The sequence below is a fragment of the Thamnophis elegans genome, chromosome 8 (assembly GCF_009769535.1).
Source record: "Thamnophis elegans isolate rThaEle1 chromosome 8, rThaEle1.pri, whole genome shotgun sequence".
In the NCBI taxonomy this organism is placed as follows: Eukaryota; Metazoa; Chordata; class Lepidosauria; order Squamata; family Colubridae; genus Thamnophis; species Thamnophis elegans.
The window spans coordinates 28757526-28896270 of NC_045548.1; the positions used below are offsets into that span (position 1 = coordinate 28757526).

The 138745-nt window shown below is 40.6% G+C and overlaps 1 protein-coding gene across 2 annotated transcripts; it reads right to left on the reverse strand.

The window, feature by feature from the left end:
• Nucleotides 1-467: 467 nt before the first annotated feature.
• ROCK1 (Rho associated coiled-coil containing protein kinase 1) lies at nt 468-109870 on the reverse strand. Of its 2 annotated transcripts, XM_032223483.1 has the most exons (34): nt 108731-109870; nt 75937-76018; nt 60072-60172; nt 57521-57658; nt 56084-56259; nt 53342-53426; nt 53006-53150; nt 52195-52333; nt 50760-50851; nt 49281-49440; nt 46111-46177; nt 43902-43990; nt 43423-43471; nt 42245-42380; nt 39140-39231; nt 36886-37132; nt 34834-34940; nt 33348-33498; nt 31551-31711; nt 30014-30198; nt 29668-29737; nt 27198-27292; nt 26284-26449; nt 23760-23853; nt 21926-22014; nt 19941-20129; nt 19351-19516; nt 18368-18438; nt 17759-17847; nt 16625-16703; nt 16248-16509; nt 14832-15036; nt 5381-5437; nt 468-3235 (listed from the first exon to the last, which is right to left on the reverse strand). In XM_032223483.1, exons 1-34 carry the CDS (start codon nt 108821-108823, stop codon nt 3232-3234), a joined length of 4131 nt encoding a protein of 1376 aa, XP_032079374.1. In that variant the 5' UTR covers nt 108824-109870; the 3' UTR covers nt 468-3231. The 2 variants fall into 2 exon arrangements, with proteins under 2 accessions (XP_032079374.1, XP_032079375.1); XM_032223484.1 differs by lacking the exon at nt 5381-5437 and having other exon boundaries at nt 108731-108823.
• Nucleotides 109871-138745: the final 28875 nt, after the last annotated feature.

The following is a 138745-nucleotide window of genomic DNA, read 5'->3' on the forward strand; positions in this document are numbered from 1 at the left end:
ATACTTCTGAAAAAGCCATGGAGCACTAAAACAACTTTTTTGGCAATTCAAAGATTCATTGGTTTATTTTATTGCAGCATAATGTTTTACAGGCAACAGCTACTCCAAATGATTCATGAAATGGATTTATAAAGTGGCAAATATATACATATGGGTTGAGGAATACCAAAGAACAAACCATCAAAATAAAAATTTAACAGTAATAAAAACACAATCTAATACATTATATAGTTGAAATTGTTGCATTAAAACACATATTTTACTGACACTGCAGGGAGGGGCCTGACACCAAATTCACAACCAGGCATGATTAGATGTTTACAATTACACGTCACAGGAATGAATTCTTCAACATTATAAAATAGCCCCTGGAGATTAAACAAATCGAGTAACCTAAATTTTGGGCTTAGGCATAATTCTCCAGAATGCATGGCAACATTTCATAGATGGGCTAGTATTATTCTGCATCAATATACCTCTCCCTATAATATATAATTCTATGTCAGTTCTGGTGTTATTAAGCTACTATTTGGGCATGGTTTAGATTATTTCTGTCTTCCTGTTAGGCATCACTCATCCCATTTACTGAAATTGTTAATAGTGGTAAGAACATTGAAAATTGCACATTTACAGGTAATATTTATACCTTTTTATTTTAAAAAAATCAAACTTATTCTATTTTTTCTTCATGGAAAGAGTTGTCATTTTTCTTTTTAAAAATCCTTAATTTTAAAGAATAATTAATTTTAATTAGAAGAATATAAAACAATTCAAGATTGAAATGGGTTGTTCTGAACCTTATAAGCATTCAGCCATTATTCTAGCAAAAAGTTTCCAACTCAAAATGGAAACATTTAGAGATTAGAACTCTTCTACAACCGTTTTCTGCAGCTGTTTTCAATTTTGAGTATTGTAGAACATTTCAAGCTCAAAATATTTCAAATTCCATATCTTTGCACTCCACTGGTTTTAACCAAGAAACAATAAAAATCAGTAACCATATCCTTGGTTATCTTCTCAGTTTCCTCTCAAAGTAACTTTCTTTTTCACTATAGACTTATTAGTCTGTCTAACCACTCTATGGACCCTTTTCTAAGCTCTGAATCGGTTAACAAAACTTTGAATTTCTTGCCTGTTATTCCCATCTCTTTGGCTTTATACTATCTCAAGCACATGAATCCTCCTCTGTTCCTTCTTTCCACTTGCTTTCTCATACTACATGTCAGTCATCCCAGTCTTTTGCCTTCCTATCTCAAACACTCTGTCCTCTTTTCTCAGACCACTTTGACAAAATCAAACTCCTCTGGCCTTCTTTAACTACACTTTAACTTCCTAACCTCTTTTAACTTTTCAGCATTGTCAATCTTCTCTCAATTCTATTACCCACCTAAGCTTTGCTAGAGTCCATATTATTTGTATATAGTAACAAAGCAAAATCACTGATTTCCAGAGTGCAGAAATAAATGTAACATATTTCTATTAACAATTATGGTTTATGCATAAATTAAAATTCATGGAAATATAATATTGTAAGAGCTGTGTACCTGGTATAAGGCTTCTGAGGGAAATCATGTGCTAGTAAATGGATTTAACAATTTAATTATCAAAACAAGTTCTTTAATATCCTATGCGATTTCTACTAATTTACCCTGTATTAAAATGTAGTATGACATTATAAAAATTTATTTTTTAAAAAATTATCAAGTTGCATCAGATTTAAATATGCTAACAGTTGGCCTGTAAAGTACAATAAAACTTCCTAGAAACTGTATTCTGGAGAAAAATACCACAGTCATTTTCAAAATAATTATTTCATAAATTAGTTTTATTTTGTATTAAATGAGCACAAGTCATTACTGCTGTATTAACAGATATGCTTATTACATATCTATTGCTAAGGTTTTCAACATCACTTGAAACATGCAAATCGCCATTGAGACGAATCATTTTTCCAGTGCTTCTTATTTAATACATAACTGCAAAGCCATTATAAATTACTAAAGAGGTATTTGGTTAAAAAATAAAATAAATCATACGGTTAATACCATAATAATATTCCTGCTACAAGACAAGAATTTAAAAAGTATTCAATTCCTGTATTACCTGGAATTTTAACATGTTGCAGAGATTTAAATTGTTTTCACGGTAAAAAAATTATTACTATTTTTATTATGATTAAATTATCTTGTGGTAACCAACAGTTTTTTTCAAGATTGTACAACTGAAAATGGAACTAGATCCTACAATACTTCAATCAATAAAACTACTGACACACAGCAATAGGTATTTGAAATTTCTAAACTCATTTGACATGGCAGTAAAAGAATTCTCAGAATAAGGCACTAAAAGGGCAACAACCAATAAAAATATTCTAACAATAATTTACATGTTAAACGGAGCATACATAGACATATGTGTATGCTTACTGTGATTCACACTTCAAATTGTTAAATGAAACATGTTATACAAATTATGGAACAATTATGAACCAAAGTACACTTCCAAACTTGGTTGTTTTAACAGTTACGGTACTTCTAACGCCACTTGAAAAACAATTCTGTATGGCTTGGCAATAATGCATAGATTACCTTATTTACTCATTTTCTCCTCCTTTACCAATATGTGAAGTTAATATTTTGTAAAGCAAACTGTTTAATACTTTGAGCTATGATGAATGATTAGCATTAATAACAATACAGAAAAGGCACTGAAGTTCAAGTGATTATATAAGGCTTTGTTTTCAAGCAAATTTTGCTGCTTTAGCACGACTTCGAGTCTTCCATGAAAATTTCAGCTTCTCTCAGTTTGAGATACCTTCTTTCTATATTCAAGTCTGTGTGCTTATCCCAATATAAATACCCCTCTCATAGGGTAAATAGTTCTTTCATTCTCACTGATATGAGAAAAACTTACCACATTCCATTAAGATTGACAAGCATTTATTTATTTTTCACAAATTTCTAAAGGCAGCACTAATCCTAAGCTTTATTTGCTTTTACTTGCATTACATAGTAATAATTAATCTAATCTACCTTAAGGCAAACCCGCAATAAGATACCCTCAGCGAGCTTTTTATGCCAAAGCAAGGGGTGAGTAACAGCAGTCTTAGCCCTGAAGCTTGTGAAAGTTGTATCGGAAAGAACAACCGGTCTGAACACTTCTATATGGTGAAAAAAAAATCCACCATTTTCAGACTGCACCATGTCAGATCCATGAAGCTTCCATATGTTGTTAACTGGAATAAACAAGACGACAAACCAGAATTACAAATGTTTATATCATTTCATATTATATTATAGATTTAAGAAAAAAATATTTGTACCTTTTAAACTAAAGCAATATTTGCAAAATATTCATGTTGGGAAAACCAAAACCTCTTCATAGTTAATACATTCCCTTAATAGTTATGAGAGTTAGAGAGCTTGCATGATTTTGTGAACCCCTCAGTTCTTGTTGTTTTTAAATTTATTAATTAATAATAGATTCCCATCTGATAAAATTATTGATAAAGAAGTGATATAGCATAGTAACTAAATTAAATTACCAAATATTTAAGATCAAGCCAGTTTCGCCAACTTATTAAGGCATCAGACTATAAATCAGGAGACCTATGAGTTCTAGGTCTGCCTTAGGCATGAAAGCTAGTTGGGTGACTTTGCACCAAAGTCAATATCTCAATGGATGGAAACTAATCAAACTAAACAACTAATCCTTGGAACCAATTCTAAGGAGAAATTTTCTGATAGAACAATTAATCAGTGGAACAACTTGCTTCAAGATGTTTGTGGGTGCTTCAACACTGGATATTTTTAAGAAGAGATTGGACAATCATTTTTCTGAAATGGTATAGGGTTTTCTGTTGGAGCAGGGGGTTGAACTAGAAGGCCTCCAAGGTCCCTTCCAACTGTTATTCTCACCCCAACCGATTTTTTGGGGGGAGGGGGGAGTTATTCATAAAAAATAATAAATATGGGATATAAATAATATTAAACTTTGAAACTTCTGTTCCCAGGAACTATTCAAAGGAGGAACAAACAGTTGTGCCAGATTTTTATTATTTTTGCTTATTTGTATAAATAATAAAGCACCCTTTTAAATTCAGTTTCTAAAACATTTCATTGTGGTTATATTCTTCCAACTGGGTGGCACTTTTCAGTACAGAAATTTAAATATTAGGAATTGTCCCACTGAATTATTTCTGCCAAAGCAAGATCTGTCTATTTCTCAAAGATGTTAAAGTATTTTCATTATTGTGGGCAGGTGTCCCTTCTTTCAATTTTCCATATTAAAATTACCAGAACCTACCAAAATTATCTTGTATAATCTTGACTCCTGGTATACCATGGAAAGCTATTTACTTTTTTATGTTTAAATAAGATTATTTTATACCTGAGTTTGTACTTCTCTTATAATATCAGGATTGATAAACAATTTAGAATAACAAAGGAAGGTTAACATTATTCTTGGCAAAATTGGGAAGAGAAAGGGGCAAGAAAGATTAAAATTATTTTCTTAAGAAAAATGAATAGATCCATCTTTAATGTAATATTTAAAATATTTATTGCTGGATGTATAGTTCAGTTTTCAGAAACAGATTTATTAGATTTTAAGTGCAAGAACATTGTACAAACTTTGAATAAAACTGGAAGGCCTGCCTCAATGAGTTTGTATCCTAGTCTGTATTAACTGAAATATTTAAACAGTTTTTAAAAAGCAATATCTGAGTGGAAAAATATCTGAAAGTTCAGGGTAAAATGCTTTAACTTTCTTGAGGAAAAAGAAACAAGTCCAACATTCAAATTAAAAATGATATAATAGTATTGACTTTTTCTTTTTTATCTACAAAAAATTGGCATAATCAAAACTACTTTGATCGACTTGGAATATTTTTTCAAACTCTATCTTACCCATGAAACGTATTTGATTTTAAGCAAAGCCCTTAGTATGTTGATCAGAATTACATTGAACTTTTTGTAATGTTAATTAAGGTTGTGGATAACAAAGATACCCATAAGATAGAGAAGCAGTAAAAAGTACTAAGAGAAATGTACTTTTCGTAAGATAGGATTCCATCACCATGCAATGTTGTACATAGTAGAATTAAGATTGTTTTGAAGATACACATACTGTTCTGTTACAAACAGTATAAAAAAGAACAATATAACATAACAAAGATTTTGAGCAAATGATATAAAAGGACCAAGGAAAGCAAAGGTAATAGATTTCTTTCAAAACAACGCCAAGAGTCTAGGAAATACTGGGGTGAGATGGGGTTTTTTACTTTGAGGAAGTTCCTTTTTTGTTATTTGATGAAAGTAATTTTGCTTTCTTACTTTTGTTACATGACACAAGTGCCAGTGGGTTTAAAAGAGCTACTCACCAGTAACTTGAATTCTCTGAATGGGTAATGTCCCCCACAGATCCATATTCCTTTGACCTATTGAAATTTAGAAATTAACATTTCATGATAATTGCCATGTGCCCTGAATGCTAGCTTTGTGAAAAAAGGAGAAGTGATCAGAATGTTGAAAAAGAGTAAAATGGGAGATCAATCCAAAATATGAATGCATGAGGTGTAGGAAGCAAAAGCAGGAAGAGAAACAGCAACAAATGAATAGTTTTGGCAAAGTGAAGAAAAAAATCTATTTTTAAACTGGGGTTTTAGGTTTGTAAATAATGCAAAAACAAGATATTTTAAAAGATCCAGATTTTAAAATGCCTAGGAATAATGAAATTCACAGATGAAAGAGCTAAGAATATACATGAACTGTTCCCAAAGAATCTTGTTAAATTTGGTTAGTATTTTTTTTTTAGAAAAGAATAGATGATTTTATAGATGTAGAGAGAAGTTACCTGCGGATGGGCTCCAGCATGAATTCGAAAGCTCAGAAAATGAAGCCTCTATAGTTGGTGACCAACCCAGATTGGATCCTACGATTATCCTCATCTTTTCTACTACCTTCTTTTATTGGTATCATTATTAGGATTATTATTGCTCTGTTGTTTTGCATATACCGAGACAAATTCCTTGTTTGTCTAATCATACTTGGCCAAATAAAGTTCAGTTCTGCTCGGCTCTTTTGTATCCCTATGCCTAGTAACAGGTGGTAAATGCTAAATTTTGCAAATTCTACTTTAAAAAATTAGAATTAAAAGTAGCAATAATGCTTTTAGTAAGGTAGAAAATATTTGGCTTATTTCAGTTGTTTTATATATAAAGAGAACACTTTTTAAAAAATCAGTGTAAGCATCTATGAATAGTCCTGCTCCCTGACAAATAATAATAAACAGCAAAATCTACAGTATTAAATCTCAAGGATGTTACAGAAATTACAGTTAAAGAATGTTTAATTGAATACTGTATGCACTAATGTCTTACAATTAAAGAAAATAAAAGCATTTGTGCTATAAGAAGGAAGTTGAGAAACTTGATCCTTAACACAACCTTCACAATGAAATTAACTGCATGACTTCTGTGATTTCAGTATCAATATTATAAAAGTCATGATTGAATAAAAACTGCAGTGTGCAAATGAAGCAAAAGGAATGATGAAAGATGGAATCAAAGAGCGGAGTCAAAATGACTTTTAAAAGATGGTATCTTTTGTTATTATAAAAGTGGAGATCATACTTCAAAGAAACTGTAAAGATTATGGCAAGAATAATTAGTAGCAGAGCAAACTTTGATATTTAAGCTGGTAAATTGGCAGAACAGGTCCCTAGACTTATGGTACCGGAGGAACTCTCTTTGTGTGAATGAGTTAGTTTGGGAATTCATGGTAACCATAGACTTTAAGCAGGTCCAACACAGAAATGAAGCGAACTGAAGGTGGAGAATGCTAACATCAGTCTCTTGGCAGTCAGAGTGCTCTGATGCCTTAGAACTTTCCACAACTGCTCCGCACCAGAAGAGAAATAACCTATGAGATTGTATTGTCCCAGGCATCTGCATTTTAGAGGGATGCACAGTTTGACTGAGGCTTTAGTCACTGCCTGGAATTAGAGGATGACAATGGAATAAGGTTACTCTCCCTTTTGGGGGATTTGGAGAGCCCTTTGGATTTCACAGGAAGTCTGAAATGACAAAAAAGATGCCTAGAGTCCCACTTGAGGAAGATGAACAAATGTAATCAAAAGTAGGTAAAAACCTTTATTAAGGATTACCTCATGCTATTAAGAACAGTAACAAAAAATGATTCTTACACTCTTATCCTGACTGCAGTTAGCGGACTATTGGCTATGTTCAAGGTGATGCAGGACATCCTGAGATGAGAGGGAGGCAGGAAAACTTCAATAGGAACTTCTGAGATTTATTCAAAGTATATGGTTCATAAAATTTACTCCAACTAGGCAGATCCTATGGAGTTAGTTGACTGTGGCACAGTCTATCTTAGTTATATGAATCAGTCTCCCTTATATACATATGAGTGAGACCATTATTCTTAAGAAAGTGGACAGAGTTCTTGGGGCTATAAATCCATGGCCTTCCTGACTAACCAAGGCCTCCTTAGAAATGTGATTGGATGCATGTGGTGATAAAATATTTGGATGACAAGATAATCCAACCAGCATTCGGACAACCTCCTTCTCTGGCAGCCATTGCTGGATCCAATGGTACTAAAGGAAATTTATTTTGTCTCCAACCTATCCTTTCTAAAGGTGGTTATTGAGAAGGTTGGCTGCAGCTTCAGAGATCCTGCACAGAAAGATTATCTGAAGACTTCTCAGTTGGGTTTTGGACCTGGGTATCATACCAATATAGTACTGATGACGCTTACTGATTATTTATGGTAGGTTTGGGATGGGAATCATGATCATCATGATCTTTTTTGAACAACAATCTTCAATGCCATATACTATGGTATCGTTCTGGATAGGTTTAGAGGGTTTGGAATGAGAGTTATGATACTGTGGTAGTTTTCCTTCCTTCCTCCTACCTGTTGGTTGCAGCTAAGGAGAAATCCAGGCTTAAGCCGCTGCTTCCCATATGTCCTCAGAGCTCTATTTACTCCCACACCTATTTGACATCTATTTGGTAAAGCCATCCATCAGAATGAGGTTAAGTCTCATCAATGTGCTGATGATAATCTGCTATATGTCTCTACTCCTGGCCAATTAAATAACACAATCAAGGTTTTCTGTCAGCGTATGGTTTTCTCTCAGGCTGTGAAACAACAGGGTTTAGTTTATCCATCAAGAGACTGAGTTCCTGTGAGTTTTAATGTCCCCTAGAACTGGGAATTAGAGCAGGTGGTACTCACACTCAGGAGGGTCTTCATGTATCTTGTGCAAAAACTATGTTTATTCCTGGATCAAAAAGTCCTGCTCATGATTAATTATGCCTTGACATCTCCTGTTTGAACTACTGCAACATGCCCTACATGCGTTTTTCCTCAAAGACCACTCAAAAGCTACAAATAGTCCAGAATGTAGTCATTCAAGCAGTTACAAGTGAGAAAACCACATAATACCAGTGGTTCACAAGCTGCAGAGGGGCAGATAGGCTGTGTTAACCCAGCATTGGACTCTCCGAGCAGTGCACTGGAGAACCAGTGGTTCACAAGCTGCAGAGGTTTCTGGATGCAATTCAATCTGATTATCACCTATAAAGTCCTTAATGACATATGGCAGACTACTTGTGAAACTGTCTATTTCCAATTATTGCTGCCCATTCCACAAGATATGATAGAATGAGTATGTTCCAGGTTCCTTCTATCAAAAAATCATCAGTGATGGGACTTAGGATATGTGCCTTTTGTAGCATGTTTTCTTGAGATTTTTATAAAGTTGTTTCAATTTGATGTTAACCAGGTACATCCAGGTTGTTCTATATAAGAGACTTGGCCACAGAAGATGGATGAGTGAATGAATGAATGAGTGAATAAATGAATGAATGAATAAGCTTATTTCAGTTCACATAATTCATGTATCAATGTAACAGCAACCATTTTTATAAATATAAATAATAATTTATACAGGTAATCTGCAACTTATAACACTTCACTTAGTGACCATTCAAAGTTACAACAGCACTGGAAAAAAGTGACTTATGACCATTTTTCACACATCGTTGCAACATCTCCTTGGTCATGTGATCAAAATTTGGCTGCTTGGCGACTGGTTCATACAGGTGAAATTTGAAAAACTAGAATATCATGCAAAAGTTCATTTATTTCAGCAATGCAACTTAAAAGGTGAAACTAATATATGAGATAAACTAATATATGAGATATAAACTAACATATGAGATAAAAGGTGAAACTAATATATGAGATAAACTAATATATGAGATAACTATCTTGCAAAGCAAGATAGTTCAAGCCGCGATTTGTCATAATTGTGATGATTATGGCTTACAGCTCATGAAAACCTCAAATCCACAATCTCAGAAAATTAGAATATTACATGCAAACAATAAAACAAGTATTGTACATAGAAACAATATCGGACTGAAAAGTATAAGCATGCATATGTACTCAGTACTTGGTTTGGGTCCTTTTTGCAGTAATTACTGCCTCAATGCAGCGTGGCATGGAAGCTATTAGACTGTGGCACTGCTCAGGTGTTATGGAAGACCAGGATGCTTCAATAGTGGCCTTCAGCTCTTCTGCATCACCCTTCTCACACCCCTGGATGCACGGGATTACAGAACTCTGGTCTCCGGCTGGTGTCACTTAACGCCAGGTCCGTGGCACATAAGGCTCCCCTCAATTACAACCTCATACAAGAGGGTAGAGCGGACCTGGCGTGCATTACGGAGACATGGTTGGGCCATGAGGGGGGTGTTCCCCTTAGTGAATTATGCCAACCAGGCTTCCAGGCGTTTCACCAGCCGAGAGCCCAGGGCACGGGTGGGAGGGTGGCGGTGGTTATTAGGGAGAGTCTCAGACCTCAGGAGGTCACTGTGCCTCAGATAGGTGGGTGTGAGTCCCTTTTTGTGAAATGGGGCCTTGGAGTTCAGGTGGGACTTTTTGTTACGTACCTGTCTCCCTGCTACATTTCATCGGCCCTGCCGGAGCTGCTGGATGTCTTAGCTGGATGGGCAGTTGATTTCCCCAGGCTTATGATCCTGGGGGATTTCAATCTGCCTTCCATTGGCGAGACATCCGAGTCAGCTCGGGAGTTCATGGCTTCCATGATGGCTATGGACCTAACTCAGATAATTCAAGACCCCACCCATAATGGGGGACACACGCTCGACCTGATTTTTGTCTCTGGGCAGTGGATGAATGATCTAGATTTAGGGGATATTTTTATCCAACCCTTGTCATTGTCGGATCATTTCCTCATCAGGCTTGACTTCCATACTGCTACCCCTCACGGCAGGGAGGCGGAACCGACTAGATGGTTCCGCCCCAGGCGCCTGATGGACCCTGAAAGGTTCCTAATGGAGCTTGGGACTTTTCCTGAATCCCTTGCTCACAACTCGACCGAAGCCCTAGTGGAAGCCTGGGATAGGGCGGCCACTGGGGCTTTGGATTATGTTGTGCCTTTGTGGCCTCTGACCCGGTGTCGATCCCGGGTAGCTTCCTGGTTTACCGAGGAGCTCCGGGAGATGAAACGCTGGAAAAGATGCCTAGAGAGTGGTTGGAGGGCCAGCCGGTCCAAATCTGATCGAACACTAGTAAGAATTCATATTAAATCCTACTTAGTGGCGATAAAAGCGGCAAAACGGCAACATTTTTCCGCTCTTATCGCGTCCGCAGACAACTGCCCAGCCGCCCTGTTTAGGGTGACCCGCTCCTTACTTAACCAAGGAGCTTGGAAAGACCCCTTGCAGGGTAGGGCTGAAGAATTTGTTCAGCATCTGCAGGATAAAATCGTTCAGATCTGGACAGGCTTGGACTCTGACTGGGTAGATTCGGGCGAGTCGATGGGGATGAATCTTATGGAGACCATCTGGGATGAGTTTGACCCTGTGACCCCCGAGGGCATGGACAGGATTATGGGGAGACTCAGTGCTGCCACTTGTGTGCTGGACCCGTGTCCCTCTTGGTTAGTCTCGGCTTCCCAGGAGGTGACACGAGGATGGCTCTGGGCGATTACCAACGTTTTGTTGAAAGGGGGATTATTTCCCACCGCCTTGAAGGAGGCGGTGGTGAGGCCCCTCCTTAAGAAGCCTTCCCTGGACCCTGCTTCTTTAGCCAACTATTGTCCGGTCTCCAACCTTCGCTTTGTAGCGAAGGTTGTTGAGAGTGCGGTAGCACGTCAGCTTCCCCAGTCCCTGGATGAAGCTGTCTACCTGGATCTGTTTCAGTCGGGTTTCAGGCCTGGATACAGCACGGAGACGGCATTGGTCATGTTGGTCGATGATCTCTGTCGGGCCCGGGACAGGGGCAGCTCCTCTGTCCTGGTCCTATTAGATCTCTCAGCGGCTTTCGATACCATCGACCATGGTATCCTACTGAGACGACTCAGGGGGTTAGGAGTGGGGGCCACCGTTTTACGGTGGTTCTCTTCATACCTGTCGGATCGGTCACAGTTTGTGTTGACTGGAGGGCAGGGATTGACCCCAAGGCACGTCACTTGTGGTGTGCAGTTCTCTCACCCCTCCTGTTCAAGATATATATGAAACCACTGGGTGAGATCATCCGTGGTTTTGGGGTACGGTATCATCAATATGCTGATGATACCCAACTTTTCATCTCTACCCCAAACCACCCAAACGATGCCCTCGACGTGATATTCCGATGCCTGGAGGCTGTGCAGATCTGTATGGGGAGGAACAGGCTCAAGCTCGATCCCTCCAAGACTGAGTGGCTGTAGTTTCCGTCATCCTGATTTGTGCATCTTGTTCCATCTTTGATGATAGGGGGAGAAATTTTAGCCCCCTCAGAGAGGGCCCGCAATCTGGGCGTCCTCCTGGATACGCGGCTTAGTTTAGAAGAACACCTGACGGCCATGACCAGGAGGGCCTTTTACCAGGTTCGCCTGGTACGTCAGTTGCGCCCCTTCCTGGATCGGGATGCTCTGTGCACAGTCACTCATGCCCTCGTCCTTTCTCGCCTGGACTACTGTAACACTCTCTACATGGGGCTGCCCTTGAAGAGCACCTGGAGGCTTCAGCTGGTCCAGAATGCGGCTGCGCGGGTTATCATGGGGGCACCTAGGTGCTCCCATGTTACACCCCTTTTAGGCGGCCTGCACTGGTTGCCGGTTGTCTATCGGGTGTGATTCAAGGAACTAATTATGACCTTCAAAGGGCTCCATGGCTTAGGCCCAGGGTACCTGCAAGACCACCTACTGCCACCGGTAGCCTCCCACCGTCCAGTGCGATCCCAGAGTTGGCCTCCTCAGGGTGCCATCAGCCAGACAGTGTCGGCTAGCAACCCCCAGGGGGAGAGCCTTCTCTGTGGAGCGCCTTCCCTCTGGAAAGAGCTGCCCCCAGAGCTTCGTATAATCCCCGACCTCCGATCCTTCCGACGCGCCCTAAAAAGTTGGCTTTTCCAGCAAGCCAGCCTGGCCTGAAAAAAACAAAATAAATTATTGATCATTGTAAATTTTAAAAAAATGTTATTGTCAATTCTAATTGGGTTTGTTTGGGATATTCTATTTAATTTTTTTTTTAACTTTTGTATTATGTATTTCTTTTAATGTACGCTGCCCTGAGTCCTTGGGAGAAGGGCGGCATATAAATCTAATAAACCAAACCAAACCAACCAGCTTGCCAAGAGGAATACAACATTTGAAGCCCATGTCCAGGATCCGTCTGTGTGAACTGACTCCAGTGCCTCAGTCCACTCCTTGTGAAAGCCCCCAACACTTTTGAGTGGCCTTTTCCTGACAATCCTCTCCAGGTTGCAGTCATCCCTTCTGCTTGTGCACCTTTTTCGTCCACACTTTTCCCTTCCACATAACTTTCTATTAATGTGCTTTGCACAGCACTTTGGGAACATCCAACTTCTTTTGCAATTACCTTTTGAGGCTTTCCCTCCTTATGGAGGGTTGTCAATGATGGTTTTCTGCACAACGGTCAGGTCAGCAGTTTTCCCATGATTGTGATTCCTACTGAACCAGACTGTGAGACCATTTAAAGGCTCAGGAATTCTTTGCAGGTGTTATGACTTAATTAGCTGATTAGAGTGGGACACTTTGAGCCTAGAATATTGCACCTTTTCACAATATACCAACACTTAGGCTGGGGGGTCAAATTCTATACCCCTCAGATAGGGTCCGCAACTTAGGAGTCCTCCTGGATCCACAGCTGACTCTTGATCACCAGCTGTCGGCTGTGACCAGGGGGGCATTTGCCCAGGTTCGCCTGGTCCGTCAGTTGCGGCCCTATTTAGATCGGGGGGCTCTCACAACAGTCGCTCGAGCCCTTGTGATCTCTAGACTGGAATACTGCAATGGGCTCTACATGGGGTTGCCCCTGAAGTGCATCCGGCGACTACAGCTAGTCCAAAATGCAGCCGCGCGAGTGATAGTGGGCGCACCGCGGTTCGCCCACGTTACACCTGTCCTCCGCGAGCTGCACTGGCTACCTGTTGGTCTCCGGGTGCGCTTCAGGATACTGATGACCATCTTTAAAGCACTCCATGGTAGTGGATCTGGGTACTTGAGAGACCGCCTTCTGCCGATTACCTCCCTAAATCGACCAATTAGATCGCACAGACTGGGCCTCCTCCGAATTCCATCTGCCAGTCAATGCCGACTGGCGACCACACGGAGGAGAGCCTTTTCTGTTGCTGCCCCGACCCTATGGAACGAGCTCCCCATGGAGATCCGCACCCTCACCACTATCCAGACCTTCCGCGCAGCCCTCAAGATCTGGCTCTCCCAGCAGGCCTGGGGATAGGCTCCTAATTACCCGCCCGAGTGTTTGTTTGATTGCTGAATGAAAGTTGGGTTTTATTATTTTTCTGTTGTTCACATATTGTTTTGTTTTGACCTTGCACTTCCCCTCCCCTGTGGTTGTAAGCCGCCCTGAGTCCCCTCAGGGAAAAGGGCGGCATATAAATCCCAATAAATACCTAAATACCTAAATATTCTAATTTTCTGAGATTGTGGATTTGAGGTTTTCATGAGCTGTAAGCCATAATCATCACAATTATGACAAATCACGGCTTGAACTATCTTGCTTTGCGTGTAATGAGTCTATCTCATATATTAGTTTCACCTTTTAAGTTGCATTACTGAAATAAATGAACTTTTGCACGATATTCTAATTTTTTGAGTTTCATTTGTATTTGTGACAGTTGCAGTTTTCCCAAGTCCTGTGATCTCCTTTTGCGATCTTCTGACAAGCAAAGTCAATGGGAAGCCAGATTCGCTTAATGATTGTCACTAACTTAACAACTGCAGTAAGTCACTTAATAATTGTGGCAAGAAAGATTGTAAAATGGGACAAAATTCAATTAATGTCTTGCTTAGCAACAGAAAGTTTGGACTCAATTGTGGATGTAAGTCAAAAACTACCTGTATTACATGTATGATTGAAAGCATACTAGGTATAATAAGATTGGGTTTATATACTGCACATTGCTTGTACAGCCATTATTTATTTTAATATGAATTCTTAAATAACTGAGAATTGCGCCCCAAGCTATAAACTATAATTTACAAATCACAACATCTGGTTTCACATGAAAACCCAAAAGACTGTGCATACCCAATATGGGCTTTTAATTTATCTTTAGCAAAACATTTACAGAAGAAACATTTCATGTAATTAGTTTTATAATATTTCCTGTTACTGACCATGACTTCATATCAATGTGACAATGTTCAAATATACTGATAATTCTGTTAGATATTTTTGTATTAAAATCTATTTATAATTGGTTTTCTGTTAGGAAAAAGATTAAAATGCATGTCTGTTCATATCTCACCTAGCTTTTGCAGAAGTATTTTTAACTTTTCTGAATGACTGATTTGCTGTAGATCTTGTGGAAAGAGTCCTCGGTGAAGCACGAACAAAACTAGATGGTGGTGTTTTGGGGAGCTTCTTTATTAAATGAGAAACCCATTTCTTCTGATCTTCCTGACAGGATGCCAACAGCAACATGTCTCTTGCTGAAGTTACGTCGTAACTTACTATTGGGAACAAAACGAACAGAGCCAAACTATTTTGAGAAAAAAGAATATATAGACCACTTTTCTTGCAAGTTACATTAATTATCATCACTATCTGCTTTTCCTTCCAATAAGAGCCTGTATTGATGCACAAAAACAGCATTTAAAATACATAGAATATAAAAAATAAAAGAGCTTACTGACTTTCATTAACAGTCTGGTGCTGAGTCATAAAAACCTAAGATTCATCTAAGAAGCTTACCTACTAGGTATTGTTATAAGAAAGCATATGAGATAAATTATAATAAAATCAAGATCTCAATTTTTGCACAGCATTTAGAGTTCATCCTGATAAATGATCAGACAACAGAACAAGTTATAATCTTTAAATATTTGGGTGTAGTTTTTCCAAGTCAACCAAATGCAAAGATCAGCAACAGCAATACAATCCATTCACTATTCCAGATGGGCACAGCATTTTCCCAAAATGCTAAAGTTATATTTGGTTAAAGTATGTGAAACTTTTGTTGGAAGGTCATTGGAACCATATGACTCCTCTGTCCCTTTGGAAACAGACCAGTTTAATTCCTAAGGAATATTGGCAGATAGTTATCTAATGGGATAAAAAACATAGAAGTTCCTCTCATTAAAGTGAAGCAGATATGGATATGCATTACTGTCCACTAGCTAAAATATTTTTAGAAGGTCTTGATTCTCTAATTATGATGGATTTGCTTGTGATTGAGACAACAATGAACAGACTATCCTTGCAAAAAAACTGCAACAGAATTTATTTTCAAAAAATGATATTTTGATGATGGACCAAAACAAGTTTTTTCAACTGTGTAGCTGTAGTTTTACATTTGTATTTTGTTTCATTTGAAACATAGACTATTTAGTTTACTCTGCCATACTAATGAACTACCTAACTAAAAATCAGAATAGTACACTGGAGTGTTGAAGGTAAACAGAAAAGGGTTGGATCCAAACAAGCAGCACACTGTAACAAATGCTTGCTCAAAAACATAAATCCATCTGAACTCAATTAGATTTATAAGCAAACACACACACACACACACACACACACACACAAACACTGGATTCCAGCCAAATTAGGCAAATTAATCAGGATTTAGGTCAACAATTTCAGCAACAACTTCATATATGCATACCCTGTATTGAAACTGTTAGAAACAAATTGAACAATAGTTAAAAACAATCATATGCCATACCTTTACATGGTGCTATTAATTCTTCTTTTTTATCCAAGTGATCTTTGTGGCATTTAACATGGCATCGCCGACATTCAACTGCAGGGGGTGGCTTAAATACGTGCCATAGAGGCTTGGCACAAGCCTCACAATTGGCTGGAAAATGGTATAAAGTTGGTACAAATTCATGCCCTTTATGATGCATAAAATTTGTCTTCTCTGCTGGCTGTACTGATTCTACTTCCAAGTCTTTTCTACACTCTCCCTCGTTGGCATATAAGATCTGAGTAAAGCAAAACAAAACAAAAAAATGTAAAGATTTGTGTAAATACACATTAACTGAATGAACAAACTGTATAAGTAACTAATATTTAAAAACAAATACGCAAATGCTTTACCTGAAATATTTTGGGTATTTCCTGAGTTTCTGCTCTATAAACATCACCCTGTGTAACTGGTCTAACGTGGAACAATTTACTAAAATGAAATTACATAGTGTTAATAATCATTCTCCGTACAAGGCAAATTTATCATCTAATTTAACAATATAACATTGACTGTTTCATGTTAATATCCCATATTCACAGGTGATATTCCTTACAAAAATAGGTGATGCCCATGCCAACATAGTATTCATAAATTTAAAAAATGCATAACTATTAAAATACCAGAAAAAGAACACTAATGAAGTTTTTATAGTTTTTATAGTGAATGTAAACATCTTTATGTAATCTATACTCTCAAACAATACATACATATACATATAATACATACGTATTATAACTGCAGTGGCCACCATATTGCACTAAAGTAAAATATACAGCTGAAGTTTTTAATTTTAGAAGATTTTTACAAAATCTAGACTATTAAAAATGAACACAATTTTGAATTCTTTTAATCATCTTAAAACAAAAGAATTCCAATGATAATGATCAGTCTGATTTTGGCAACAGAGTGCATATTGGATAAAATGCATTTGATGACATGTCTACAATGTCAATATAATTTCTGTAACAACCATAGTTAAATTTTAATCATAAATTCTATATTGTATTAGTTCTATATTTCTGCACCTCACAATTACAAGTTTGTGAACATTAAATATTTATCATTGTGTGCATACACACACACATATACCCTTAAATACTTACATGTATTTATACTTATTTATCTTACTTATTGTTCACAAAATACTACAAGAATATTCTGTCATCTTCTAAAAACACAATTTCTCCTTAAACAATATAAATCCTGACCAAAATATATCCACATGGTCCCTAAGAGTTGATTCAATTTATTTGCAAAACCAAAAATAAACCAAAAAAGTATAAATTACAAGATTGTTACTATGTGGAAACAAATATAATACAGAATCCAAAAAAAGGTTAAGAGATAATGTTTAGAGGAAATATTTGGAAAATTATTAGGAAGAAGGATAACCAAAATTAATTACACTTCAACAATCACCTACAGTCTTTTTAGACTTCAAAATTATTTCACTTATATTTCAAATTGATATTAGGTAAACGTACTCTATATCCAATACCATAGATGGATTAGATTGTTCTTTATCCTGTTCATCATTATAGAATAGAATCTTCCTGCTGCTGACCACAACATACTGGTGGGGAAAAAGGAAACGAAAAGACACTATAAGTGCCTATGTTATGATTGCTCGTGATAAAAGTCATATAAAGCAAATCAATTTTTCTGGGCAAACATAAGGTGTGAGGTCTAGTAATATGAGTATCCATAGAAATTTAAACTAACCACCTGTATATTATAATGAAAGACAAATACAAATATAATATAAAATGATTTAGTCATATTACACTTTTGGTAACACTTTAAATACATTAGTATCAAAATATTTTCATATCTGGGTTAAATAATTTCAGGTTCTGCACGGTATGATAAATATAAATTATAAAATATTTAAATATAAACTGTATATAAAATTATTTTAACAGTAGACAAGATTTCATATAATAATTTCTCCTGATTTTCTTTACTGTAACATTTCATATCTGAATTTGAATGTATTAATTCCCATTGTAAACACACATTTTTCTTTATATGTACTCTAATTCAAGTCAAAATCAGTACTTGATTTGGCTTATAAAAGGCAAGTCGATGCATACCTGCTTCTTCCATCCATAACGTTTAATATTCCCTTTGTTTGGTATTGAAAGCCAGCCCTCTATTCTTGATTCTGTATAAAAACCAATATATACTGGTTAACATTTTATTTGTAGAGAATTCCAAAGAAAAGAATTGCTTTCATGCAGCCATTAGCAATGATCAAACAGACTAATAAAATGGCAACAAGTAAGCTTAGCTAAACAAGAACAAGGATTGAAGCTTTTTTCATGCCTAGTCACAAATTCATATACCATGGCACTATTACAAAACCTGCAAAGAGGTTATAATTTACATCCAACACTTTCAATTGATATGTTTTAACTTAGTTGTCAGGATCTCAATGGCCAACTGTTTCAGCATAAAGGTGTTTTACAAAAGCTATATTCCTAATTTCATAATAAAGTGGGAGCAATTAAATATTTTGCATAAATATATAGTAATTGAAAGCCACAATGAAAGTGCAAAAGAGCAAGCAAGAAGTCCCCATTTGTCCCATTACTCACAGAAGTTAAGAACAGAAGAGAAATAAATAAGGAATGTAGAGAGAATCAGCTAGATATAAAGAATAAGAAAAAAAGCAATTTATTCAATTTTAAATTGACAGAGAACGATAAAATGAAAGAACTAGTTTATGACTTGAAGCTTAATTTAAAATTAAGTATTAGCTGATGAAATTCTCGATTCTCACATTAAAAAAAATCAAAATATATAATACATCCAAATCAAGTTACTTATTTTGAACTAAGGACTCTGTGATATGAAGGTGATAAGCTGCATACCAAGAATAATTAGTAGTGTATGTTTTTGTCCAAAATAGTGATGTAAACATAAAAATTCACACATCCTTGTGATGATAAAATCTATTTTTGTTTACCATTCATATGTATAAAATATAAATAGAGAAAAAGAAAAACATCTTATCTAAACAGGATAGTATTTTTGGTCTAACATAATGGAGAATTACAAATAGTCACTCTCTTACCTGTAACACTTCCATCTGTTTCATCAGCCTGAAGGCTGGCAACACTAGTAGAGTCCATGCCCTGCTGCAAGTCTAAAATTTTACTACGCAATTGTTCTATATCACTTTCTTTACTGTCCAGCTGCATCTGAAGTTCATTCCTGTATGTGGACTCTTCCACCAGTTGCTGTATTCAACAGAAGTAAAATGTAAGAATGGTAAACCATTCTTCCAATACTTATTATGAATTCAACTGGTAATTAATAGTAATTACCAGTAATTAATAGTAAAGTCAGTATTCATAAACAATTTTTCACTTATATCACTTTCATGGAGAGCTGTAGAGCACATTGTTTAAGGTTATTCTGGTCCCTGCTGGGAAATATTAGGTGGGAAAATGAACTTCTAGGCCACTGAAAGAAGTTTGCATAGTATCTAAATATCATATTCAGATATTGGTTTACTAAGCCCAGTCAACAGAGATTATACAAATTAACCACAATGTTTGAACAAACTGAATTTTATACATCTTTTAAATCTGAAATATAACTCTGGCTTCAAAAAGTATATGATCAGTGAATCTATTTGATAATTATGTTAAAAAGTCTTACCGCTTGCATTTCATTAAGCTCCTTTTGATATTTTGTTACCATCTGATTAAATTTCTCCTTTTCCTGGTTAAGTTCCAACTGCAACTTTCGGTTTTCCTTCTCTTTTTTCTTGAAATCTTGCATATTTACTTTCTTCCTATCTAGTTTAAAATCTTTTCGATTCATAATCTCAGCCAATTTGTTGACAGCCTATTGCATATTAAATAGGAGAAAATCAAAGTAGACACATTAAAACAAATTAACTTTGGAAAGTAAGCACAGAAGATTTCTATCTAGATAATAAATATCAATAAATATTATTTTTCCATCTGAATATTTTATGAAGAACATTCTCAGCTTAGTCTATTAAAGAGACAACAGATCATTAATAGCTTTACTTTCGGTTAATTAACATCTTCTCTTGGAAGCCATTTCACCATTTACTTAGTAAAACAATTTCAAATATTACATTTCACAACATAAAATTAGTTTTACTAAACAAATATAAATCTCACATCCATCTGCAATACATTTATAGGTTTAAGTGACTTCTATTCTAACTCATACGAATAACCATGAGCTACCTAAGGAAGTACTTTTTTGTACATGTGTCTTTTGAGTCAGTATTCACTCCTGGAGAATACTACGCAAATCTGATAAGTTTTCTTGGCAACATTTTTGGAAGTAGTTTGCCATTGCCTTCTTCCTAGAGATGAAAATAACTGGATCAAAATCACTTAGTTGGCTTTTTACCTAAAACATAACTAGAATTAATGATCTTTCAATTTTTAGCCTGGTGTGTTAACCACAACAACAAATTGGCTCTTGTGGAAGCGTTAGCGTCTCTAAATGTTTGTCATCTAAATATTCATAAATGTAGTAATCTGCCTTTATTACATCAGATCACTGAACTATCTAGGATACCATTGACTATCAACAGTGTTTCTCTGTTTTATTTGATGTAAAGAAACCATATGTATTAGTATTCAGAAAACAATATATCTGTATGAAAGACAACTCATTACTGACCTAACTACTAATTTTTGAGTCACAATTTCTATACAGGTATTTTAATTATTAATGAGAATAATGGCAAATGCTTATGAGAAGGCTGTATATACATTACAAGGCAAAGCTCATTTTCTGAAATCACAATTAAAAGAAATATGGTACAGGCTCTCTAAGGCTGACCAATATATTTAGGTTTTTTTCCTGTTATTATATGAATTAAAATTCAGAAAAACAAAATTCTTTATGAAGAACCAAAGCACTATATTTTAGCAGATATATGCTTAGTCACTTATGCCCTGGTTATCTCTTGTTTTGATTACTGCAATCCATTCTACTTGGAGCTACTGTTGAAGAATATTTGGAAGCTACAATTGATTCAGAATTCGGCAGCATGAACTGTTTTGGAGGTCTAATGTAATAACAGTGTTACATGAGATGCACTGGTTGTCAATCTGCTTCCAGGTCCAATTCAAGGTGTTGATGGCATGGGTCCAGGTTATCTGAAGAGCCGTCTGGCTCCAATGGGATTAGCCTGCCCCACCCATTCTGGCAGAAGAGGCCCATTGCAGATTCCATCAGCCAAGGCTAGCAGAGTCCAGGAGAAAAGCCTGTTCTACTATGGTCCTGCGTTCTGACTGGAGGCGAGATTCACCCCTACTCTTTTGGCCTTCAGGAGGGGCCTTAAAACCTGGCTGGTTACTTAGGGTCCCAATAGAAGTGCACTAGGTTGGCAATAGTTGCCAGTAATGATAAGAGAATGTCTCACTACCACTCTGCATGAATCCTTAAGGGTTTTTTTGTTAGCCTGTGTTTAACTTTGGAATTTTAAATAGTTTTTATATTTGTAATTTGTTTTTATATTTATTGTAAGTTACCCAGAGTCACTTTGGATAGCATGATGGGCGGCATATAAATGTATTAATAAATGAATGAATAATCTAAAATAGCTGTCCTTTAAAATACACATTTCCATCAACCTACCAAAATACACTCACCTGTGTTTTAAGTGTCCTTTCATTGCTCAAGTTTTTTTCATACTGTGTTCTAATTATGTTCAATTCCTCTTCTTTTTTCAATATATACTCTTGTTGAAAAAAATAATAAGAATATGTGGGATTTTATTGCATCAGTATCACAAATACTTTCTCTCTTTTGTTAAATCTTAATTTAATAGAAACAGAACAGGGTCCTGCCCCCACATATTCAGTCCAGAATTATTCAGGATGGAAAGTGCTTAGCTTTTAAATAGGCAGGCTTGGTTGATTTATTAAGCGAATTCCTAATATAATTTTTGACTCACTGTGTTTTGTGAACCTAGCAAACGTAATGGTAATGTGTTTAGTTTTGTACAATACATGAAACATAAAAATGATATTTAAAGCAAATGAACTACAGTTAGTCTAGACTACGTAGTTATTACTTGCAATTCATAAAAAAAACTAGAATCACTTTCTTTGCTAATTAAGATCTGTATATCAACTGACACAATGTCCAAACTGATAAGCTTAAGTTACTGCCATTCTTGGTTTTCAAAAATTAGGTATAAAGTGCATGTGCATGCAATGTGACAAACAATGGAAAAATAAAACAGACCATACAGTAGATGCTTAAATCTGAGAGAAATTTATTGTTCCCATTATTAAATAAATATAGGATGACTGTCTAAGTCGTTACAGATAGTCCTCAGCTTACAACCAGTTGACCAAATGCAGCATTCTGCAGTCATGTGACTGCTACTCATAATAGTGTACAGTCCAATGCAGCATTCTGCAGTCATGTGACTGCTACTCATAATAGTGCTTGCAAAAGAATAGGCTCGCTTAAAGACCATGTTGTTTGTTTAACAACTGCTACTAAAAGGCCAGCAGATTACTTCTGATTACATGAGTGCCTCAACTTACATCTATAAAAACTTGACTGATTTACAGTCCCAATTACAGTCATAAGTCAAGGACTACCTGTATATTATTGACTCTTAAATTCTGTTTCTGTTTATAAGAAGCTTTATTTCATTTTCTATTAAAATAACCCAAAGGAATCAAAACCATGAGAAATTAATACAACAAAACAAAAGTGGAAATAATGAGAGAGAAAAAATAAAAAATATGAGGGTTTGTTTTTAAAAGGACTATCTCAACCATTTGTAATACCCCTTTAAACTCACTACTCAAAGTGTGAAGGTGCAAAATCTTAAAAATGGTTAGTGAAACTGTTTCAAGAATATTCCTTTGTTGATTTGAGCATGTGGATGAATGTGAAGATGACACCATTTCAAATAAACACCAGATGATTCTGCATAATTCTAATGTTTAATGCAAGCCATCCAGCAAGTTAATGAGGCATCTGCTTTAACTCCCCCCATTATATAACATGGAGTCCATCCCATTAAGAAGTATTGCCTGAATCGCTAGATACTTTCTGAAAGAAATTTTAAAATGCTGATGAATTTCTTCCCTAAAATGTTATTTTTACCTAAAAAATTAAACAAGACCCCCTATACCATTTCTCATACATTCTGATAATCATTCATATATGTACACCAAGAATTCATTGTGTTCTCATGTTATCTCACATTTTTCCTAATTTACAAATACTGAACCTTGCCTTCTTGAGTATAACTACAATCACACTTAAAATCTCTGAATTAGTTCAATAATATTTACATCTTTTGGCCAAATCCCCCCTCCCACATTTATAAAGCAATATCTATAGAATACCAAACCATATTCTGCTGCTGCAATATTGAAAGACCATTTCTCTTACTGTATAAGATAGTATTGAAAAGGTGTTGATTTTCTTCCAAACAATGTAATTGAAAATATGAAATACCTTCTTCAAGTTTTTTAATATTTCCATTTAGGTCAGAATTCTCCTTTGTTAGAAAGGCCACATCTTTGGTTAATGTATTATTTGTTTCTTCAAGCTAAAGGAAAATAAAACAATAACATCAGCTGCATTTGGCTAATTGTTGAAAAAAAGAAATAAAAATTTTGGAGAAGTATACTGCTTCTATTATGGAATTGAAGAATGAATGGACACAACTATATGGCTAATGGCAATTCATCTTTCCATAACTTATTTTTAAATTTGATCTAGTTTAAACATATGTTTTACCCATGTGGATATTAGCAAAAATATATTAATACAAATACTAAGTTTAAGACAACATTATGTGTTAGCACGGTCAAACTGATTTGATATAAGTCCAAGAAAAACATCAAAGAAACAGTTGGTTTACCAATAGGATAAAATGGCAACATAGTGATAAGGAAAGGGAGGAAATTAAATTATTTAATTCCTATTTGCACCTTTTGAAAATAGTAATCCAAGTTGCTGGAAACTTCACTGGAGAAGCAAAACAGAAATCTAAGTCAAAATAGGAAAGGAATAGGTGAAAGAACAAATAGCTGCTTAGATGAACTTGAATCTTTGGATTTAATCTGTCAAAAACTGGCAGATTTTATCTCAGTACCACTGACTGTAATCTTTGAGAACTGTTAAGAGTACAAGGTATGTGCCAAAAGATTGGAAAAATGCTGATAACATCTGGATGACTCCTACCCTGATCTTGTTCAGGAACCTATTAAAAGCCTGGCCATTCTCCCAGGCTTTGGGGTTAGATGATAGTTGAACCCCTGTTGGATGGGAGGTTTTTTTTTGGCTGATGTGTTTTTGTTCAGACCACTCATGATCTCTTTTTGGTCATTTTTTTCCTTTTATTTGTAAGCTGTTGATTTCTTATTTTGTAGTCAGGACACCTCTAAATTTTATGTATTATGAATGCACCAATAAATTTCTATCAACTTAAAAAAGAAAAAAGGGAAACCTCACAAGCTCCCAGATCAATCATGTTGAAATTGCAACTGGGAAAATTCTAGAAAAGATCAGTTTGCAAGCCCTTAGAAAAGTCATTGTGGGTTTATTAAAAATAGGACATGAACACATTTTTTTCTTTTGACAAAGTGCATAGATTAACAGATCAAAGGAACACTATAGATGTAGTACACTCATACTTCACTAAGGATTTGACCACTTTTACCACAGCTGCTTAATGAAACAAAACAATGTGGGGTGGATGACGCCACTAGCTATGGATTTGCAGCTAGCTGAAAAACCATACCCAGTTATGGTCTTAAATGGTTCTATTTCAGTATGAGGAAGTGAACAGGAAGTGAGGAAGAGTATTCAGATTTAACATTCAACTCTTCGAAGAAAGCACAAGCTAACTGTTTAAAATCAGATTTTGTTTCAACCAGAGCTAACTGTGTACACAGTTTCTCACAAGTCATAACTACTTGTTAAACATTACCCTGGGAAATAGTACAATATATTGTAATATTCAGCTTGGGAGACAATTTCTTACTTAGTTATGAACTCACTAATAGTTTACACATTCTGCTAAGCCATTATTCATGATTTGTAGAGCAAAACAGAGTGCTCTTCAACATTTTCATAAGTGACACAGATAAGGGGACCAAGCAGATACTCATCAATTTTGCAGATTACAGAAAGCTTGGTGGTGAGAAAATAGGATTGAGGTAGAAAATGACAGACTTGTACACTGGCCCTTATTTAACAAAAAACAGTTTAGTTGTGAGAAATGTAGACTTATGCACTTCAAGCAGGGAAAACAAGATGCATAGGTGCATTATTGGCTATACCTTCTATCTCAGCACCAGTACTTGTGTGAAGGATCCAAATGCTCTGACAGCCTACTGATTAATCATGAACAAGCAATGTGCTACAGCTATCTCAAGTGCTAATGGAATCTAAGGCAGTATCAACAGAGATGCAGTGTCCAGTGGGAAGTGAGAGTTCCACTCTTACGTTGCATTGGGTATTGTGTCCAATTGTGGTTGCCAAAATACAAGAAGTATACTGAGGCTAGAGAGGGAGGACAAAGATGGAGCCCTGGAGATAACATTCTATGAAAATGTGATAAACTAACTGCGTATGTTGGGCTTTAAAAGAACTATTAAGCAGTAGAATAGTCTGCTTTCTGTAGTTACTAAGACTTCACCACTGGAAGTTTTCAAACAATCAATGGATGTATATAAGATGGTATGAGGATTCTTTCCCTGAGCAGGGAGTTGGCTGGAAGATCTCCAAAATCTTTTCTAAACTATAATTCTGTAATTCCCAATACAAAAAATATTTCATATTTCATTAAAGGAAACCTCATCCTTCTTTAACTATATGTATGCAACCATCATGCTATTAAAGATTTGTAAGAAAAACAAGCATGCCTCATAGTGACCTCTCAGATGTAGTCACATTACTAAAGATACAATAGATTTCTTTCTCACAATATAATAAATTGACTTCATGATACAAAAATATAAATGTATCTTACCCGACTGACAATGTTGTCCTTATCAGTAATCTCTAGTCTGTTTCGTGATGCTGCTTTCTTACTCTCTTGTGTTAGTTCAAAATATTGTTCTTCAAGGAGAGCTCGGGCTAATTGTTCAGATTCAGCTTTTGTTTCAGCCAGATCTAACTGTGTAACAACAGCTTCTCTGCAACAGAAAATTATTATTTTTAAAAAATACTAATTGTGTAAAATACTACACTGCTCTTTTAGAGAGAATGCAATGTAGTTGCTAAACTTATGATACAAGTTCTATCAGGATATCAGGTTTGTTTTAGACATATTTGTGAACTATCCATCATGATAGTTATGCTATAAGCCATAATGGAGATTGTTTGACTCAGATTGATATGGTGTGAGCAAAGCATTGTTTAACTCAGGGCCAGTGACTTGTGCATTATACAAACTACTATGTTTCAATACAAGACAATTACAAGAATAAATTGTAATCCCTATCAGATTCCTGAGGAGATCATTATTGCTACTGAAAAAAATATGTAAGATAAAAAAAATCCTTGCATACTGAATTATCTGAATTTTCCTTTTCTGCTGGGACTATAGCTTTTATGTTTATATCTTACAATAATAAACAAACAGCTCATATTTATATTTTTGTTTCACTGAATATTGTACATACATTTCAATGGCCAACAAAGCTGCTTTTTAGGCACATTTTAAAATTCAACTATTTTCTTAAAATATAGGCAGCAATCCACAAAATTATCATATTTAAATCCCTTTGTTTCCAAGTGATAAAAAAAGATTTTTCTCTTTCTGGGAGATGAGCAGTTCAAAAATGTAAAAAATACATACATACGTATATACCTAAGTATTGCATCAAAAATATCAATGAGTATCTCAATTTTTGAAGGACTCTGCCCATAAAAGTGACTTACTTTTCATTTAGCAGCTCCTGTATTTTTTTCTGTGTTTCTTTATTTTTTTCTTCAATTTCTTCTTTAAGTTCTTTAACTTGAGTTTTATAAAGTGTCTGAAATTTTTTAAAAAAAGGCACCATCATCATTTAGACATTGTTACAATCCAGAGATTCCCATTTATTAGTCAAACTTGGGATGAGGATAAGCGCTACATATTATTCAATCTATATTTGTGTATTATTTATATCAAGTTTTTACAACCACTCTCAAAGAGCTTGCAACATTTTTTTAAGAAATTAAAGTTAAAAAATTGTACAATGAAGCTAGCAACAAAGAGATAACAGTGTAATTTTTACTCAAATCAATTCCACCTCATGCTGCCTAGCATAGGTAGTCCTCAACTCATAATCATTTGTATAGTACCATTCAATTACAACATCACTGAAAAAGTGGCTATTTTTTCATGCTTACTAACGTTGCAGCATCTCCATGATAACATGATCAAAATATGGACACTTGGCAACTGGCATGTATTTATGATGGTTATAGTGTCCTGGATCATGTGATCACCTTTTGTGACCTTCTGACAAGCAAAATCAATAGGGAAGCCAGATTTATTTGAAAACTATGTTACTATTTTAACAACTGCAGAGATTCATTTAACAACTGGAGCAAAAAAGGTCATAAAGTGCGGCAAAATTCATTTAACAACTGTCTTGCTTACCAACAAAAATTTGGGACTCAATTGTGATTGCAAATCAAGGACTACCTGTACAGCAGACAGATACAGATAGCCCTCAACTTACAACAATTAGCTTAAGGACAGTTCAAAGTTATGAAAAAGCAACTTAAACCTATATTTGCACTTACAACTGTTGCCCCACCCCTGCATCATGTGTTCAGGCAACTGGCTCACATTTACATCCAACTGCAGCATCCTGCTCTCATATAAATAAGTTTTATGACATTTTTTGCCAGGTTGTGAAGTTGGATTCACTTAATGATCACGTAAAAGTTGTCATGTAATAGGCTGGACTTGACTTACAACCACAACAATTTACAATGGAAATTGCCCTCCTAATTGTGATTGTAGGTCAAGAACCATCTGGGCGGGGAGGGGGGGAGAGAAGAAAATGATCTAGATAAATAAAATAATGGTTAAGTCAATCTGAGATTCATGAGTGCTAGCTTGAAAATAGTTATACCTGCTTGACTGATGAATTGAAAATTGGGAAACAAATGTGGGATGAAACAAAAACTCGGTTACAATTTTACATACATAAGAGATTTTTAAAAAATTATCTCCATTTGGAAAGGCCAGATTGAATATTTACTTCACCTTTTAATGAAGTTTTAATCAATGCTGTCAAGGAAAAATAAGAACAAGATCTATAGAAAGTCTTTTCTAATTAGGCCTTCTTCCTGTCCTTCCCAAATTGGATTTTTTTTAAAGCATTGTGAATTAAGTGAAGTGTTAATATTGCAATGATTTAATATAAATATATTGTTAATCAGTTTGGGCTCTTTTTATTATAAAGTAAGAGCTGAATAATTACTTTATAATTGAGATTAACATTCAAGAATAAATTGCCAGTGCTATTAGTTTTACAAATTCACTCTCTCATCATCAAGATACACTTAAAGGAATATCATTCATATATTTTAAAAAGATCAGGCCAATTATCAAATAATGGATAAGGCCAGGGCACAGTAGTTGGTTGAACTATGGGACAGCTTCTTCCTAGATCTGTGCTATATTTTTGTGCAGTGAAATGCAATGTAATGTACAATTTAAGCTGCTGATGGGAATGCTAATTTTGGTTTTTCTACAACCAAAATTCTGCAAACCCAAAAAAGAAAAACCACTATACGATAAGATTCTTTTTTCATTACTTTGTCTAGTTAACTGATTTTCTATTTTCAAGAGTTTTTAAGGAGCTTTTTGGGGATATATACCCCAGACATTAAGCAAATCAATCACAATAACCTTTCCCTTGAGCGTTCCAGTTGTTTAAAAATAATAATGAAAGTGGAAGAAGGCATTTGTAAAAGTAGCTTCTTGGATATTTAGTGAAAAAAATGATTTAGTATAGCAATTTTTTAAACAAATCTGTCTCTTCAGAGACAGACTTATTGGAAATTCAAAATACAGGTGCCAATATAGCAAAGTGGGATTTTAGGCCCAGAAAGTCAAGCCAGGTATATTATTGAGCCTATCCTAATACATGTGTCCAAAATGTCAACAAGAGCAAGTCCAGAACTGGAAGAAAAATGAATGTTTATCATTTTTTTAGCTTCACAGCAGACAAAAAAGTGGAAGTCAAACAGTAATAAAAAAACAGCTACGTGTGTGCCTTTCTTGTTCTTCCTCCCCCACTCATCACTTTTCCCATTCTAAGACACAAACATTATCTAAAAGTGAATTTATATATTTATGCAAGTTGTACAAAACATAATTAAATGCTTGTGTAATATAAAGAATACTTACAGAAAAATATTGTTCTGCTTCTAGCTGATCTTGTAGTTCACGCATTTGGCCTTCATTCCCTCTGTATTGCCTTTGAGGAAAAAAACAAAGGAATTTCTATTCTGAACTCTTAGTCATTAGGTGTTCAGTAGATCAAGTAATAGAAGTATTATTTGAATAGAAAACAGGCAATTTTATAACTCTAGGAATTTAAAATATTTATGCCATTCATTTTCATGGAGTGTTTCCACGAGATATTTGCATAACTATAGTGAAGTCAAATGTTGATAAAACATAGCACAAACCACATTACTAAAAGCAGTCCTTTACAATATAGTTCTTTTTGATAATAAAAAATGTAACTTACTTAGCCAGCTGAGCCAACTCAAATTCTGCTAATCTTTTTGCTTCTAACAATGCATTGATTTCCTGTTTTAGCTGTTTCTCAGAACTCTTTAAACTATCTGCTTCTATAGCATGCATCTTCAGTTCATTCTGTGTCATCACTCTTTTATTTATCTCGTGTTCCAATTGATGTGTCAGATTCTTAACCTAAAAATACAATAAAAATGTATTTATTGCTACATAATTTGGCATTATTATCCAGGAAAATATTTATTTGAATTATGGAGGTGCTAACAACACATTCACAACTGCTTTGAAGCACTTTGTTTGTACCCTTCTGGCACTCCCTTAATTTAAGCATGTATTTTCTTCCATGGCTACCATGTGAGCCCAGGAAAAGATGGTAGCATTTTTTTTAAGTTGCTGGCAGGCACAATCCATGCCTATTCCAAAACATTATTTTAAGCTTTGGATTGCTGCATGTATATCTGAGATCAAAAACAATACTTATACCAATATTTTTCTTTGCATTCAATTATCTCAATCAAAAATATGCTTAAAAATCCATTTCAAAGGCATTTTGCCTTCAGATATCTGGAATTCTGGCATGAAATGCTCAACATCTACAAACCATGTAGTCCTTTTGAGTTCTATTCTATATGAATATGTACAGCAAGAATATACAGCAACAAGGGCTTGCCTTAATAAATTCCAAAGTTTTAATATTTTGAGACTTCTGGTGAAAATTAATGGTAGTTTAGTTCTGCTTGTCTTCAGGAAAGACAACACCACAGCTGAGATTGGAGCCCAGAAGCTAGTGCCTGAAGCCAAACTTCCTCTGATCCAGATAAAGGAAAACAACTCAGCAGATTAAACCAGGAAAAGTACCCAGACTAGGTGGATTACCATTTTTTATTATAAATGCTTTCTGGATGAACTTTTACAACTCCTCCAAATTACAATGAACTCTATTCTGTAAGATACGTGGTGGTGCAGTGGTTAGAATACATATTGCATGTCAATTCTACTGCATGCCAGGAGTTCGATCCTAACCAGCTCAAAGATCAGCAATCTGAAATCTCATTTACAGACCTTGGAAGGATGGAAGATTGAGTCAATTTTGAGCCTGTCAGGATCAAATTCCTAGCAGCTGAATAGAATTAGCCTGCAATACTGCATTCTAACCACTGCGCCAGCATTGAGAAAGAGAAGGTTATCAGAGATAAATTAATATAGAATTTATCATTAGAAAAAGTTTTAATGTTTCTATTTTTTCATAATGTAACAAAACAAAGGTTCAAGTAGTTTCATTAGAAGTCTCATATACCTGTCAATGGCCTTCCAATTATATTTACAACTGTTTAATTAAGATTCAGGAAAGATTTTAGAATATCATGCTCAGAGCCTTAGGTGTGGGGAAGTTTACAAATAAATAATTTGTGAAATTAATTTTGTGGTAGAGTTGAAGCTACAGAGATTTTTGGATTCATAGATAAAAGGTAATTGTTCAAGTACGCCTAAAAGAAATGTTCACATGAGTATAGAAATTACTGTCTTACCTCATCTTCCAGTCTCTCTTTCTGTTCAGTAAGGTGCTCAATCTTCTGTTGTGATTGCTTCAAATCAAAGTCTAACATGGAACATTGTTTTTCAATCTGAACTATTCTATTTTCTGCCTTCTCTCTTGCTGCTCGTTCTTCCTTTACCTTTTTTTCAATTTCTGTGGGGAAAAAGACAACAAAAACTAAATATAGGTAGTCCTCACTTACTGATTTTATACTAATGTTTCGCTAAGCCCAAGTCACAACATCAGGTCAATTTCTGGCTCAATTGCTAAGCAAATAACTGTGGGCCATTAAATGTGATGTCATTTGACTTTTGTTTGTGGTTTTCTGCTAGCTTCCCTATTTGCTTGTTGGGAGCTGGAAATCGTGGGTCATGGAACACTGCAACTGTCATAAATGTGCACTAATTACCAAGCGCCCAAATTACTATCATGTAGGTTACAGGAATATAGCCATAAGTTTGAAGACCAGCTGTAACATTTTCAGCCTCATCATAATTTTGAACAGTTGCCAAACAAGTGATTGCTAAGTGACAATTACCTGGAAAGTACGTTAAGAAAGCAAAAAAGAATGTATTCATGAGATCTTTCAGATATCCTGAAAGGTGAGAGAAAATATTAAGAATTTGGGGCAGCTATATTAATATCTACGGTAAAAAATCTCCTAGAATTGTTACCTGTAGTATAATGATATACCTAATTCATATAGATTACATACACTGAGATAATACTTGAAGAATAGCCAGCTGTTCTCTCGTTTATTACCAATTTATTAACAATATGAGAAACAGAGACTGGTACCTAGATTTTTTTTGTAATTAAATAACAGAAAATAACTACCCCACATCTCAGCAGGGATCAGCTTTCCCAGGTAGGCAAATAGGAAACATGACCAGACAAGTTAATTCTTTGTTGTAAGGCTACATTAAGAGAATCTTGTAAGTATGATAGTACAAATCTTCTGTTTTCTCTTTTACATCCTGAGAATGTAAGAAGGTTCCTTTCCGAGTTTCTTTCTCTGCCCGTGATATAGATGTGGGCTCTGCCCTTTCTTATCTAATCATTCCCTAAGCAGCATCTCTCCGCTCCATCTCTCAATGTCATTACAGCAGGCCATGTTTCTGGTAAAAGACACTTCCCTACAATAGCAGATTAATATTCTGTAGAAATCTACTGCATTTCCAGAACTATGATGAATCATGCTGAAAGTTAACTTGATACCCCAAGTACCACATTTCCTTTTTTTTTTTCCCCCCAAAGCGTAATTTACAGCAAACCCAGAAAAGTATGCAGGTTAGACTGCTTAGTCCAGGGATGTCAAACTTGCGACATGTCATCACATGACATATCACAACTTCTTCCCCTTTACTAAAAAGGAGGAGGGGTGGCTAGCGCATGACACATCCAGCCCGCAGGCAGAAAGTTTGACACCCCTCTTAGTCTCTAATGCAGGACTTTCAAACCCGCATTGTCACATCATCATCACGTGATGTATCGGGACTTTTCCCTCCTTCGCTAAACCGGGTGGGAGCAGGACAAGCATGTAATGCAACCAGCCCGCAAGTTTGACACCCCTCCTCTAATTCTGAAATAATCACAAAACCAAAGATCTTCAGGCCAGATAGGGAATTCGCGGGGGGGGGGGGGGGGAGATCCCAAAAGGTGGTGGTTGAAAACTAGATGGTGCCAAGGAAACTAGACAGATTAGAAAGGAATATGCAAACAATTATTTAAAGAGAGAAATATATAAACACTAATTATATATTAATGTTGCTTATTTTTAAGAACTTACCATACATAGCAACAGATTTGGCCTCTTCTATTGACTGATGCTTGTCAGTTAACTGAGCTTTGTTTATGTTATGTTCATTTATTTCTTGTTCTAAACGTTGTTGTACCATTTTAAGTTTGTAGTTTAGATCTATTTCTAAGTTATTCTTCTCCTGCAAGATATTTTGTATAAAATGGTGTCAGATATACCAAATATGACAAGTATTCATATTTTATCATACATTCCGGTACCTTTCTTCTTCCTACATACCTTTTTGTTTGATGTACATCTACTGGATCCTGAGTATGTATCAGTAAAATGCCTGTGGAATTATGGGCAATAATATACTAACTTGAATGATAGTTTCTAAACCCTACCATGCATAGAGTGAAATGTACTTGAGAGAAAAATTATGTGTTGGTTTTGCTTATGGCATATTAACCAAAATATGTCAAAGGGACCAGGATTACTCTTACTATTAATAGGTAATATTTCATTTGGCACAGATGTAATAGATAAATTTCTTTAGATTGCTAAATAATAAAAACCATGGTGGATAGAAGAAGTCAACATGTATAGGATCACTGGGTGATGACTGTGTCATATGGAAAGCTATGGATTGAAATATAAGATGCATAAATGGTAAACAATATGAAAGAAAATGGGAAAAATGCATGGCTGTGAGACTAAGAGAAGATGAAATAGATCCGAATAAAAATGTTGCAGTCTGATCAACAGATGCAGAGAAGTAAGAAAATAGGTCCAATTATGAATAAAAGAGCTAAAATATAGATCAGGAACTCCTTTGAAAAGAAGTAAAATGGCTGTAAGAGCCTGCTTCTGCCCACTTTAAATGAAAGTGAAGCTTAGGTATGTCAAGAAAAACATAACTTTAAATTGAATGTATTTAAAATGAGTTACTTAAAAAGAATACAGGTAATCCTTGGGTTATGAGCATTCCCTTAGCAAACATTTGAAGTTACGTAATAAGCACCCCCTAGTGTTTATGAACTTGTCCCGAAACTACAAATGTTGCAGCACTATGGCAGTTGTTCACCCTTATGAACAATTGCAGAGGCTCTGGAATATTCGCCTGCCTATTCCGCTCCACTCCGCACTTTGCCAACTAAAACAGAGGCTCAAAGGGGTGGTTACACTTTATGGCAGCTACTCTCTTTCCTCTATACAATTGTAGACACAGTTGCTGCAATAAGGTGCAAGTAGGTACTATGTCCATTCCCAATATATTCCAACCATCTTTCCCACAAATCCAAAGTGTTACATGGCTTACCACTTAGTAATAATTATAATTTAGCAACAGGACTCAATTTGATTTCTGGTTCACCTTTCTTCCATTGTCTTACTGAATTTTATGTATTCCTATCATTTTCAAATGTACATTTACCTGTAGTTCTAAAAACATGAAGATATATTTTTTATTCTAAATACTCAATGATTCTACTCCAAGTTACATAAGACTTTGTGCCTCATTACTTAGTTACCTTACCTTTTCAGAATGATTAAGCATGTCTTGGGCCTTTTTTCTTTCTTCTTCCACTCGCTCGAGATTGTTTTTCACACCTTTGATTTCTTCTTGTAAAGATGTAATCCGAGCTATAGAATTAATTAAATATTTTTAACTGTATCTCTGACTTCAGATGGACAAAAATTGTTTATCTATATAAACACCTCACATATATCAAAGATAGTTCATTAAGAAAATAAAAATATACTGAAAATGTTAAATCTACGCTCTCAATTTTTATTAAAGTATTAATTAAACTGAAAATGTGCAAACATGTATTTTCATATGGGTATATAATATGCATATAAATATTGAAAATGAAGTATATGCAAGAAAAGCTAAGTGATCACATTTAATTAAAATGGCAGATGAGGAATAGTCAGATTTGCATTAAAATGCTAGTCTATTGATTTGAATAATTTATATTTATTAATGCAAATAGATTACATCCACAAATTTCCCAACAGATATGTAGAGTAGCACAAGTAAAAAAAATTTTAGAAAGTCATTACGTGACCTATATATTTCTCAGAAAATTATTTTAACCCACCATCTATTGTTCACTCTCAGTAAACAGTATTTATGATGAATACGTAATATCTGTGAAAAATAAAATCATAGGATTTAATTCTATGATTTAGGTTCTGTTCAAACACTGATTTTCTTAACTATTTGTTCTAGATAAAGAGAGCCAAGAGTATTTAAGGCAGGATAAGAGAGAAAGTATTTTATTCTCACATTCTGATCATTATTTGTAGAAATAATGTGAACATTCTTTTTATATTGTGGGATTCTAGGCAGTCTACAAAAATATAAATTAGATAAATCAAAACTATATAAAACTCAAACTATATAAGCCAGAAATGCTTCAAAGAAAGCTGAGGCTGCGTATTTTTTTCCAGCCAGAAACATATCTGAAATTGGGACAGTGGACGCATTCATAATCTTGCTTTAGAATCACAAACAAACATATTTTATCTAGTTTTACTATACATATTTTAAGCTAGATTCAAGGATGTTCTCTACCTTCCCATGAGGATCCACAATGCAAGGGATATAGTTTTGCTTTACAACAACACTTTGCAGGTGCTTTTAATTTTTTTTAAGTTGATAAAACATTTATTTATAAATGAGTAAGAACAATAAATTATGTTTAAATCAAGTACAGCTTTTCATATTATTATAGGAAGCTATAAAAAAATAATACCATTTGCTTGAATTTTTCCCCTTGGGATTTAAAACCACAGAGTTCTTTGGGGAAGTAGACTTTCATTCCTCAAACAAAAACATTACTAAAATTTCTCCTTTCCTCCTCCACCTTTCTACTTGTCCTACAGTTGATTTCTGTACTTCTAGGTGGCCACAATATAGTATAAAATCAAGTTGCAAGTTTCACAGCCACATGATTCTAATAGCATGTATCTTTTCTTTCAGGTTTGTCTCCACAGGCACATTTGAATGGATTCTACACATATCCAAAGGATTCTCTATTGTATTCTGCTATATTGTAACCAATTGCAACAATTCATGTCTAATATGTTAGTAACATAGGATGCATAGGATTGGCCTGCTAAATTCTTTTATACAGTGATGCCATTTCTATTTTGTTTTAACTTTCAATCCCCAATGTTTTATGTTTTAACCTTAGCCCTAGTTGTTTTATATTGTTATTTATGGCATTGTAAACTGCCCAGAGTCCCTTGAGGGCGAGATGGCATATAAATTTAACTAACTAACTAACATACATCTTATTTTCTAGATATGAAAACAAGGAATCAGATCATATTATTTGTCCATTATGCATTGAAATTCTGCAAAAAAAGAAGAAGAACATGTTTTGGAAATGGAACAGTTACTAAGAACAGTTAAATTCTTAGTTTTACATAAAGTATCCACTGTTTATACATATAAGAGCATTTATATTTATTTATCTACCATTCATAAATGTAATTCAGTCCAAAATTGCTATTTATATTCCAAGCTATCAGAAAAAAAACTTTACATTTTATAATTACACTATGGTAAAATTATTACCTTGGAGCTCTCCAATAATTTCTGATCCATGACTCCTATCTCTTCGTTCTACTTCCAGTGCTCCTTGTAGCTGGAAATAATCCTTTTCTACCTGTAATTTTGTGTTTTCCAGAATTCTGCATCTCTCCTGCAACTCCCTATTTAATGATTCAAATTGACTTATTGACTTGCTCACTTCTGTATGACTTTTCCTTAGTCTTGCTGCAGTATCTGACTCTGTTCTCAGCAAATCATTGGCTTCTTCAAGCTGTGTGAGCAATGGAGAAAAATAGAGGTTAGTCTAAAATGAGCATGGCTCATATCTACCCTAAAAAGAGAGATTTAGTTATAGTGCATTCAAAATGTATTCAGACCCCTTTCACTTTTGTTAACTGTTATTATGCAGCCTGATTCTATAGTAGTTGAAAATCATTTTTTTCTCATTAATCTACACTCACTACTCTATAATGACAAAGTGAACTGTTTATAAATTTATTGAAAATAAGAAAACTGAAATATTGGCATAAGTTTTCAAATCCCTTTCACTCGTAGTGCTTTGTTGAAGCATCTTTGGCAGCAGTTACAACCTTGAGTGTTTTTGAGTATGATGCAACAAGCTTGGCACACCTGGATTAGGAGATTTTCTGCCATTCTTCCTTGCAAATCCTCTCAAGTTTTGTCAGATTGGATGGTGACTGTCAGTGGACAGCCACTTTCAGGCTCCTCCAGAGATGTTCAATAGGGTTCAAGTCAGGGTTCTGGCTGGGCCACTCTAGAACATTCACAGAGTTGTCTCTAAATCACTTCTGTGTTGTCTTGATTGATCATTGTCATGTTGGAAAGTGAACCTTCAGCCCAGTCTGAGGTCTTGAGCACTGTGGAACAGGCTTTCATTGAGGATATCCCTGTACTTTGCTCCCTTCAGCTTTCCCTCAACCCTGACCAGCCTCCCAGTCCCTGCTGCTGAAACACTCCCAAAGCATGATGCTGCAACCATCATCCTTCACTGTTGGGATGACATTGGGAAGGCGATAGGTGATGCCTGGTTTCCTCCAGACATAATGTTTAGAACTGAGACCAAACAGTTCAATCTTGGTTTCATCAGACCAGAGAATCTTGTTCCTCACAGGATGAGAGTCCTTCAGGAGCTTTTCTGTAAACTCCAACTGGGTTTTCATGTGTTTTGCACTGAGGAGAGGACAGCATCTAGCCACTCTGCCATAAAGCCCAGATCAATGGAGGGCTGCAATGATGGTTGTCCTTCTATCTCATCTCCTCATAAGATTTCTGGAGCTCAGCCCATCAAGTTCTTGGTCACCTCTTTTACTTCTTAATGGTTGCTCAGTTTGCCTGGGCAACCAGCTCTTGGAAAAGTGCTGGTTGTATCAAACTTCTTCCATTTGCGAATTATGAAAGCCACTTTGTTCTTAAGAACCTTCAATGCAGCAGAAATTTTATTGTAGCCTTCCCCAGATCTGTGCCTTGCAATAATCCTGTCTCTGAACTCTTCAGGCCATTCCTTTGATCTCATGACTTTTGGTCTGCTACTATCCATTGTCAGCTGTGAGGTCTTCTATAGAGAGATGTGCGCCTTTTCAAACCATGTCGAATCAATTTAATTTACCATAGGTTGACTCTAATCAAGGTGTAAAAACATGTCAGTAAAAATCAAGATAAATGGGAGGCACCTGAGCTAAATTTCAAGTGTTGTTGCAAAGGATCTGAATACTTATGCCAATGTGATATTTCAGTTTTTTTTTTCTTTTTAGTAAATTTACAGACTTGATCACTTTATTATTATGGTGTAGTGAGTGTAGATTAATAAGTAAAAAATGAATTTCAACAACAGTACAATCAGACAACTCAATGTAACACATGGGACAAGATAAAACCATAATATAATAATAGAAGAACAAAACAGAGAAACAACTGTCTAGGAATAATTAAAATCATTAAAACAATCAAAACAAACTAGTAACTTCATAAAATCCTATGGTCCATGGTCTTATGAAAATAGAAACACATTAAACTGATGACAGAAAATGACCTAGTAATCTATCGAGTCTGCCCTTTCTGTTTTTTGTTTTTTTTAAATAGTAAGACAATGGACATATGTTTATTCCAAGCATGTTTAAACTCAGTTACTGATGATTGATTCACTACCTCTGCTGGAAGTTGGCTCCAAGCTTTCACTACTATTTCTAAATCTTTAGGGCTTTCGTGAAGGGCAGCAGTATGCAAACCAGAAGGAATTACTATATGCAAAATTACTTACTTGCTTTTGCAACTGTGTAATTTTTTCATTTGTAATATGTGAATGTTGACTAATTTTTTTTAAATCTTCCAGCTGATCTTTTAATGTTGACACTAAAAGCAAAGAAAAACATTTTAAACATACATTTTAATAATATTTCTAGGTAAATTGCAGAAATAAAATGTTCAAAATTCAAAAACTTCAATTTTATTTAAAAACAACGGCAATATTTTCATTCATATCATCTATTGATGATTATGGCCTGAGGAAAGAACAAAGGATTCTGCAAGTGAAATGTTAGTCTAAAGAATCGTGTCATCACGATTCCTGGACCAGGATATATCATCTACTAAAAGGCTTTTGTAAAAGATACACTTTACCTCAAAAAGATTGAGAAAAATGTGTTTCAAAGACATCTTACTCAGGTCATCTGGCAGACTTTAAATTAACCATGGAGGGGTAAAAGACCAATACCGAGAACTACACTCAAGTAAGCCTTGACTTCCGGCTGATGGCGAGATCGGACATGAGGAGCGGGTCTCCGTACTCCCATGCCAAGTTCTCCCCGTTAGAGGGCTTCAAAAGGAGCTAAAGCCACCCTGGAGGAGTGGTGAGGAAAAGAGGGGTGCCCTGCAGGTCCTGGAGAGTCACAATCTCTCCCGCTTGATTCAGGGCTTTCTTCCCTCTTCCTTGGCAGACAAAAATGTCTGCCATGAAGCTGGACTGCTGAGGCAACAAAGAAAGTGCAGGAGTGCTGTAAATGAACAGTGACTGGAATTGGGTGAGATGATTCCTTTTTTTTACCTAAAACCTAAACCTAAAATAAAAGAGGGGGAAAGGGGGAATCCAGAAGAGACTCTTAAACTATTTGTTAAAGTGGCGAATAACTACATAGAGAAAAACTACAGACCCGAAAGAAAGAAACTAAGAGGGAAAAAGTTAAAAATTCCAAAGCACAGAAAATTAGATGGTTAAATTGGACAGGCGTTATTTTGGAAAGGCATTTCAAAATGCTAGATCTATTTACTTTAATAATTGACTTTGCTTTTATAAATTGAATTAAAATTGGATTAAATTCCTGTTAGAACTGAGACAACACTGAAACCTAAGCTGACAGCATCATCTACTGACAAATGAAAATATACCATACTCTATAAGCCTGGAAAATTTTAGATAAGAAAAATAAACAACATTTATTTGGAGAACTGTGGTGATACTTACTGTTCTATACTTATCTACTCTATGATTATGGGAGGTTCAACTGTGAGAACAAGGAAGATACCTAAGTAAAGCAACATTTAAATACTAAGATATATGACTAAACCTATAGAGGGGATATAAGGAGATATTTGGAGAGTTTCCTGGACTACCTGAACATCTGATTGAATAATCCTGGGATACAAAAGAACTGTAACTATTGTATTCTTTGAGGAACAACATTAGACCTGAATATATGGTCTTTGGATTATTAAGTAAAAGTTGACTTTATCAAAATAAGATGAGATGCTCCACATGGAGGAAATGAATGGAAGTTCAAAAGAAATATTGTTGATGTTTCAAAGCATTAAGGATACTATGACTTTAGGGACTTAAACAAGCTAATGCAAAGCATAGATGGGAAAATAGAAAATATTTTACAAGGGACAATGAATAAAGATCAAGATGTCCAAGAAAGGGAGGAGACAAGAGAAAGAATGGAGGAAAAGATAGAACAGACAGGAAGTGATAAGAAGGAAGGAGGCCATAGAAATACATCAGAAGATGAGAAGCAAACCCTAAGAAAGGCAATACTAAAGGGTTCAAATGACTGTAACCCAATGTGTTGTGGTCTGCCAGCAGCCTACGAAGCTCGCAACAGAGTCGGGTGGTGAAGAGATTGGGGAGGAACATGGGCCAGTCCTGGAGTCTGGGAAAGGACAGAGGGCAGAGAGGGACCCAGGGCATCTGGGTTATGTGCTCCCCCCCAGAGCTTCCAGAGTCAGACAGCAGTGAGGCAGAGGAGCAGCTTCCCCTGTTCCAAGTGTGCACATGTGCAGAGCTGCCAGAAGGCAAGAACAGTTAAAATAGAAGGGACGACTCGGGAGTAAGGTTTGGGAGTGATTGTTCTCTCCCATAGGACATAAAGGAGGAGCAAAGGCCCATGAGCCTTTGCAGGAAGCAACTTGGTTCATGCTGGTCAGTTTACCTTCTAAAATTCCATTTGGACTCTTTGCTCTGTGTGGCCTTGGCAGTGTTTTCAAAGAAGATAAAGGTGGGTGCTTATCAGCCTTATTCTGAAGAACTTTGGCAGCCTCCTATAGAACTCTTTCCAACTATTTGGGACTCATTACTGGCTGCGAATGAATATAATTCACAGCCTTTGAAATAAAAATAAGGTTTTTGGCCCTAATCATGTGCTTTTTATTGTATCAGGAAGCCTAGGTCAGAACACAACGCTTAGAGAATGGGGAAGAAAATAGAGAACATGAAATCTCAGTACAGGGTAGAAATGGGAGGGTATGACATCATTGATACTGCTGAAATTTGGTGGGAGGGAATCCAAGATTGGGGTATGTACATGTATCCCTTGACTTACAGCAATTCATTTGATGACTGTTTGAAGTTATAACAGCACTGAAAAAGTGACATGACCATTTTTCACACTTAGAACCACATCAGCATCTTAATGGTCACATGATCAAAATTTGGATGCTTGGCAACAACTGGTATGTATTCATGATGGTTACAGTATCTCGAGGTCACATTTATCTCCTTCTGCAACCTTTTGATAAGCAAAGTCAATGGGGAAGCCATATTCACTTTATAATTGTGTTACTAACTTAAGAACTGAAGTGATCCAATTAACAAGAGTAGCAAGGACATAAAATGGAGCAAAACTCACTAAACAAGCACTTAACAATAGAAATTTTGGGCTCAATTGTGGTCGTAAGTCAAGGACTACCAGTCCTTGTCTAAGAAAAGAAATGTGGATGTATTATATATCAGTCATGACTATATAATATGGAAATTTATGACAGTGAAATAGTCTACCCTGGACAGGATATTGGACTAGAATACCTCCAAAGTCTTGGTTATAGTATGAAAAGTTTTCTTACTCTAATAAACAAAAATAAAAATACAGCTTACCTTCATTTTCTGCATTTCGACGTTTTTCATTCTCCTGTTCAGCTTTTCTTTGATATTCACTAATTCTATGTTGCAAGAGCATCTTTTCCTTCTCTACTTGAGTAACTGTTGATTCCAAATTTTTTCTCTGATTTCCCTGTAAGTTATAATATTTTAGAAATAAAGCTCTACAGCTAAGCACTCATCTGCATGTTTACAATATAGAACTGCAATTATTTTAATCAAAAGATTCTTACAATAAATAAAATACAATGAAATACATTTGCTACTTTAAATTATAATAAACTGATATATAAGCAATTGAATGTTAGTTTTTATATAATAACTATGTACACTTTGAAAATGGATCAAAAAAGAGTTCTGAAGGGCGATTAGAAATTTAAATGCTACAATAGGTATCTTAAGCCTAAGCTGGCGTCCCCTTGGGTATATCCAGCCAAAACAGCTTCCATGGATCGCCGTAACAGTGGCGTCAAATTTCCATGGAAGTCGCCTATACCCACGATGGGTGAAGAGGCGTCAAGTACAAGTACAAGTTAAGCCTGAATAAGGCTTAAAGTACCCAATTTGCACCTTAAAATCCACAAATGAAATGTTGGCTCTCACATTCTGGGAGCTGTGAGAATCATACCCAATATTCCATCATGTTGAAAATAGCCTTTTCCCTCGCAGTACTAACTTACTGTTAATTACATTTTGTTTAAAATAAAACATCTTTAAACCAGCACTTACAAAACTTTTAAAACTAGCTATTTCCATACATGTTTATTAAACAGCAGAAAATCTGTGACTGAAGCATTAGATTTGATTATGAAGGATAAGAGGGAAGTTGAATATGCAACCTTAGGAAAATCAAGGCCTATTTGTGTCTTGATAATTTAGGCTGATATGTTTTTGCGTAAGGCTCCCCAACCCCCAAGCCATGGAACCAGGCTACACAAGCGGTGGGTGAGCAAGTGAATCTTTATCTGGCCACGCATAAGATCTAGGTTGTTTGCGAAACCATTACCCCTGCTCGGTCCATGGAAGACAATTTTTATTCCGAAACCAGTCCCTGGTGCCAGACTAGTGGAGGATCACTGTATTGGCAATCTCTTCTCATCTATTCTAAGTATAATGTAAAATTGCATAAATTTCTAACAAAATCAATAAGTAAAACTAATAATTCAAACACTTACCTCTTCATCTAGTTCCTTCATTATCTTGTCTAGTTTAATATTTGATGTTCTATAAAGAATATGAGAGCTGAATTTTATTTACTGCCTCTAAAACAAAATATTTCGTATCTGGCTGATCAATATAGCCTAAACATCAAATACATATCAAACCATTAAAATTTGAATATCAAAAATGCTAATGGAACCAAAATTCCACAAACTTCCTTTTAATATCCTTCTTAATATCAGTAGGTAAGTGTCTGTGCTATTATAAGCAATTTTTATAATATTGTTTTCAAAATTATTGCTCTTAAATAGATCTAAAGTCAATAATTCCTCTGGGAACAAGAAATGACAAAAATAAAATCTGTAGTTTAGCAAATTCCTCACAGCTGTTGTATATTTACGGACATACATGAACATGTTGAATGCTATTATTACATCAAGTGATATTTCATTAAATTACGTTTTGACATTCTGAAAAAAATAAAATATATTACCTGAATTTTTGTTCCATTTCATCTTTTAGCTGCATTTCATTATGTAGCTGTTCTTCAAGTTGATAAATATTTTTTTGTAAAGATTCTAGCTATAAGTACAAAATACAAAATGAATTATAAATGTTATACTTTTTATAGAACTAGTTAAATATGTAATGCACAACATTTTTGGAATGGTTTTCTGATACTTGTATGTTAAAAAGTCTTGGTAAAGGACAAACAGATCTAATTTATTTTCCAAAGCACAAAGTGCAGGTTAGTACTGATCCTAATGAAAAGAAGGGGAGGGGGGCTTCAAACCTTGACTTTAGAATATGTCAAAATAATGATTTTTTTCTACCAATACTCTTGAAAACGTGAAAAGAGAAATGTGAAGTTTCATTCATTCTTCTCCAACCAGATAATTTATGATCTTAGCAGCACTGGGACTGGACACAAAAAGGAACAGAGACATTGCCTCTGATTAAAGGGCTTGTGACTGAGCAATGTCAGCTTTAATAATGCCTTTAAACACATAAAAAGTCCACTTAACATTTTATGCACCCATAAAATATTTAAAAGAGCTAAAGCCAAGGTTATCCAAGAATGCTGATAATGAAGGTCACTTTTATTTGTATGTTTAAGATTTTATTCTTAAACATTTTATTCTTAAACATTCAACTGTTTTGAGTACAGACATTTGAAAAATATTACTGGAAAAAATAATAAATGTTCAAATGATGTAGAGTCAAGTACAAATAAGAAGCAGAAAATAAAATAGTTCTTGGATGCAGTTATTTTAATGAATATTTGAAGTTTGGTTTCTTCAATGCAGGAAAAGATAATCAGTTGTTATTGTGAACTCCAGCACTATCCAAAGAGTGCATGAAACTACTCCGATTGCATTTTAATACTCACAGAGAAACAATGGTTGGAAAAACAACAACTTCATTTTTGAATTTTACTTTACATATGTTGGTTTGAACTTCATACATTATTTAAAATTTGTGTCTTTTAAATTCCATTATTTTTATTGTTTAAGAAACAGATAGTGAACATAAGAACCTCTTATTACACTCATCAATTTGATGGCTGCCAAAGGAAATACTAGTATTTTGAAATGAAAGCTGGACATTTTATTTGTGAAGTCAACATTCACCAACAGCAAATTAGTTAGTTTTATAAATGGTTAACAATAGTGGCTTACATAAAAACAAATTTGATTTTTTAAATAAAATCAATCTGGATTTCCAAGAAATTAAAATTAATGCTTTCAAAATTCAAGAAAAAGTAGAAATAACAATTTTATTTAAGGATTTAGCAAGTTAGCATTTTAAATCTTTTTATATTTTAAGTACATTCCTAAAGTAATATAGTGAAACTCTTATTTCAGCAGTGATTTCTACAGCAATCTGATAGGACTAACATGAGGCTAAAATGGGTATTTTTCTCTAGCTAACACAATTAAATGTGAACTAAGAATCATTTAGAGATAATGCCAAAAATGAAAACAATGTAACATCAAAAACAAATTCATTAATTGAAATTTTCTATAATTCTTCATTAAGAAGATGACAGAAGTATAAATTCCATTGGATGTTTTGGGTTGAATTATAAAAATGAATATTTATATTTAATTTTTTAAGAAGTCATTTTACTGCTTTTCGTTAGAACATGTGAGAACACATTAGAACACAATTAGAATTGTGAAGTTAGTATCTTAAACTATGTAAAGAAATAGATTGAAAATAAAATTGTCTTTTGGCCCTGGCATAAAGAAGCTAGGGATGCAAAACATCAAATTTTGATTTTTTTTCCCTATTATTTATTTAAAATACATAAAACACCCAAAGTTTGTGTTTTTCTTATTTTTAAAATATACAATTATATTTTGGAGCTGCAAAAATGGTATTAAATGCTGTGCTTAACTACTTATATATGTATATGGAAAATATTACTTTATTCAACAGAGTAATAAACTTTATTCAATATATTTCAATTTATGGTAAGGAAATGTATTTTAGTTTAGCCAAATTATAATATTTATGTAAAAAGTAAAATTTAACACAATTTAAGTACCAATTTAACATGTAAATAAATTTCATTTTTATTGTTTGTCTTATTATATAATTATATCTAATTTAAAATAGGACATTTCTCACAACATAAACAAATTGTAGAATACATTTAATCAATGACAAAATATTTCTTTTAAAAAAATTAAATGTACCACGTTTTTATCTATGTTGGTGCTTGTTCTGTTGTCATTCGAATTAGCTGTGCAGGTGGATAAATACCTACAAACACAATTTTAGAAGTTTTAGAAAGACACAAAAAGAAATATAAATATTTATTCTCAAAAAACAGAACATCCTTAATAAAAACATTGCCTTTGTTTTTCCAAAGCTTAAAAAAACTATAGAATTCTATATACTATGAAGCTTAGAAGATTCTATACTAGACAATTAACTATGCAAAGACTGTCAGCAATCAATTAAAAATGTCTCTATGTCCAATAATATTATTATACCAATCATAAAGTCTTCTTGGTAGCTGTGTGTATGTGAGTGTATGTGTAAGGTGACCAGACGTCCCGCTTCTCACGGGACAGTCACGATTTTTCACAATTTGTCCTGCGTCCCACATTTTTAAAAAGTCCCGATTTTCATGGGTGAGTGGATGAAAGGGCATCGGCAGTGCAGCTAGGAGGAAAGAGCAAGGTGGGGCCTGAGGGAAGCCGGAGGGAGGGGGCTCGGAGGAAGGGGGAGCCAAGATGGCGGTGGCTGAGGAGGTCTCGTGGCCACCGCTGCCACCGACGCTGCCAAGGAATTGCAGGATGATATTGGCTGTGCGCCGGGAGGGTGGCCTGTGGGGCTGGAGGCTGCGTGGCGGCAGCACGCTGCCGAGCACTAACAGGAGTCGCGGGGCGGGCTGGCTGAGCAGCCTCGCGTACGCAGCTCGCCTCGCCATCCGATGGAGGCTGCCCTGCTGCTGGCGCTGCTGTGCCTCTGCTCCACCGTGAAGATGCCACCACCACCCCCGCCGGCTCTTCCTGCCCAGACACCCTGAGCCCAGGAGTGGCCCGAAGCCCTCCTGTCCACCACCGGCTGCACCATGGCCGACTCGCCCCGGGCGGGCTGGAAGGCTTCAGGCGTCCAGACGGAAAGAGCCGGCGAGCGGATGGGGTTGGCATCGCTGCCCGGGAGCCGCCAGAAGCCTTCCTGCCCAACACCTACTCTCCCTGGACTTATTTTGATGAGCGCAGGCGACTGACGGTAGTTTGCGCCGGCCGCGCCCGCTCAAACTATCATCAGTTCCCCCGTGTTAAAATCTGGCCACCTTATCGTAATCTTGAGGCTCCGCGTGAAAGGGCCGAACGCGGAGGAAAGGAAGGCGCGTCGGGCATCCAGATCACAGCGAGGAGAAGGAGGAGGAAGGGGAGGAAAAAGGTGAGGGTGGAGGGAAGCAGGCAGAAGCAGCCACAGCCGCAGCAGCAACAACCATGCTGCCCGGGGTGGGCGTGTTCGGCACCAGCCTGACCGCCTGGGTCATCATCCCACTTCTAAAGGATGAGGGCTTCATGGTCAAGGCGCTGTGGGGCCGCACTCAGGAAGAGGCAGAAGAACTGGCCAAGGAGATGAGCGTCCCCTTCTACACCAGCCGGATAGGCGATAGACGAGGATGTGGATTTGGTCTGCATCAACCTGCCGCCTCCCCTCACCAGGCAGATCGCGGTGAAAACTCTGGGTGAGTCTCCGCGGAGAGCTTGGTGGGCAGCTGGCTGGACTTACAAGAGGTGGTGGGAGAAGGAGGCCGTGGAAAAAGTGGCAGCGCCTTGAAATGGAAAAAGGCCTCCCTTCAAGGAATCCGGCGTTTTTTGTTTTTTTAAAAAATCCCGATCAACCCGATCGCTCCGGCTCTTCCCGCCTGGACGCCCACCGCCCAGGAGCCGCCCGAAGCCTTCCAAGGTGGAGGGGGGGGATAAGGAGGGAGAAGGAGGCCGTGGAAGAAGCTGCAGCGCCTTGAAATGGAAAAAGGCCTGCTCCCCCAATTTTAAAATCTGGTCACTTTATGTATGTGTGTTGTTTCTCTGCCATTATTTAGATTAGAACTATACTACATTCACCATGTAACATTCAAAAGACAAAAGCTCACTTCCATTGTTGTTTTTCAATTTATTTATTTATAATTTCCCTGTACTGTGCAGGGAACTGAAACATTTTATATCAGTCACAATATCCTGGTTTAAAGTAATATATTGAAGAGGTTACTATTACCGTGACCCATCAAAACTGCGGTCCACTAAAGCACGCCCGATCAAAGCGCGTACGTGACGTCATCAGCAGCGCGACAAATAAAATTAAAAATAAATTAAATTAAAATTAAAATAAAATTAAAGCAAGCCGATTCACATAAAGGTAAGGGTTGGGTTTAGGTTTAGGTTAAGGGTTAGGGTTAGGTTTAGGGTTACGTTAAGCGTTAGGGTTAGGTTTAGGGTTAGGTTAAGGGTTAGCGTTAGGTTTAGCGTTAGGTTAAGGGTTAGGTTAAGGGTTAGGTTAAGGGTTAGGCTTAGGGTTAGGTTTAGGGTTAGGTTTGGGGGGGTAGGGTAAGGTTTTCGCGTTAATTTTAAATTTACCGCTCACAGCGTGCCGTTTTCGTCGCGCTGTGATGACATCATGTACGGGCTTTCGGCGAGAGCGCTTTAGTCTACCGCGGATTTGTGGTGGAACCACTATTACAGATAACGTATGATTGAGCTGTTTCTAAAAATCATACTATTGATTTTATAGTAATATATTCATGTTTTTATATACTTATTTGTGAACCTGGGAAATGTGTTGTCCTCATGTTTCTTAAAACATATAAAACTCTATATTGTTGCATAATTTCAGGAAAAAATACAGGTGCTTTAGAGTACAGACAGTGCTACATATGTGTCCCAAAGTATTCTTCTGAAGTGAATCAAGAGATCATTCCAGCATTACTAAACACATGCAACTTGATTTACCAAATAAGCAGATACCTTCTTTCATTTTTTTCTTCCCTTATTAGATTTTGTTGCATTTACCAAACATAAATTTAATCCCTGTAGGTGTTTTTTAGACTGCAATATAAGAGCAACTATTACCTGAATATTCTCGCTTATTTAATTGAAAATACACATAAAGCAAAATGCAGTCAAGTTACCAGAAGTGAAAATAATCTCTAAGGAATTGATAATAACCCTCTAAATTAAAGACAGCTGCAATATGGTTAATAATATTTCCAGTAACAATATGCTTACACAAGGCAATTTTTAATGACTGCAATAATAATTAAGTTATATTTGCTATATTCCTGTTATAAATATACTCATGACTTTTACTGACAAGCCAATATATGAAATCTACATATACTTACTGATGATTACTATAATATGTAAATCCTACAAAAGGTAGCTGGTTGCCAACGAAAGCTTTTGGTATAGGAAATGTTTCTTCTTCACCTTTGTCTTCCTCCAGATCATCAAAGTTACTAGTGTCAATATCACTACTTAAATCAGGCACAACAGGTGCTACAGCTACCCCACCCCCCCCAAAAGAGCAAAGATTAATAACTGTATAAAAATGTGTATATGAACATGTATAAATGGAATGAAGATGATATGAAAAAGTGAACTTGTTTTACAAGATCATACAATTCTGAAATCTTTATTATATTTTGAGCAGCATGTGCATAAATCCCCCAGAAACTTAAAAACTTTCAAAAATTATGTAACATTAAAAGGCACAAACTGTTCCACAAACTGCTGGTCTGAGTGTTTCAATTCTGCCAAATATTTTTAATATTTTAGATATTAGCTGGGACAGGAGAACTATTATAAACTGATTTATCAAAGCAGTTGTTTCCATATATAATAGTGGTATTTTCTATAAAACAGAAGATTTTACTACTGTTTTATTAATTAAAGAGCAAAAGTAAATTATAGATGTCATATATAAAATAGTCGCAAGTACTCATTTTGTCCCATTATCTCAAAATACTAAAAGTTTCCACTATAATTATAATACTGCAATGTACCACATAATCTTTGGGATAATAGAAAATCAAAGGAAAAACTCAGAATGGTTCAAATTGTTTAGTAATTATTGTTAATTAAAAATCAAATCAGTTATGAACTTGATAAGTTGATTTAATATTAACCACTAGGTTAGAAATATTTATCCTGAATCAAGTGTTTCAGATGTATTCTATGTTTAATAAATAAAAGATATTTATATTTTTTGTATATTTTAAAGCAAGGGGCCCCCAACCTCCAAGCCTTGGATGGGCACCGGTCTGTGGCATGCGAGTAACCGAGCCACGCAAATAAGTGAAACCCCATCTGCCGGATGCAGGCAGCATGCAAAACCACGCCCCTCTGGTCTGGGGAAATACCTTTCTCCACAGAACCGGTCCCTGGTGCCCAAAATGTTTGGGGCCACTGTTTAAAGAACTGCACAACAAATTTTAGATGGCCAGCTCAGCTAAGGTTATGATTCCTCAATAGCAGTCCACAATACCCCATATCACTTTACCCCATAAGTCTCTCTTTGAGATGGAGATGGAGGTTCAGAAATATGATAAACAGACAAACAAACAAATATTTGGAAACCATATTTAGAAATTGAAGGGGGAGGAAAACAAAAGGTATGTAAGATCTCATTGGATGTACATAAACTTTCTAGAATGAAACAGTGTGAACCTTGTGAATGTTGTGTGAACCATGGCCTTTTGAATAAGCAAGTCAGCAATTGTTTGTAATGTAGAACATTATAGTCCTTCAACATTTAGAAAGAAAATATAACACATGAAAATTATATTACAATAAAAGAAGATTTTATACAATAAATTACTTACTGTCTCTAAGGTTTTCCCAAGACCACTGATCATTTTTGAAAAATGGATGTCGCTTGATTTCTTCCACACCATTTCTTCCTAATCTAACCTCCCTGTATGTGAAATAATTTTAAAATTATACTGCACATGCTGCATACAAGTGAAAATAATTTGTAAACAAATGAAATGTTAACTCAAAGCCCATTTTAAAGCAAAGAGATAATTTATTTCAACATTAGCAGTTTCTTTGCTGTAAATATGGAATGGAAACGCTTCCCCCATTCTCAGTAGTAAAAAGCATGTTTGCTGTCTGAAACATTTATTTGATACTACAGGAATTGCAAATGCTTATATAGAATTATACAAATCCTCCACAAACTTTTTATCTGACTTTAGTCAAAACAATTTTTCCAAGTAATGAGTAATCATTACATCATTACTTGTATCTGCATTTGGCTGAACATGTCATAGCTATAAAACATTTTTTCCAAATCTTTCAAATTATTAGAAACATTTTGCTGTATTTTAAGAATCAGGGCAGGGGTTAAAGTTTGGGGAGGGCAGAAAAATAAGTAACAATGCTCCAGGTCTAAAGTACAAATGCTCAAGACAAGAATTCCAGAGGAAAAATCATTTAAGATCTTGCACAGAAAGCTGAACAACCTGTAGAATAACAATAATAAAGTAACTGTAGTAATTTACCATATATTTTGGACTATACGACGCACCGGTGTATAAGACATACCAAGATTTCGAAGAGGTAAGAAAGAAAAAAAAGTTTTTGTCCTCCCTAGCACCCAGGAGCACTCTGTAGGTTTTAGCAGGGCTGGGGAAACGGGCATTTTTGCCTTCCCCAGCCCTGCTGAAGCCTGCAGAGTGCTACTGGGGGATGGGGGAAGGCAGAAATGCCTTAACCTTTGCAAAAAATGGCCCGTTTTTCACAAAAATTGGATGCAGGGGCGGGGCTTCAGGAAGCCAAAAATGGCTGTTTTCGGTGTATAAGATGCACCAACATTTCCATGCTCTTTGGGGGGGAAGGTGCATCTTATACTCCAAAAAATATGGTAATTATGATTTGTTTTAAAACAATACACCCGGTTTGAAGTTCATTTGTTGCTAATATGATGTGATTATGATTTAGTTAATACATGAAGAACAATTCATAGTTTGTTATTAAACTATTTTATTATACTCAAAACTTTATCCAATCCACAGAAATAACAAACAAGTTACAAAATAAGAAACAAAATAAGAAATAGCATTGACTTCAATGTCTTCAAAACTTGTGGTCAAAACAATTTTTGATATATTACAGGAGCATAGCCTATATTTTATAAGATGATGAATAATTCTCATTAAAAGAATCCATTTAATCATTTAATTTTTAAGTTTCTTTAAAAAATAATTACAAGTATTTAGAAATACTTTTCTCACAATATAATTCTAAATATATTACCTGTCTGTTAGAAAGCCACAAATAAGATTTTTTGCATCTTTAGAAATATCATTATCATCAGGGAAACTAAGAGAATTCTTATGGTTCATAATTTTACTATATGTTCCAACCAAAGAATCTGCATAAAAAGGTGTATCCCCTAAAACAAGAAAGAAAAAAATGTAAATCACACAACTGATTGTTAAAATAATAAAATAAGATACCTACATTGCACAACTTGGCAACATTTCAGTATTATTCAGCCAGAAAAAGTCATTTTTAATGCTTATTTTAAGAGCTCATAATAGCATTGTCATATCAAAATGACAAAAAGAAAAGATATTCTGCAATTGTGTATTTCCCAAGATTACCTCATGACCACTTCTCTAGAAATCATTTAAGTATTATCATTCTAAGAAACTGGGGTAACAGATGTAGTGGGAAAAAATGAGGAAGATAAGGATGACACACAGATAAAATAGATGATTCAAATACTAAGTTTTTCTTTAAAGGTAGATAGGTAATATTTAAAAAATTGGCTTTGAAATCTCTTCTAATAGAAGCATCTTTTAGCTGCTCATAAGGGACTGCAGATGGTATAATTTCAACAATTACAGATGAATAAACAGCAAATGAAATTCAACAGTCACAGAATTTTGGGGAAAAAGAGACAATAGCATCACAGAACTCAATGAGATTTGATTAAAATAATCTTATTAGGACTGGTCTCTATTGTCATACACAGAATTTAAAATTATTATTAATGACAATAAAAACAAGATAGTTTATTTTGTAATGTAATTGATTTACACAATATTTTTCTGATACTCACCCACAAGCATTTCATACAAAAAAACACCAACTGACCACCAGTCACATTCTCGTCCATAATAACCATCACCACCCTGTGATTTTAAAACTTCTGGGGATATATAATCTGGAGTTCCAACAGCTGTATCGCATCGTACCATACCTTCCTATAAAAAAGCAAAGATTGTTTTAAAGTATATGAAGCAAGTTGATTTCTTAGATCTGTTTGGAAAATAAAATTTAAAATTAAGTATGAACTCCAGTTAAAATTCTTAATTTAAATGAACATTGATATCTGTTTTTCAGAGTACCATTTTTCTTCACGCTAAAAGCTATTTAGTAGTTTTTATCTACTAACCTTATTCATTTTCATACAGGTACCAAAATCTGCTAGTTTTAAATGACCAGATTTGTCCAGCAGCATATTATCAGGCTTTACATCTCTGAAAACAGTAAAAGAAATATTATCAGACCAACTTTTATTTATTAAACAAAAACATCACTGAGCCTCATCACAAATGAACAACACAAATAAACAATGGCTAGGAAAATGAGTGAATACTGAATTACATTTCTTTTCCTTTCTGAAACAAATTCTCCTTCAATTGTGATGTACATTTTATACTTACATCAATTCAGTTTATTTTTCCATTTTGTACAGTATTATGCCAGAAATTCCACAAGGTTAATAAAAAAATCTTTCACACCATCTATTTATTGATCCTTTTAAAAGTTCACTGCCATAATAACTGACCAGTAATGTGTGCACAGTATAGTAAAGTACAAAAACAGCAGTACAATTAAAGGGGGGGAAAGAGCTGGCATGTATTAGAATAGATTCCCAGAGTACATTTCCCTTTTTGTAATTGTTGAACACGTAATTGCTTTGTGTACATAAATGAAAACTGTTCCATAGTAAGGCACTAAGATTTTGATTTTGAAAGGGAACACAGTGGATATGAATTCAATTGGTTAAATATGCAACTTTACACTACCTTTTCAGCTAACCCAAATCATGCAACAGATGGCACTGCAAATGTCTGTAAATGTAGGATGATTGCCTATTGTCAAAAATGGTCATGTGACCATGAGGAGCAGAGAACTGGATATGAGAGAATCTCAAAACCGGGTCATAAATCACACATTTGGGGTCAATTGTAGCTCTAACAATCACTAAACACCTCATTGCTGTAAGTTGAGAACAACCTGTGCATGTTTTCATTATTTTGGGTGATTTGTGTGTGCCCATAATTGGACCCTGTTTCCTGGCTGATTCATTTATACATTAGTATTTTGTAATTGTATTGTTTGCCATCTATTTCAATCCCAGTTCAGTCTTCATGTTGAAATATAAAGCTCTGTTCCTCTAAAACAGTGGTCCCCAACCTTTTTATCGCCGCGGACCAGTCAGCCTTTGATAATTTTACCGTGGCCCGCTGAGCGCGCGCAGGGGTGGGGGGGCGTTGTTCGCGACGACACATTGATTGCGTACCTGCGCGGGGCTCTCTTCCCTGGAGCCTTTGCGCACGGCCCAGGAGCTTTTGCGCACGGCCCAGGAGCCTTTGCGCTGCAGCGATCATGTCCCCCGGCCGCTGCAGCGATCATGGCCCCTGGCCGCTGCAGCGATCATGGCCCCCGGCCGCTGCGCGGCCCGGTGCCAGGTACTCCACGGCCCGGCACCGGTCCGCGGACCGGGGGTTGGGGACCACTGCTCTAAAACACTACTTTCAGATGTATGAAATATGAGTAATTCCCAAGTCACCATAGCCCTGACTGAGAATTTTGAGCTGAAATTTCTATATCTGAAAATTGTCAAGGTTGGGAATCACTGCTCTGAAAGGAAATCTCCTTTCTAATATATGTGCCCAGATGACAGTAACCATGCACCAAGTCCTCATCTATACCATTAGAATGGAAAACGGCTTCTCAGTTGCAGGCCATCAGCTGTGGAAACCCGTCCTCAGGGAACAATCTGGAAACTATATTAATAGGTTTTTAACAAGTGACTAATTATTTTATTAAGCATATTTATAGTTGGTTTATTTTAGATGTGTATGTTATATTAAGATAATAACTTCTATTCATTTTTTCACCATTGTTTTTTGAATTATTAAAGTATTTGATTTATTTTGTTTGCCTAAGCAAATTTGTAACCCATCAGTATGAATATAGTTATTAGGCAGATTAAAAGTATAAATTAAATAAAGACAATCTGTTTATCTGTACTCTCTATAATGCTAAAATAATCTTATTTTGTCTTTTTCTAGACATACTGTCTTCATGTTTTGTGGAATATAATTTACTTAATTTTATAATAGTTAACCAGTATATGAGAAATAGCAATCTATTAAAAGTTGAACATTATGCATATACTATTAACTTTTATTCGTAACGGTGTCATTTCACTACTCACTGACTATAATAAAGTAATTGTAATTACAATAAATGGAGATACAAAGTCATGATTTTGACATAATGCTTTTGACATTCAATAAATTATTGGTTAATGTCATTTAAATGATTTGCCCCAAGAACACATTTATACAATGCTTATGCAAGCAAGTGTAACAAAGTTATACCTAATCAATAATGGTTTGGATTTGATGCATTTTTATAAGCTGAAGCTATTGGAAAGGGGTATCCCAACTGCAAATTCCTATTGTCACATGGGACAAGAATGTAATGGGACACAAAAATCTTTTGCCCTAATTCCAAAAGAACGATTTTGCAATTTATCCTTGTCCATGAGAGAAACAGAGGACTGAATATGAAACAGAAAAAATCCTTTACATGTACTTGCCTTCTCTTCATGCAACTAGGTTCAAATTTCAAACCCAGTGTGGGATGATATGAAGTTAATCAGACAACTATTTCATCATAAACCTCAAAATAAAGTTTATAAATTACATACAGTAAGTCTCGTTCTTTTTTCAAATGTATTGCAGAAAGGATGAAACAATTTAATTATGTGCTGATTGCCTCAAATCTGCTCAAGGTTGACATTGTAAATCGTACAGTAGTATTATAAATTAAAATTTCAAAATATTATGTTTAATACAATTTAAATGTTGAGAATATGCGCTATATAAAAGATACTTACCTGTGAATAAAACCCATGGAGTGAATAGCATCTAATGCAAGAACAACTTCTGCTGTATAAAATCTTGCCCATTTTTCAGGGACATCGTAGTTGCTCATTAAATTTACCAGATCCCCACCAGGCATATATTCCATCACCATATAAAGGTAACGATCATCTTGGAATGCATAAAACAACTATGAAAGATAATAGACTAGAATCACTGCGTGCTGCATTCCTATCAACTGCTATTTTCTTTTTGAAAAATGAAGTTACAGGTAAATGTTGAGTTTATATTTATAATATATCAACTGATAAAAAACTAATATAGATATATAGTCCTCGACTTAGAACCACAATTGATCCCAAAATTTCCATTGCTAAGCAAGATATTTGTTAAGTGAATTTTCCCCCATTTTACAACATTTCTTGCCACAGTTAAGTAAATCACTGCAGTTGTGAAGTTAGTAATATCGTTGTGAAGTGACTCTAGTTTCACCATTGACTTGACTTGTAAGAAAGTTGAACAGTATGATCACATAACACTGGGACACTGCAATAATCATAAAGGCATGCCAGTTGGCAAGGGTCCGAATTATGGTCACATGATCATGGGCATACTGCAATAATTAAAGTGTGAAAAACTGTAATGTTTCTTTTTTCAGTGCCGTTGTAACTTCAAATGGCTATTAAACAAATGGTTATAAGTCAAGAACTATGTGTGTTTGTGTGTGTGTGTGCACATGTAGGCAAGAACTGGATTTCGCTATCACATAATAAGCTTGCTATAGGGAAGTAGAGATACTCCACTACAGTCTACATTCAGGTAATTGTATCACTCACATGCAACTTATTAACTCTTTCCTTTACACAGATTGCAATTTTAACCAGGAAAGTCCATAATTAACCACAGCAATGAAAATCATAGATACTAATTTAATACATCAAAATATTAATATCTAACCTAAATTAAAATACTTTCTGGATCCAGACTTGATTAACCTAACTTTCTTGCTTGAATAAAAAAACCTATTGTTTATAAAAATTTTAACTGCAGAGATGAAAAGGGCTGCATGTTCATGTGTATTTTGTTTGAACAAATTGAGATATCACTTTAAACCAGGCCAAATACTGCACCTACTGCTACATAATTCAGCAGAAGCATAAGAGGAATGACTCATATGAACACACTAAACAGACTATTTTTATAATTACTTATCAATTAGCATTATGCATAATTATTTTTTTGTTTTTAAACTACAACAGCAAAATATTTGCACTGAAGTTATCTTAATTATTAGAATGAATTATTATTCAAATACAAATATATTTAAGGAGAATTTTAAAATTGTAGGTCAGTAAATTAGCATGGCTTTAAATTATATATACTCTATACAAAATGTTTATTCAAGACAAATGTTATAACTCTTGGCCAATATGAATTCAAATAAAAATCACCTGAACAACCCAAGGCCTATTTGCAAATGCCATTATATCTCTTTCTTCCCAAAAGAATGCAGAATCTGATCTTTTTATCATCTCAAATTTGCTGAGAAGTTTCATGGCATAGACCTTTCTTGATGCCTTGTGTCTTACCTTTAAAACAAATAATATGAAAAAAACAATATACGTATGAAACAGCATGAGTACATTCTATTTCCATTAACTATGTTGAAAGGTTAGGGTTTTATACCTAGTCATCATCTTAAAAGGAAAGCTCTTTCACATTTCATGGATCACTGTTGTTTTCTAGCTCTTCTTCTCTAGCATTATTGATTTACTTATTTCTGCGACACTGTCCCACACTCCACAGGTCTAGAAAAGATCAATGCTATTGAATGTTGTCATATCAAGGATAGATATTCTACAACTAAATACTTTGAAATGTTGTTGGCCAAAATTATTTCTACCTGTAAAATTTTTATAACTGACCAGTATAACATTTCCCACATATGAGTTTGGTATTAATTTTATAAATTTAGTATTTTATGTTTAAATCCATTCATAATTGAATTATTTTACTGTCCCTATCTATAGAAATAATGTGTAGTTTTCTCTCTATTTATTACATCTGAAATATCACAAATGTCTAGAGTGAATAAATGAGATAAGTTGTATTAATAAATATATTGGAGAATTAACTATGTTGCATTCTTCTAGCAGTTCTGCAACAAAATTCAAATCCTTAATTCAATAATATTTGTAATTGTCAGTTTTGTTTATAGCAACCATAAAACACAAATTATAAAATGATACATATCATGCAAAATAAGTACTGTATTTTTCAGAGTATAAGACGCACCTTTTTCCCTCAAAAAAGAGGGTGAAAATCTTGGTGCCTTATACACTGAATTCAGCATTTTTTGCCTCCAGAAACCCTGCCCCCTTCACCAAAATGGCTGTGCATAGCCTTTAGGAGGCTTCCTGGGGGCTGGGGAGGGCAGAAATGAGCAAAAACCGTTCTGTTTTTTGCTCAATTTTGCCCCCCCCCCCCCCAGCCTCCAGGAGCACTCTACAAGCCTCCTAAAGGCTATTTATGCCCGCTTTTTTGAAAAAAAAATGGGCCAATTTTCACAAAAAACGGGCCATTTTTGGGAGGTCTGCAGAGTGCAAAAGCTTTTTTCTTAATTTGCCTCTTCAAAATCTTTGTGCGTCTTATGCTCGGGTGCGTCTTATGCTTCAAAAATACGGTACTTTCAAATTTAATTTGATATATTGCTTATTACTGCATATATTAAAGACCTATTAAGGTAAAAGAAATAGAATAACCTATTTCAATCCAATGGTAGTAAGTAATGCAGAGGGCATGAACACTAAAAGTAGGCAGGGCAACCAATTATGGGTACGCAACTTTCAAGTGTTTTTTTTTTCACTAAAGGTATGTGTACTATTTATATACATTGTCTATTCACAAAATGCCTTGTTTCCCAACACTATAATTAGATTTTAAAATAGTTGCTAACGTCAGTGATTTTGAAACACTGATGGAAGAGCATGAAGCCATTATTTATGTAGATTATACATTAAGGAGAAAAAGACATAACCTCTCTCCAAGTGGAAAACTTTCCTCCAGGAAAATGTACCTCTCACAGCAATTAAGGTTTTAAAATAAAACCACTGAAAACAATGAATTTCTTCTTGCCGTGCAGACTGGAAATGTAATCTCTCACCTCAGATAAGCACTTCACATATTTATATTAAAAATTACAATATGACTTGCTAAAATGTATCTCTACAACTAGCAACATTAGAACATAGTAGTTGGTTCTGTAAATTATACTGTAACAATAGCTTAATTAAAATAGGATGGAAACAAACATAATAACCAAAATTATTCTTCCACAGTATATATTTAAAGATGGAATAAATCTTTCTTGTTATATATAATTCACAGAGCATGATAAACAAGAGTCTACTTTAACTATAATTTGGTTGATTTATAGTTAAAGAGGAGACAGATATTATTTTGCAGACAAAGTAGTTGTGGTTTATTTGGTAATTTTGTTGCTCTTTTTTCAGTTGAACTAATGTATATTTTGCTTGCTTAAAAGTTTACACAGGGCACAAACATTAGGCAAGAATACGCCAATAATCAAATTATATTTCCATGCACAAATCATGTCGCCTTGCAATAACTAATTGGTAAGAAAATGTCAGTTTAGACTATTATTTACTTCCATAAAACTAATCATGGTTTATTCAATGACAATTTTTTACTGAAAACTAGTGGTAGAATTGTTGCATTTCCGGTTGCTCTTAGAAGAAACCACATTTTTTTCAACACTCACTCAGAAAAATATGCACTTAAGAAAGTATTAATAAGACAGCAGCAAGATCCAACCATACGAAGTAAATATTTATTTTCAAGTTCCCAGATTTTTGGCAGCAGAGAAACTGACACAAACATCTATCACATATAAGAATAGTCTGTTCATTGGAAATGTCTATTTTAAAATAAAACTAAGATAAAAGTCTTAGTTGTAAAATCTCCATACATAGAATAACCTACCAACTGAACTTCTCCAAATGCTCCTCTACCAATCACTTTTACTACTTCATAATCTTCAGCTTTCATACGGAGATCTCTTACTTTATTTATTGTGTCTTTGTCTGTGAAGAAAATATAAAAAATACTGTAATAATAGTCTCATTCTAAAAAGAATGCTCACGGTCTCTGAAATAAATTTACATAAAAAAATATAATTATGATTTAAATTATATTCAAATAAAACATAGAGAATAGAGTAGAGTAGAGTAGAGTAGAGTGGAGTGGAGTGGAGTAGAATAGAATAGAATAGAATAGAATAGAATAGAAGAGTTGGAAGAGACCTTGGAGTTCTCATCCATGGAGAACTCATTCCAACTTTTATACTTATCCTTTTTGTCTTTCAATTTATCAGAGAATTCTTTATGCAGCCATGCTGGTTTCTTTTGAGAATTGTATTTTTTCTTCTTCAGACTGGGCTTTTATCATTTCACTTTTCAAAATTTCCCAAGCTTCTTGAGTTGTTTTCCCCTTGAGAATTCTCATCCATGGAATCCTTCCCAATCTCTAAGTTTATTGAAATTAGCTCTCTTAAAGTTCAAGACTCTAGTTTGACTTTGTTCTATTGCTTGTGCTTGCATAATGCTGAATTCTAAAATTGCACGATCACTCACCCACCCCAAGGTTCCTGTAGCTTCAACACCTTCTATCATTACATCTCTGTTAGTGAGAATTAAGTCACATATGGCTGATTCCCTAGTTCCCTTCTTTACTTTTTGGGGAAAAAAGTTGTCTGCTAAGTTTGTCAGTAACCTATTTGATCTTTCACTTGGTGCAGTTTGTCTCCCAGTTGATGCCAGGATAGTTAAAGTGCCCCATTACTATTGTGATTCTACCTACCTTAGTTAACTGATTAGCAAAAATTTCATCTATTTCCTGTTTGGTTGGGTGGCCTATAGCCGTGATGGGGAACCTATGGCAGGCGTGCCACGGGTGGCACACAAAGCCATTTTTGAGGGCACGCAAGGCGTTGCCCTGTCAGTTCCAGCGCCATCTGATTTTCAGCCCTGATTTTTGGCCGTTTTTTGCCCTCCGGAGGTTTTCTTGAAGCGCCCAACGCGCAAACCGGAAGTTTGGGAATGGACTTCTGGTTTGCGCATTGGACTGTTTTTCGCCTCCGGAGGCTTAGGGGAAGCCTCTTGAAGTCTCCAGAGGGCAAAAAACAGCCCAACGCACAAACCAGAAGTCCATTCCCAAACTTCTGATTTGCGCGTTGAGTGATTTCACCCTCCCCAGGCTCATAAAAAGCCTCTGGAGCCTAAAGAAGGCAAAAAACGGACCTAGTGGGCCCACCGGAAGTCAGAAAATGACCATTGGCTTAACTGAAGGGTCGTTTTCTGTGCACTGCAAGGAGAGTCCAAAGCATGGGTTAAACTCAGCCAATCTGCCCAGGACTGAATTGAAACTTTAGCCACGCCTCTGGTGTTGCCTTGACTGGCAATTTTTCAATGAAGGTGTGGATCTGTACGTGTTGAAGAATAGTCTAAATAAGTCCATATAAATGTTCAAAAATACATAACGAACAGCGGAGATGGACCTCAGGGTGGGACTCTCCTCGCAGCACACAGAAAATGACCCTTCAGGTAAGCCAATGGTAATTTTCCTGTGTGCTGCTTGGAGAGTCCAAGCATGGGACATACCCAAACTAAATGTCACTAGGGCAGGAAGCTGTTGAGTCCAGGGTCTCTCTGCTGGTATGAATGCCCTGTAGGATTCGCCTCCCAAATGCCCTCTCCGCAAAAGTGAATTTGTCCAATTTATAGTTCCAAACAAACGAAGATAAGGAAGTCCAAGTTGCTGCCCTGCAAATCTCCTCTAACAGTGCCTGGGACAGCCAGGCCACAGTGGTGGCAGAGCTCCTTGTAGAGGTAATAATTGTTCAGTAATGTGGCGTGGCACCGGTCTGGATTGCAGGACATGAGCAAAAGCAATGCATGCGCGCAGCCAACCTCTGATAGTAGATGAGGAGATTTTGCAGCCCTGTGATGATGGTTGAAATAATACGAAGAGTGATTTGGATCGCCTAAACACTGCCGTGCGCTTGATGTATTTTCATAGTTTCCTACACACATCGAGCATGTGCCATCTCTTTTCTCTTGGATGTTTGGGGTGCAGACAAAAATCCAGGAGGATGACCGGTGAAACTAGGAGTTGTTCTTGGGAATAAATGCCGGGTCCAGTCGGAGGACCACCCTGTTGGGGTGTATCAGACACAAGTCCTCCCGAACTGACAGGGCTGTGTGCGGAAGTGATGGCAATTAAGAAGATGGTCTTAAATGTCAGATGTTTCAGACTGGCGGATCATAGTGGCTCAAATGGCGGGCCTATCAGAGCCTGTAACACAACCTCAAGTTCCCATGATGGATATCTATGGACAAGCGGGGGCGTCAGGTTGGTGGCGCCCCGCAGGAAACTACAGATGGTTGGGTCACGACTAAGGAATGAGTGACTGTCAGGTGCGCGGATCGTGGACAAGGCAGTCACCTGACGCTGGAGAGGCACCAGGCCCTGGTCCAAGCCATCTTGTAAATAATTCCGGATCTGTGGAATAGTAGCCACAGTCGCTGTCACCCTGTGTGATGAACACCATTTTTCGAAAGACTTCCAGGTCGTGGATGGTCGTCTGGATGCCAGGATGACCTTGGTGGACAGCCTGCCCTTACTCAGGAGGTCCCTCTCAAGTGCCAGATGGATAGTTGTAGCCACTGGGAATCCAGGTGTAGAAGAGCCTCCTGGCTGAGAGAGAACTCTTGTGGTGGAATCCGCCATGCTGGATTGACAGACAGACTCACCAGGCCCATAAAACAAGTCCTCCTCGGCTAGAAGGAGCCACGAGCAGAACTTCTGTGCCATAAGTCAGGATCTTCTGAATCACCCTGAGGAGGGGGCAGCGGAGGGAGGGCACATAGAAGTTCCGGCGGCCTGTGGTGTGTGAAATCTTGTAAAGAACTGGGGAAGGTGCATGTTCTCCGGGTGGTGAATAGATTCGCTAGCGGTTGGTCGAACCTCTGTGACAATTGACAGAACAGATCTGGATGCAGGCATCACTCCAAATGGTCGACAGTGGCCTTGCTTAGCCAATCCGCCTGGATGTTGTTCACCCCGGAGATGCGCTCTGCTTGAATCGAGCACAGATGTTTTTCTGCCCACCTTCCCAGGGACTTGGACTGGGTGCCCCGCCATGGAGGTGTATGTGTGCTCTGGCTGCTACATTGTGAGAATCATCACGTGATGTCCCTGGATGCTGCTCTGCAAATGAAGAAGGGCCAGCTCTCAACTCTAGCCAGTTAATGCTGTGTGTCACCTTGGTCGCTGATCACCTGCCTTGTGCAATCTGGTTGTTGAGATGAGCCCCCCCCCCCAGCTGAAAAGGCTGGCATCTGTCATAATGCTCAGACGGTCCGGTTCCTTTGACAGAGCAAGAGTCATTCACCACCAACGCACCTGAGGAGGGACCGGAATCAACATTGGTGAGCTGCTCTGGTTGGCCCGTTGATACAGTAAAAGATGCCAGTGCAGTCGACGAGAGTGAAGTCTGGCCTAAGGCACGATGGACAGACAGGATATCATCTTGCCCAAGAGTTGGGACAACTGCACAATTGGGGCGTGCCGCGACTGGTGTACCTGTTGCACAAAGGTCCCAAGACTTGTCATTCGGTAGGGAGACAGGGAAATTTGACATGCTACAGTGTCTATGATGGCGCCGAGATGCTGCAATCTGATGGTCGGCTCTAGATGGCTTTTTTCTAGGTTGACAGAGAACCCGTGGCCTTGGAGAATTATCATTGTGTACTACAGGTCTTTGCTTGCTGGTGGGACGATGACTGGATGAGAATGTCGTCTAGGTCGCACTGAACGTGATCTGAGGTAGGCTGCTACTGATCTTTATGAAAGTTCTGGGGGGCCGATGACAGGCCGAAAGGCAGAGCTCTGTACTAGAAATGCTGGATTGCATAAAAGAACCTCAGAAATCTGTGGTGGGCCTTACGGATAGGTACGTGCAGGTATGCCTCCTTCAGATCTATGGACATTAGAAGATACCTTTGTCTGATGCAGCCCAAGATGGACTGGAGGGACTGCATGTGATCGCAACTAGAAAGGCAGTCTTAAATGATAAGTGTCGCAAGTTGATGGAACAAATAGGCTCAAATAGAGCCAAGGTCAACATCTGCAGAACGATCGCCAGGTCCCACGTCGGGTATCGGTGGACCGTCAGGGGAATTAGGTTGGTAATTCATTTCAGGAAGCTGCAGACCCTGGGATGCCTGCTGAGTGGTATAGTTTCATCTCTGGATAATATGGTGGCCAAGGGGACTGTCTGCCTCTGCAGTGTGTTGGGGGCAATACCCGTGTCAGTCCATCCTGGAGAAACTCAAAAACTTGTGGGATAGTTGCTGCGGTGGCGACGATATGACGCGACTGAAACCAAGATGCGAAAGCTGTCCAGATTGCATCATAGATATGTACCGTGGAAGGACGACTGGATGGTGTGGATGATCTTGTCTAAGAAATTGTCTTGCCTCAGGAGGTCCCCCTCAAGTGCCAGACAGCCAACTGGAGCCACTGAGGATCCGGGTGAGGAATGGCCCCCTGGCTGAGGGAGATCTGCTCCTGAGGAATGCGTCAGTGTTTGGTCACTGATAGATCGACAAGGTCGGCAAACCAGGATTGCCTCGGCCAATGTGGTGCGACCAGCAGCACCTTCGTTCCCTCCAACAGGATCTTCTTGATCACCTGGGGAATAAGGTTGAGAGGCGGGAAGGCGTAATCGAAGGGCGTCCATCCCTTCCGCTCCAGAGCACTGGAACTGCGAGAACCAGGGGAGATGCGTGTTTGTTGGAGTGGAAAATAGGTCTACTATCGGAAGACCGAATCTCTGGGATAGTTGGTAAAAGAGAGACGGATGGAGCCTCCACTCTGAGTTGCTAATTGTAGTTCTGCTCAACCAGTCTGCGGTTACGTTCTCTTTCCCCGAGATGTGTGACCCGCCCTCACCGACTCGAGGTGGTGTTCAGTCTAATGCCCAAGTGCCTCGCCTCCAACATCAGGGCCGTCAGTCGAGTTCTGCCCTGATGGTTTATGTACGCCTTGGTGGCAATGTTGTGTGTCAATATTAAGATATGCGCGCCTTCGATGTGCTGGCAGAAATGTCGAAGAACTAGCCTGGCCGCCCTGAGCTCCAGCCAGTTTATGTTGTGGGCGAACTCTGCTGGCGACCACCTGTCCAGCGTCACGTGTCTGAAAATGAGCTCCCCAGCCATATAGGCTGGTGTCTGTCGTTATAACAAGGTGTTCTGGATCCTTGAACAGGGAGCCCCTTCTCAGCGCCGGTGACTGCCACCACCTGAGTGACCTGATGACTCCTGGAGGTTATGTGAGGTAAACCTTGCAAGCAATGGGAGTCGATCACCATGCCCAGATTTTGAATCCTGGAGGTTGGAATCAGGTGACTCTTCTCCCGATTGACAGAGAAGCCATGCTGCTTGAGGGTGTGAATGGTGAGGCTGAGGTCCCAATGTGCTTGTGGGACGGATGACAACTGTAGGAGAATGTCGTCCAGGTAGCAGACGAGCCGTACAGGATGAAATCGGACATTTGCTGCGACTGGGGCCATGAGTTTTGTGAATGTTCTTGGAGCCAACGAGAGGCCCAAGGGAAGGGCCTTGTACTGGTAATGGTGGTCTGTAAACTGGAACCTCAAGAACTTGTGGTGCTCTGGGTGAATGGGGATGTGCAAGTACGCCTCCTTCAAGTCGATCTATTTCATCAGATCGTCCTGCCTGATGCAACTCAATATGGTTTGGAGCAATTGCATCTTGAAGCACTTGTACGCTAGATGGATGTTGAGTTTCTTCAGGTCCAGTATTGCTCTCACCACCACCATCCCCGATGCCTTGTGAACGAGGAAAAGGATCAAATAAAATCTCCTGCCATCCTGACCCGGGGGTACCTGCTCGATGGCTACTATGTCCAGTAAATGTCTGATCTCTGCAATTTGGGAAGGGGACAGCGGACAAATGTCCATGGGGGCATCGATAGGAACTCTAAGGTTAGACCGTACTGAATCATGTTCCGAACCCAAGTGTCCATCATTGTCTCCTCCCATTGGTTGGCATGCAGCTAGAGCCTGCCTCCAATGGAAGGGGGTTGGTGATGGTCACTTTGTCCGTCAAAAGGAACGGTTTGAAAAAAACCCTCGGAACGTTCTGCGGTTTCCCTGCTATCTATTCTTATCCCTGAATGAGGACCTCTCATAGGAGTGGTCCTGTGACTGGTTGTAAAGCCTGGTGTATCTCCCAGAGGTAGAAGAGGCGTCTGTATTACGAAAGTACTGTTTGCTAAAAAAGAATTGACCCTTACGGTCTGGCTTCTTGGTGACAGCCGGAAGGACCTTGCATTTGACCTTGAACTCAATTAGTACTGAGTCCAAGGCCTCCCCGAACAGCTTGCCGCCCTTGAAGGGGGCCGAAGCTAGCTTCCATTTTGCCTTCATGTCCGCCTGCCACTGACGGAGCCATAGCAGGCAATGTGAGGTGACATTGGAGGCAAGAGCCCTAGATGAGAATTTGGTGGCGTTAAGAGAGGCGTCGGCTGAATACTCTACCGCTGCGTTTATTTTGTTTACATCCTGGCGAGATCTAGTGTCACTAGCTGGGAGATTATCTAATAACTTACGAAGCCAAAACAAGGCTGCCCTGCTGAAATAGGAAGAAAAAGAGGAGGCTTCCTTGGCCCACGCAGTGGCCATATGAGTCTTATGATAGGCCTTCTCTGCCTTCTTGTCCTCAGCCTTGAGTCCTTCCAGATCTGCTGGGAGAACTGACTTCTAGGTCAGGGCTACTATGGGATCATTCACCTGGGAGAGCTTCAGAATATCCTCCATTCCAGCCTCCATGGAGTAGAGCATTCTATCCACTCCACTGGGGTTAGCCAGATCTTGGGGAGGAGTGGCCTCCTTGAAGAGGCCCACCCCTGGATCCTGAGATCCGGCAGGTGTCTTATTGGCCTGGTCTGAGGAAGTCTTATCTAATTGAGTGGGAAATCCCATCTGAATAGATAAGGCCCTAGCCTTGGTGAGAATAGCCCGGAACATAGAGGGCATGAACAAGCCTGAGAATGCAGGAACATCGGGGGCGGATTCTCATCATCTGACAAGTCTGGTGCATCCTGAACACCCTCCTCAGTGTCAGACGCTTTGCTGACAGCCGAGGAGGCAGGCAGAAAGACCCTGTCCGATTGTGCCTGAGAGTCAGGGACCTACGCCTTGGCTCTGGCATGGCCTAGGAGAGGCAATCTGAGGTCCAGTTGCTGGATGCCATCTATGATCCCCTGAGATATGGCCTTTGCAACCATCTTCCTCATTGCTGGGGACAGTTCAGGAGTGGGATCCTGATTCTGGGGCGATGCTCTAGGGGCTGGTCCGGAAGTAGGAATTCCCTCCTCCTCCAGCAGGGAACAAGCTTCATCCCTGTACTCCTCTTCTAGGGATGAGGCTAGAGACCTGGGAGATGCCCTAGAGGGGTTTGGGGGGAACCCAAAATCCTCCTCATCCACTACCAATGGAACTTCCTCTGGAGAGGGATCTAATATGGAAGGGACAGCAAGAACCTCAGCAGGTGGAGGGAGCTCCTTGTCAGGCCCCTGGTTTCCTTGAGCCCTCTGAAATTGTTTCTCTAGGGCTCTCTGGCATCTCTCCTCAGCCTTAAACCTTTTGTGACCTGGGCTGCTTGCCCTTTGTAGGATATGCTGCAGTAGCACTCTTGGCCGCAGGATTGGGTCTGCTGCGCTTACTGATAGGATCTTTGGCCTTGTCCACACTCTCGCTGGCCGTGCTTGAACTTGCTAAAAGTCACTTAGATGAGAGTTGGCCCAGAGGAATTGGAGAGCAGAGTCAATAGGCCCAGGCAGGGAATGCAGCAACGAGTTTTGGCACCAAATTGGAAGGCCCAGGGCGCCCGCGGATCCGCGCAGTTGAGAGAAAGCAGGGAATGGCCTGGAGAAGGAAACTCCCTTCGGCCGCTATTTCAGATTTTCCTGGGGAGGGGGAGGCCTGCCTGGAGACCCCACTCGATTAATATCCCCCCCAGCAGCGATCTGCGAAGGACCAGGCTGCGGCACGAAGAAAACGGCTTGACTTTTAAAAGCGCACCTTTTTTACTGTCCAAAATGGCCACCGCAAGCTTGGAACGGCACCAGCTGTCGGCAATTCAGAGAGCTCAGATGAGCTTCTGGGCTAAATAGAGTCCTCCGACAGCTTTAAGAGGGATCCTGACCTCCTACCTCATCCCTGAGCTGGCCAGCAGCCGCTGACAAGCCTCATGGTGCATCCTCAACCGTGTTTTAGTGCAGAAGGCTGATTAGTTCCAAGCTGCCTGATCTGTGTGTGAGGGAAGTGAAGAATCAAGGAGAAATGTTTTCCAACGAGAAAATAACAAAACCTAAGGCTATCTAACGCTACACAGTGAAAATAAAAATAAGAAAAGGCTACACTAATCTAATTTGGAGAGTCCAGCTTGCTCTCCAAGGACTGGATCTCCTCAATTCATCTTTTTAGGGCAACTTGAGTTTTTCAAACTGAACTCCAAAGAGAGCAGGAGGCATGGCTACACTAAAGATTTAAACTCAGTCCTTGGACAGCAAGCTGAAGTCAACCCATGCTTGGACACTCCAAGCAGCGTCTAGGAAAACAGGAGGTAGCACTGAAGAGAAACTGAGCACAGCCACCGGTGCATCCACAGGGGGCAATTTCAATAATTCCTCCAGACTAGCATCCACCGTATACAGTTTCCTGTCACTACCACTGGGGGTGGCAAGGGTGCCTGGTTGCGCCCATTGTTCCTGTACATTAAGGAATAACTTAGGAATGGGAACAATTTCCTGAGCCTGAACAGATTCCTTGAACAGGCCCTCACTGAGGTCCGAGGGATCAGGGGCCGCCTGGTCTGGGATAGAAGAACCCAAATGGATAGAGGCTTTAGCCTTATTCAAGATAGTCTTGAAATTAGTTTGCTTAAACAAACCGGTAAAGACGGGCTTATCAGGAACCGCAGACTCATCCCCTGAGAAATCTGGCTCAGGGTTGGGCAAGATGTCCTCGTCTCAATTAGAATCCTCACTGTCCAGAGAGGAATGGGGAGAGGAAGGCCTCTGGACTTGTGGAAGCTCTTTGGGAGGGACTGAGGCCTGTGTGTGGTGGGTCTTGCATGGGTGCTTGGTCCACTCGTGCAACCTAGCCTCAATCCCCTGTGAAATGGCCCTGGCAATGACGTCCTGCATTTCAACAGAGAGAGCATTTCAGCCCCCGATCCTCCGCAGGGCCGTCCCTGATGGATGGTTGATCCAGTGGGAGCTGCGGGGCCAGATGACCTGGGGATGCCGATTCCTCCTCCCCTTCAGATGGGTAGTCAAAAAGGTCCACATGGTCGGCCATTGAGGGCCCTGGGGAGCCTGAGGAACCTATCATAGCCATGGAAACCTCAGGGAGAACTCCTGTCCCTCCCCTACTCTCTGAAACGGGAGGCTTGTGCCCAGTCTGGGCCCCGGGGAAGGGATCCCTGGGAGGAGTCTGCTTGGAGACCTGGGCCTGTTGCTTGGCCTTGGTGAGTTGCTTCTCCAAGGCCTTCTGGCGACGAAGGGCATCTCTATCCAAGTCCATCCCTTGCTACTTACTTTGTCTGGCATAGGGCTTGTTCCCCTTTAGGGCCTCCCTGGCTGCCTTGCCAGCCTGTCTGGAGAATGCCCTGCTGGTAGAGGGGCCTGGTTGATCAATATCCCCAGGGGCTTGATCTGCCATTGCAGTAATCTGAAAGGTACTTGAATGTAACAGGGGCCTCTGCACTCACCACTTTAGCGAACCTGGATCAAAGACACTAGCGCTCCCAAGGTGGAGACACTGAGGGCATCAGCCGGATGAATCCGAAGGAGGCAGAGGCCGGCAGACTACAGGCACGAGCTAAGTGCTCCCAGCACCAGCACAGATCGGAGAGATAACAAGACTGACCACTGAGGCCAAAAAACTCCTGAGCCGCAATTACTGTGGAACACAGTCCCAAGGGAAAAGACCCCGACAGATGGCCTGACAGGAGATCTGTAGCAGCGATCTGCGGAGAGCAGGGCAAAACAGCACCAGCAGGCAACAAACCACAGGAAAAATGCAAAAACAAAATGGCGGCCGTGATGAAAAAGGCAATCAAAATGGCCACCGGAACTTTAAAATGAGGCTCCGCATCAGCTGCGGTCAGAGACAACGGAAAGCCACAACCGGGAATTGATCGCAGAGGGTGCACAATCTCCGACCCATGCCTCCACGGGCGGTTGCCTCTGACCCCCGCGACGCCTGATTGAGCCCGCAATGCCCGAGTGGGCCCGGGACACTGTGGAGGCCACTAACAGTGAGATAAAGAGGGAAAGAAAAAGGGAAAATTCTTATCACCACACCTACTCTCTAGGAAAGGAAAAACTGTTATTAACTAAAGAAAAATAAAAAAGGAGAGTCCAAGCAATCTGCAAAAGACTGAAACGCGTCCACTGGGCTTTGACTGAATTGAAAAACTGGCAGTCAAGGCAACACTAGAAGCGTGGCTAAAGTTTCAATTCAGTCCTAGGCAGATTGGCTGATTTAAACCCATGCTTGGACTCTCCAAGCAGCACACAAGAAAATGGACCATTTCTGGCCTCCGGAGGACCTCCGGGAGGGCGGGGGAGGCCTTTTTTTGCTCTCTCCAGACTCTGAGAAAGCCGTGAGTGCATGTGTGGGGCAGGGGAGATAACACGTGCATGCACAAGGGGCATGGCAGCAGGGAGGCTTTAAATTATGGATTTGGGCATGCGAGTGCATGCAACAGCGTGCACGTGCGTGCTTTTGGCATCCAAGGCAAAAAAGGTTCACCATCACTGGCCTATGGTATACACCTATGGCAATGTCATATGGCAGTGTTAGATACCAATGATATTCCATTTGTTGGTCATTTCTTGTGTAAATAAGAAATTGTTGAAATAAACAATTTCCCAGCCTTAACCAGGCTACAAATATCTTTCTTTGAAGCTCATTACTTTTTATTCCCATAGCAACGTTCAAATGCCAAATATAACTTGTATTTTAATAATTATTATGGGGTGTGTATGAGGAGAGTGCCTGTTTGTTGTGTATGGTATGACCGGGTGTGCGACCTGGAGCCCCCTCCACTGAGTGCAGACACAGAAGTGGATGGGGGCCCAGATTCGCCCCCCCATCCTGAGATGAATGATGTTGGGAAGAATGGGGGCCATGGGAGGGGGGTGGGGGTCTACAGGGATGGGGGAGGGTCGGAGCATTCTGGTTACGACCGGGAGGGGCAGATATGACAGGAGCTGTAGGGCTGGCCATTACTGGGAAAGAAGGACTCGCTACATCACAGCGATTCCTTGTTCCGGCCCTGCTGGCTCAACTCAAGAGCCTGGTGGCAGGGGAGATCAAGGCCCTGGTCTCAGTTGCTGCTGCTAAATGCCAGGTCTGTAGTAAACAAAGCTCTCTTCATCCGGGACTTAATATTAGACGGGGAGACAGACCTGGCATGTATAACTGAAACCTGGCTGGGCCAAGAGGGAGGAGTCCCCCTCTCAGAAATGTGCCCAGGTGGGTTCCAGGTGCTCCACCAACCGCGACACCAGAGAAAGGGGTGGGGGAGTGGCAGTTATTATCCGAAGGTCATTAGCTCCTCGCAGGATCCCTGCCCCAGAGATTGTGGGGTGTGAGTCTCTCCTCCTGAAGTTGGACCTAAGGGTTCAATTGGGCTTGTTTCTGACGTACCTACCTCCCAGCTGCGTCACAACAGCCCTGCCTGCACTCCTAGAGGCAGTAGCCTGGCTGGCGGTGGAGTTCCCCAGGCTAATGGTGCTGGGGACTTTAACTTGCCATCCCTAGGTGAACACTGATGGGGCGCAGGAGTTCATGGCTTCCATGACAACCATGGACTTGACCCAAGTAGTTCAGGGTCCAACTCATAGAGCGGGACACACACTCGACCTTGCATTTCTCTCGGGGCAGTGGAGACATGATGTTAAATTAAGGGGAATAGAGATCTCGCCCTTGTCATGGTCAGATCACTTCCTGCTGAGGCTCGACTTTGGGATGCTACTCCCCCATTGCAGGGAGGTGGAGCCGATTAAGTGGTTCCGCCCCAGGCACCTGATGGACCCGGAAGGATTTCAGAAGGCATTTGGAGGGATACCTGACTCCCTTGCCCACAATCCGACAGAGTCCTTGGTCGCGGCCTGGAATGCTGTGGCGGCTGAGGCACTAGATCGGATTGCGCCTTTGCGGCCTCTCCGCAGCAGTGGATCCAGGAGGGCACCTTGGTTTACTCCAGGAGATGAAGCGCCAAAAGAGACACCTAGAGCGACGCTGGAGGACTAGTAACTCCAAATCTGATCGAACACTATTAAGAGCCTTTATTAGGAATTATTTAGTGGCGATACGGGCAGCAAAATGTGCACATTTTTCCGCTCTTATTGAATCCGCGGAATCTCGCCCAGCCACCCTGTTTAGGGTGACCCGCTCCCTCCTGAAAGGTGAGGAAGCGAGGGAGCCCCTGCAGGGAAGAGCTGAGGAGTTTGTTCAGTTTCTGTCAGATAAAATCACTCAGATTCGGGCAGACCTGGACTCTACTTGGGCAGCACCAGCTGAGATGCCGAGGGAGTGTCTTAAGTCAGATTTGCTGGGATGAGTTCGAGTTTGTCACCCGAGGAAGTGGACAAGGCCATGGGAGCGATAAGTGCCTCCACCTGCTTACTGGACCCATGCCCCTCCTGGCTGGTCTCGACCAGCAGGGAGGTAACACGAGGCTGGCTCCAGATGATTACGAATGCATCTTTACAGGAGGGGTCTTTCCCACAACCATTAAAGGAAGCGGTGGTAAGGCCCCTCCTTAAGAAGCCTTCTCTGGACCCAGCTATTCTTAAGAACTATCGTCCTGTCTCCAACCATCCTTTTTTGGAAAAGGTTGTTGAGAAGGTGGTGGCACTTCAACTCTGATGGACCTTGAATGAAGCAGATTATCTAGACTCCTTTCAGTCTGGTTTCAGGCCTGGGTACAGCACAGAAACCGCTTTGGTCGCACTGACCGATGATCTCTGGCGGGCCAGGGATAGAGGACATTCCTCTATCCTAGTGCTTCTTGACCTCTCAGTGGCCTTCGATACCATCGACCATGGTATCCTTCTGCGACGGTTGGAGGAGGTGGAAGTGAGAGGCACCGTTTTAAGGTGGTTCTCCTCTTACCTCTCTGACAGGTCACAGTCGGTGTTGGTTGGGGGACACAGGTCAACCCCTAGGCCCCTTAAATGTGGTGTTCCGCAGGGCTCGGTCTTGTCCCCCCTCCTATTTAACATCTACATGAAGCCGCTGGGCGAGATCATTCGACAGCACGGGGTTAAGTATCATCAGTATGCTGATGATACACAATTGTACCTCTCTGCCCCGTGCCAGCTCAGTGTAGTGGCGGATGTGATGTGCCGATGCCTGGAAGCTGTCAGGATCTGGATGGGGGTGAACAAACTCGTACTCAATCCCGGCAAGACTGAGTGGCTGTGGATGTTGCCCCCGAAGGACAGTCCAGACAGTCCATCCTTGATCCTGGGGGTGAAAACTTACACCCCTCATAGCGGGCCCGCAATTTGGGAGTCCTCCTGGATTCACAGCTGACACTGGAACACCATTTGTCAGCTGTGACCAGGGGGAGCTTTTGCCCAGGTTCGCCTGGTGCATCAATTGCGGCCCTACTTGGATCGGGAGGCACTCCAAACGGTAACTCATGCCCTAGTCACCTCAAGGCTGGATTACTGCAACGTGCTCTACATGGGGCTACCCTTGAAAAGTGTTCGGAGACTGCAATTAGTCCAGAATGCAGCCGCACGAGCGATATTGGGTGTACCTAGGTACACCCACGTTACACCTATCCTCCGCGCTACCTATTGGTCTCCGGACGCAATTCAAGGTGTTGGTTATTACCTTTAAAGCCCTACATGGCTTAGGGCCAGCATACCTGCGAGACCGCCTACTGCCACATTCCTCCCAACAGCCGGTGAGATCCCACAGGGTGGGCCTCCTTCAGATGCCATCAGCCAGACAATGCCGGCTGGCGGCTCCCCGGAGGAGAAGCTTCTCTGTGGCTGCTCCGACCCTTTGGAACGAGCTACCCCCAGAGAACCGGACTTTGCCCACTCTCATGGCCTTAAGAAAAACTGTTAAAACCTGGCTATTCCGGCAGGCCTGGGGCTGTTGACCTCATTGTTGAGGTCCAGCCCCAATCGTAACGAATGTATGCATGTTGATTTTAACCTGTTTTTATTTTCATTTTTTATTATTTCTTTTTTTTTCTTTCGTTGTAAGCTGCCCGGAGTCCTCTGGGATTGGGCGGCCTATAAATCGATTAAATAAACAAACAAACAAACTAATAACTTCACTGTAGAAATAGAACTGACTTTAATAATGGTTAAAAAAATTAAAATTTAGAAGGGTAAAATAAAAAATTATTAGAACATTTTGCTATTCTCATCAAATAATTATCCACAATGCTCTAAAAAAGATTTGGTTGAAACATAGAATGAGTTTCTAGTGTTCAGTTTTCACTAATTTTCATGTTATTTTTTTAATTACCATGAAAATATAAGCTAGAGGTTCTGCATTTTTAAAGCACTACTAGGAGGAAACAAACTATAATAATTTAAATTCCCAGCTGACAGTTACGCTAACTCCAAATTTGGTAACATGCTATTTTAATCTACGTGGGTCAACACTGGCATGAGATTAAACCCCAAAAAATTAACATTTCAGTTCAAGGGATATAGACTGAAATTGCTGATATAACTTTCTCTAGTGCAAAATTTCAAAAGAATAGTATCAACATATTGAAAACTCAAATCGGTGAGATTCTTAGAAAGGATTATTACAGAATGTTGTCCTCTAACTACTGCAAATTATCATAAAAATACAGTAACAATTTTTTTAATTGCCTGATTGCTCTCACAAATTTGCAAAATGTAAGGTTCAATGTTGAAATCTGCACTACCTTTTCCAGAGTCCCCAAGTACTTATGTACAATATTGTAATCCTATCTAACTTTTCATTCCTCTCCCAGAGGTTATCTGTATGTTCAATCCATATTAAGCTATGTGGGGAGACTATTTCCCATTCTATATGTAAACTCCTTCAAATCCCAGAAATGAATGAATCTATCAATTCTAATATTTGTCCTGCATTTTACAGCATTTTGTTTTATCTTGCTGTCATATCAGTTTATTTTTCTTATTTTATATTCTTACTAGCATTTGTGAATATTAACATTTTATACAGGCTACATTACAAGGTTATATTTATACATTTGGAATACAAGAAAAAAAAAAACAGGAGTCAGACTTTTTACACAGGTGTCATTTTTTGTTATCATCTTACTCCCAGGATTTCCAAAGATTCACATATAGATTCACCAACTTCATTCTCAAAGTCCTATCCTCTTTGTAATTTTTCTTGTCATTTATTATCTGAATAAATACTACATAGCAATAATGCTGCTTCTAAAAATAAACACATTAGGCTACAAGTGTACTCAACAGTTCTCAGTCCACAGCTACAATCCTCACATCTTTCTATTTAATCAATCTTAATATCAAGCTTGAGCATCAATCTTAAATGGTTATGAATACAACTTCAAAAACTTTCAATTTCTCTTCCCCTGAAAAAATATAGTACGTATTACTAACATATGAAGAAATTAAAAAAGTAAATTGTACACAGATTAGATAATCAGAAATCCAGTACAGTGTGTGTAAATATATATATATATATACTTACATTTGGTTAAAAAGGTGTCAATGTTTTTATTTTTCCTCAAAGCAGGAAAATCCAAATCGTATACCAAGGCATCTAATCCATCCTGAAGAACAAAATAAATATTTTTTAAAAAACACTAATGAGTATCCCAAAAAACAGTATTAGTTTTTTTGTATTACATCTCAAACATAAATGTGCTTATTTAATCATGCTCTAAACTAAATATTTTAACATACCGTATTTTTCAGAGTATAAGACGCACCTTATAAGAGAGGGTGAAAATCTGGGTGCGTCTTATACACTGAATACAGCAATTTTTTGCCTCCTGAAACCCTGCCCCCTTTGCAAAAATGGCCGTGCATAGCCTTTAGGGAGCTTCCAGAGTGCCTCTGGGGGCTGGAGAAGGCAGAAATGGGTGAAAACAGGCCATTTTTGCTTGTTTTTGCCCACCCCACCCCCAGCACCCAGGAGCACTCTACAAGCCTCCTAAAGACTATGCATGCTCTTTTTTCTGACAAAAAAAACCAGGGCCTGTTTTCACCAAAAAACGGGGCATTTTGGGGAGGTCTGCAGAGTGCAAAAACTTTTTTTTTTAAATTTGCCTCTTCAAAATCTTGGTGGGTCTTATACTCCAGTGCGTCTTATACTCCGAAAAATACAGTAGTTTTAGTCTAAATTCTTACATGTTTTAGATGTAAGAATTCATATTAAAACCTATATGTATGCATAGAAAAATGTTTTAATCCCTAGCACTCATTCATTTTAATAGGGAAACATTAAAAATTATAACCAACTAGAAGTTAAATGACTCATGAAATAAAAAATCTTGGTAATTCTAAAGAAAATGATATGAGGACCCAAAGCAATTTCCAAGGAAGTATATTTTATAGTTTACCAAGTGCAGCCCTCTCCTGTGAGTACTTATTAACAGAACTCTAAAAATAGGAACATCTTAAGAATCACTTCTTCCACAAGACATAATGCTTACACAAATTTATAAAAGGATCATGCCAATAGTGCAATAAAACATATTCTAATATTAATTTGGACATGAGCATCAACAAAAAAGTCATTACTTCAAGGAGGAGCATTATTTATTATTTTGACTGATTTTATTTTGAACAATTTCAGAAAAATCTAAGGCTGTCAACCTTGAGTTGGTGAGAATCAAACTGCCGCTCCTTAAGTGAAGCCTCATGTAAAATATTGCAACAGATCAATTAGGCTATTAACTATGGTATGAGTAGTAATAGGTCTCTCATGCTATTATGGCATATTCTACTTGTTTGAGAATCATCACATATGGCATACTAAACAATATTTCTCTTAATGCCATCGATTCAAAATCTAGACATGAACAAAGGTAACTTAAAATAAGAAAAGAAATAATAAGATAAGAAAAATCAAATACAAGAATGTTTTCTAAGATAAATAGCTTTATGAAATAGATATAAACATCACAAATACAATAAAAATAACTTATAAAATGTTTTGTTCTTAATAACAAAAGTGAAATTTTAGTAAAACTGAATTTAATTATTTCAATTCAGCTTTTTGATGTTTTGTGTTTTCTCTCTCTCTCTCTCTCTCTCTCTCTCTCTCTCTCTCTCACACACACACACACACACACACACACACACTGGTAAAACTTGGAAGGGCGCAAAAACAGTTATACTCTTTTGGAAGACTGGCTCTATTCCAAGCAAAAATGTCCTTTCATCTTTTCCTTTTTTGGGCAGACTAGATTTTGTAAAACATGCAGAGATAGCTTCTGATCCATTATTTCACTTAAATATAACCAGTTGTTTTCTTCCAAACTGTTTTAAGAATAAATGTGCCCTTTGTATATTTGTTTAATGTTTAAAAACCATGCATCAGAAAGTACATTTTCAGTTTAGTGGTTGCTCAAATAACGATTACCTATCTATTGAAACAGTATTCTTGGTTTGATTAAGCATTAGGTTATAATTATTCTGATACAAACAGGTTTCAGAAAGAAGCAGAGCTTAAGCCTCAGAAGTACTGGTGCCAAAAGCTGATTTTCTGTAAGAGACCATCATACCATCATACAAAGAACACTCTTTCTAATTTATAATTGTCAGTAGTATTTCTAGTTTCTGAGTAGTTTGCCAATCTCATTTTTCACTGTAACTTTCTGATATTCTTCCTAATGCTTTATTGTATTCAACTGACAAACTACATTTCACGTCTCTGGTCTCTGTGTTTACCACAATCAAACTAAATATATAATTTATTAATACTAATATGACCAGAAGTTTGCAACCATAACTTTTTAAAAGTTGAGAATGAAAGAATTCCTTGAGAATTTGTGAAGAGTTAATCTAATTTTGCCTCTAATTTCTCTCACAGAAGTAAATATGAATGAATCTCCTAGAACAGAAATAAAGAATACCATATGGAGCTCCACTACTGTCTTCCTTGGAATTTCTATTATTTTCTGAAACTAGATTAAATATTCAGAGAATGTGATTTCAATGTCTTAATTTGATATAGAAATTAATATTCTTAGAATAGCTAACTTGTTCACTAAAGTTATTCAATAAAGACTTCCCAGGGGGAAGCAATCCCCTTTTTACTTTGAAACCTCCAACAGCAAAAAATGCTGAAGAAAATTTATCTACTGTGTATACTATTTTAACACAATTCTACTTAATTAACTGCAGTCACACTGGACTCTGAACATAATTTAAGAAATAACATGAGGTAAGCAATTGGGTGCTGACTCTTTCTTCTGATGCAAATTCAGCTGTACTCCCCCCCCCCATGAAAAAAGTGGTAAACTCTTGCTACTGCCTGTTATAGGAAGAAGGTTTGAAATGAGCAATGAAGAGGAAAAATTGAGAGCAAGGCAGGGAAATGAAGATTATGTGATAAAATGGGAGAAAGCAAAGAAATCTACTGAAGTGGAATCAAGAAGGTAAATTAAACAGCAGAAGGCTCACCAAACAGATTACAGTTAGCAAAGAGAATTAAGAGTGGAGCAATATGAAAGAATTTTCCATTGATTTTGTTTGTCTGAAGCTTCTGGAAAAGTCATACACACACATACAAGCACACACGTGTTGCAATATTTTTGGGGAGGGCTTATTTTAGCACAGGCGCTCAAAAGCTTGATTGAGCTTATTATCCAGGGAGCTCTTTTGGGGGAAACATGATATATATAAAATGCCTACACAAGATATTGTATTTTTCAGATATAAGACGCACCTTCCCCCTCCCCCAAATGAGCGTGGAAATGTTGGTGCATCTTATACACCAAATACAGCCATTTTTGGCCTCCTGAAGCCCCGCCCCCGCATTTGATTTTTGCGAAAAATGGGCCTCTTTTTGCAAAAACTGAGCGTTTTTTGCCTTCCCTCAGCCCCCAGCAGCACACTGTAGGCTTCAGCAACTGGGGGCGTTTTTGCCTTGCCCCAGCCCTGCTAAAGCCTGCAGAGTGCTTCTGGGGGCTGAGGGAAGACAAAAACTTTTTTTTCTTACTTACCTCTTTGAAATCTTGGTGTGTCTTATACACCGGTGTGTCTTATAGTCCGAAAAATACAGTACCCCTTTCTAAGCTGTTTTTCTCTGCACCACAATGCTTCTTTAAAAAGCATAACTACAGGTTAACAAACCTAGTCTGTAACTTTGATTGATTAGAATCCTCTAGTTGCTGCTATGTAATACTGACAAGATTCTAATAACACTAAAGACTTTGGTTTGTTTTTTAAGCAACTTGCAACAATGCACATTCCTTTTAAAGTGTATACCCCGTTGTGTGCCTGCTTATTCTCTTGTCATCCTTTTTCTCCAGTGAGTGTAAATACAAACATTTTCTTCTTGTTGTTCATATGCAAAATAATTTTAACTTTAAAAATTAAATTAGTTTTTAATTTATTTAAACAGTTATTCGTACTTTAGTCCTGGAATATTGAAAGTATCTTTATATAACACCTTGTGATTCAAAGACTTCATTGACTGAATTTTCTTTTGTAGTTTTATATTTCACTGTCCTTCATTCTATTATTATCACTCTGACATTTTGATTTGAAATAATGTTGCTTGGTAACAAGTAAAAACATTGTGTGCCATAAAATTATAACTAGAACTTTTTCTTTGGACTAATGAACTTTAAATGAATGTTAAAATTAAGAACACACAAAAATGGCAACAGTATTATGTATTTATGAATATTGTGCCAATTAAATATATGCACATAAAGTTCTACATAGGTTTGGAGATTTACAAGTAGTACAATAAATATACCATTTAATTTCAGCATTCAGTTTTATTAGTACATAATTGAATAATCTGGGCGTTAATATCATTTATAGCTTTATACTTTTAAGATTATACTAAAATATATCAGAATAGAAATATAGCTAGTAGATGAGAAAAATTACTCTTAAGTAAATGCCATGTGATTTATGTAATTTGTTTCATTGAAAATATGCAGGAATGATCTTGAAGAAATATGGCATATATTTGTTCTTTTTATCAAAGACTATTTGACAGAATTGTACTGCTTTACTCGGTAATCTTTAGTTGAAGACAATAGATATATTGTTTTAGAGGGATATAACTGACATATTTGGAATTTTGATAAGATATCATAGGCACAGTCACAAAATGGTTGCTTTGATGTTTGTGACCAGTCATAATAACCATCTCACAGAAACTGGTAACACTAGAATACAAGTATTCTGCCCCTGAATTTGAATGTGAGAGAAAGGCAAAACTGCTAAATAAGAAACTATACTTTTGAATGAAAGTTTCAGACTCATTCAGGATCATTCCTCCTAAAGTTTGTTCTCTTACCCACACAGGCAGCACACAACTCAGCTCAGTCATTCATTTTTCTTTTAAGATTCCCTCTCCATTCACCCCAAACAAGATAGCCATTATTAGGAAAATGGCAGTTGGTCTTACCTGAACTGCTATTTTCGGGGCTGGGACAGGAGGCTCCAGTGGATGGTATTAACACATCCAATTGGCCATGAGACTGGGATGAAGCTGAAGCCACGCCTCTGTGCTCCACCCTTTATGTCCAGTTTCATCAAAGCAAGCTCCCCCAAGACCTGAAAACAAGGCACAAAAGAGAACTCCCTCCACCCCAGCTAGACTAACTAACCTAGGGTGGGAACTGGAGCCTCCTGTCCCAGCCCCGAAAATAGCAGTTCAGGTAAGACCAACTGCCATTTTCTGGAGCGAGGGACAGGAGGCTCCAGTGGATGGGACCTACCAAAGCTAAGTCCCATGGGCAGGAAACTAACGATCTGCAATGACCTGCTGTAGCACCCTGCGCCCGAATGCCACATCAGCCGATGCGAACGTGTCCAAACGGTAATACCGAATAAACAGGGATGGAGAAGCCCACGTAGCCGCTCTGCAAATGTTGCCTATCGGAACCCGGAAGGCCCAAGCCGCCAAGGTGGCAGCACTCCTTGTCGAATGTGCCATAATACCAGCCGGCACAGGCAACTTTTGAGACTCATATGCCAGGGTAATAGCTAAGTGGATCCACTGGCTGATGGTGGAAGATGTCACCCTCTTACCCAGCAACAAAGGTTGGAAAGATAAGAAGGAGGCCGTCCGCTTCAAATAAATATGCAGGGCCCATCAGACATCCAACCAATGCCACTACTGTTCATGTTCCCTAACCGGATCCGGACAAAAATCCGGAGGTACAACCTCCTGGGAACGATGGAAAATGGAATTCACCTTAGGCATAAAAACTGGATCTAACCTCAACACAAACCTGTTGCTGTGGAACACGCACAAATCCTCCCTGGAGGAAAGTGCTCCCAACTCTGACACTCACCTAGCCGACCTGATAGCCACTAAAAACACCACCTTAAGTGTTAGGAGCTTCAGGCTACGGCTCAAAGGGTTCAGCCATGAGAGCCTGCAATACGGTAGGGAGATTCCACGTGGGGAACCTATGGACCACTGGAGGGTGCAAGTTGGTGACCCCCGGAAGATGCCTCTTAACAACGGGTAGTTGGGTGAGGGCAACCAGGCCCTCGCCTGGGAGAACTGTAGCAAGGGCAACTAGCTGCCTACGCATAGTGCCCCAGGAGAGCCCCTTATCTAACCCGTCCTGGATGAAGTCCAGGACCTGTGGAACTGAGGCCCTGGTGGGCACCACCTGGTTCGCCTGACACCAGGCCACGAAGGAAATCCAGGTGAAGTCATAGATCCTCACAGTAGATTGTCTGTGCAAGGCCTCTATGGTTCTAATCACTCACAGCAACAAGTGAGCTTCCCTCAGGTGCTCCCACTCAATCTCCACACAGTTAATTGCAGCCAGTGTGGCTCCGGGTGCACTAGCTTCCCATGGTGCAACTCTATCTCCCCATCCGGGATCCACCATGGAGCCAGACTGACAGGGTCATGAGATCCACAAACCAGGCCCTCCTTGGCCAGTGAGGTGTCACCAGGATCAGCTTCTGAACTACCATGGGAATGAGGGGGAGGGGAGAAAAAGCATACAGTAGCACGCCTGGCCACCTTGTGCAAAGGGCGTCGACCTCCTCTGTTCCCTGAATTGGGAACCGAGAAAAGAACCAGGGAAGCTGGGCTTTGGCCAGCATGGCGAAGAGGTCCACCAACGGTCATCCGAACTTCTGGCAGATGCTCTGAAACAGCTCCAGGGAGAGGCTCCACTCTCTTTTGTCCACCGTCTCTTGACTCAACCAGTCAGCATGATGGTTGTCGATCCCCGTGATGTGCTCCGCCCAGATCGACCGCAGGTGTCTCTCTGCCCAGCTGCCCAGCAACATCGCCTTAGCGTGCAGTGCCTTGGAACGTGTGCTGCCCTGCCAATTGATGTAGGTCTTGGCCACCATGTTGTTGGTGAGGACCAGGATGTGATGACCCTTGATGGCGGTCCGAAAGTGTCGAAGCGCCAGATGGATCACCCAGTTGATATTGTGTCAGACCTCCCGCCAGGACCACTGATCCTGCGCCAACTGAGATACCAGGGTCGCCCCCCAGCCGAACCAGACTGGCGTCCATGGTGAATACGAGGCGCTCCTGGTCCCTGAACTCGCACCCTGAGCAAGGCTGGGGACAGCCACCACTTGAGAGAGATCAGTACTTGAGGGGTGGCCTCGACCTTGGCCAGCAAGCTGCTGGTGTTGGCCCTCTGGAACGGCAGGAGTCATCACTTCAGAATCCTGGCATGCAACTGTGCCCACGGTACTACCTCGATGCAGAATATGAGCTTTCCCAACAAGCTGGAGAGAAGGGCTATGGGAACATAACAGTCCCTGCGGACCTGCTTAACCATCTTAACCAAACTGGACCTACAGTCCGGAGAAAGGAAAACCTTCCCTGCACGGGAATCTATAACATCCCCCAAATGGAGAATCCTAGTGGACAGGGTGAGAGAACTCTTTTCAAAGTTAACAGAAAAATCTAACCATTGAAGAGTGTTTATGACCTGCAGGAGATCCACCCTCGTCTGACTCGGGGATGCCCCCTGGACGAGAACATTATCCAGGTAGCAATGCAATCTAATGGGGAAACCCCTCAAGTACTGGGTGTGGATGACAACTCAAATGGCAGGACCCTATATTGGTAATGGCACCCCAGATAGGAGAACCAGAGGAAACGCCTATGCAGTGGGAGAATGGGGATATGGAGATAAGCCTCCGTGAGGTCTATAGATGCCATGTAGTCCCCTTCCCGTATGCCCGCCAATATGGACTTAAGTGAGGCCATCTTGAACTTGCAATAAACTAAATATTGGCTCAAGAGCTTCAAGACGAAAATAGCCCTCCACCCCACCCGAAGCCTTCGGCACAAGAAACAAGTTAGAATAGAAGCCCCAATACACCTGGTCCGAGGGGACCGGCTCTATTGTGGCAATGTCAAGCAGGTGCTTAATAGCCTGACGCATCCGCCTGCGCTTGTCTCTGTTTTGAGCTGGGGGGAAATGTGCGGAAGTAGTTTGGGGAATGGAGAGGAACTCTAGCCGAAGCTCATGTGTGACCGTGCTGAGCACCCAAGCATCTGAGGAAATCTCCGCCCAGGCCTCGGAATTGAGAGCCAGGCGACCACCAATGGGTGGGATCAGAGACAACCTATTTGCCCTGGCAGTAAGCGTGACCAGCTCCCACTCGAAAGGGACGCTTATTCTGTTGTTGGAAACGGGCCCTATCCCTGTTGTAACTTCTCCTCTCCAACCTGGGGAAAGAGTACCTGCTTTGTTGAGCCTCCTGCTCTTGAGGGCGATACAAGGGCTTGCAGAGTTCTCCTCAATCTACTCAGTGTAGACTTCTATTCCACCTTTTTTGCCGAAGTGGGCAACACCTTCTTCTTATTCTTGTCCTCCACAAGGAGCAGATCAAGGGCAGCCCTGAAGAGAGAGTCCCCAATATAGTCAGCTGACACCAGTTGCCACTTTGACTTATCCGCTTGCCAACCCTGGAGCCAAAGAAGGCAATGAGAGGTAATGGACGAAGCCATTGCCCTGGAAGCGAACTTCATGGCATTCAACGTGGCATCAGCTGAGAACTGCGCCACTGCCACTAACTTGTTTATGTCCTGGTGGCACTGCACGTCTTCTGGGGGGATGCGCTCTTGGGATCTTCTCCATCCACAGGATAGCCGTACTATTGAAGAACGAGGCAGACGCTGCTGCCTTGATGACCCAGGCCGCTGACTGGAAGGTCTTCCTAAGCGCCATCTCCACTTTCTTGTCATCTGCCTTAAGGTTGTCAGCCACATCCTTGGCCATCTGGGAGGTAGGTGGTGCTAAAGCGACAACAGGTGGGTCCACGGTGGGTAGCTGCAATGCCTGGGAGAAATCTGGCTCAATATTATAAAAGCGCCTATCATTACTGCCAGGGTTGGGAAAGGCAGTAGGCTTCTCCCATTGTTTCTTTATCACCTCCAGAAATAGGTGAGGGGTAGGATTCTCCTTCTTAACCGTCTTGGGTTCAGAAAAGACTGGATCTCTAGGCTTCTTTGCTGCACCCCCTCCTTGGACCCCTCTTTAGCTCCGGTCCTTAGATCCTTTCTTAGACCCTTCACCCTCCTCAATCTGAGCAGTGGCACGCGTCTTGCACAGGAGGGATCGGAATAAATTTGGCGGAAAAAGGCCAGTGAAGGCTGGAGGATCTGGCTTGGAATCATCCTCATCCTCAGACAAATCAGTGTCCCGCTGGGCCTTATCCCCAGACACTAATCCTTCACTAACTAGGGAGGGAGACATAGGACAGCTCACTGGAGCGCCTGAGAGGAGCTAGGCCTGGGGGCCTTGCCCTGGTCCAATGCTAAGGACCAGATGGCCTGCTGCTGTAGGCCAGCAGCAATGTCAGGGGAAATGGCCCTCTCAATCAGAGTCTGCAAACCCCTGGGAAGGTCATCCACATCCAATGAATCCCAGCTGGGATTCACCGGATCCTGAGCTGCCCCAACCTGGGGAGCCAGGGTAGGCCTGTGCAAGGCCTGATCTCTACTGGGATCCACCTGCATGCAGGAATCCTCTAAATCCAGGTCCTGGTCTTCCAGGTAAAAACCTCCCAAGAGAGTCTGGAGAACCGGGGGGGGGGAACTGGCTGGAGATCTGGAAGGAGGAGGAGAGGCACCTAGTCTGCCCTGTTGGTCCCTTAACTTTTCTACCCTGGAAAAGGTTTTAGAAAGGGCCTTTGCCTCCTAAGGTCATCCCTCTGTGTGGCACGTGAGGGACGAGAGGCAGCAGCCACCTTTTGAGCCCTAGCCGAGGCTGTGAGGCACTGCCTGGAAGAGGGGCCCTCCCTTCGGCTGCAGCAAGGCAAAGAAAAGGGAAAGAGTGAAAAGAACGCCATCTTTTTACTTCCCAGGGAGCCCCAATGCCAGCGGCGAGCTCGGTGGGCTTCAGGGACTGCCGCCGGGGCTTCTGCCGGCTGGAGGCGCCCACACGCTGATTCGTTGCTCTGCTGCTCAACTCGCTACCTCGCAATGCCTTTGCACTCTTCCCAGCGCTGCCACGGCTCGGTTCCAGCCACCAGAGCGATCACAAGCAATGTTCAGCGACAAGAGGCCGTGGGGCTGGAAATCCCGAGTCTGCAAGCCTCCCGATTGCCCAGGGACAAAGGTTGCTGCCATGCAGCTGGCGCGGCTTCAAACAGCTGCTGCAATGGCACCTGAGCCTTCCCAGTCCTCAGAAGGCAAAGAACTGTCCCTGGAAGCCAGTAAAAAAAAGCCCCAGCCAGGCAACTTACTGGCAGAAGAAGAGAGCAATTCCAAAGAGAAGCTGCAATTGCCAGGAGTGTCCAGTGATGGTAGAAATACAGGAGAGAAAAATTATAGGTCTCGCTTTTTGGCCAGACTGAGATGAAACTGGACATAAAGGGTGGAGCACAGAGGCGTGGCTTCAGTTTCATCTCAGTCTCGTGGCCAATTGAGTGTGTTAATACCACCCACTGGAGCCTCCTGTCCCTCACTCCGAAAAACTATAATCCTCAAATTCCTAATTTATGGTCATTTGAGCCCCAACTGTAGCTATAAAATAAAATAAAACTTTATTCTCTGTTACAGAGAAAGAAAAAAGGATTAGGAACTGGATAATATATCTAAACAGTTTGTTATCAGACAAAAGCTTCAGCTTCAGACACAGACTGCTACTGGCAAACTGATCAGCTGCCATGTAACTACCAGAAATCACCTTTACATTCTTTCTTTCTTTCTTTTCTGTCCCTTCCTATTTTTTTCCTGGCTGATAGCTACTGTTCCTCCCAGAAAGTAGAGCATAAGCCCAAACAGAAGAATTTCCATTTCCACAGAATAGAAAGATTAACTTAAGCTTTTCCTTTTAATTAGAGGGGGTGATGTTAACCATTTTCTGTTGGTTGTATGCCAGGTGACAACCCAGTGCCAAAATATCAGTACATATCTGGGGCAACATCTTAGAGAGAATACTATTTAACATCCTCATCTGATCATTTCTGTTACTAATTCAAAAATAAAGAATAAGAATCTACCTTATATCTGAGAATACAGGAACAATTAGCATTCCTTTGCATACTTCAGTTCTAATTCTTTTAATTTAATGTTATAATGCAATTAGCATTATTATGCATATATGTTCATACATATATATTTGATATAATAAAAGACATTTTCAAAAAAGGTACAAGTAGCATTCAACTTACGACCTTACTGACCATTCGAAATTATCACCAACTCAAAAAAGGGAACTTAAGACATGAATCCAAAATAATAATAGTCACCTCTCCACCAAGTACACGTCAGGGGCTCAGCAAAATGGCTGCATTTAAGTTATTTATAATATCCCATGGCCATGAGATCTTTTATGACAGTATTGCCCAAAACTGGCAGTTTCTTCAGAGTTTTGGCAAAACTATCATCTTAGTGAACTATTCATCTGCTTAATGATCACAGAGTTCATTTTACAACTGCCGTTTTTTACTTAACTGCCACCAAAAACATAATAAAATCAGGTCAGTCACATGACCAACCTGTTTTATCATAGTTATGACTTACAAACCTAATGGCAGATTCCATTGTTCAGTGATGCATTTCCTGCCTCTCTAGGATTTACCTCTATCTGCTCCTGTGAGGCAATTCCTCCTCCTGTTGGATATATGGCTTGTACAGTGTTTTGCAGAGACCCAAAAATCAGCTGGCTGCTAGGAGGCACATGCTTGGAGCTCAGCTGGGGTGATGACTTGTGTGCCAGCAGAGGGGCCTCTGCGTGCCATAAATTCACCATCACAGGTCTAGGAGCATGCCCACGCTATCTGACCTGCTTGGATAGGTAGACATGCTTAGGGAAGGCAATCCTGCAGATAGTGTGGCCTTGTGCCATAGAGGGCTTTAAAGGTGATGACCATTACCTTGAATTGCACCCAGAAAAAAAAATGGAAGACACAAAGCTCACACAACAGAGGTATTACAGGGGGAAACAGGGCGTTGGTACTTACCTGATACGCCTCTTCTCATAGTGGGGGGAGGAGTATCCAGAATGGGTTGATCTTATCCTCTCGGGATTGGATTGAGTCAGATAAGCTCTTTGGGCAACGCCCCCTGGCACCAGGAATTCCCCAGTTTTAATGACGAAGAGCTCTATCCGACTCATTGCACCATTCACTCCAGACCATTAATTCGATTTTTAGCTTTTGTTGTCTTCAACATCAATATTTATATAACTACATAAACAATGAACATAACACTTAGTTGTACAAACATAGTCAGGGAGGGACTGGATACTCCTCCCCCTATTATGAGAAGAGGCGTATCAGGTAAGTACCAACGCCTTTTCTCCATAGTGAGGGGGGAGGAGTATCCAGAATGGGATGTACCAAAGCCTGCACGCCCCTAGGGAGGGAGACCCCTGAGGCCCCGTGTCCCCCACTCAGGCCTGTTGAGGTGTGGGCCCCGCCCTGTGAACCGCCTGCAACACCCTGCGGCCAAACGAGGCTTCTGCCGAGGCAAAGGAGTCCAACTTATAGTTCCTAACAAAGGGAGAGGGGGAAGCCCACATGGCTGCCCTGCAGATTTCAGCCAGGGATGCTTGTGTGGCCCAGGCTGTGGACGTGGCTGCGCTCTGCGTGGAGTGGGCTGTGATATGATTTGGTGTCTGTAAATTGGTACGAAGAGGCAATGCAGGTTCGCAACCACCTGCCAATAGTGGTGGAAGTTACCTTGTTACCCAGGGATCCTGGTTGGAAGGAGACAAACAGGGCTTTGGATTTCCTGTTTCGCCTGGTTCTCCTGAGGTAAATCCTCAGAGCCCTCCTTACATCCAGGGTGTGCCACTTCTTCTCCAACGGGTGAGAAGGGTCTGGACAGAAGTTGGGCAAAATCAGTTCCTGGGCTCGATGGAAGCAGGAGCACACCTTGGGGATGAAGGACGGATCCAGCCGTAACACCACCCTGTCTTGGTGGAAGACGCAGAGATCCTCCCTGGTGGACAGCGCTTGCAGTTCGGATATCCTCCTGGTGGAGGTGATGGCCACCAGGAACGTCACCTTCAGAGTCAGGAACTTAAGGGAAACTGTTCGTAACGGCTCAAACGGAGCGCCTGTTAGAGCGTCCAATACCCTGTGTAAGTCTCAGGAAGGGTACCTGTGTACCAGAGGCGGTTTGAGATTGGAGGCCCCCTTAAGGAATTGCCTGACCATGGGGTGGTGCATCAAACTCTGGTTTCTGCCACACAGGAGAACTGATGAGATGGCTGAAACCTGTCTCCTAATTGTGTTAGGAGCTAACCCTCTATCCAGGCCCACCTGGAGGAAAGCAGAACCTGTGGCACCGTAGCCTGGATGGGATTGTACCCCCGGGAGTTGCACCAAGAGTCAAAGGCCCGCCACGTGGAGCCATAGATGCGCTCCATGGAGGGTCTGCAGGCGGCCTGGATAGTCCTTATCACCCTGGGGGAGAAGAGGTCTTTCCTCAGGATGCTCCGCTCAATCACCAAGTGGTCAACTGGAGCCATTGAGGATCCCGGTGCTCCAACAACCCCTGGATGAGGGATATCCTCTCCTGGGGGATTCTCCAGGGCCTCTCTACTGACAGAGACTGGAGATCTGCAAACCAAGGCCTCCGGGGCCAATGAGGAGCCAACAGAACCACTTCCGCCCCCTCCTGAAGGATCTTCCATATGACCCTGGGAATCAGGAGCAAGGGAGGAAAGGCATGCGCTCCGCAGAGCGTCCATCCTTCCGCCCCCCATGTCTGGTACCTGGAGAAGAACCTCGGGAGCTGGGTGTTGAGGGGAGTGGTGAACAGATTGACCTCCGGGCGCCCGAAGCACTCGGCCACCTCCTCAAAGATTGCAGGCTGCAGCCTCCACTCTGAGTTGTCCACCTCGGCCCGGCTGAGCCAGTCAGCCCTGGTGTTGTCCACCCCCGCTATGTGTTCTGCCCTCAAAGACCGGAGGTTCTTGGCCCACTGAACCAGACGTTTGGCCTCCTTCATGAGGGCCCTTGATCTGGTCGTCGTCCCCTGTTTATGTGGGCCTTGATGGTGATATTGTCTGTGAGGACTAATATGTGCTGGCCCCTGACCGAGTTCTGGAACGGTAACAGGGCCAGGCGGACCGCCCTGAGCTCCAACCAGTTTATGTTGTGAGTCCCTTCCGCCTTAGTCCACTGTCCTTGCGCCATCTGAGCCAGAAGATGGGCATCCATCGTTACTGTCAAGTGGTCTGGTGTCCAGAAAGTTTCGCCCTTCATGATCGCTGGGGACGTCCACCAAGTCAGAGAGCGGGAGACCTCTACCAGGAGAAGTACCTTGGTCTGTGAACAGCTCGTGCGCCTTCGCTGGAACGGCAAGAGGAACCATTGGAGATCTCTGGTGTAAAGGCAAGCCCACGGAACAATGCCAATGGCGGAGACCATGGTGCCTAGTAGTTTAGACAGAGTGGCTAAGAACACCTTGCGCTTCCTGGCTATCGAGGAGGCTAGCTGTCTAAGTGCTATCAGTCTGTCAGGCAACAGGAAAACCATGCCCGTCTGGGTGTCTATTTTGGCTCCTAGGTGAATCAGACTAGTAGAGGGGTGGAGGTGACTCCTGGCTAGGTTTACCGTAAACCCGTGGTCCCTCAGGACTGTCATGGTAATGTCTAGGTCTCACAGGCCACCCCTAAAGGAAGATGACTGCAGAAGCAGGTCATCCAGGTATTGGATGTGCACCGGGACCTGTCTCAGGTGCGCTGCCAGCGCTGCCATTACCTTCGTGAATACCCTCGGAGCCGAAGACAGCCCGAAGGGAAGGGCCCGGTACTGATAGAGGTGTCCCATGTAGCAAAACCTGAGATACCTGCAGTGATCCTGGGCAATGGGAATGTGCAGGTAGGCCTCAGTGAGGTCTATGGAGGTGAGAAAGTCTCCCTGTCTAACCACCTCCAAGATAGAGTGCAGGGAGTGCATCTTGAACCTCCTATAACGAATGGAACGGTTCAGGCATTTCAGGTCAAGGATTGCTCTCCAGCCCCCAGAGGCCTTGGGGATGACAAACAGAATGGAGTAGTGCCCCTGACCCTGTTGCTCTGGAGGCACCAGCTGGATCGTCCTGATATCCAACAGGTGTTGGATGGCTTCCTGCATCAGCAACCTTCAGGTCAGGTTCTTTGAAACCGGACATATCCGGAAGAAGCTCGGGGGACTGGAAAAAAATTTGAGTGAAAGGCCATGCCTGATGGTCTTCTGCACCCACCTGTCAGAGGAGGTGAGGTCCCAGTGGTCGGCGAAGTGCACTAAGCACCCCCCAATGTGGAGAATGCTAGGCCTAGCATTAATTTTTGCGGAAGGAGCGCCCCCCTCTGCCTCCTTCACCCCCTCGAAAGGGCCGCTTCTGCTGCCTGCCTCTCTGCTGTCTGTCTGGGTACCTCTGCCTAGCAGGGAATCCTCCCTGGTACTGCCTGTTTCCAGAGAACCCTGCCTCTGACCCCCTAAAGGAGTCCTGACCCCGAAAGAAGGAACCAGAGTCCTGACCCCGGGAGTAGGAGCATCTGGGGTATGGAGTCGTCCTGAAGCTGCCTTTCTTCTGGGCAGTGGCCAGGACCTTCCTCTTGTCCTTGTTCTCAATCAGGAACCGGTCCAGAGCCGAGCCAAAGAGGGAGTCCCCTGTGAAGGGGGCCGAAGCCAGGCACCACTTGTGACGAACCTCCACCTGCCACTGTCATAGCCACAGCAGCCCGAGTGATGCCACCGACGATGCAATCGCCCTGGAAGCAAATCTGGCTGCAGCCAAGGTGGCATCCGATGAAAACTGGATGGCCACCGCCAGCTTGTTGATGTCCTGATGTGACCGGGCATCTGCTATAGGTGTGCATTGCTGTAGCTCCTGCAGCCACAGCAAGGATGATCTGTTGATGAAGGAGGCTGTGGTGGCTGCTTTCACAGCCCAGGCCACTGCTTGATGACCCCTCTGCAAGGTGAGGTCCGCCTTCTTGTCCTCCGCCTTCAAGGCATCCTCTGGCTCCCCAGGCATGTTGGTGGATGTATGAAGAGCCACGACTGGATCATCTATGGCGGGCTGTGCCAGTAGCCTAGCCAGCTCTTGGTCCACATTGAAGAACACCCTGTCTGAAAAGGAGGGTGAAGGACCAGTTGTAGGAGATGCCCATTGGCGCCTTACCAGGTCAAGGAAGATCATGGGCGTAGCAACGGTGTCTGCCTCGATGGCCTGCTCAGAAGCCCTGGCGTTGAGTGGGCCTCTGCTGCTCTGTTGCCTAGCTTGACTGTTGCCTTGGCCTTGAAGAGCAGGGCTTAAACAGTGAGGGCTGGAACAACCCGGTGAATGCAGGTTTAGGAGGAGGCATGCCTTCGTCCTCTGACAGCTTGTCCTCCCTCATCTCGCCTTCCTCACTTTCCATGTCACTGAACTCCTGGGATGAATCTGAGGAACTGGGGATCTCTTCCTCCTGGGCTTCTGGGAATTCAGGAGCCCTGGGGGGGGGGGGGGCTGAGGCTGTGGCTGTTGGAATGCTGCTACCATGCATTGCTGAAAAGCCTGCATCATTAACTCCTGAAAGTTGGGGGCCCCTGTGGGAGGTTTCTGGCTGGGGCTGATGCCCCCACATGAGGAGTGGTAGGGGATTGCCACCCCTGAGTAGAGCCCCAAAGTCCTGAGGTGTCTATAGGGATCCTTGCTGGCAGGGTTGGATTCTCCACTGAGCCTCCACTGGGTAAGGGAGTGCCTGGAGTTTTTCCCCCTTTGCCTGGGGTGGCCTGATGGCTGGCAGCCTTCTTGCAGAGCCCCTCTAAAGCCTTATGCCTCCTCCTCTCGTACTTAAGAGGGCTTGGGAGGCTTGTGACCCCCCTTCCTCTGGATCTGCCCTGGGGGAGAGGTGCTTGGTTTTACATTTAGCCTTTCCTCTCCCCCCCTCCTCGGGCAGTCTCTGGGGAAGCCACTGACCTGGATGCTTGCTCTTCTGCCCCTCCGGTGGGGCTGCAGTCCATGCTTGCAGCTGCCTGGGATTCTCCTTCCTGGTAGCTGCTGGGCGCTGCCATCTTGGAACACGTGGGTCCTCCCGGCTTCAAAATGGCACCGTCAGGCTTGCAAAGGGGCGCGAAATTCAAAAGTGCCTGAAGAGCGGCTTGTACTCCAGGGAGCTGTCGTGCGCCCACTCAGCCGGATCCTCTTTCTCCTGCCTCTTCTCTGATGCCACTGTGACCAGGAACAGCTTCTCCGGCTTCCTCACGATCCTCTGGCCACTTGGAGGCAGCGCGGGCGTTCCGGGGCGTTTGGAAGCCCTGGTTCGTCGCTCAACCCCTGAGGGGAGCGACGGAGCGCTCCAGCGACTTACAAGCCTCCGCGGTTAGGGCTTGCCTGCGAGACGCTTGTACCCGGTCCTCCTGCTGCCCGGCCAAGGTCCTCACTGAGTGTCTTCCGATTCACTCAGTGGCCAGGGCAGCATGCCACCCCAGGGGGCCTAGTGGCAGTCCCGATCCTGCAGGAGAAGGCTATGCGCGGTGCAGGGAGGCAAGGCTCGACGGGTCCAACTGAATTTTCTTTAAATCCTAGTAAATTGCTGGAGATCCAGAATGAGCAACCTTTCACGATCGATTGAGTCAGAAAAACTGGGGAATTTCTGGCACCAGGGGGCATTGCCCAAAGGGCTTATCTGACTCAATCCAATCACGAGAGGATAAGGTCAACCCATTCTGGATACTCCTCCCCCTCACTATAGAGAACTACGGGCTCCAAATACTCATGTACATTGCTGCATTCTGGACAAGTTGAAGTTTCCAGCTGTTCTTCCAGGCAGTCCATGAAAAAAATACTGCTGTAATCCAGAGGGGAGAAGGTATAAGTAAACGTAAGTAAGGGCTCCTGGTCCAGAAAAGGGCACAACTGATGTATCAGATAAATCTGTGCAAAGGCCATCCCAAATTGCATACCAGCTCAGTGTGGGGAAACCCATAATCACTCTGTCTTGCCAAGGCTGAGTCAGAGCCAGTTCCTCCCCATCCAACCCTTATAACCTCTAGGCACTCAGGAAGCACTGCCAATGCATCATTTGCTTGGCAAAGGGTGGAGAAATACAACTAATATCATCAGCATACTGAATTATTATTCATTCACCCAACTTTATGAAGTACAGGAACATACCATTATCTATGATATTTAAAAGTTACTAAAAGAGCCAGAAAAATTAAGAGAAAGTTACTGTATTTATTCTCTCATCTCACTCCCAGGAAATATTGTCCATGACAATCACAAAGACTATTCTCATAATATATCTTCAAGTTGCAAATTCTAGGTTAGAAGACATATGAGACACCAAAGGGGTGCATGGGAGGTACACTGTAAACATGAGAGGCTGTGAGAGGTGCAGCATAGCTCAGGTGCACAAGGGTGCAAGAGATTTTGCTAACAGGCATGGCAAGAGGAAGGCACAAGGGGTATACGAGAAGCACAGCATGAGATAGGCAGGATGAGTATGGCAAGGTTCAGGGAGGGTGCAAGAGGGTGTAATACAACAATGGTATGGAAGAGATGAGGCAGATTGGGTATTGAAGAAATACAGTGGGGGTCAGGAAAGTTGCATGAGAGGAGTAGCATAGGACAAAGAGGGCACACAAGGATGCAGTGTGAGTCAGGGATGGTATGCAGCACACAGATGAAGTGTGTGGGAACCAGCACAGGTTGGGGAAGACATACAAGTGCCCACATGATGTAAGTGCAGAGGGAAAGCATGCTTGAGGAGACTTGGTGAGATTTAACCAAGCTCTACAAATGTACTAATATTAATAACCATTTTCATTGAACTGTTGTATGAGACAGTGGACAAAACAGAAATCTTTGTTATGTAGTCATAAAAAACTCAAGGCAGAAAACACGCATGTCAACTCAAAGCAGCAAACACACCTAATAATCCTGCCTCCTATTTTTCCTACAGCATTGTGACTTATATTCAGCAAAGAGAGAGTGACTGGCCCAAAGTTACCCAGCCAGCTATGATATGACCTGATTTATCCAGTTAAGATCCTTAAGAATATGTTAGTCCAGTGATGTGCTGAAACCTATTTTTCTCATAATTAAGAGCCTGAAACTTTAGGGTAACTTGGTTAATTGTTGGTTTACAATTAAGTATAATTTTAAAACGCAAAATTTTGGAGAAACTTACAATTAAATTAACTGCTTCTAGAATGTAACTCTTTAAGTCTCAAGCAATAACAATTAACCTTATTCATCTGTCCTATAATTTATGTCTGTAAAATACATTCATGAAGACTTATAAATTAATGGTGTTTTGCAACATTCAGAGCAAGTAATTAAAGCCACAAAAATTGCATGCTGTCTGGTTTAGACAGTATGCAAATCATAATTGTGGTTTGTTTAACCACAGTTTGTTCAATAAATTACAGTTGGCTGGATTGGGTACACCACTAAGCAATTACCATTTTTACAAACAATGGCTGGATTATTAAACATGCGAAACATGCAAATCTCATTATGGATTACATAATATGTAAATTTAATTATTTAGTGAGAAATGCAATAAAAATACAGAAAGCTGTGAATAAAACATTTACATTTTCCAAAAATAATCAAATACTAAAAATAAAGTCATTAGATTTTATATTTAAACTTATAGAATTTTCAAAATGTCCCCCCCCCCAAATTATAATAATGTAAGAAATGCTAGTTGTAGTAAGAGTAGTAATTGTTTTATTTTTGTAGTTATTTGTAGAAAATACAACATTAGCAATTTGGACAATAACACGCTATTTCCCAATTACTGATAGTACACTAGAGCTGTGTTTTCAACCACTGTGCCGCAGCACACTAGTGTGCCGTGACATAGTGTAAGGTGTGCCGTGGGAAAAACACCCGCTGGGTGTTTTTGCCTCGGGACATCTCTGTGTCCCGAAAGTTGCTTTCGGGACACAGGGATGCCTCTATTAAGTCCCTGCGGCCCCGCGTTTACTTTAAAAACGTGGGGACCGCTGGGAGGTAGCGCACGCAGGGACGTCACTGACGTCCCATGCATGCGCCCATAGCAACAATTGCGGAGGACCGGAGCAGCGAGGAGAACGTGCGCTGCCAACTTGGTAAGTGTTACCAGCGGCGCGTCTCCTTCGGTGTTCCAAGCACCGAAGTGGGGCAGTACACAGGCATACAGCCTTCAGTAATACACTGTATGGTTGAAGGCTGTATGTCTGTGGGGGAACTATACTGCACCTAATGTGGGGGGACTATACTGGACCTAATGTGGGGGGACTATACTGGGCCTAATGTGGGGGAACTATACTAGACCTAATGTGGGGGACTATACTGGACCTAATGTGGGGGAATTACAACCTAATGTTGGGGAACTACAACCTAATGTGGGGGTAACTATACTGCCAACCTAATGTGGGGGAAAATAAGATATATGCAAGATAAGATATATGCAGTGTGCATAGGAATTTGTTCATAGTTTTTTTTTAACTATAGTCCGGCCCTCCAACGGTCTGAGGGACCGTGAACTGGCCCCCTGTTTAAAGAGGAGACAAGTGCAGTAAGTACTGAGTGACAGTGAGACAGGAGCAGATACTGCAGTGATGGACAAGTTTTTGAAAAGGAAAGAACTGGACTCTGAACAAAATTCGCAGCCAGATGAGAGCCCAAGTATGAGTGGGGATCAAAAGAAAGCAAAGATGGTTAGCTCAAGCAAATTCTCTGGCACAAGGCAATATAGCGAAAGCTTTATTTCATTTGGATTTACTTTCACTGGAGATGCAAAGAAACCAACTCCACTGTGCGTGGTGTGTGGTGAAAAGCTATCTAACAGTGCTATGGTCCCAAGTAAACTTAAACGCCATCTCCAAACGAAACACCCTTCGCTTCAAAATAAGAATGCGGACTATTTTGTTCGCCTGCGTGAAAACACGGAAAAACAGGCAACTTTCATGAGAAAAACCACAAAGGTAAATGAAAGAGCTCTTAAAGCTAGCTATCAAGTTGCTGAACTTATAGCCAAGTCAAAAAAGTCGCACACTGTGGCAGAGACATTAATACTTCCCGCCTGCAAAGCTATTGTAGAGGAGATGCTAGGACCTGAAGCAGCTAAGGAAATAGCCAAAGTCCCACTCTCAGACAACACAATTTCCAGACGTATTAATGAACAGAGAGAGACTGAGAGCTGTTGATGAAGAGCTACGTGTGTGTCTTTCTTCAATTCCTGCCAGAATATCAGCTTTGTGTTCAGAAAAACAGGCCCAGGTTTCGCACTGAGTAAGTAAACACAAATATGAACAATTATAAAATAATTTCTTTTTGTTTATGTGATTCCTATTCAAGAGAATTACTTTATATATAGTCAATATAGGCACAGAGTTAAAAATTTTTAACATTTTCCAATGGTGGTGTGCCTCGTGATTTTTTTCATGAAAAAAGTGTGCCTTTGCACAAAAAAGGTTGAGAAACACTGCACTAGAGAAACAATGATGGCTGAATTACAAGCTGTTATCAGTTCCTTTGTTTTATCTTATGGAGATAAAGATAGACTGGTAAGAAAGAGTGCTGGAGTAATTTTCTGGAAATATCTTAGTAGAGGACTTTTCTAACATTTTCAGGCCACAGAACCCACTAGTTAAAAAAACAAACAAACCCAGAACTCTTGATGAAGAGGCAAATATCTGTGTTTAGGTGAACATTTTGCCCTTTAGACTCTCACGGAATCTCATCAAATTTTCATGAAACCTAGGATTGTGCAAAACATATTTTGAAAAGCTCAAATCTAGTAGACATGTTATGGAACAGTCTGGTCCTAATTTTATGAACAATTGGAGAAGGAAGAGGTTAATCAAACAAACAATAAAGTAAAGTAAAACAAACAATACAGTGATGACTGATCATAAACATGTCAGGAAATAGATCTTTAGTTCAGATTAAATTTACTGGTGATAAGTAAATGGAACGTCTAAAATGTTTCCAATAAGATGAACCCCGCTGCCCCGTGCATGCCTGAGGAGGGCGAAAACCATCTGCCACACCCCCTGGAGGCCAGAAACAGCCAGTTTTCTAACTTCCGGTGGGCCCAATATGTCTGTTTTTTGCCCTCCCCAGGCTCCAGAGCTTTCTAGGAGCAACGGGAAGGCGAAAAACAGTCCAACATGCAAACCATAAGTTTGGAAATGGACTTCCGGGTTGTCCATTGGCCTGTTTTTCACCTCCGGAGGCTTCAGGAGGCTTCTCTGAAGCCTCAGGAGGGTGAAAAACAACCCAACACACAAACCAGAAGTCTGTTCCCGAACTTCCTATTTGTTTGTTGGGCAGTTTTCTGCCCTCTGAAGGCTTCAGGAAAGCCTCCGGAGAGTGAAAAATGGCTGAAAATCAAGGCTGAAAAATCAGCTGGCCAGCGCACGCTGGAGCGGACAGGGCAACGCCTCATGTGCCCTCAGAAATGGCTCCAAATGCCACCTGTGGCACGCGTGCCATAGGTTCATCATCACTGCTATAGGGTTATAGAATCAGCCTATTTATAAACTTATACCAAACTTATTTATAAGTATAATTTTAAACCAGTATTTCTACACATTAGCTATATAGATGTTATTTATAGGTGAGAAAGAAGAAAATAAGTTCAAGTAGTACTTATTTTCAAAACCCTTAAAATGATTTACAAACCAAATACAAGTAGTCCTTGGCTTACAACAGCTCATTTAGTGACCATTCAAAGTTAACAATGGCACTGAAAAAAGTGACTTATGACTGTTTTTTAGAGTTATAACCTTTGCAGCATTCCCATGATCATGTGATCAAAATTCAGATGCTTGGCAATTGGTTCATACTTATGACCGTTGTAGTGTCCCAGGTCATGTGATCATCTTTTGCAACCTTCTGACAAGCAAAGTCAATGGGGAAGCCAGATTCACTTAACAACCAGGTCACTAACTTATCAACTGCAGTGATTCACTTAACTGTGGCAAGAAATGTCATAAAAAGGGGGAAAACCTCACTTAACAAATGAAATTTTGGGTTTAATTGTGGTCGTAAGTCAAGGACTACCTATATCCAAAGGAGTGCAAACTCTTCCTTATCACCTGTGAAGATGAAGCCTTTCTTCAAGTTCTTCATTTGGTGAAGGTGTATATACCTGTATTCCTCAGGTATTTTAAGTTGGTTTTATGATCTACTTTATAACTTAGAGAAATCTTGTTAGTTTATATCACAAATATTCTTTGAATAAATTGCAAATAATTTTGGAGAAACAAAATAAATTCAGGTGCTTGGGATTGTATGTTTGAAAATCTTTTTTTATCTACAAAAAAACCCTACATAAAAAATAATAATAATAAAGGGTTACTATGCTATTTTTACTGTTACTATTAAATTACTGTTACTATCATTAGTATGTCAAATAAAACCAATTCTCCATTGTACCCATCTTCTATGATATGTATGTTATAGCCTACAAAGAGATGTTTTTTACTTCAACTTCATTTGATACTTATGAAAACTTGGGCTTAAGTTGTTCATAAAATGGTAACCAAAAATATATTCTGTGTTACAAGTAACATTTTCAAGCACTATTTCTTACAGGTAAAATTATATTTAGCTTCCTTATAGTTAAAGGACTCTTCATCAACTTAAGTGCATTAAAAAAATCTCACAATATTTATACAATAACATTTGATAGAAACTTTAGGAAAAAAGCACTTTTCACCACACCATGTCTCATTTTCCAGAGGAAGGGAGGGAGTGATCACGTGTGGGTATTCTCAAAGACTGATTGGTCCAAAGACTGAGAGCAAACTCTTAAATACTGGTGCCTTCCAATCCTGGCCCAGTTTCCTCTCAGTCTCCTTGGTCCAAGCACTGTTGAGAATTGGTTATAGGTAGGATTAATTTTGTTACAATCTAGCCTTTTATTTGGTTTAATTGGACAATTTAAATTTGTTAAATTCTAAATTAGCAGCTGCGGCCCCCAGGGACAGTTCTCTGCCTCGGGCAGTTGGGAAAGGCCCTGTGGGGCATCTAGCATCCCCCCCACGGGCCCAGAGCCTCAGCCCTATCCCCGGGATTGTGGGGGTGCCAGCTCCAGGTGCAGCTTCACGGAGGGCAGCTCCATTCGGGGATAAGCCCTGCAGTCAGCCCTTGGTGAATTTGGCGCTGTCGTAGCATGCACCAGCTGACCGCGGAGCCGCCGATCGCTCTAGGCGGCTGCTGCGTGGCTCCAATTTGATTTTCGCAGCGAGAGAGGTTTGGGGGTGAGGAGTGCATGCCTGTGTGCCGCGGGGCTCCCCCTGTCACTATTTGGAGCGGCGTAGGCTGCTGGAAGCCGGGAAAGCCGCATTTTTGCCATTTAGTGCTCTCTTGCCTCCGTACAGAGCTCTGGCGGCCATTTTGGCTGCCGCCACATGCGCGAGGCCTTTGCTTCGTTCTGCAGCTGTTCGGGAGGCTCCACTACGAGCTTCCTCCTGATCCAGAACCAGCAGGTCCAGGTCCCAGTGGGGCCTACAGGGGCCTGTTACTTCTCCTCCTGCATTGGACACATGAGGGATTGGAAATTCCCCAGGGCCAAAGGAAGGCCCGATGGGGTGTGTGGGAGATTTGGTGCAGGGGTCTGAGGAGGTGCCCATTCCGAGGTCTGGCACGGCCCAGCACACGTGTCAGCCTCTGCTTTGCTGCTGCTTCAGCTGCCATTGTAACGGGGAGGGGGGCATGGTATTTGAGAGGGGAATCATGATGTGCTGGAGGAAGATTCTAGACGCTGACCTGACCATCTTACTGCGCATGTGGAGGAAGGGAGTTTCCCGCCAAGGTTAACTGTCCAGCATTCCATCCTGGTGCTGTCTTTTGAAGTTAACTCCCCCCTGACAGTTGGGTGCATTATAATTGGACTATGGACTGGGGTGCCAAGGGGAGGGGATTGAATTATACATGATATTCTTTGCTTTTGCGCCTAATTAACCAGATTCAGCTTAGGTTTGCTACTGTTCGTTTATAATTAGTAAAAGTACACTTGATTTCAAACAAATGGAGTTGAGTGGTTTCTTTCCTGATTATTAAATGAAGTCGCAGCTGACAATAAGCTGAATCTCAATCGCACCCATCCCGGAGCGAACAACTTCCGAGGGGGGTGCCCTCACAAGAAGAAAAGAAAATGTCTTTGCATGAAAGCGACCAGGAGGAAGAAGTGGGGGCAGCGGCGGGACCATCTCTAACAGAAAGACTGGCCGAACTGAGAGTGGAAGAACCTGCCATCCGTCTCAGATGGACTTGGGGTGTGGGACAGAAAGAGGAACCTGAGGAATTACAAGCTGGAGTCACGAGAAGGAGGCCAAAGAAAAAACCAGCAGCTGACTGGAGTGGCACTGGAGAAGAAGACTACAAAATCTCCCACGCCATGAGGCTCCTCGAAGAGGCATAGAGTGAACGTCGAATTCAAAAGAGAGCTGTGGAAAGGGAGCCAACAGAAGAGCTGGAGAAAAGGTACTCAATGCATAGCTTAAGGGAAACTGGAGGGATCAAAGGGGGGTGAGCACAAGAAAACCCAGAACCAGCCTCCCCCCCTGTGGCTAGAGACATTCCAAGAGCAGGAGGGGCCTCAGGCGACGCCAGATGGCTAAGCTCCCACCCTTAAGTGTAAAATATGATGGAGACCCCAGAGGCCTCGGGTTGTTTATTATTCAGGTCTGGAATTATATGGAAATATATGGGCCTGATTTAGAGACAGATGAAACTAAAGTGAGAATGGTGTTGATGACCTTGGAGAAGAAAGCAGCCGACTGGATGGTCGGGCTACATAAATGCAATTCCCCTCTCCTGAGGAATTTTGATGATTTTATGGCAGCCATGAGAAGAAGGTTCGACGACCCTTTGACCGAGTGTCGCGCTAGGCTGAAATTTACGGCCCTTAAACAGGGAAAGAAAACTGTGCCTGACTATGTGCAGGAATTTCAGGAATTGTCAGCCTATATGAGGGGGTGGTCGGAAGAGGCCTTGCTGGATCAATTCGCTGACAGCTTGGATAAAGATGTTTACCAGCAATGCATAAAGACGCCTTCCCCGTCGTTTAGAAACTTGGTATGAAAACGCAGCAGATGTGGAATTGGATTTAGTCAGACTGCGTTGCATGAGAGAGGGAGAAGTTGAGAAATCCCCCCCAGCACCTCCTAAACCCCCCCGCCCAAGGAGTGAAGGCAGGGGAACTTTTGCGGGCAAAGCCAAGCCTTTCGCTTGTTTCCACTGTGGAAAGGAGGGGCATCGTGCTATGAATTGCCGCGTCAAACTGACTCAACCCCCTCCACCCCCCGGAGGGAGGGGAAACTGGAGAAGACGCCAAGCAAGAGGAGGGAGGCTGCCTTCGCTGCTGAGAATGTTTCTTGACGCTTCGAGCCAGAGGAGGAGGGAGATGGAAGCCCCAGCTCATCTGACGAATCTGATGATGAGAATTCTCAGCGCTGGGTAAGTTCCCGATCTGGCCCTATGCTCATCCCAATTGAGCTTAGAGTGCCCTCTTCTGGCGCAATAGAGAAGCTTTTAGCTCTATTAGACTCTGGGTGTTCCCATTGCATGATAAGCCCTGAGATGGTGGAGAAACTGGGCTTAAAATTAAAGATTTTAAAAGTGCCTATTGCTTTTTACCAAATTGATGGTTCTATTGCGGGAGGCGGCCGTGCTCATTTTTCCACTGAACCCATCGAGATGTGGATGGGTACCCACCAGGAATTAATAACTTTTATTGTGGCGGCTGGGAAGGACCGGCCCCTTATCCTGGGACTCCCCTGGCTCCGTAGATGGAACCCACGCATTAACTGGAGAGAGGGTTGGTTACGGATTCGAACAACCACACCCCCTGAGGCGAAAGTTGAAACTCCAGGCTCTGAGACTACTACCCCCACACTGGCAGCCAGGGGGCAGGAGAGAATTGAGGGGGAGGAGAGAATTCCAAAGGAATATTGGGACCTCAAGGATGTTTTTAGTGAGAAATCTTCTGATAAATTGCCCCCTCACAGACCCACAGATTGCACCATTGATATTTTACCTGGAGTAAAGCTTCCAAAGCCCCAAATATATTCAATGTCCCCTAGAGAGATGGAGAAAATGAGGAAGTTCATTGATAAAAACTTGGAGAGGGGTTTCATTGAGCCAGCAAGACCCAAGGTAGCAGCGCCAGTATTGTTCAGAGAAAAGAAAGATGGCTCCCTCAGATTATGTGTGAATTTCAAAAACTTGAACTGCATCTCAGCTCAGAACCTGTACCCATTACCACTGATGAAGGACATGCTGACCCAACTGGTGAAGGGTTGTATTTTCACTAAGTTGGACTTAAGAGACGCGTACTATAGAGTCAGAATTAAAGAGGGGGGCGAATGGAAAACTGCTTTCAACTGCCCCCTTGGTTGTTTCCAATTTTGAGTAATGCCATTTGGCCTGCAGGAGGCGCCAGCAGTTTTCATGCAGCTGATTAATGAGGTTTTACATGACCATCTTTACAAAGGCGTAATGGTCTATTTAGACGATATCCTTATTTACACGGAAACACGTGAAGAACACGTGAGGCTTGTTCGCACAGTGCTGAAAAAACTCCGGGTGGCTGAACTCTACTCCAAATTATCCAAGTGCGAATTCCATCAGGAGAAGGAGAGATGCTATCGCATCTCCCACAGGGGTATTGAAATGGACCCCGCTAAGGTCAAGGCGGTCACCGAGTGGGAGGCCCCTCGTACACGTAAGCAATTGCAGAAGTTTTGGGGCTTTGCTAATTTTTATCGTCAATTTATTCCCTCCTTTGCTAAAATAGCTCTCCCAATAACTAACCTCCTTAAATCTAAGGGAGGGGCCATACCCAAATCTAGCAAGCTGCTGGATTGGACTATGGACTGTCAAGCTGCTTTCAAGAAGTTAAAGCGCCTTTTTGCAGAGGAACCAGTTCTAAAACACCCGGAAATGGACGAACCTTCTGTAGTCCAAGCTGACGCCAGTAATGTGGCTGTGGGAGCTGTACTACTTCAAGCTAATAGCCAAGGTAAATTACAACCCTGCGCTTACACCTCTCGCAAACTAACCAAGACAGAGAGACATTGGGCCATTTGGGAGAAAGAAGCTTTTGCTGTTCGCTGGGCTCTGTCCATGTGGCGCCATTTTCTGGAGGGCGCCAAACACCCTTTCGAGGTGTGGACTGACCATAAAAACTTGGAAGCTTTGAGAACGCCCAGGAAACTTTCTCCTAAGCAGATGCGCTGGGCTCAGCATTTCAATAGATTCAATTTTACCTTGAAATACATTCCAGGGGGGGGGGGATTTTATGGCTGATGCTTTGTCCAGACTCCCTCAGTACAACTGTTCTAAGCTCAGCGTGGTCCAACCTGTCATTCCCGCGAAGAGCCTCGCTGCTCCTGTTGTTACTAGACGTCAAGCAACCTCTAAGGTGGAGGTCACTCCGGACTTTCTTTCTAACCTAAAGAAGGCTCTTACTGGAGATGACTGGTTCCAACAGCACATGGATGAATGCACTATGAAGGATGAATTGCCCTGGATTGGAGCGAAATTATATGTTCCTGTATCCATTAGACCCATTGTTCTTCAACGGGCTCATGACTCCCGGATGGCTGGGCACTTTGGATTTGTCAAGACTCTACACCTTGTCAAGCGGCAATTTTGGTGGCCCTTTTTGAAAAAGGACATTGAGATATATGTTGCCAGTTGTCCCATTTGTGCTGCTGCTAAACGCCCTCCGGGTAAGCCCCAGGGGTTACTCCAGGCGGTGGCTCGCCCAGTGGCCCCGTGGAAGGAGATCTCCATGGATTTCATTGTCGAACTTCCTGAGAGTCAGGGACACACTGTTATCTGGGTTGTTACGGACTTATTCTCCAAACAGGTCCATTTCATCCCTTGCTCCAAGATTCCCTCTGCTAAATCTCTCGCTAAGATGTTCATCTCTCATGTTTATTGCTTGCATGGGGTGTCTAATCTAAATGTATTGCTCCTTATTAATTGAATTCTATGTTGTTGTTCTTTACTTTAGGCATTAAAAAAACTAAAAAAAAATAGTTTTCTCCATGATTTTTCTGGATAAGAATTTCTACCTGGTGCTTCCAATTCAAATGATAAATCCTTACTTTGCTTATTATGGTGTAAATTAATTATATTCTAATCTTCCTTAACTAAATATATTTATATTCCTTGGATGAAGCAACTTGCAGCTCTATGTCAAATTAATTTACTATTATTTTAATAAGATCAGAATTTAATGCTCATATGGTTTTTCTAATATTTTCTAATATTTCCTTATAATTATAACATTAACAAGCCCCAAGAAACAATAAATCAGAAAGACATGCACAAGTTAGTCTACTTAAGATCCAAAATTTGCAGTTTATATAAACTTCAGAATAGGTACAAATGAGAAAGCAATTAACAGGAGGAGAGAGAAGATGGGGGAGAGACCTATAAGCAAGTGCCAGGCTTTACCTGAGCATTAGTGCTACATCTGGTCCTTGCCAGGAAAAATAACATATATGCTAAGGGATAAATTGAGTTTCCTTAATCAAATATAGAGGTAGTTTCTGCTGAGATTTTCACTTTGTGTGTTATTCACAGTACCACAATAAATTCACTCCATTATCTAGACAATGATGCAGGCAAAATATTGGTTATCAAAAGTATACATTAAATGAAACCCAACCATATGTATTATAGACTATACATAGACTTTTGTTTCCAAAATACAAAATGAAAGAGCCAATAAGGTCAGGAGGAGGGGAAAAAGAGCTAGGAAAACAAGGGTAGAGCAGCATCAGGTGTTAAGTGACCTGTTATCACTTTTCCACCAATTTAGAATTTAGCTTAATATCAAAGTATAGTCTCTGCATCAGGGATAATTCACCCCCAAGAAAGTTATTTGCAACTCCTTAAAGCATCTAAGATGCTAAAGAGTCACATTATTATCCTCCAAAGCAGCCATGAAATCCAGGGAAAGAACACATATTAGTTTAAAATTGTAAACAAGAAACATGTTTGTGCTCTCATACACTCTGGATCAAGTTTCCAAGTTTTAAACCAAAGTGCTACACAGCCCTATTCCCAAATTAAAATCTTTAGATTAGACACAAAAGATAACTATCTTGAACCTAACCCAATTATAAACATAAAAAATTCTACTAAGCTAGTTGAGCAAAAACTCTAATTCACATCAGGCATCTTCCCACTTTACTACATACAGGCCATGCACATCTCTATTACTAATAAGACATTTAGTAGTTACTCTTGACTTAGTGTAACCATCAATGACTATGCTAAAAAAATATCATTCCCATGAAGTAAATTCAAAAGGTACACAGTAACAGTTAAATGAATCTGCTCCAATCAACATCCTAACACACAAAGCATTTACTATGAACAAGTGACACAAGCAGTGCTCTCATATCAATATTATACCCAACAGTGAGAAACTTCTAGCATTTCAAGGACATTTCCAGGCTTTGTGCAACATGTTAATGGCTGTTTTGCAAAACTGGAGAGACATCTGAGGAGGAGATTTAGGGGATTTTAAGGAGCAAAATGGTGCTTTAAATTAAGGGGCCACTTAACGCCTTAATCCTTCTCCCACAAATGGCTGAAATTTTGGTTCCATATATAAATGAGAGGCAGCTTTCAAGGGCAGCAAAAGGGATACATCAACTACAGTGCTCTAGATACTCTTGTTATGCACCTGATTTTTGTATATACAAATGCACATATACTAAAGGTAAAGGTTCCCCTCGCACATATGTGCTAGTCGTTCCCGAGTCTAGGGAGCAGTGCTCATCTCCGTTTCAAAGCCGAAGAGCCAATGCTGTCCGAAGACGTCTTCATGGTCATGTGGCTGGCATGACTAAACATCGAAGGTGTATGGAACACTGTTACCTTCCCACCAAAGGTGGTTCCTATTTTTCTACTTGCATTTTTACATGCTTTCGAATTGCTAGGTTAGCAGAAGCTGGGACAAACAACGGTAATGGGAGCTCACTCCGTTACGTGGCACTAGGGATTTGAACTGCCAAACTGCTGACCTTTCTGATCGACAAGCTCAGCATCTTAGCCAGTGAGCCACCGTGTCCCTTGTACACATATACTATACAAACAATTTAATAAATAAAAATCAGATGCATAACAGAAGTACCTAGAATACTGTAGAGTTTGTGTATGTGTGTGTGTGTATGCCAAATATACAGTAGCCTGCTACAGTTACTGCACTGGTGGATATCTCCTGTCTATAAAAGAAAGAAAATATAATCACTTTACACTGGCAAGACAATAAAAATTAAGGAAAGGGAGTTTATTTTTTTAGAATGTAGAATATGGATAGAAAGGCAATTAAAACAATAGCCTAGTTTTTCATACTAAGCTTCTTCACTAATTATTTTCAGTTATACTTTTCCTCCTTGACAATTAAAGTTTATAAACTTTATAAATAAAATAAAGGTAAAATATGGTTGATTCTTTACTTTGCACTGCCATGTGGCTTTCTTTTTTTTTTTTTTTACAGTATTGTATAATACTGTAAAGGGTCCTATTATATACCCTGATGTTGTACACACTACATTAATATTCTTGAAGACCGGTAATCAAACATTTTAAAGTTACATTTTTATTATGAGGAAAAAGAAGGATAAATAAGCCATATTGACTTATTCGTGTGGGTTAATATGAAAAATGAAATTATGCACAAGGATATAGATCTAATTCAGCTACCTAAAATTCAATGCATCATACACCAATTCAATCTGTCTCTTTAGTAGAATACTAAACCATTGGCTACCTGGACTTATCTTAATTGGTTAGGAATCTATGTTCTACGAGATTCAGCCCAGCTATATTTACACAACAAGCTATTCCATGGTTAACTGAAGTATAGTTTATTTATTTAACCAAGTGCCTGAATCAACAACCACAGAACTATAAACAAACTACATAGGTTCATTTCTGAGCCACAAACTAACCAAATGTTCAGTTTAGTATGTTTGAACACATCCCTCATATTAGCACAACAGTATCACTCCCTAAATCAGTACATGTGGTCATGTAAATAAGTCTTAATAAGCAAACAAAATCTTATTTTTGTAACAGTAACATTTTTTGTGTTAATACCACATTAAGCCTCCATCAATCTCTAGGGCAATATCAATATCAGATAGTACATGGATTCTATTGGTTGGAAAACACATGACTCACACAATCATCTTAACCTCTTTGATGTAATTCAATTTCTTTGACTTATTTGAACTGAGTTCCAATTCTCAAAAGAGTTCCATAACACATTACAGGTACTTCTCATTTGAAGTGACTTATGATCAATCCTTGCACTTACAAATATTGCTGCCTCCCTGCAGTCACATGACCAAAATTTGGACACTTAGCAACCAGCATATACATGTTGGCAGTATCTTGGGAGTCATGTGATCACCATTTGCAACCTTCTCATGGAGCTTTGGACAAGCGATGTTAATGAGGGAAGGTGAATTCACTTAACAACCATGGTAATTCACTAAACAACTGTAGCAAAAAAAAGTCATAAAATTGGATGCAACTTGCTTCACAACTGCATCATTTAGTGATGAAACTTCCAGTCCTGATAGTTGTCATAAATCAAGGACTCCCTATAGTGGGTCCCTTGACCCAAACATAAGCCTACAAGAATGAATTATTTTAATTAGAGAAAACAGAACTGCCCCCTTCTAGACTGAGTGCTGATATAAAAAGGTTTTGTCAAAATATTTCTAGTAGCCTTCTTCAAATCACTATCATTATCATACATGCAAGACTTCCAGAAATAAAAAGATCTTGCCAAGATCTTGCATTTAAGGGGGTGGGGGTAACCCTCAAGGAAGCCTTCCCCTCCCATTTAATAGAAACCAAAAAAGGAATCAATGCCACTCACCAGTAAGCAGTCCGAATTCACCTCAGATTTGGGGTCTTTTATCATCATCCCGATTTTTTCAAACCGGGACTCAAAGCTTTCTCCCGTCGACATAATGTTGAAGAGGCGGGTCTCCTTAATCCACAGGAAATCAAATCTGGAGGACCGGGGGGGGGGAGGGGGTTGGGGGGAGTTTGTCTCCCTGAGTTCTCCCTCTCAGAGAAGAGCCGGAGACTGGCTGGGGTTGTCCCTTGTCCTCCCCCCGTTACACATCGTCGCGCGAGCAAAGCGAACGTCGAAAACGGGAAGGGAGGCGCGTTCTCGGTTGCCCCCGCGAGTCTCTTAGGCTGTGCTCCCTAGCCCGCCGGTGCGCTCTGGTCTCCAGCCCGAGGCCCTGTGTCGAAGGAACCACATTTTGTCCCGATCAGCGTAGCGGTTCCTCCGGCTTCTCTTTGGGTATTATTAGCTGCAGAGCAGCAGCTTTGAAAGAAGGGAAGGAGGGGTGGAGGGAAAGCGCGAGGCCTACCATGAAAAACAGGAAACTTTCTCAGCGGAGCTTCATCCAGCTGCTCCCTCCACCGAGGCTCGGGCCTGAGGCGGCGCACGGCTTCATTGCGTACTCAAGCCACGGCGGAGGCAGCGCGGACGAGCCGCTTCAAGAGGCCCCCGCTAGCCCCCCCACCTCTGGGTCGGGAAAAGCAAGCCGATGCCTCCGCTTTGCTCTCCAGATGCGCGAGTTCTCTTCGGCCGCCGCGTAACGGTTGAGATGCTTTCTTCCTCTCCCTCGCTCCCTTTCTCCCCTCCTCTTCCGCGGCTTCTCCGGTTGCTGCGTTTCCCTTCCCTTTTTTCCTGATGCCGACCGGGGAGTCAAAAGTCTCGGAGAAGTAGGTGCAGCTTGCTTGAGTTCCGCTGCTCTGCTGCTGCCCCACCTTAGTCCGTCGTGGCGCTCGAGTGGGGGTGGGGAGGCGGGGGAGAAAAGAGAGAGAAAGAGAAAAATGCAAGCTCCTTCCAATGGCAGAGATGAGCGAAGGCAAAAAAGTACAAAGCCGCAGGGTAGTCACTACCGCCTCAGTACACTAGCTAATCAAGGAGGGAGCCCTCTCACAAATATGTCCGCCTTCCTGTTCAAATAGTCTAAGCCAGACCGGAGGTAAGGGCGCATGCGCCGGGGAAGAACCACCGCCGGCTGTGACCGCGGCTGCAAGCGCGCGCATGAGCGTGAGGGCCTGTCCTCCTCTTTCTACGCTTAGACGCGACCCCGTTTCGCTTCTGCCTCTTTCTCACGCCTCACCAAGGAGGGCGCGAGAATTAACGGCCGGTCTGCGCACGTGAAATCTTGAGGTGATACTAGGCGACGGCCCGCATATGTGTGTGTATACACACACACATACATACGGTAATATATAAACTATGCAATAGCATCAAAACGAATAAATCTGTTAAAGCTGGATTTGCCAGCGTTCAAATTCCAAAAAAGACGGGGATCTACATGGCAGCAAATTCAGAATTGTCCAAGGACAGTTTCTCTGTGCATTGGATTAGAGGATGTGCTTAACTCCTCTGGAGTAGATTCTTTGTGCAGCGCCTGTTATTCCGTGCCACTTTTTTGAAAGATTGGCAATGTTGTAGTTAAATCTTCTTGTGTGGTAGTGAAAGATGTGTGTCTTCAGCACCCTGGATGTTTCTCATTATGCATATCCTAAGTGGAATTCACGTTTAACGAACTCAAATCTAGCGAGATGGACAATTGAGCAAGAAAAAATTTACCATGGGTTGTTAAGTGAATATATTTTGAGAAAATAACAACTCAATGACCAACAAAGTAAATCATAAGTTGTTTTTTATTGGCCTTTTGTTGGAAGTTTGTGATAAATGGTTTGTGGCTTAACCAGTCACAATGATGCTGCTTGTTAGGGCAAGTTCATCCAGAGAGATCTTGCCATCGATCAGGAGGTCCTCTCTGCAAAAGTTATGAAGTAGACTGTATGGGCTACAAAAATCTGGATGATTAATATATGTCTGTGAAAAGACAATATTCAGAAAGTATGTTAGCCTTTTCTGATGGAAATCTAAATTTCATTTTCATGGACTGGGAGATTTCCTTTGATTTCATCTTAAGTGTTAAGGTAAACTTTAGGTTACTTTAGTGCTACTGTACTTCCATTAATAAAATACTTATTTATCTCCTACTACTTTTCTCATAAAAGGTTGCTATCTTCTTGTCACACAATCATTTAATTTGTATTATTCACGTGAAGTATAAATTTGCATATACTAAATATAATATGTACCAGTTACCTGAACAATATCCAAATTTTGTTTTTTGTTCAAGAGTCAAATTCTGTTGCCTTCCCTTTCTTTACTAATTTAGCATTTCAAGGGTATACCATAGAGTAACTTTCTGTGAAATCATTAAATCACACATCATTATTTTGCAGCATCTATCACATGGGGCATTAAGTATTTGCTACCATTTTTCTTAATTATTTAGGGCACTGATGGCGAACCTTTTCGGCACCGTGTGGCAAAAAGGGAGCATGCACATGCGCACAAGAGGAACTGCTCAGGGGGCATGCGCACACTGGAAAATGAACTTCCGGGTTTTGGCACACGCAGCGTCGCTTGTTCCTCTTCTGATTACTGCCACATATGCATGTGTGACGATCAGCTGGCTGGCGCGTATGCTCCCTCTGGAAAACGGATCACCTCTTCAAGTTTCCAGCACTGCCGCACACATGAAGGGCAGCTGATAGTTGTCCACGCATGCTCACCAGAAATCCTGAAGAGGAACGGGCAAGAGGATACAGGGTCTCTGTGCGCATGCCCAAGATGGTGTCCTGTCGTGTTTGAGGAGAGCTTCGGGGAGATGATTGTCCTTCTCGGGGGCTTGCAGGGGTACCCTATTCCATCGTTGGTTCCAGGTCTAGCTATGAGAACTTCCTGGGACTTCGGGGACACCCTGCGATTTACTGCTTCATAGCCAGAACATCGTGAGTGAAAGGGGGCGGCTAGCGGTGAGAGGAGAATGAAGAGCGTCAGTGGCTGCCGATGTGGGTGCGGTCAGCAGCGGCAGCGGGTCGCCGGGCTTGGGATCTCTGCAGCCGACGTGGATGGGCTCAGCACTAGCTTCCCGCTACCCCTCTTGAACACAGCTGGCGTGGGTGTGGTCATCGGAACACCCAGCCTGGGGTCTCTGAAGCCGGCGTGGGTGTGCTCAGCGGCAACGGCGGCAGGTCGCCTGCCTTGGGATCTCTGCAGTCAGCGTGGGTGTGCCCAGCAGCAGCCTCCCGCTACCCCCCTTGAACACTGTCGGCTCCCCCTCCCCGTGGACATGTCATCTCCTCGTTCCATCTCCCCATGATAGCATCCCATTTGGTTGATGCCACACTCTCCTCTATGCTATACTGCGACAGAACTTTATTCCCTTCGGGAACTCCCCCTTTCCCAGGAATAGCCTTCTTGCCTATTAAGACGCTTCCTTAATGACGGATCTTGGAATCCCAAGAGGTGGCATGCGAAGAAGAGACTTCTTAGGGGTTTTTTACAGGGGTTTTTTAATCAAATTTTAAGGGGAGGGCGGGGGGGTTGATACGGATTGCTCAGACAGGCTTGGGGGGGAGTCTGCCAGGGCACAGGACAGAGCTAACTAATGGGCGCGGGTCGGGAGTGCTGGGAAGGGTTGGGATTCCGGGGGAGACATTAAGCCATTCCATTGGGGGGTTCACCATCTCTACTGTTTGTGGGAGAGGCAGATATGGTGGGGGCCGAGGGCCAAATTATGTTCAGGGGGACGCGGGTCCGCTGTTTAAGAGCGATCGCGCCTTCCGACCCTCATCACCCTTCTCACACCCCTGGGTGCTCGGGATTACAGGAATCTGGTCTCCAGCTGGTGTCGCTTAACGCCAGGTCCGTGGTACATAAGGCTCCTCTCATTTACAACCTCATACAAGAGGGTAGAGCGGACCTGGCGTGCATTACGGAGACCTGGTTGGGCCATGAGGGGGGTGTTCCCCTTAGTGAATTATGCCCACCAGGCTTCCGGGCGTTTCACCAGCCGAGAGCCCAGGGCAGGGGTGGGGGGGGGGGGGGTGGCGGTGGTTATTAGGGAAAGTCTCAGACCTCAGGAGGTCACTGTGCCTCAGATAGGTGGGTGTGAGTCCCCTTTTGTGAAATGGGGCCTTGGAGTTCAGGTGGGACTTTTGTTACGTACCTGTCTCCCTGCTACGTTTTATCGGCCCTGCGGGAGCTGCTACATGTCCTAGCTGGATGGGCGGTTGATTTCCCCGGCTTATCATCCTGGGGGATTTCAATCTGCCTTCCGTGGCGAGACATCTGAGTCAGCTCGGGAGTTCATGGCTTCCATGACAGCTAAGGACCTAACTCAGTTAATTCAAGACCCCACCCATAATGGGGGATACACACTTGACCTGATTTTTGTCTCTGGGCAGTGGATGAATGATCTAGATTTAGGGGATATTTCTATCCAACCCTTGTCATAGTCGGATCATTTCCTCATTAGGCTTGACTTCCATACTGCTACCCCTCATGGCAGGGAGGCAGAACCGACTAGATGGTTCCGCCCCAGATGCCTAATGGATCCTGAAAGGTTCCTGATGGAGCTTGGGACTTTTCCTGAATCCCTTGCTCACAACTCGACCAAAGCCCTTGTGGAAGCCTGGGATAGGGCGGCCACTGGGGCTTTGGATCGTGTTGTGCCTTTGCGACCTCTGACCCAGTGTCGATCCTGGGTAGTTCTCTGGTTTACCGAGGAGCTCTAAGAGATGAAACACTGAAAAAGACCCCTAGAGAGTGGTTGGAGGACCAGCCGGTCCGAATCTGATGGAACACTAGTAAGAATTCCTATTCAATCCTACTTAGTGGCGATAAAAGCGGCAAAATGGCAACATTTTTCCACTTTTATCGCATCCGCAGATAACTGCCCAGCCGCCCTGTTTAGGGTGACCCACTCCTTACTTAACCAAGGAGCTGGGAAAGACCCCTTGCAGGGTAGGACTGAAGAATTTGTTCAGTATCTGCAGGATAAAATCGCTCAGATCCGGACAGGCTTGGACTCTGACTGGGTAAACTCAGGCGAGTCGATGGGGATGAATCTTGTGGAGACTATCTGGGATGAGTTTGATCCTGTGAACCCTGAGGGCATGGACAGGATTATGGGGAGACTCAGTGCTGCCACTTGTGTGCTGGACCCGTGTCCCTCTTGGTTAGTCTCGGCTTCCCAGGAGGTGACACGAAGCTGGCTCCAGGCGATTACCAACGCTTCATTGAGAGAGGGGTTCTTTCCCACCACCTTGAAGGAGGCGGTGGTGAGGCCCCTCCTTAAGAAGCCTTCCCTGGACCCTGCTTCTTTAGCCAACTATCGTCCGGTCTCCAACCTTCGCTTTGTAGCGAAGGTTGTTGAGAATGCAGTAGCATGTCAGCTTCCCCAGTCCCTGGATGAAGCTGTCTACCTGGATCCGTTTCAGTCGGGTTTCAGGCCCGGATACAGTACAGAGACGGCATTGGTCGCATTGGTCAATGATCTCTGGCGGGCCCGGGGCAGGGGCTGCTCCTCTGTCCTGATCCTATTAGACCTCTCAGCGGCTTTTGATACCATCAACCATGGTATCCTACTGCGACGACTCGAGGGGTTGGAGTGGGGGCACCATTTTACGGTGGTTCTTCTCCTACCTGTCGGATCGGTCGCAGTTTGTGTTGACTGGAGGGCAGGGATCGACCCCGAGGCGCGTCACTTGTGGGGTGCCCCAGGGGTCGGTTCTCTCACCCCTCCTGTTCAACATATATATGAAACCACTGGGTGAGATCATCCATGGTTTTGGGGTACAGTATCATCAATATGCTGATGATACCCAACTTTTCATCTCTACCCCAAATCACCCAAACAATGCCCTTGACGTGATGTCCCGATGCCTGGAGGCTGTGCGGATCTGGATGGGGAGGAACAGGCTCAAGCTCAATCCCTCCAACACGGAGTGGCTGTGGTTTCCGTCATCCCGATTTGTGCATCTTGTTCCATCTTTGATGATAGGGGGAGAAATTTTGGCCCCCTCAGAGAGGGCACACAATCTGGACGTCCTCCTGGATATGCAGCTTAGTTTAGAAGAACACCTGACGGCCATGACCAGGGGGGGCCTTTTACCAGGTTCGCCTGGTACATCAGCTGTGCCCCTTCCTGGATTGGGATGCTCTGTACAGTCATTCATGCTCTCGTCCTTTCTCGCCTGGACTACTGTAATGCTCTCTACATGGGGCTGCCCTTGAAGAGCACCCAGAAGCTTCAGCTGGTCCAGAATGCGGCTGTGCAGGTTGTTATGGGGGCACCTAGGTGCTCCCATGTTACACCCCTTTTAGGCGGCCTGCACTGGTTGCCAGTTGTCTTCCGGATGCAATTCAAGGTACTAATTATGACCTTTAAAGCGCTCCATGGCTTAGGCCCAGGGTACCTGCGAGAACACCTACTGCCACCGGTAGCCTCCCATCGTCCAGTGCGATCCCACAGAGTTGGCCTCCTCAGGGTGCCGTTGGCCAGACAGTGTCGGCTAGTGACCCCAGGGGGAGAGCCTTCTCTGTGGGAGCGCCTTCCCTCTGGAATGAGCTGCCCCCGGAGCTTCGTATAATCCCTGACCTCCGGTCCTTACGATGCACCCTAAAAAGTTGGCTTTTCCAGCAAGCCAGCCTGGCCTGAACAAAACAAAATAAATTATTGATCACTGTTAATTTTAATTCAGTTTTTTTTTAAAAAATGTCATTGCCAATTTTAATTGGGTTTGGGATATTCTATTTAATTTTTTTAAAACTTTTATGTGTTTCTTTTAACGTTGTACGCCGCCATGAGTCCTTTGGAGAAGGGCGGCATATAAATCTAATAAACCTAACCTAAATCTAATGCTGCGTGTGCCAAGTGACATGGTTCCATGTGCCACTTTGGGCATGCGTGCCATAGGTTCGCCATCACTGATTTAAGGTGTCTAAATTGTTATATAATTATCCTGATGTTAACATGTTGACTTTTGGTTTGCAATTACTGGGGCCTTCTGTGTGTTTTCAGAATTTGATTTAAAAACTCAGTGTATAATGCCATTTTAGATTTTGTTTTTCACTTTTATTTAACAAACAGTGTTGCATATAATTTCACTTTCAGCATATTCATTTGCATATTATTTTCAACTAACCAAGCTAGGCATCTGATTTCTTGTCCTCTTGATCACTGTTATTGATAAGCTGAAAAAAAAGTTACTTTTTCTCAATTAGACTCCATCAGCCTATCCCAGAAAAGAAGATTAGTAAACATGGAGACATCAGAGTAGAAATACTGCATAGTCAGTCTTCAACTTATGACAGCAATTGGGACTGGACTTACCATCACCAAAGCACTACAATACAATACAATACAATACAATACAATACAATACAATACAATACAATACAATACAATACAATAGCAGAGTTGGAAGGGACCTTGGAGGTTTTCTAGTACAACCCCCTGCCTAGGCAGGAAACCCTATACAGCATTGTGTCAAGGTTCCAAGTAATGAACCCAGTCAATTCAGCACCTCTGAAACTTTTAGCTTTCTCAAAGAATTGCTTTATTGAGTACATCATTTCAACACAGTTGAAAAACAAACCAGCTCTGGTTATTCCCACCCTTTCAATATAATTAAAGGTTAGGCATCTCCCTTCCTCCTTGTCATAGATCACATTGTCCAATTAGGTGTCCTGGCATCTCCTTGGTAACCTCTTCCAGTCTCTGGCCAGCACATGTTAGGATGTCCTTGGTTACCACGAGGTAGTAATTTGTTGATGTCTGGTCTGACATTCGAAAGCCCGCAAAGGCTTCTCCCGGTAAAGTATTTCAAGCTGAGAAATGGAGAAAATGGCTGCGACAAGCCCAATCCGTTTTGAAGTTGACACATTATTTATCAATGGCAATCCCTGCAGTCTTGGTTACCATTGTTAACCATATCCTATAGTCACTAGGCAAAGCAACCTCCTGCCACCTTTCACAACCAAGTCAATCAGTGGGAAGCCAGCAAGAATTTGCAAATCCCAGGCAGCTCACAAGCATGAGGGTGCTGGAACAACCAAAACTCTGAGGACCGGTTATAATCATCATTCATTTTTACTCTGAATGAATGGTCATAAATCTAGAATTACCTGAAGTCTTAAAGAAGAGGAATGTAGAACTTGAATAATTAAAATGGATCAGTTACTGGGCCATTGTATATTTTACTTAGAAGCAAAAGATGGGAATTGATAAATTCATGGAAACTCAAATAATTATATAACGTATATTTATATAATTTATAATATAATTATAAAAAAGAATTAACATTTCATTGTTTTCAGTAATTAAAAAATAGAGATGAGCATATCATAGCATAAAAGTAACTCTGGAAACATGGCATCAACTGAAAGGGTTTTATTTATATCTTCTTTGGACAACTTTAACATCTGTCTATAACTGTTTTGAAAACTATTCACAAACTTTACCCCACTTAGAAGAATTAGTCAGTATGTTGGTAGGGTAAATTATAGACAACTTCTGTATTATAACTTTTATATTAAAGGAATATATTTAAAATACCAACTTGAATTTTTTAAAATACTTGCTACAATTTATTTCTAGACATAAAGTATAAAAGAAGCTATCACTACACTAGTGCCAAGTATGAATGCTTCTAACCATAGCCAGGGGCTTTAAATCCATTGCTGATGTCCATTTTTCTCTCCAAATTCATGGAGACTTAACCCTAACTCTAAGTGGATTTTCCACTAATGGGATTTTCCATGTATTTTCGCAGGAAACTAGATAAGGCAACCTCAAAAACTACCCATCCTCCTAACCATACCCATATGCTCCTAATCCATTGACGATGTCCATTTTTCTCTCTGAATTCATGGAGACCTAACACTAAACCTACGTGGATTTAGTCAATGGGAATTTCCCCTATATTTTACTAGGAAATATAGATAACACAGGCTCTAAAAGTATATATGCTCCTATCCATACCCATGAGCTCCAAATCCATTAGCAATGTCCATTTTGCTGTGTGAATTCATGAACAACTAACCCTAACCATAGATGGATTTTACCCAAATAGGATTTCCAGTGTATTTTACTAGGAAACATAGATGATGAAGGTTGGAAAAGCATGCATCCACCTAACCATACCGATGGTCTCTGAATCCACTGGCAATGTCCATTTTGGTCTGCAAATATATTGAGACCCAATCCTAGCTGTAAGGCCATTTTAGGATTTTCCCATGTATTTTACTAGCAAATGTACAAAAGGCAGGCTCGAATAGTATGCACCCTCCTAACCTCAAAATCCATTGCTCAAAATCTATTGGTAATCTCCTTAGATTGAGATCTCCATGAATTTGTAGAGAAAAAAGGACATTTCCTAAAAAAATACATGGGAAATTCCCTTTGGCAATAAATCCACTTAGGGTTAGGTCTCCATGAATTCAGACAACAAAATGGCCATTTCCAATGAATTCAAAACCCATCATTATGGTTATGAGGGTGCATTTTGGAGCCTACCTTATCGACGTTTCCTAGAAAAATGCATGGAAAAATTGTATTCAGATAAAATCCACTTAGGGTTAGTATTAGGTCTGCATGAATTTGCAGAACAAAATGGACATTGCCAATGAATTCAGAGCCCATCAGTATGGTTAGGAGGGTCATGTTTCTCCAGCCTGCCCTAGTAAAATAGCAATAGCACTTATATACCGCTTCACAGTGCTTTACAGCCCTCTCTATACAGCATATTGCCCTCAACAATCTGGGTCTTCATTTTACCAACCTCAAAAGGATGGAAGGCTGAGTCAACCTTGAGCTGGTCAGAATTGAACTCCTGGAGTGAGCAGTGAGTTAGCCCTGAAGGGCACTGTGCCACTACGGCTGTTATAGATGGGTAAATCATATTTAGTAAAATCCACCTAGTGTTAGGTTTAGGTCTCCATGAATTCAGGGACTAAAATGGACATTGCCAATGAATTTGGAGCTCATGGGTATGATTAGGATCATATATACTTTTCAAGCATGCTTTATCTACATTTCCTAGGAGAATGCATAGGAAAATGCAACACATAGGCCCTAAGTGGATTTTCCGCGAATGGGATTTTCCCATGAATTTTCCCAGGAAATGTAGATAAGGCATGCTTGAAAAGTATATATGATCCTAACCATACACATGAGCGCTCAATCCATTGGCAATGTCCATTTTGGTCCCTGAATTCATGGATCTATAACCAGTGGTGGGATTCAGCCAGTTCGCACAACTTCAGGAGAACCAATTGTTAACTTTCTGAGCAGTTTGGTGAACTGGTTGTTGGAAGAAATCATTCGGGCAGCGAACCACTACTGGTTTGAATCCAACTACTGTCTGTAACCCTAAACCTAAGTGTATTATCTGCAAACGTGGTTTTTTGAGATCAGTAAAATGAGGAGCCAGATTGTTGGGGGCTATATGTAGACTCTGTAAAGTGTTTAGAGAGGGTTGTAAAGTAGTATATAAGACAGCTATAGCTATTGGAATTCTCTTTGCTCATTAATAGAGAACCCCATTTTAGAACATACTTTAGATATTTTTCTTAAACATAGCTGGTGCATTAAATCATAAATGCTAATTTCAGTCATCATTACAATGGTTTATGATCCAGTGAGCTAATCTTTTTAATTTGTAGCAGCGTGCTCGGCTGATCTCTGAAATATAATTGAGTATTCCAAATTTAATGCTATTCATGTGATAACAACAGACAAGATGTTTGGATATACTGTAAAATTCTTACTGCCTGAGTTTCCAAATTAGTCTGTTATAGCAAAAACAGAGTTTGGCCTTAATGCCTAAGAAATCTATTATTAAATAACTTGTTTTAATGTCACCCTTTTTCCTATTTCCCCTCCCATGAATAAATATTTGTTATGTAATACTCCTTATTCACATCTATATTATGTTTATCTGATAAAGTGGCTGTGATGCATTAAAATTGGATACATGTTTTTGTGTTCAACCATTTTTGTGGGTTGAATTGCAAAAAAAATGGCTGCACCACTTTTTAAAAATAAACAGATTGTTACATAAGCTTTTGACTATACCTCCTAATATATTTATTGTGGACACATTGCAAATTGTAGGATTTACTTCAAAGAAAAGAGAACTTTAATGTTATTTTATGCTGGTCTATGACCAATAAAATAAATAAAGGTGTGACTGATTGAAAGTAACATTATATGAGTTGTGTTCCAGATTATCTCACCCCACCCCCCCAAAAAAAATCCCAATGATTTGGCTTTAAAAACAGACAACAAGGAGGATAGAATAATTTTTACAAGCAAGCAATTGGACTTCATAACATCTAAATTTGTAATTCTTCTGGGGGCTGAGATGAGCAATATATGATATTACATGATGTTATATAGTATATTAGCTGGATATCCGTGCTTCACGATGAAACTATACAGGACAAATTTGTTCACAATCCTTTGGATCAGTGGTTGCCAGTGAATCCAGAAGCAATTCCATAGGTGGAAGGCGTAGACATTTTGGTGAGGTACCGATGTTTAGTACAGTAAGGAGCTCCTGGCTGCTCATGAGTGAAGAAGTGGAACGTCTGCCAGTTTGAACTGAGGTAATGGAATGTAAGGCAACTGGCAGTTGGAACATAGTTCTTTTCAGGTGGGGAGGGAGAATAGAACTCATTAGCATCAGAGCGTGTTAATTACAGTATAAGAAATACTAATGATCTGATGGTCATTTTGAAAAATCCTTTCTTAGCGAGCACTTAGAAGTCAAGATTAACACATGTGCCAAATTTCAAGTTTGTATTCTTTACAGTTCTGGAGATTTTGTAATGAGTGAGTGGTACTTGGCTTATATATATATATATATATATATATATATATATATATATATATATATATATATATATATATATATATATATATATATATATATATATATATATATATATATGCATTATATATCATGTTACTGAATTTGTCCACCAGTCCAAATCAGCATGGCCAATGGTGACATATGATGGCAATTATAATCCAATAAAATAAGAGCTATATGTTCCTCTGTTTAAGACTTCATAGTTATGTGTCTTCTAAAATGATATAAATTTTAAAACATAAATATAATACAAGTGGAGATGCTGTACAGTTTTCAGCAGACTATATCCGATATAGCCAACACAAATATTTTATTTATAGGAGAGAAAATTCTACCATATGTTTCTAGTGCCTATCCTGTTCTTGAGACAGTTTGCAGTTTCTTGATATAAAAATGTTATTTAAAAAAATATGAAAATATAGTTAAAAGTGTAACAAAAAACATATATTGTAAAAGATATAAGATCAGATAAAATGAAGCCTCAAATATTTACAGTAGCAGGAAAAAGAATAAAATCTATATTTTATCCTGATTCTCAGTTTTTGTCCATAAAAATATTAGACGTGTTTCCACATTCTCTGCCCAAATGTTTATTAGCAGAAGAGATAGTATTAATTAAAATATCAATCTATACTAAGTCTTTCTTTATGTACACTTTTTTATAGAAATAGAAACAAATCATCAAGAAAAAGAATTTGAAAAACAGTTTCTCTTCTAATCTTGTATAGTGAGTATAGGTGGGGGAATAATATATTTATGATAACAAATACACATTCATAAAAACAATTTAATGGCTATAGATTATGGAAATAGCTGAAAGGATCTTTCTTAATATGCAAGAAAACTGTTGACTCATAAATGACTCCTAACCATATAAATGATTGCAAAATTGTTTCCTGACCCAGCCCATAAAGTGACCACAGAGAATTTGAAAGTTGAAGAAAATAGATTGGTGAAGGAAGTTCTTTCTAAATAACTGTATTTAAAAAAACAACAACCAAGCAAGCTTAGGATGTGATGTCTAAAATAATCTGCCTAGACACGAATATCTCTGAACATGTGTATACTCTGTTAGCACATACAAACACATTTTTCACTTACTTGTACACTTCCTAGATATTCTAAACTGGCAATATGAAAATCTCACAATTAAAAACTCTGATGAAGGCTGAAAGCAATTGTTAAGTTTCATTTTATACGTACAGCCCTAAGGATAAACTTGAAATATTTTTGAAATAAAGATTTTCAGAATTACAAACATTTTTACTTTCAGAAAAAAAATAGGGTAAGAAATATTTCCTGCTCTGTTTTTTAAAGGTTTTTGGAATAGTGTGTTTACTCAAAAACAAAAGGTAGAAATGTATAGTATTTCTATATTTTTTTAAAAAAAAGGTTTTTCTCAAAATGGCTTCCCAATCCAAGGATGGGTGCAACAAGCCACCTAGATGAATCTATAACTCTTTGTTACATCTGCCATACATCCTTTCAACAGCAGCGGTGAATTCAAGATTTCCAGATTGTGCACCAGTCTTGAGTTAGAAAGTACTAGTCCATTAAAGACTAAAGATGAAAAATCCCCAGGATCAAAAAATCCAAATACCCACAGCTACTCAGGATTGAATGTGAGTCCGTATCTCCCCATATAGATCCACACAGCCTCAAAACACTGAATCAGAATTTGGACATCATCACTTGGACAACTGAGGTTGAAATGTACAACTGGGTATGAATTGTACAAAGATGATACCAAACTCCAATCCAATGGATGATCTCATCCAGTGACATTAGGTAGTTGTTAAACAGAAGATGTGAAAATTTGGAGCCCTGTGGTCCACTGCAAGTGAAGGTCTGTGGGCTTGACTTCTCTCCTTTTCAGCACTGATTGGAATTGATTATTGAGAAAGGAGGAGGCCACAATAACACAGTGTTTCAACTATTACACACTCTCCACAGACGTTCCAGAAGGATTCTATTATTTACTGACCATGGCTGAGCAATGAAGAAGCATCTGGATATTCAGTGCACTGTTTCCATCCTGGCCCTTCCAAAAGTCATCAACAAGTGCAATCATTGCATTTTCTGTGCTCTATCCTGTTCTGAAAGATGACTGAAACAGGTTCAGATAATCTGTTCCATCAAGATTCTTCTGAAGTTGTTCCACTATCATCTTTTCAGTGGTCTTCCCTTGAAAACTGAATGAAAAACTTTGGATTTGATGATGGCCCTCTTGTGATGGGAATACTCCACTATTTCTTTTAAGACTGGAGGAACACTTCTTCAAGGAGTCTGACACCACTGTATGGAGTCAGGTCACATGCTACTTCTAGCCTAGGGCAGCATCAACAACCCGGTAGAGTCATAGATCTAATAAACTGGTGGCTGATCATCTGAAAGACTTGGTCCACTTAATCAGGAATCACAAGATCAAACTCATTCCAGATAAACAATAAGACACTGCCCCAAGCACTTCAACTAAAGTTGCTTAGTCAATATTCAACTCCAAGCAGATCTGAATGACTTTATACATCAGATAACTAGAAGTATGTTTTGCAACATCCCTTGGTATATTCCTGGGGCTCGTTCCTTTCAAGCAAAGAATGAATCATCCTGAATAGGCTGCTAGATGGCTATTAGCAGACCCAGCAGAGGAATAATGATGCTTTGCTGCTCTTATAGGCACAATTTAATCCCAAATATCGGCTCTTTCCCATGTTCAATCAACTTTGCTCTTTGTCTTTTTCGAACAACTCTTTAAACATGTCTTTCAGCACTTTGTTTCCTGAGTTCCTTGGAAACCAAGAGGCACCATGAGATCAGTGCAAGGGAGAGACCATATTGGGGCACTGTGGTTCAAAGCGTCTGCTACCGGCATATTTCAAACTGCAACTAAGACCTTGGCCAGACTGCCTGCCAGATCCTTAAGGAAAGGCCCAGGACTGCTATTAAGTTTGCTCCTGAGCCCATGTCCATGCTTTTATCATTTTATTAGATGCTTAATAATCCTAGGCATAATAAATTGAGGTAGCAGGCCTAGAAATAGCCAATAAAGATTGTATTGGGCAAAGATCCTTAAAAAGCTACTTCATATATCCATAGGAAAGGCAGAATATTGGCCAAAACAACATTAGTACAAGCTCACAAAATAAGGAAAATTATGATTAATACCAGAATGTAAAATAATTTTCCATTTTATACATTTGGCTGATCTGACTAAAATATAACCCAAGGAATTCATTATTGTATTGAAAACTGAATCAACGTATTTAAATTGATGCCATTCTTATAAAGACATAGTTTATGTTTTTAAAATAGAAACTTTAGTTTTAAAAATAAGAACCTGGAAGCTCAAGTTTTTCTATGGCTGTGGGGTTTTTTTTAGTTTGTGTTGAAAAGAGCCACTTTAAAAATAGTAGAAAGAAGAAGAGGTCAGCCTGGATCAAGGAGATTGTTTTAAACATCAGTTTGCGTATTCATGCATGAGCAGCAACATCACATTTCATGGAGAATATATTTAAACAAAGGCCATTTACATTGTAAATCTGGTTGAGTTCTTTTAAATATTTACTTAAAATTCCTTTCTCTAAAAATAGAAAATTATCAATTTTGACTATGTGGAAAATAAAGGCACAAGTCAATTGAAAACTGATTTAAATGTACTGATTTCAGTTAGAACCTAAATATTACATTTCTTCAGTGAAATGTTGGGACCCAAAAGTATTGTGCAGAGGAATCCTATTGTCTTGCTTAGAGTGCTTTAAGAGCAGAGTTTCTCGCAAAGTAGCACCCTACTAGATTTATTCAAGTAGATAGAAACAGTATCCTACTTATGTTTTCTGCTAAACTAACCAAACACTGAACACGTTTATCCATGGAAGCAATGGGAAAAAATAAATTCAATTTATCTAGAATTGGAACACATTTTATGAAACTATTAGATTAGCCCTATATACTTAGATCTAGGAATTTTTCTCACATTTCCCATTATATCCCTTTGGGGGATTTTAAAAAGTCAGCTTTTTAAAGAATTGGCTTGGAAGAGGATTGAATATCAGATTACATTCTCCAAGGTTAGAGTTTGGTCAATCAGTCCTAAACCTTCTAGGACATAGGTGTCAAACTCATGGCATCACATTGCCATCACCTGACGTATTGTAACGTTTTATGGTTCGTGGAACTGGGATGAGTGTGGCCTGTATGTGACACATTCAGCCCTCAGGCTGCCAGTTTGACACCCCTGTTCTAGGATGTTCTCTCAGAGATCATGAGATTACAGATTGTGTGAGTGTGAGAAAATTAACAACTTCTCACACTCTTGGGAAGTTTTTCTTTACTGTGTAAGGTTTTTCCCTGCACACAATGACTGAGAAACACAACGGAGCTGCCAGACTCTAAGATGTGAGTCTCGTAGTGGGGTGCAATTTGGGGGTGCTAAAGAAGGGGAAACAGGAGCAGGGATAGATAGGTAGAAATTTCAAAAAGTTTCCTACATTTTTCTGTGGGTGTGGCTTGGTGGGGGTTCGTGTGACTGAATGGCTGTGAGTGATGTCAAGTTGGCCACACCCACTCAGTCACATGTCCCCCACCTAGCCACGCCCACAAAACTGGTAGTGAAAATTTTTGAAACCCACCACTGCATGTAGGGTTGCAAAAAATTGATAAATAAAACCAAAATAGTCGTATTATTGCTTTGAGTTTTTTAATTCTGTAAGTTTGAAAACTGAAAAGGTTTATTGTATAAATAGCTATTTTACTTATCAGGTTGGTAAGTTATTTAACTACAGATAGCAAAATTTAGGACAGCAAAGTTTTTGTATATTTGCACAATCACAGCAAAGCAGTCTATTATTTTGAAATGCTGCCTAATGACTGTGTTCCTATGTTATGTCTAGCTTTATGCAATATACTACCTGAAATGGAATTGGATAGCTCTGCTATTAGTTTATGGTTCATCATGTTAGCAAGAACTTAGACAACTGGATTAATTCGTTTAATCAATGAATGTGATTAAATGTGATTCATTTAATTGTGGCTTAGCATAACCACTGGGTAGTAGTAAGTTAAAGAAGGATGGAAAGGCTGATGCCAAAACTCATATGTGTGGGAAGCCCCCCTACCGCAGAAGAATGAAATATTTTGGGAAATATTAAAATAGGCAGAATATTATATTATATGCTCCTAAAGGAGAAATGGAGAAACATCCTCTTAAGGACAGAAAGTAACTCCCCGTGTCTTTCTTAATAGTCCACAGCACTTAAGAGATAAAGAGCTTAGTGAAAGAGGACAACTATCTAGATGGCTCTATTCAGAAGCAAAGCAAATACTGCAGGCAGAAATCCATTCAAGACAGGATATTTCAAACTGTTTGCAGACAGCTAACAAAGGCAGAATGGTAGGATTAGAAGCAGCCCCCTCACCCAAGATCTAACACAGGATGAAATTCATTAGACACAATAGGAATTGCCAAACACCCTTTCAGAACACAAGCCCCTTCAGAGCAGTCCAAACTTCAAAGTCACAGAAACCTGGGAGCTCAGATAAACAATAAACCAAAGGTTGGCCAGATTAGCTCAGACAAACACCTAGGATTTGAACTTCCTCTTTTGCCTATAGAGCCAATTGTGACCCCTACATAACCCCTACATAACCCCATAGTAATCTGAAACAGCCAATAGAATATTAAAGGACGTGTTTGCACAGGAACAGGAAGTTCAAATACAAAGCTCAAAGAAGGTATGAAACCCAGCCACTCTCAGCTCCATTTTGTCAGCTGACCCAGCACTACTGTTGGTTCTGTTCATCATTAAACTTCCTTTCCAATCAGCCTCCATGTTGTTTCCAGCATTTTTAGCAATAGCAATAGCAGTTGGACTTATATACTGCTTCATAGGGCTTTCAGCCCTCTCTAAGCAGTTTACAGAGTCAGCATATTGCCCCCAACAACAATCCGAGTCCTCATTTTACCCACCTCGGAAGGATGGAAGGCTGAGTCAACCCTGAGCCGGTGAGATTTGAACAGCCGAACTGCAGAACTGCAGTCAGCTGAAGTAGCCTGCAGTGCTGCATTTAACCACTGCGCCACCTCGGCTCTTTTCTCCCAGCTTGGAACTGAACCAGATGGATTTTCCTTCCAACAATTAGAAATCAGATATCAAAATTTAGAGATCCTGTCCAATTATGGTGAATAAAAAGGAACCTAAACATTAGGAAAAGAATGCAGAAATTTGGAAGAAAAGGGGGAAAGGGGAGAAAAGGAGCCATGTAAGAAAAGCAGAATTGTGGATTTTAAAACATGTATTGGTTCTAGAAAATCCACAGTGATCAAACATTTGGAGTCTTAAAAAAAGGAAGGCATGTGGAATTACATCATACCTCCATAATGTATACCTATGTTGTTAAAGTAAACTTTAAAAATATAATCCTATGCAAATTTGCTAAGAATCAAATCCTATTATATTTGGCAGTTTACTTCTATAGAAAGCACACGAGGCAGTGTGAAAAATGCACTGGATTGTTTTATAAAAAGCTTGAAAATGTAGATATTGGAAATACCATTAAATGCTGTTGATGAAATCAAGTTTTGGTTTGAATCTATAAAAAGAAATAAGTTCTGTTCATATCTCTGGTAAGAGAATAAAGATTTACTGCAATAAGCTTGAAGATTTTCAAGAAGCTTTTTTGAGGAACTGCAAAAACTTTTTAAAATGAAAGATTTTCTGTTTTCCCTCTTTTACAAATTCTACAAGTGCATGCTCCATTCAAGGCATGCACCCTCAGACTTAATTAAGTACCTATAAAGATTAGGCTGAGAGAGGCTTTTGGTTTGTGTAAGTTTAGATTGTCTACCTTCAGTATTTAAGACAATGACCATGTACTCCGTGTCCAGTACAAACAACAGCTCTCCCTGCTGGTTTTTAACAGCATCTGCTTAAAACAATTAGAAAAGGAGGTGGGAAGAACATTTCCAAAATAATTTTTAAAAATGCAATGTTACAATAGAGTTATCTATTCAATCAATCAATTAATGTTATGGTTGTTACGTTGGAATATTGACTTTTATCTTTAATCATTGTTTTTATGGATATTTAACACAGAGAAAATAAACCAAGACCTGCCACAATTGTTTAATCCAGCTTTTTTAGATACCATCCTCTTCGTATCCTGAGTTGGAAGTCAATGCAAGAAGAACTCGTACAAGTGGCCGTCGATTGCAGCATATACCAAGTTGATGCACTGTCCCTTCTGCTGTTCTGCATACATTTGAACCCCCTCAGCCAGATAATAACAAGGACTGGATACGGATACAAGTTCAAGAGTAGAATTACCATCAGCCACCCTCTTTACTTAGATGACATCAAGTTGTATGCCAGGAACGTAGAAAATATTGACTTCCTGATCCAGCTAACAAGGATCTACATTGAGAGCATTGGGTGTCATTTGGATTGGAGAAGTATGGCTTAGTGATATCATGAGAGGGAAAGTAGTTAAGACTAATGGGATGGAACTACCAGTAGGCCACATAGCAGCATATATACCAGATATAAGTACCTTGGTATCCCACAATTACATAGGAATCAAGAGGAGGCAAGAAAGACAGTATCATTCACATACCACGCAAGGATAAGTCAGGACCTAAAGAGCTAGCTCAATGGGAAGAACAAAATCCATGCCATCAATTTGTATGATCTGCTAGTGTAATAAGATGGCCAAAGCAGGCCATGCAATCTGCTGTGAAGACCCAGGAGCTCTTGAAAAAGTATGAAAGTCCAACACCCAGAGACTACATCAGCCAACAAAAGGTCAGGCTGGGTCTGGTGAATGTCTAAGCCACTGTTATAGACAAAATCCAGAACATCCAGAACTTAATTAGGTTTTGCTAATTTCTATCGCCAGTTCATCCCCTCTTTTGCTAAGATTGCTCTTCCCATAACTAACCTTTTGAAGTCTAAAGGTGGTGCGAAACCTAAGCCTAGCAAGCCAAGCTGCCTTCGAGAAGTTAAAGCGACTTTTTGCGGAAGAACCAGTCCTCAAACACCCGGACATGGACGCACCTTTTGTGGTTCAAGCTGACGCCAGTAACATGGCTGTGGGGGCTGTGCTGCTTCAGGCTAATAGTCAAGGTAATTTACAACCCTGCGCATACACCTCTCGCAAACTAACGGACACGGAAAGACGTTGGGCCATTTGGGAGAAAGAAGCATTTGCTGTTTGCTGGGCTTTGGTCACATGGCGCCATTTTCTAGAAGGCGCCAAGCACCCTTTCGAAGTGTGGACTGACCATAAGAATTTGGAGGTTTTGAGAATGCCCATAAAACTTTCTCCTAAAGAGATGCGCTGGGCTCAGCATTTCAATAGATTTAATTTTACCCTGAAATACATTCCAGGGGGGAAATTTTTTATGGCTGATGCTTTATCCAGATTTCCTCAATACAACTGCTCTAAGCTCAGTGTGGTCCAGCCTGTCATTCCCGCTATGAACCTCGCTGCTCCTGTTGTTACTAGGAGTCAAGCGCGTTCTAAGGTAGAGATGTCTCAGGACTTTCTTTCCAACCTGAAAAAAGCCCTCACTGATGATGATTGGTTCCGGCAGTACATGAATGAGTGCACTATGAGGGATGAATTGCCTTGGATTGGGACGAAACTATACGTTCCTGCGTCTCTTAGACTCATTGTTCTTCAACGGGCTCATGACTCCCGAATGGCGGGACACTTTGATTTCGTCAAGACGCTCCACCTCGTCAAGCGACAGTTTTGGTGGCCCTCTTTGAAAAAGGACATTGAAAAATATGTTGCCAGTTGTCCTGTTTGTGCTGCTGCTAAACGCCCGCCTGGAAAGCCACAGGGGTTGCTCCAGGCAGTAACTCGCCCAGTAGCCCCGTGGAAGGAGATCTCTATGGATTTCATTGTCGAGCTTCCTGAGAGTCAGGGACACACTGTTATCTGGGTTGTTACCAACTTGTTCTCCAAGCAGGTCCATTTCATCCCTTGCTCCAAGATTCCTTCTGCTAAGTATCTTGCTAAGATGTTCATCTCCCGTATTTACCGCTTACGTGGGGTGCCCGACCGCATCATATCGGACAGAGGTGTGCAGTTCACCTCCGTTTTCTGGAAGGAGTTTCTGAAGCGGATTGGCTCCTCCCAGGGATTAAGCTCCACCCACCACCCTCAGACTAATGGGGCTTGTGAGAGGACTAATTCTGTACTAGAACAATATTTACGTTGTTTCATCAATTACCAGCAAGATGATTGGGTGGATTTGTTGCCGCATGCGGAGGTGGCTTACAACAATTCCGTGCATATAGGCCTATAGTAGCAGCCCTGAGATTGAGGAAGAGACATATCACCTATAGGGGAAAGAAGGGATTTTTTAAAACATGTATAACAAAATAAATAATAGCTGCTCCTAGAACTCAAAATACCAATACAGTAAAGATGGAGGGGAAAAAATATGTGGAGCACTTATAGAACAAGTTCTTAATGACAAAAAACATATCATAATTATACCTATACAAGTTCTTACATAATAAGAAAATAAATGATAGGAGCAGTTAAAACAAATAATGCAAGGCAGTGGACTTTATAATGTCTCTATGAAAATATTAAAGCTAATGGACAAAATTGGCATAACTGTGTTAACAAAATTGTTCATCGTAGTCTATGGCACAGATTATTTCAGATGATTGGATAATATCTACTGTTTCTCTAATAAAAACATGCAATGTGTAATAAGAATGTAATGAATATCATACAATAAACCTGAGTCATTTAAAAATATTTTTTTAATGAAATGCAATAGAATTTTTCAGAAATGTGAAGTGTTTTGATTCAGGAATGAAGTGTGTGTACCGTATATACTCGAGTATAGGCTGACCCGAATATAAGCCGAGGCACCTAATTTTACCACAAAAAACTGGAAAAGTTATTGACTCGAGTATAAGCCTAGGGTGGGAAATGCAGCAGCTACCGGTAAATTTCAAAAATAAAAATAGATACCAATAATGTTTTTGAATATTTATTTCAAAGAAAAACAGTAAACTAGCGGTGTATTCAATGAAATACTTCACTCACCTCATGATGCTGATGTCCCGCTGTGATGATGATGTCCTGTGCAGCCGCGGGAGCGATGTCCCGCCTCCTATGACACACGGCACAGTGATTCCTATCATTGGATCACTGTACCAGAGGAGGTGGGACATCGCTATGTGGCTGCTTGCCATAACAAGGAGGAGGTGGGACATCGTTGCAGAGCGGCAGGAGGGGGAGGAAGGGGAATCGTAAGACAGCCCTGCATTACAATAGAACATGAGGAGGGGGGATGGTGCGGTGCGCGCTGCGCGGCAAACTGACACAGAGGGAGGGGAAACTCACAGGGGCACTGGGCCATTCACGAGTGTCACCCAGCGGCATGGCCCCGCCCCTTTTTCTCCTCCATTTCGGGCAAATTTTTCACTGACTCGAGTATAAGCCGAGGCGGCTTTTTTCAGCCCAAAAAGTGGGCTGAAAAACTAGGCTTATACTCGAGTATATACAGTATGTATGTATGTATGTATGTATGTATGTATGTATGTATGTATGTATGTATGTATATAATTCTTGAATCAAAACACTTATATCTGGGGTGAAATTCAGCAGGTTCTGACAGGTTCTGGAGAATCGGTAGCGAAGATTTTGAGTAGTTCAGAGAACCAGCAAATACCATCTCTGGCTGGCCCCAAGAGTGGAGAGGGAATGGGGATTTTGTCATATCCTTCCCCGGCCATGCCCACCAAGCTTCCCCTCCAGAACAGGTAGTAAAAAAAAAATTGAATTTCACCACTGACACGTGTGTGTGTGTGTGTGTGTGTGTGTGTGTGTGTGAGAGAGAGAGAGAGAGAGAGAGAGAGAGAGAGAGAGGGAGGGAGGGAGGGAGGGAGAACAAACAACCAAAACAAAATATAGGAGTCTATAGAGTTGTGAATGTTTCTACATAGTTGCAGCTGTGGTGGTAAGAGTAATATTAGCAGCATAATGGCATCAAAAAGCAATGTTTGGTAAAATAAAAAGTTTTCAATAAATTTATTTTTAAAGAGCTACAGAATTCTTTATTATATCCCTATCCTAAATGCCACTATTTCATGGATACTATTCATTTTAATGAGGGATTGCAATTAAAGCCCAATTACTCTTTACTGCCTTTTATTAATTATATTTTCTCCTAATGTCTATGGAGATTTTCAGTCATCCAGGACATGGTTGTCCTAAAGGTGCATTTTCGAGAGGCAAGTGGACTTTCTGGTAAATCCAGTTGCTTCTTGAAAAAGCACCTTTGGAATTTTTTTACTGATGCATCATTTTGCGCTGAAATGTATCCTTTATGTAATGTACTTAACTACCACAAGGTGGCACTACTGTTCCATTTCTTTTGGCAAAAGGGTCAATATAGTTTATTATTTACATACTCCAGCTGCTAATCAAAGTGCTTGTTATGTTACGCTGTTAAATCAGAAATATTTTAAGCATTTTAACCACATTTTCACCTGATCATTGTTTAATTGATCATTGTAGCAAACTTATTTGATAAAACCTAAAGTTTCACAAAAAATACTTTGAAAACACAAAGTGTATCTTGGCTGACATTTCTGCTCATCAACATATTTGTTGCCATTTTGTAAAATATTCCCAAGAATGGAACAAAGAAATCTTTTTTAAAACAGTGAACAGCTGAACTCATAAAATGATTGTTGATCTAAGTTTCAGTCTTTCCTTGAAGTGGCCTGAAACTGACATTTTGGTTCCTAATTTTTAAATTAGTTACATAAAAATTATATGAACATGGACACTGACATTAGCTTGCCTTGAAAGAGTTTTGTTATATGTGCAGAATACACTATTCCATAGCTTATGGCATTAATCTGATTTTCTGCAATTATATGACATATTGAACCTTTAGTTAAGCACACAAGCAGGATTTACATAGCACACTAATCTAAAATGTGCTAATATAGTTTCTAATTCAGTATGCCATGTAAACAGTCACTCTCTGCCCAGTGTGTCATGTGAACTTCAGATGCGTTACATCGCCAGTAGCAACACTTGAGAGCAATGCTCTCTGTCTCTTGCTATGCTTTTAAGAGGATATGTATGATAATTCTTCTGTTATGACACATGTATTGTTCATAACTGATACTGTGAAAGGAGAACCATCTTTATTATTTAGCCAAAATGCTACTCTATGACCATTAGGAACCCTTTAAAACAATATTTTGTCACATCTCAGTGAAAAGCAATGTGGATAACGCAAGATATCCTACTATGATGCACTTGTTGTTCTAAGGCAGAGACCATCTGCAGCTGTCTCCTGAAGCTTATTTGAGGTGTTCTAAAAGAGAGCAAGTACAATTTATGGAGTTTTTACTGCCATAAGGACTTGAAGATAGAAGTCTGGATACACAGCTTCTCATAGCAGTACCTATTTTACAGAATAGCCTCCCTGGTACAAGTGATGTTGGAAACAAAATCTAATTTAAATCAGTTCGGGGGGAATGAATTTGTGCCAGGAAAAGTTGTTACCTAGAAAAAATCTGCTGCTCTCCTTAAATTTTAGCTCTAAAACAAATTATTTCATAAATCATTTTAGAAATCTCTGACCTCTAGATATTGATGAAGAGTAATCACTGTGTTTATAATTTGCAAGACCCAGCAATGAAGAAATATGCTGCAAATTAATATTTGGCAGAGCAGCAAAGAAATCCTTGAAAATGATAACATAGATGCTATGATATGCCTATACCTAGAAAGATCTGAATTATGCAGACAGTGGTTTTTCAGTTATTCCTATGACACCGTGGAAGCAGAAGTGGAACTTCAAAGAAGCAGGATAAAAAGAATATTTATGTTTTTGTACTTTGGTATTGAAGAAGACTCCTGAAATCCAAGGATAATGAAGAAAACAAACAAATGTACATAAAACAAATTAAGAACTCTCAGTTGAAGCAAAAATAACCAGGATCAAATTATTATGTTTTGTGCTCATTACTCAAAAAACATTATCAGCACAAAGTGGATGGAATTAATTACAGCAGTGATCAGTCCACCATTTTGAGGACCAATTTTGGGGATAGATATTCTGAAAAAGATAGTTGCTAAAAATGACAATAACCTGATGGCACAAAATCAACCAAGCAGTAATGAATTGAGAATAGTATGGTAGATCAACAATGTTTGCAGGGCTACAGGTTCCCCATATCCCATTCTAACAAAATATAAGAGCAGGAAGGTTTTAACAAATCCGCTGAGGAAGGAGATACTTTGGAGGTGTGTTTTGAACTTGGAATAGAGGTAAGTGTATTCTGGAGCTATATTGAAAAAGTTCTATACGTTTCTCCTTCATTTGGTGTGTGTGACCTGACTTAAATATAATTTTACTGAATGTAATTTGCATATTTTTCCCATACCAAGAATATACAAAATGTATTTAATTGACCACTTCCATTTCTTTCTCTGTTCTTGTTTTAATGACACTACACCTATATTTGTAAGAAAAAAACTGCTACATAATGAACAAGATCATTGAACCAACTAACTCATGCTGTCTGTTTTGATTGGTGGGTGCTCTCCAGGGTCTGTCTCTCCTATCCTCTTCAAAAGTTCTTTTATCTAGGACAGGGGTCTCAAAACTTGGCAACTTTAAGATTTGTGGACTTCAACTCCCAGAATTCCTCAGCCAGCCCTGGTTAGTTTTGTTTTGTTTAACTTAAGATTGGATGTTCATCTTCTATTCAGCTCTGTTTTTATTATATGCATTATGCCACTTTTATTTTTAAGCCACCCAATTTAACTGAGGAGTCAGGTGGCACTGAAATTTAAATAAATAAATACTGAAAATCTTAGTATTCCTAGCAAAAATAGTTTGGAGAGGTACTTAATAAAACTGTATTCATTGCTAATCTGTGGATTCTGTTCATTTGGGGATACAAGAAGTAGTCCTTGACTTAGAACAGCAATTGGGACCAGAATTTCCATTTTTAAATGATGCAGTTGGCCCAGTTGCTGTGCTTAACTGAATCCCTTGGTCATTTGGTGAGGCAATTTCCTGCCAGTTTCCTATAACCAAAGTCAGTGGGGAAGCCAGCAGGAAGTTGCAAGTACCGGTCTGGCAGGAAGGTAAGTAGCTGGTAACAGGTTGAAACAGTATGTGAGAGTGGAAGGGAAGGACACGAGGGTATACAAGAGTGGAAGATGGTGTGCAAGAGGAATGGTGTGATTCAGGAAGGGTGTGAGGGGCTGCATAAGAGGTCAGCATAAGCATAGAGGGTGTGAGGAAGAATGCACAGGTAAGGAAGACTTATCCCAGTGACTTGTCACCATCCCTGGCAGCTTTGCTATCGACTTTCTGGGGAAGCCAGTAAGGAAAATTGCAACTGACAATCATGTAATCATGGGATGCTGGAACCAATTGCCAATTATCCAGATCATCGTCACATGGATTATGGGAGTACTGGAATGGCTGGAACTCTAAAGACCAGTCATAATCACCATTTGTTCATCATCATCATAACTTTGATCATTGAATGAATGGTTGTAGGTTGAAGACTAACTCAACTACACAGGCATGCATTTGTGCTTGCAATATAACAATGGGGATTGTATATTTGCATTGTCTATTATATTTTATATTGGATAGTTTTGTGGTGACATGCAGAGAACTATACATATGTATACCTGCCCTTTGTGTTCTGATCAGTATACACTTGAGACCTCATGGACAACGCAATACAATGCAATTAATGTTGTTAATTTCTGGACAAGATCTGTTTTTAATCTTGTATTTTATATTTTAAATTTTATGTTGCATAGTATGCCTCATTTTAATTGTATTGTTTCTAATAAACAAAATGTTTGATTGACCATGATTCATTTGGCCAACTTCCAGAAGCACCTGATATTTGGCTGTTTCATACCGACAAGGTGACCTTGATTAATTTCAAAAAGAAATTCTGAAGCAAGAACACAGTTTTAAAATTAGTTTAATGCTGTACTCCATTTTGATGTACCTTAGATATTTCTATAGAATTGTGGCGGGGGGGGGCAGAGAAAAAGCTAGACTTGCTTCCATAATGTTGGATTTAATATGCGTTTTCTGTGATCATGTCAAGGTCCTGTTGGAACCATTTTGTGAATTATTCTGAAATACAAATATAGTTCCATCTAAATTTCAATCAGCCTGTGGTTTGGTGCTATTTTTACAGAAATAAAAAACCTGTTTTTCTGTATTTTATCTTCATTGATAATTGAAAACAAATATGTTTTTAAAAATCCAATATCTCTCTACAATGCCATCTTAATGCATAGAAAACTGTTCTGGGCCCACTCCATTTGGTAATGAATGCAGATACAGGCTTAGCTGTTTGCCACTCTTTATTCACAGCAATTATAATCCTGTTGGCTGAAAGCCCAGACACGACTCACTGGCAAGACGTTGGCAGCAACCAGACTCCAACAGACACGGGAACACAAGGCAGACCAGACAAGAAGTTCTCCAGATTACTACGAATGGTTGTGTCCTACAAAAGGACTCCTCCAAAGTCTCTTCTTATATACTCTCTTGGGAGGGGCCAAGCCACAACCACCTGGGCTTGATTATCTCTTATGAGTCTGTCTCCATAACTGCTGCCTACATTTTCCGCCCTTCGTTGCTTGGCATCAGGGACAAACTCCCTTTGATCTTCCCCACTGCTCCATGCCTCAGGCGCCTCTTGGTGGCCAACCAGCCTCTCTGGTCCCTGCTCTGAGTCTGACCCTGCCCAGGGTCCTCCACATCTTCCTTAGCAAACTCATAGGGGTCCTCGCTATTGGAGTCCATCGGCAGCTCCAACGGATCCTGCTGGGCCACACTATCCCTCACCGCAGGGCCCTTCTCCCGGGTCTGATGCTTAGGATGCGGCCTCGAGGGATATTGTGCATGGTAGGCCCGCACCAAAGCAGGGGCATGTATGTCCATCACATCGGTCCAAGTCCCCCCATCCGACCCCTCATCCTTCCAGTTCACCAAGTACTGGAAACGTCCCTTTAGCCATCTCGAGTCTCGGATCCAGGCCACTTCGTGCAGTAGCTGCGTCTCTACCTCATGCAGTGATGGCTGGGATGGAGACAGTTGGTGGAGAGGATAAGCCAACCACTCAGGGATCAGGAGCAAGCAATGGAACACCGGATGCACTCACATCGAGTGTGGCAGGGTCAGGCGATAGGCCACCAAGTTGATGACGGCCTTCACAGGGAACGGCCCAAGGTACTGGTGGTCCAACTTCTTAGCCGGCTGGTGGGAGGGAAGATGCCACGTGGACAGCCACACACAATCTCCCACAGCCAACTCCGGCACCGCACGTTGAGACCTTTCTGCCAACATCTTGTAGTCCTCTTTCGCTTGATTCAGATAGCAGCGCACCACTTGGTGTACTGCCTGGAGCTCCGAGAGGAAGTCATGTGCTGCATGGACTGGGGAGTCGACTGGGGTAAGAGAGAAGAAGCAAGGGTGATACCCGACGTTAGCCATGAAGGGCGTCGTCCGTGTGGAGGTATTCTGCGAGTTATTAAACACAAACTCTGCCACGGCCAGGTGCTCTGCCCAGTTGTTCTGCTGATGATTCACGAAGCAGCGCAGGTACTGTTCCAAGATCACAATCACCTTCTCCGTCCCCCCATCAGTTTCGGGATGGTGCACTGAGAACAAACAAACCTGGACTTCTAGAACCTCCATCAGCCCTTTCCAGAACTGGGCCGTGAATTGTGTCCCACGGTCTGACACAACCCGGTCGGGTAGGCTGTGCAGCCGGAAGATGTGCTTGATGAACATAAAGGTGGTGGCGTGGGCTGTCGGCAATCTCTGACAGGGGATGAAATGCATCATTTTTGTGAGCATGTCCACCACCACGAGGACTGTGGTAAACCCTGAAGATCGAGGCAGTTCTGTCAGGAAGTCCATGGACACGGCACCCCAAGGCCTGTCCGGGGCTGGCAATGGCTGAAGCAGCCTTGGAGGAGCTCCTGTTGCTGACTTGGCTTGCCAACATTGTACACAAGAGGTGACATACATCTGCACGTCATGTCGTAAGTGGGGCCACCAGAAAGTACTGGAGACCTGGTTCAACATCTTGAAAAGGCCGAAATGTCCCGATGCCAGATTGTCATGACACTGGGAGAGAATAAGTCCATGGAGGGCCAGTCCCGGTACCTCAAGAGGTCATTGTCAAAGGTCCACAAGGAGGCCGGCCCTACTTCTGCCTTCCATTGCTCCACCCACTCATCGCACTGCTGCGCATCCTGTACCTGAGACCCTAAGTCCACGAGCTCGTGAACAGCAGCAAAGGATTCGACGGGAAAAACTGTCCTGGGTGAAAGCGAGTTTGCAGTGTCAGAGTACTTCGGTTTCCGGGACAGGGCATCCACCCTTTGGTTTTGCACCCTTGGAATGTAGGTCACTCTGAAGTTGAACCGGGCAAAAAACAGAGACCACCGGATCTGGTGCTGATTCAACTTGTGTGCCGTTGTCAGGAACTCTAGATTCCTATGGTCCATCCGGACCTCGACTTGATGCCTGGCCCCCTCCAGGTGATGCCTCCAGGCCTCAAACACCACCTTAATGGCCAGCAATTCCTTTTCCCAGATGGTGTAATTGCGCTCGGAAGGATTGAGTTTCCGTGAGAAGAAAGAGCAAGGGAAAAGGGTACCGCCAGGGGCGTAAGCCTGCAGTAACACCACGCTCACCACGATGTCAGATGCATCTGCCTCCACCACAAATGGATGATGGGGATCAGGGTGCTTCAGGATTGGCTCCTTTGTGAAGGCGTGCTTCAGGGCCTCTAACACGTGTTGCTCCATGGGCCCCCAGTGAAACGGCACTTTCTTCTGCAGGAGCCGAGTGAGGGGTGCGGTCAGGAAAGCAAAGCTGGGGATGAAGGTCCGGTAGTAGTTGGCAAACCCGAGGAGTCACTGGACATCCTTCACATGCTAAGGAGGTTGCCAACTGCGCAATGCCTCTACCTTGCCTGGCTCCATCACAATTCCTTCAGGGGAGATACGGTGCCCCTGGAACTCGATGGTAGTTTGAGTTTGAGGTTAATTTTATTTATAGGCCGCCCAA

What these genes read in the sequence shown, in the direction of transcription:
- ROCK1 (XM_032223483.1), bottom strand. Translation starts at nt 108,823, where the DNA reads ATGTCGACGGGAGAAAGCTTTGAGTCCCGGTTTGAAAAAATCGGGATG. An exon ending in TGAAGGAACTAGATGAAGAG is followed by an intron (nt 42,381 to 43,422) that starts GTAAGTGTTTGA and finishes TATAACTTACAG; the next exon opens with GGAAATCAGAGAAAAAATTT. An exon ending in TGCTTAATCATTCTGAAAAG is followed by an intron (nt 33,499 to 34,833) that starts GTAAGGTAACTA and finishes AATATCTTGCAG; the next exon opens with GAGAAGAATAACTTAGAAAT.